Source organism: Mytilus californianus, unplaced genomic scaffold (assembly GCF_021869535.1).
Source record: "Mytilus californianus isolate M0D057914Y unplaced genomic scaffold, xbMytCali1.0.p SCAF_13, whole genome shotgun sequence".
Classification (NCBI taxonomy): Eukaryota; Metazoa; Mollusca; class Bivalvia; order Mytilida; family Mytilidae; genus Mytilus; species Mytilus californianus.
The window spans coordinates 35,038,337-35,166,395 of record NW_026262615.1 but is presented as its reverse complement, the minus strand read 5'-3'; the positions used below and the strand labels follow the sequence as shown (position 1 = coordinate 35,166,395).

At 32.8% G+C, this 128,059-nt stretch overlaps 2 protein-coding genes and 1 long non-coding RNA gene across 10 annotated transcripts; 2 read left to right on the top strand and 1 right to left on the bottom strand.

Moving 5' to 3' along the window:
• The first annotated feature begins 12,044 nt into the window (after positions 1 to 12,044).
• On the top strand, positions 12,045 to 85,709 carry LOC127723550 (uncharacterized oxidoreductase TM_0325-like). 7 transcript variants are annotated; one of them, XM_052230218.1, is made up of 9 exons: positions 12,045 to 12,152; positions 16,779 to 16,918; positions 19,500 to 19,592; positions 20,639 to 20,777; positions 21,497 to 21,537; positions 21,956 to 22,025; positions 22,512 to 22,548; positions 24,301 to 24,373; positions 24,874 to 25,161. In XM_052230218.1, exons 1-9 carry the CDS (start codon positions 12,116 to 12,118, stop codon positions 25,024 to 25,026), a joined length of 783 nt encoding a protein of 260 aa, XP_052086178.1. In that variant the 5' UTR covers positions 12,045 to 12,115; the 3' UTR covers positions 25,027 to 25,161. The 7 variants fall into 7 exon arrangements, with proteins under 7 accessions (XP_052086178.1, XP_052086183.1, XP_052086181.1 ...); XM_052230223.1 differs by lacking the exons at positions 16,779 to 16,918; positions 19,500 to 19,592; positions 20,639 to 20,777; ... (3 more) ...; positions 24,301 to 24,373; positions 24,874 to 25,161 and adding exons at positions 71,160 to 71,299; positions 73,859 to 73,951; positions 77,035 to 77,173; ... (3 more) ...; positions 84,870 to 84,942; positions 85,415 to 85,709 and having other exon boundaries at positions 12,046 to 12,152; XM_052230221.1 differs by lacking the exon at positions 12,045 to 12,152 and adding an exon at positions 15,307 to 15,363.
• Positions 85,710 to 90,876: 5,167 nt separating this feature from the next.
• On the bottom strand, positions 90,877 to 101,569 carry LOC127723558 (squidulin-like). Of its 2 annotated transcripts, none has more exons than XM_052230233.1 (5): positions 101,328 to 101,569; positions 96,500 to 96,643; positions 94,463 to 94,521; positions 93,362 to 93,557; positions 90,877 to 91,253 (listed from the first exon to the last, which is right to left on the bottom strand). In XM_052230233.1, exons 1-5 carry the CDS (start codon positions 101,383 to 101,385, stop codon positions 91,219 to 91,221), a joined length of 492 nt encoding a protein of 163 aa, XP_052086193.1. In that variant the 5' UTR covers positions 101,386 to 101,569; the 3' UTR covers positions 90,877 to 91,218. The 2 variants fall into 2 exon arrangements, with proteins under 2 accessions (XP_052086193.1, XP_052086194.1); XM_052230234.1 differs by lacking the exon at positions 101,328 to 101,569 and adding an exon at positions 98,591 to 98,609.
• A 2,654-nt stretch (positions 101,570 to 104,223) lies between these two features.
• LOC127723564 (uncharacterized) lies at positions 104,224 to 115,741 on the top strand. Its single transcript, XR_007992128.1, has 3 exons — positions 104,224 to 104,662; positions 112,037 to 112,130; positions 114,289 to 115,741. It is a non-coding gene; the product is annotated as an uncharacterized LOC127723564 (long non-coding RNA).
• The last annotated feature ends 12,318 nt before the right edge of the window (positions 115,742 to 128,059 follow it).

Below are 128,059 nucleotides of genomic sequence, written 5' to 3'. Positions count from 1 at the left end.
TTGTATTTTTACAATGGTTTGCATTATAGTTGGTTGTCATGACAATGGATGAAAAATTTGCCACTGGAGATTATCAAAACAACAACCAATCAATTATAATGGTATTTCAGTTCAATCAGGAAACTGTATACAAAGATATACTCCAAAAGCGACGAGACGATCTTCTGTCATTATTGTTCATTTTCTTTTGCTTTGTACCATGTTTATATATATTTCCTATTTCCTATATCAGGTCATGATGCTTTTCGTCACCACTTATTATAATAATCAAAACCTTCACTAAATTCTTTATTACATATAAAGATTTGGTTGGAAGTTTGGCTTTATCTGTATTACGATTATTACGAACTGGATATCACATCCTTATTTTAACTGTAATGTTCTAACTCTGTCGATACTTATATTTGGGCATTGCGCAAGGTTAATATGGTTTTTTTTCTCAGACACCATCCCAGCTCATCTAGACCATATGATAAAAGCATTTACGCTTCATAACATTTAGTCAGAATGCCATTCTGAACTAGATGTTATGAAGCGTAAATGTTTTTTCTTCCATATAATCTAGAAGAGCTGCGATGTAAAATAATTATCCCACTCGGACTTAGTGTGTCAGTGTAAGATCAACCTTCGTTTTCCGGCCATCGGGGTGATCTTACACTAACACATCGCGTCGTCATGGGATAACTATTACGTAAATGGCGTCTTTACACTAAGTTCGTTGAATTTTTCATGATGGGTATTTTAGTCTGGGTACACAGGCACATTTTACTCACGTGAATTTCACATGAATCTCACGTGAAATTCCCCTCAAACGAGCTTATACGTGAAACACACGTGAATTTCACCAGAAAAATAGCATTTTTCATGATTTTATAATTAAGATGTTATTTGATTAACTTTATTTTGAAAATTCACGTGAAAAAAGAATCCTGTGACTTTCATGTTAAATTTACGTGAATTTTTTGAGATTCACGTGAGTTACATTTCCCTGTGTAAACATCATGATTGTTTATTTATAAGTTGAAATTTGTTTTCAAATAGCTTTCATTGACTACGAGCACTCTTTAATCGGTACTTTGTTTTATTTTTTTCCATTCGTTTCGTGTCGATTTTTCAGTAAAACCCTTCCAAATTAATTTTTAGGTTGTTCTTATGTTGTACTGTTATACTTATTTCCTAGGAGAGGATTGTTCTATCCCGTCTTATTCTTTATGTGTCTACATATCCAAAGTCAGAAGCCTGGAATTCATTGATTTCTCATCAAGACTGTACAATGACCTATTTTATTCTACAGTGGATAGTTATCTCATTGCAATTGACATTTTAAATGTAACAAGTATTTTGAAATTGATTGTGTTTGCTTAAAGTCCAATGGTAAATATTTTATGAGGTTCTAGCTCCACGTCCGGTATCAAGATTTATGACATATGAGGTTCTAGTTTGGTATCACGATTCATTACGGTAGAGGTTTTAGCATCACTTCCGCGGTATTAATATTTATTTCAACAGAGGTTCTAGTGCTATGTCCGGTAACAAGACTTATTACAGAAGAGGTTGTAGCTCCAGGTTAAAAGAGAGTATATACAGTTCTGTGCGCCACCTGGTTTTTACATCCAACATAAAGCCAAAAAGTAAATATAATTTTTTTTATAAATATGTATGATATTTAAAGAAATGACTTTGATGGAAGAAAGGTATGTATTTATGCAACATTACGTATGCATTCAAATAATTCTATTGAATCAGTAATAACTTTCTTAACCTATCTGGTGTAGAGGTGCACGTCCCAATTTTTGACACCAAAATTAGGTGCAAGACAGACGGTAGTTGGTAAGAACCAAAATTTAAAGTAAAAAAAGCTACAGCACCATATGGTTTTTTGGTACTGAACAACACCCAAAGGTATGATACTCTTTGATTTAAAAGACAAATTTCTCATAAAAGCTTGGACAGGTGAGTGAGAGGAGAAAACGTTAACGTTGTCAGCTATGCAAATAATAACTTCATTTTAACCTAAAGGTGAATTTCCAAATTTTTAAGTTAAGTTCCTTTTTTCTAAAAATCCTTTTTTATATTAACTTTTTTGTTGATTAATCTGAAAGAGAACCATTATGGAAGAATTTTGGCAACAGCAGAACATGATATTGTTTTATAGATCTGATACTTCACACAATGAAAAGGCGTGTATAGTATGGACTAGTGCAACTTATGCATCTGGTTATGGCTATACTGATGTTAAATGGCCATCTGGTGAACAAATAGATTTGCATAAATGGTTCATTTCAAGAAAACATGGGATGAAATTCCAAAAACCAAAGGTCCTGAGGAAATGGAATGCAGTCATTTATGAGGAAATAAATGTTGTATCAATGTACATCATCTCGTTTTGAAAAACATGATGTTAATCAAGAACGCATACACTGTCAGAATCAAGAAATTTGTTGTAAATCACATCAACCCTTTTGCATTTTATGAAAGGTTATTACTGTTTTATTTGGTTTTCTTCTTTTTTCCTGGCTTGCAATAGGGGTGGTCCTCATATTTCGCCTTCTCTCTTGGGGTGGCAAAAGCATTTTTTTTTGGTATGAGATTTCCTCTTTGTGTCTTTCTAGTAGGGTGCCCATTGTCCAAAAAGTCCTCTAGTTAACGAGTTTAAGTAAACGGATAACACACGGCTATTTTTTTTTGAAAATTATAGGAAAATCATTATGTTTTAAAATCATGATTGTCGTCGTAAGTTCCCATGGTCACGATTTTCTAATTGCGTGTTTGTACAGGGTACCCCCAGATACCGTATTGTACGGGATATCTATAACATGAAAAAATAAAACATTATGCTCTTTGCTGGTGCTTAAAATAGAATGTAAAATATAGTTTATACATTAAATATATCATATAACAAAAGCGGAAAGTATTTAAGTGATTTTGCTATAATTATTTCAGCGTTTTAGTAAGACTAAAATTTTACCCTAAATTTACCACATTTTCATCGAAAGCAAAATTATTACGTGTATCATCATGATCATTTTTACTCTGATTAAAGCAATAAGATACGGTGCATGTGTGTGCCAAATTTCATGTGTGAAATAAAAGTAGTTTTGAAGAAATAAGCAATTAAAAACACAAATTAAGTCAACATTTTGGCATTGCTTCAACTCGAATTATCCCTTGACATAATCCTTTTGTTGCTTACACTATATGGTCATTAACAAGGACAGTTGTCACGCATTACATTTCTCATTTGTTGCTTGTTGTGTGGTTGATTTATTTGTCTTGAATAGCCAGCTAACTTTGTAAATCATTATTTTCTTCGGAAGAATATGTTTTGTGTCTGTTTTTCAATACTTTAAACTTTTTATTGTATAGATGTTTTTGTTATAATTGAAGTATAAAAATCAAAGCGGTCGGTATCGTGTCACATCCGGAATATGTCTTGCATGATGTTGTCGACCTAAATTCCCCTCGGTTTGAAAGACAACAAAAATGTATCAGCGTTCCTGCTATAAATTATACACCAGCAGCACCAACTGCAATAATTTCAAAGCTGAATTGGCAATACATTTGTTCGAGCAAACCACTAAAGCCAATGACCTATATGTGCCAAGCTGGCAGCAGGACAAAATTTTCCGGATTGGCCATTTTTTTCGTCTGTTGCTACGCATTCTTATTTTTTTCGGCAGCTTTGCTACGCCAAAATTTATTTTCACTTTTGTACACATTTATATCCTTAAATATCCTGCATTTAAATCCTCCTCCCCTCCCTCCTTTCGAAATCAATTGGTCGTTCCCTTACTGAAAGCTAATGAAAGAAAGTTATCAATTTATAGTCTGAGAAAAGTATGATCATAAACATCATTACCGTAAAAACTAGGATTATACTGGTACAGCATGTTTTACTAACTGAATAAATTATGTCGAAATCCTTAGAGAAAAGGATTACTAGTATATACATTCTCGGCGCTATATAGCCTTTTTGTGCTGATGCGGCGTAAAGCTGTCAACAATCAATCAATCAATCAATACGTTCTTTATATACCTGTTCCAAGTCAGGATCGAGCCGGTATTTGAGTGGTTGTCGTTGTTTCAAGTCTGTCAATTTTTTTTTTTGGCAAAATGTTTTGTTATAAATTATGCCGTTACCTCAAATGAATTGTTCAATTTTTTTTATATCCGAGCCTTATATGGCCGACCATACGTTATGAAATTAACATTATCAATGTTCCCTGCAAATGAGGTATGGTAAGATGAACTCAGCCACAAAGACATGTACACTATTACTTTACTATCATCCCATGCACCAAATATATTTGACCCACTACTTATAGTATCTGAGATAAGGACTTAACCATTTAACTTAACCTTGTTCACTGATCCATGAAATGAGGTCGAGGTCAGAAGAACCATGTATGACCGACATGTAGACCTTGCAAGGATACCAAAAATTAGTAACCAAATATAGTTATCCTAGAACTCATGAAAAAAAAAGATGCGAAGGATACAAAAGGGGCATTCAAACTCACAAGTGAAACATTCACATGACGAAAAAAAGCTATACAGTTTTAAGCAGTCATTAAACCATGAAAATGATGTCACGGAAAATAATTATGTGACAGACAGTAACACAATGGATATCTATACAAAGTATGATAATCCAATTCCTCTACCCTCTGATATATAAAGGTATACAAATAGTTCACGGTGTTGCCGCCGCCACAATCAGAATGTATGCTGTATGCCTCGCATTCTGCGACTTGCTTCGAATGGGTTTTAAAAATGAACAACTGAAATTAGCTCTCTAATCTAGACTGTCTGGTCGGCTGGGCTTCCAACTTAACAGAAGACAATGAAACGTAATAGCTACTGCTAGCTTAGGCAATTTTTCTATGTTGTTTCAATCTGATAAAATTCTGATCTATATTAACTCGCATGCTCGTATATATAAGCTCATATGCGGATTACGAAATCAGAGATCTATATTTTAGATTGATGTTGTTACAACCCTCTTTTTGTAGATAAACTTCATCTCAATTGTAGGCCAATTAATGCTCAAGAAGGCATATAAGTGTGTAAGATGGAAGTGTTTAACCTTTTTCTAATTGTCATTTTGTTTTCTTAACTTTGACGGACAACCTTCTCCCTTTTTCACCGTTTGCAGTCTTTCTTATTTCTATAGAGCAAACCTATACTCACACCTGCTTATTCAACCCATTATACGTTAATATTACACCAAGTACAATTATATGTGCTTCGATACTCACCAAAAGAAAACTGGATTGTTTCCAAGAAAATCATTACGAACACCTTCTATCAAAATATGGAAAAATTACATTTTGGAAGGGCAACCTATAAATGTTAATTTTTAAAAAACATCTCTAGAGATCACTTATATCGAATCATATGAAAAAATTCCGAATTTGGACACTTTAATTGGTCAAGGTCACTGCTGTTTAACAGGTGAATGAAAATTGTAAAAATATGCACCCTATAAGTACAAATGTCAATCTCGAACCCTATTTGGCAATATAAATATCAAATTAGCCCCAAATATAGAAACTATAGTTATAATCCTATGAAATATTTGAATTTATTTTGCTATAAACGCATATATGTAGGGGCGACCATCTGTTTAAACGTGACTCTGCGTTATCCTTGAAATTTTAGCTTTGACCTTTGACCCAAATTAAAAAAAATCGTGACCACTGTAAACAACGACGACATCAATATTTCGATGAGGCTTGTTTTTCTCTTTCAAATGATATCAAATACAGCCGTGTGTTATTCCGTTAACCCAAATCGATAAAATTCGTTGACTTGGCACCCATCTATTCGTACAAATGATATTGCCCGCTTTTCTGATCATGAAACACAGGAATCGATTGTTTTCTTATAATTTTTGAATATATTTGTTGTTTTTGTAGCTGTTCAACAGCTTGATGAACTTTACTATTTGCAGTAATTGAACAGCCCAGTTTGTCACATAGAGTAAATATGGAGTTTGCCGTTCCTACATTGACAGAGTGTGCTGCAGAATGAGCCCGTCCAGAGGTGTTCCTTGAAAAAGTGACATTTTTAGGTATTAATGTTCTTAAAGCACGATTGAAGGCTTCAACTTTCTGCGTGTTGTAATTTAGTTTAGTTTTTTCCATCATTGCCGGGCACATTCTGTAGTTCACACATTCACGCAGAATCTCTGATGATTTTATTGTGTGTTTTATTCCAAATTTTTCCCCTAATAAAGCCCTCTTTCCTAACCAGTTATTTCTTTTTAAACCTTTGCATAATAAAGAGTGCTTTTAACATTTAAGGTACCAGTCTTGATAGCAATCAACAATTGCATCGGCCGCAAATGTTAATTTATTTCTGATCAAGTCTATATGACATTCCCATATTTTGCAAACGTTTTACATATTTCACCGTGACACCTTTCGGAGAGATCAATCGCAAGCTTGTTTTGAATTTGAGTCCTTAATTTAGCAGTATTCCCTTTCAAAATCTCATATAACATGCTATTTTACTTTATGAAAAGACGGTGGTTCTTTGAAATGAGTTGGGTATCAAGCTGGTGAGTTGGTTTAGTTTTTGTAATACCTGCTTCAATTTATTCATTTGCTGCCTGATATGCACCACTGTCTGGATCAGTTGTAAGATACTGGGCTTCCATGTCATTCGATGACTTCAGCTCTTGTAGTAACTCTTTTGCCCATGTTTTTTCATCTCCGATCCTTTTTTCAAATGGAATCGTGGCAGAACAGTCCTTACCTAGACATTGGTGCTCTTCTGATGGTCTAAGATGTTTACTTTTTGAGCAAAGTTTATTGTGCACAACCAAACCAATAATGTCATGCTATTCTGTAACATTTTCTGCCAAGCTGTATACAACTTGAGTGGCAGGTTGAAAAGGTGTTTTTCCCACTCCTGAATACAAATTGTTGTTGTACATCCCATCAGATTGTGCATTAATAATGTTTGGACTTGACTTCCCATTCTGTTGTTGTATATCTTTAAGTCTTTCTCGCCTCATTTTCATATCGTTCTTATTTATTTCTTTTATTTCAGGGAGTATTTTATTGCACGCATCCTGAATACCCGAGCTGATAGTGGTGGTAGATTGGTACCTAAGCAGAGTCGGGTGTAACCTGCCGCTGCCATTAGTGTTTTACTCAGTCCAACAGCAAGTCTAACATTGACTGGTTTCCTGTCTGGTTTGTTGGAAGCAATTTCTTCGTAAAATGAGACAAATTTAGAACGATATGTACGATGTGTAAATTTCATCTGTTCTCTACAGCCTAATCCTCTTATGTCTTCTTTTTTCATGTCCCAGTGGAGAAATCCATTACACACTGGGGATATACTTGCATGTTCCTTGAATGCTGTATTCCACATTACTGCATTTTGGTTAATATGGACATACCGGTTTGATCTGCTTTCTCTTTCCCAGGTGGCACTTGTTATCTTGTCGCTTGTGTCTCTGAAAGTGAGGTTAAATAGACAATCAGAACTTTATTTCTCTTAACTTTTACATGTAGAAAGGATATTTTATCGGCTGGGCTTCCAACTTAACAGAAGACAATGAAACGTAATAGCTACTGCTAGCTTAGGCAATTTTTCTATGTTGTTTCAATCTGATAAAATTCTGATCTATATTAACTCGCATGCTCGTATATATAAGCTCATATGCGGATTACGAAATCAGAGATCTATATTTTAGATTGATGTTGTTACAACCCTTTTTTTGTAGATAAACTTCATCTCAATTGTAGGCCAATTAATGCTCAAGAAGGCATATAAGTGTGTAAGATGGAAGTGTTTAACCTTTTTCTAATTGTCATTTTGTTTTCATAACTTTGACGGACAACCTTCTCCCTTTTTCACCGTTTGCAGTCTTTCTTATTTCTATAGAGCAAACCTATACTCACACCTGCTTATTCAACCCATTATACGTTAATATTACACCAAGTACAATTATATGTGCTTCCATACTCACCAAAAGAAAACTGGATTGTTTCCAAGAAAATCATTACGAACACCTTCTATCAAAATATGTAAAAAATTACATTTTGAAAGGGCAACCTATAAATGTTAATTTTTAAAAAACATCTCTAGAGATCACTTATATCGAATCATATGAAAAAATTCCGAATTTGGACATTTTAATTGGTCAAGGTCACTGCTGTTTAATAGGTGAATGAAAATTGTAAAATTATGCACCCTATAAGTACAAATGTCAATTTCGAACCCTATTTGGCAACATAAATATCAAATTAGCCCCAAATATAGAAACTATAGTTATAATCCTACAAAATATTTGAATTTATTTTGCTATAAACGCATATATGTAGGAGCGACCAGCTGTTTAAACGTGACTCTGCGTTATGCTTGAAATTTTAGCTTTGACCTTTGACCCAAATTAAAAAAAATCGTGACCACTGTAAACAACGACGACATCAATATTTCGATGAGGCTTGTTTTTCTCTTTCCAATGATATCAAATACAGCCGTGTGTTATTCCGTTAACCCAAATCGATAAAATTCGTTGACTGGGCACCCTACTATTCGTACAAATGATATTGCCCGCTTTTCTGGTCGTGAAACACAGGAATCGATTGTTTTCTTATAATTTTGAATATATTTGTTGTTTTTGTAGCTGTTTAACAGCTTGATGGACTTTACTGTTTGCAGTAATTGAACAGCCCAGTTTGTCACATAGAGTAAATATGAAATTTGCCGTTCCTACATTGACAGAGTGTGCTGCAGAATGAGCCCGTCCAGAGGTGTTCCTTGAAAAAGTGACATTTTTAGGTATTAATGTTCTTAAAGCACGATTGAAGGCTTCAACTTTCTGCGTGTTGTAATTTAGGTTAGTTTTTTCCATCATTGCCGGGCACATTCTGTAGTTCACACATTCACGCAGAATCTCTGATGATTTTATTGTGTGTTTTATTCCAAATTATCCCCCAATAAAGCCCTTTTTCCTAACCAGTTGTTTCTTTTTAAACCTTTCCATAATAAAGGGTGCTTTTAACATTTAAGGTACCAATCTTGATAGCAATCAACAATTGCATCGGCCGCAAATGTTAATTTATTTCTGATCAAGTCTATATGACATTCCCATATTTTGCAAACGTTTTATATATTTCACCGTGACACCTTTCGGAGAGATCAATCGCAAGCTTGTTTTGAATTTGAGTCCTTAATTTAGCAGTATTCCCTTTCAAAATCTCATATAACCTGCTATTTTACTTTATGGAAAGACGGTGGTTCTTTGAAATGAGTTGGGTATCAAGCTGGTGAATTGGTTTAGTATTTGTAATACCTGCTTCATGTTATTCATTTGCTGCCTGATGTGCACCACTGTCTGGATCAATTGTAAGATACTGGGCTTCCATGTCATTCGATGACTTCAGCTCTTGTAGTAACTCTTTTGCCCATGTTTTTTCATCTCCAATGCTTTTTTCAAATGGAATCGTGGCAGAACAGTCCTTACCTAGACATTGGTGATCTTCTGATGGTCTAAGATGTTTACTTTTTGAGCAAAGTTTATTGTGCACAACCAAACCAATAATGTCATGCTGTTCTGTAACATTTTCTGCCAAGCTGTATACAACTTGAGTGGCAGGTTGAAAAGGTGTTTTTCCCACTTCTGAATACAAATTGTTGTTGTACATCCCATCAGATTGTGCATTAATAATGTTTGGACTTGACTTCCCATTCTGTTGTTGTATATCTTTAAGTCTTTCTCGCCTCATTTTCATATCGTTCTTATTTATTTCTTCTATTTCAGGGAGTATTTTATTGCACGCATCCTGAATACCCGAGCTGATAGTAGTGGAAGATTGGTACCTAAGCAGAGTCGGATGTAACCTGCTGCTGCCATTAGTGTTTTACTCAGTCCAACAGCAAGTCTAACATTGACTGGTTTCCTGCCTGGTTTGTTGGAAGCAATTTCTTCATAAAATGAGAAAAATTTAGAACGATATGTACGATGTGTAAATTTCATCTGTTCTCTACAGCCTAATCCTCTTATGTCTTCTTTTTTCATGTCCCAGTGGAGAAATCCATTACACACTGGGGATATACTTGCATGTTCCTTGAATGCTGTATTCCACATTACTGCATTTTGGTTAATATGGACATACCGGTTTGATCTGCTTTCTTTTTCCCAGGTGGCACTTGTTATCTTTTCGCTTGTGTCTTTGAAAGTGAGATTAAATAGACAATCAGAACTTTATTTCTCTTAACTTATACATGTAGAAAGGATATTTTATCAAAAAATATTCATAATTTATTAATTTCTAATTTCAAGAGACATTTTAAGAAATAATTTATTTTTACTTTGTTGTTTTAATAGGAGTCTTGACAGATTTTTCCTAATTTTGATTGTGTTTCCGTCTGCGGAGAGAATAGTCCGAGGAAGACCTATCATCTTTGTGAGCAGTTTTGTGGCCGCAAGTTGAAGATTTCTTTGCGTTTGCATTTTTATAGTGAGTAGTGGTTCTATTTCTTAAAACTTTTCCAGTCAATGTTTCCTCAGATCTTTTCTCGTCTTTATTATATGAATAGTGTCCTTTATTGAAGAAATATTTATTTCCTTTTTGGAATTTTGTCACAGGCATAGCAAAAAAATATACACTTGCAGAATAATTTAACTTGACTTTCTAAATAAATTGAAATAGTGGTTTTATTGCTAACCACAAAAAAATATCTAAATATTAATATTGTCATCATTGAGAGGCTGACTCAGAGATAAAGGCACCCAATCTATTTTTAGCCTTTAATTTTCATCCAACACCAGCATCACTTTACGTACAGTATGTGTAGTGTAATGTCAGGACTGATGTAAACAAACACAGTCATGGAAAGCAGGTTATCTCAGTACACATTTTATGTTTAATGAAGATGTCTTTTTTAACTTTAATACACCTTTTCTGACATGAAAACTGCCAAAAAAGATAAAATAATGCTATTTTTAGCAATAAGCATTACTTTTTGAAAATTTTTGAAGTGTGCTTTATGAAATAAATTTTTGATATGTACATATATAATGGTATATTGAAATATGGATTGAAAGTCAGAATGAAGTTGTCAGAATGGTTTTTAAAGTTGATGAGTGGAAAATTCTCAGTAAATTTTGCATATTCCGACGAATTGGGGTTACTAACCTTTTCATGTAATTTCTAAGGAAATATGACAAACACTAAATTAAGATTGGCTTTATTTTGTTACATTCATATATCCGTACTAAAAAAACATGACTTATATTTTTCGAACAGAATTTGAATCGGTATAGATTAAAAAGAAGTAAATACAGTTCTGTGCGCCACCTGGTTTTTACATCCAACATGTCCAACATAAAGCCAAGAAGTAAATATAATTTGTAGCTCCAGGTTAAAAGAGAGTATATACAGTTCTGTGCGCCACCTGGTTTTTACATCCGACATAAAGCCAAAAAATATATAATGTTTTTTATGAATATGTATGATATTTAAAGAAATGACTTTGATGGAAGAAAGGTATGTATTTATGCAACATTATGTATGCATTTAAATAATTTCATCAGTAATATTTTCTTAACCTATCTGTTGAAGAGGTGCACGTCCAAATTTTTGACACCAAAATTAGGTGCAAGACAGTCGGTAGTTGGTAAGAACTAAAATTTAAAGTAAAAAAAGCTACGACACTATATGGTTTTTTGGTACTGAACAACACCCAAAGGTATGATACTCTTTGATTCAAAAGACAAATTTCTCCTTAAAGCTTGGGCAGGTGAGTGAGAGGGGAAAACGTTAACATTGTCGGCAATGCAAATAATTACTTCATTTTAACCTCCACGTTCGAGGTCAAAATGAATAACAGAAGAGGGTCTAGCTCCACGTCTGCTAGCAAAAATTATTACAGAAAATATTCTGACGAGCCATTGTATATTTATACACGCACTGGATTAAATTGCTCCTTGATATTGACAAAATAAAAATAAATGTCAGTGTCATTTAAGTATGTTTTCTCTATATATAGTAACATCGATGTACAACGTGTGCATTGTGTATCATATGATACGTTAAATAGATGTAAGGCAAAGGTAATCTTTTTAAGATCTTTTGTATTATCACGGTAAAACATGGCTAACTTCAGAGAAAAAGTTGTCCTTGTAACAGGTAGGAATTAATGATGTTCTGCTATCCGTCTCTAACTAATATTGAGACACTCATATGCCATAGTTTTCTATAACATGTGAAAATTATCAAATTTGCTGTATATTATATAATGCATATGTGTAGATATTTTTTCATAGTAATAGATTATTTACGGATTGATCGAGAGACGTCCTTGGCGATAATGAGTACTTTGTCATAAAAATTCAAAGAGACATCAATTCAAAATCAACCGAGAAATTTAATTCTAGTTTAGTTACAAATCTTACCAAATTATGATAATACCTCTTTTGAAAAAGCAGAACACTCGTTTTATATTAAATTTGAGGGTACGGATGGGTGTTTACAGAATCGAGAATAATAGGGGGAAATATAAAGAACAGAGAAAAATGGAAAAAAAAAATAAAGAATAGAGAATATCCAGGTGCTAGAATACATAGAATAGAGAATAATAAATTTAAAACGCCGAATGGTATTCAAGTGCATTTTTTGCGACAGACCTACGCGAATGTAAATCTTACTATAACGAGTATAGTTTTGATTCAATTTTGGAAGTGAAAATGATATGGCGTATTGTCAAATTTTACTTTCTTATCAAATAGGAGTTATTTTACAGGCAAATGAACTAGTTTTTGTTCTGTAATTTTCATTGCTTAAACATCATTTCAATTTCCGGTGGCGAATTGATATCCGTTCTTTTCCATACTAAATAGTAATGTAACACTATACAATCAATATAACAGTGGAGTTTTGCGAATGATGAACGGAAAAATTATGAGATTTGCAATGACGATTGCGCTGCCCCACCTGTATTCTCCCAATTGACCGTTACCAACATTGTTTGTTCAAATTAAGATTAAAACGCCTTCTGATAGAACAAATAAAGAGCTGCGTCATGAGCGCATGATATGCCTGTCGCTTTTTCAAAGAATGAAGTTCCATAACTACTCAATGTCATATCAGAAATTTATTAAAAAAAAACTAAAGGGATGTTATTTTAATAAACATAAACCAATCATCACTGTTTAAAGTATTTTTGAGTTATTGTTCAAAAACTGGAAAAAAAAGTTGGAAAATCCCCCTTTTTTAATGAATAAAACCCCATAACTCGGAAACGTAAAATCTAAAATTTCTAAAAATCGAAAGGAAGCTCACGTCAATAGATATGAATAATTCACCAAAGTGTCATGAAAACTCCTCAACGTATTTTTGAGTTATTGTCCGAAAACTGGAAAATCCCCCTTTTTAATGAATAACATCCCATAACTCTAATAACTTCTGTCATTATTGTTCATTTTCTTTTATTTTGTACCGTGCGTATATATATATTTCCCATATCAAGTCATGAATTTCGTGACCACTAATAAATTAAAACCGTCAATAAATTCTTTATTACATATACCTGTATAACTCTTATTACGAACTGGATATCACACCAAGATTTTTACTATGATGCTCTAAACTCTGTCGATACATATATTTTGGCATTGCACAAGGTTAATATGTTTTTCTCAGACAGTTAATGGCGTCTTAATTTACACTAAGTTCGTTGAAATTGTACTAATGGGTATTTTAGTCTTGGTAATTAGACAAATTTTACTCACGTGAATTTCACATAAATCTCACATGGAATTCACCTCCAACGAACTTAAACGTGAAACTCACGCGAAAATGTTCACGTGAATTTCGCGCACTAAAAAAAAAAGCATTTTTCATGATTTAAATTTAATCTGAAAATGCAGGTGATATTTGAATAACCTTACTTCACGTGAAAAAAAAAATTCCTGTGATTTTCATGTTAAATTCACCTGAAATTCACGTGAGAAACACGTGAATGACATTTCCCTGTGTAAACACCATGATGGTTTATTAATAAGTTGACATTTGTTTTCAAATAGCCTTCAGTGAATGAGAGCACTCTTTAATCGGTACTTTGTCTTATTTATTCTATTTGTTTCGTGCCGATCTTTCCGTCGAACATTTTCAAGTAAATTTTTAGTTTGTTATCATGTTGTACTATTACACTTATGTTCAAGGTTACGAGAGGATTGTTTTATTCCGTTAATTCTTCATGTGTCTACATGCCCCAAGTCAGAAGCCTGAAATTCGTTGATTGCTATTGAACGGTGTCTGCCAGATTTGTTTTTCGTCTATTGTTTATAGCATCAATCAGATCGTTGATTTTCTGTTTTGAATTGTTTCACATTTATCATACCGGGGCCTTTCTAGTTTAATATATGGTAAGGGTTTTGCTCATTGTTGAAGGTCACACAATGACCCTTTATTGGTCAAATGTGGAAAGTGTTCTCATTGGCAATCACATCAAATCTTATCGTTATAAAATGTATCAAGTATATTGAGTGGTTGATTGTGTTTGCTTTAAGTCCAATATCAACTATTTCATGAGGTTCTAGCTCTACGTCCGGTATCAAGATTGAAGACACAAAGGAGGTTCTATATGCAGCTCTAAATTTGGTATCAAGATTAATTACGGCAGAGATTTTAGCATCACTTCCGCGGTATCAATATTTATTACAACAGAGGTTCTAGTGCCATGTCCGGTAACAAGAGTATTACAGAAGAGGTTATAGATCCACGTTCGGTATCAAAATTAATCACAGAAGATGTTATAGCTCCACATTTGGTAACAAATCTTATTACAGAAGATATTCTTACGAGCCATGGTACATTTATACACGGACTGTTAAATTGCTGCTTGATATTGACAAGTCAGCGTTTTCTCTATGTTTAGTAACGTGTGCTAGCAGTACATGGTTCATTATATAATATGTTATCAAGATGTTAGGCCATGGTAATCGATTTTTGATCTTTTGCATTATCTTGCACAATTTTTATACCGACATTTTTCAGTTGAAAGCAGAATGATTCGAATACTGTATATATTTTTTTTACTTTTGATTATTTTTTATCCTAAAGAAAATAGTTAAAAATTAGAGCTGTGCTATCAAGGAGTAACCATTTTTAGATTGTTGAGAATTAAATAGATAAATGGTGTATTTTTCAGTCATTTATTACATCACACTCAAATCTGACTCTGTTGAGAAAAATATTTCAAAGGAGTAATTAAAAAAATTGTTGAATAAATTTTTATTTTTCTAACACTCAATCATGAACTACAATAGTCTTGGCCTAAAAAAGTACGTTTACACTTATAACATGGCTAACTTCAGAGAAAAAGTTGTCCTTGTAACAGGTAGGAATACATCATGTTATGCTATCCGTCTCTAACTAATACTGAGACACTCATATGCCATATGTTTTTTATAACATTTGAAAATTATTAATTGAGCTGTATATTGTATAATGCAATTGTGTATGCATTTTTTCATTGTAATATATTCCTTTCTTACTGAGTGAGAGACGTCCTTGGCGATAATGATTACTTTCACATCAATTCAAAACCACGCGGGAAATTTAATTCTTTGACTCTAGTTTAGTTACAAATGTTCTCATATTGTGTGATGCCTTATCACTAGATATGATTACAAACGAATTTAACAGGAACAACACGACGGGTGTTACTAGCAGAAGAGAGAATGTTGACATTTTCTTAGAACCTGAGATGACCCTCGGATTTTTGCTGTTCGCGTTGCTCAATATTTAGTTTCTGTGTAGTGTACTTTTTAATCGGTTGTTTGTCTATTTGTCTTTTTCTTTTTACTATGTTGCCGTCTTTATGTATTCCGCGTAATGATTTGTTTTAAGGATGTTCGCTCCTCTGTTTCAAAACAACAAGCTTTTTAAAAGACTGTAACAGTTATAAATTGATAGTATATAAATGAAGGACCTGAAAAAGCAGAAAAAAATGAATGGTCCGTGTATAGATAAAAGAAGATGTGGTATGAGTGCCAATGAGACAACTCTCCATCCAAGTCAAAATTTATAAAAATAAACCATTATAGGTCGCAGTACGGTCTTCAACACGGAGCCTTGGCTTACACCGAACAGTAAGCTATAAAGGGCCCCAAAAAAATTACTAGTGTAAAACCATTCAAACGGGAAAAAACAACGGTCTAATCTATATAAAAAACGAAAAACGAGAAACGTGTGCTTGTTTTCGAGATATAAGCCATTGAAAATTTGGCGGGAAATGATTCTCTCTAGATTTTTAATACATTTAACATTGGGACCTTTTTTCTTTCAAAAACAATGAAAAATAACAAGGATTTTATAAGATTTTCAAATATGGCTTTTTAAACTAGATGTAATAAAATTATGTAAGAAAAGTAGGGGTTAGCGGGTAAACATTTTTAATGGCAATACATGGATAAAACAAGAGTATTCGGAATATCTGGCAAAAAATCAAAAACAAGAGGAGCGAACATCCTTAATCTGTCAATTAATTTGTTGTAGACTTTTTACCCTTGAATTGACACAAAGGTACTCCGTGAATTGTGACATCAGTGAAAATAAGAAAAAAAACGCCCTCCTGAAATTATTATTGTTTTACAACATGCAGAGCTAATTGGCGGATCCTCCAATTCGATTTATTTATTTTTATTTTTTTTTAATTATGTGAACGTTTCATGGTGTTCCGGCAGTTGCAAACCTCAGTTTTAAAAATGGCTGGTTCAGCACCTGGAGATTATGTTTATATTGATCTTTCAGGAGCAAGTTCTGGCATAGGAGAAGCCACCGCTATAAAGTTAGCAGAACATGGAGCCAGATTATTTTTAGTGGCTCTTGAAGAGGACAAATTGCAAAATGTACAACAAAAATGCAAGGAAAAGGGTTTAGTGGAAGAAAAAGTAAGCTATTTAAATCTTGAACATTAACCCTGCTTTGTGTTTTACCGACACGCTATAAAATATAGAAATAAGAAGATGTGGTATGATTGCCAATGAGACAAGTCTCCACAAGAAAACAAATGACACAGAAATTAACAACTATAGGTCACCGTACGGCCGTCAACAATGAGCAAAGACCATACCGTATAGTCACTAGTTTGCAAGATAACAGTGCTCGTGAATATATATTACCATACCTGGACATGTTATTCTGAATCCGAGCTGACCATGCAGTCTTTGTCGTACGCTTTAATGATGTGTGCTTATTTTTTTATTTGATCATGCTTTGAATCGAACCCGCAAACTTTCGCACTCGAGGCCAGAATGCTACCACGAAATTTCTGCAATTACTCTTTTTTTTCATTAAAATACATGTAGGATGAAGTATAATAATTGTCACATATATTGTAGACATTTGAATGAGGGTCTGGATGGGTTTTACAGAGTAGAGAATAATGAGTCAAATCTACAGCAAAATGGGGAAGGGGGGGTGGGTCTGGATGGGCTTTACAGAGTAGAGGATTTATGAAAATAAAAGTAAGCATGCGCAGCAGCATATAAAAATGAAAAGTAAATCCGAAAAAAAAATTCCTGCTCACCCCCTTCACCCCCCTCTTTTTCCCCCAAAACGGTATCAAATGGTCGTCCCTTTGACATAGATTACATAGTTTACCAAACCAAGTTTTGTGAAAGTTCGGTTTCATAGTTACAAAAATATCATCTTATTTAATATATACAATACATGTATAAACACAGTGTTGAGAATTTTTAGATATTGTTCTGTAGAGGTCACTTGATAAATACATTGTTAAAGGGGCATGCATTAGCTGTCAAATTCATGTTCACCGAATTGAGTCAAATTCTCATATTTGATTTATAATCTACTAAAAGGTATATCGAACTAAAAAAAAAGGTCTAAAGTGAAAAATTAACAATGCATGGACTCAATAATATGTATCGGCATTTCGTGTGTATTTTAGCCTAGACGCCATCTAATTAACCATCGAGGTGACCTTCGAAGACTGCCGACGATCATATAACCGATATTAACATAAATATAGATATCAATTCATAGGGAAACGTGCAATTGAATTTTTCTAGGTCTGTTTGATTTCATTTTATAGGTTAAACAAATATGTTGATCATACCTGTATAAGAATGATTTTTCTTGGATTGAATCAGTCAACCAAATGGTTTACCCTTGTTTCACTTTCAATGTTGGTATTCTTTTCCTTTTTATAGCCGAACATGCCTAGTTCATGCGTAACCCATCTCTAACTAAGGGGTTAAATAGAACGTCACATGAATACGGTTTAAATGAGGTCGAATTATTCACTTGCAAGTGAATAATTCATCAGCGATGTTTCTTAGCTCATTTTGACAACATTGAACCAAACTTGCTGCTAAAAGCGAATTTTTATTTCACTATTTCACTTGCATTAATAATTTAACAAAAAAAAATCAAATTTATTTTTGTTATTTCTCATAGATACTGCCCCTTTAACGGAGCCAATCGTATACAAATATCAAATTTTAATTGACTGGTGTAAGAAACCATGTCATGTAGATGTATTAACGAAGTTTGTGAAATTCGACGCTTTACAATGTGTGTAGTCATCCTTACTTCTGCGCGCAGCTTTTTAATGTATTTGAGCACATTCGTTAAACAAGTTAACAGCGGTAAATGTTAGCTTAGTATCAGGAAATAGGGTCTTCATGTATCCGAAAATATGTCAGATATTGTTTAAAATGACGACTTAACTTGTTAGTCTATTTGTAACACATTGTATATACCCTTGTTCCTTTAGTTAACGCCTTCTTGCTGTGCACCTACCACACGATGAAAGAGGGGTTTCTAGCAGGAAACGCTCGTTTGTTTTGTTATTATCTAGTAAAACGAATCCTAAGTACTAGAAAAAAAAAATATAAAACAAATATTTAAATTAATCACTAAAATCTCAATTTGACATGCCTGTTCTTGCTGAGTATTGGTAGCTCTTAACTTTTAGAAAATGACTACGAAACCTGTTTCCATTCGGATATTCTTAGAATTGCATCATCAAGTACTCAATTGTCCATTTGTGTTTCCCTGTGATTTGTTTCTGATAAACATTCTTTATGTTAACTTTCCAAAAGTGACTTAATTTATGATATATTATTTTTTTTCTCAAAGTTGGCTTCATATTTTTATGAATGATTTATATTCATTGTAGTTTTACTATTGCGACTTGTAAAATAAATGTGCACAAATGTAATAAAATCCAATAAAATCTTGTGCGCAATCTAAAAAAAATGTAAATCCCTAATGCGCCCTTGAAATTTTATGCATTCCATTTGATTAGGAATTTTAAATAATAATGGTTGTTTTCAATGAGTTATTTTTTTTTTTACTCTTGTTGTTTTAACAAATTTACCATGTAGTCCTGATTTAGTTTGTGATTAGATATGTCGAATTTATCCATATAGAAAATAACCCTTTTTACTATAAGTACTGATTTATTACCCCATTTAATGTATATGCATGATTATATTTTCTTCTTAGATAGGATATTGCAGTGGTGACTTATCTCAATCTGCCTTCAGGGAAGAAATTGTAAAGAACCTGATACAGAAATTTGGAAGATTGGATATATTGGTTTGTTTTATATAATCTAAATATACCTATGTGTGCACCATTATAAAAGAAAATATGATGTAAACACCACAGAAGCAGCGACCCAACAAAACTAAGCCAACATCCAGTTAATATTCGGTCCATAGATACAAACATTCATCATTTGTATATGACATAGTGCTAACATTGGAAATGATACCTTTCCAAATTAATGTTTTGTATGCGGAACGTATCAAAATGTTCTAAAATGTTTATCATTAATCGTCCAGATAAAGTTTGAGAGAATACGATTTAGAATTAAGTATTACATGTAACCAAACTCCTGTCACATAAATAAAAATCTTAATTCCCATCATTTTCAGCGACATACTTTCACTTAGAACAAGATATTGTGATCTCACGGTATGTTTTCAAAGTATTTACACAATTTGTATGTAATTCAGGCAAATATTTTATATGCGCAACGGTTGCACCTTCTCCGGATCCTTTATATAAATATGATCATTTTTTACTATAATTTATCATTCACGATGTCTTGAACGAATGATACATGATAAAGAAGTAAAGCTTATCTATTATGCTATAGTAGCATCAGGACCGAAAACTTTTGTTTCTCTAAAAGAAAGTCATAATGAGTGATTAAATATTTTGTGGATTTTAACTATTTCAGAATCTGTATTTACATAGAAGTGTTACTATTTATCGGCAAAACGTTCAGGTTTTGGCAATCAAACCAAAAAAATACAAGATAGTACAGCGATTCAATTTTGCCATACAAAAGCAGTGATAAAGTATCAACTTGATGATAGAAAAATAGACGCAATTCAGTTTTCATTGCAAAACATAACAATAAAACATCTGCTGAAAGTGTACCTGCATCTAGTAAATTTGCGATAAGGACACTATTCTTGCTTTTTCAAAACAGATTGCTCTCACAGAATAAGAGAAAAGAGAAAAGAATTATTTATTACTTCTATGCAAATAAGATATAAGTAGTCCCAAATCTTCGTGGTTAACGCCACTCAGATATGAGAAGACTACATCTCATATATGCACATACGTTTCAGGCTGATATCGCAGGCTCTGTTATGTTTTCAAATGTAAGTGTAACTAAGGAAGAGGATTACGACAGATTCGTCAGTGTGAACCAGAAGGCGAAATTGTTTTTGGCACAGCTATGCTTGCCATATCTCAAAGAAACAAAAGGTTTGTTAGTATGAGGGAAAACTAAATTTTTTCTGTCACAACTATGCTTCCCTCGTCTCCAAGAAACAAAAGATTTGTTAGTATGAGGGAAAACTAAATTCTTACTGGCACAACTATTCTTGCCTTATCTCAAAGAAAACAAAAGTTTTGTTAGTATAAAGGAAATCTAAATTCTTTCTTGCACAACTATGCTTCCCTTATCTCAAAGAAACAAAAGGTTTGTCAGCATAAGGAAAAAAAAATTCTTGCTGTCACAACCATGCTTGCCTCATCTAAAAAACAAAAGGTCTGTTGGTATGAGGGGGGAAATATAGGGATTGGTACTTTTAATTGAATTTGATTTTGAGAAAAGAATATAGGGTTCAGTAAATTTAAGTGTTTGCTAATTACCAGGCGGAAGGAAAAATATACAATTGGAGAGACGACGTGACAATGGAATTTGCTAGTACAAATTAAATATTACCAAGGGGAAGCAAAAGAGGCAGAATTAAGTATTGGAGCAATTTCATATTTTCAGGAGAATGCAACAAAAATTAATAAGATACATTGTAGGGTTACTTTATTGTTCATTGCATCAAAAATTAAGAGGAATATACATTTTTAAATAACAAATATGGAATATAGCATGTATATGTAAACTGTTATGTAAACCAATTCGCCTCTTTTTGATATATACAATCATAAAGCATACTTTTAAGTAATTAAAATTTTCAATGTAGGTAATATAATCTTCCTGTCGAGTATCGATTCCAAAATGCCGGTAAGTATATTTAATTTATAATTGAATAGTTTATGTATTCTTCAAATCTGACCTTATCAAAATAAAAATGAAACCGTACAGTTCCGTTCGAACACCGTGATAATTGAAACGGCACCCAACAACACAACAAAAACATCCATATCAATATACTATCTTCAACAATAATTAGCATGCAATTGCATGCTGTTTAATTACCATCTGAACAGGAAAGCAGTTTTCTTGGGAAGTTAACCATATATTTGCACTTAAAAGATAAAAAGAAAGCCACATATGTTTGAAATCACAAAAGCACATTTGGAATGCATTACCTATTTCATTCCTTAGTAACTTCGTTACTTAAATTGTAATTTAAATTTGTAATGCAAAATTACTATGTAAAATTGAAATGTAAATAAAAAAAATGTTTTATGTTTTTCAGCAACCGGACATAGTAGTTTACTGCATGGCAAAAGTGGCTATTGATATGCTTACAAAATGTCTAGCCAAAGGTAAAAGATATTTATTATACAGTAATATTTCTAGATGAAAAATTTAAAGGAATTGCCGGTATCGTCAACCAATCAAAATCATTGTAAAATATTCTGACTTGTAATTGATTGCATTGACTTTTTCAAAATAAAAAGAATTTTAACAAATTACTTTTGTTGTGGTACAGTGCTTGATATCATTTTTATCTTTTTGGCATCTGTCCATTTTTTTTCTAATCTAACGTTTATTTAAATAAGTTGTGCAATAATATTTTCAACAAATTCTTCACCGGTTGTCTGTCCGTACACCAACTTATTGATCCCTTACGTTCAAAACCATTGTTGAAACCCCCCCCCCTCCTTTTTTTCACAAAATGTGTTAAGCTCAATATACATGTTAAATACACTGGATCTTATCTAGAAAATATAATGGGCTTAACTTTATCGACACATACAGTTAATGAACAAATCATTGAAACAAATATTGATTAAATAAATTTCTTTCAGAACTAGGTCCTCACGGTGTAAGAGTGAATGCCATCAAGTAAGTTCTAATTAATGGGAAATGTAGTACCTAGAACGTTGTTACCAAGTACCTTGATTTGTTATCAATAAACAGTTAGTCCCTTAACCTTCAGTGCCAGATGTAGTATTTACAATTATGTTGATATTTGTCAGTTCAAGTTTGTTTACCTTAATCAGCTGTCGGTACTTTTAATTTTATGCATCATCGGATGCACTGACATGAGTTATGACTTTATCTAAGACTCCCACGATCTGTATTTCTACTTTAATGCTTGTTGTATAAACAATTGTTGCTGTTGATTCTAGTTAGTTTATATTAAACCATGTAACCATAAAGTGTTATGTTTATTCCAAGGTGCCTTGAGCGCGTATACTACACCAGATATTTAAAAATTATGTAAAAGAGTATATGTGATTTCAATACACAATGCTTTTGCCATTTGCTTTTAATAGGCAGAGACTGCAGTTTGTCTTGCATTGTCCTGCATTATGCAAAGAAATCTAATCTAAAATTGTATAAATGTCTGTAATTTGAAACTGGACTTCAGAAGGTTATTTTCGGAATGTTTTATTGCTTGAAGTGTATTCAATGGCGAATGGCCGTTGTATGGTGTCTGTCCGTCCGACATGACTAGTGAGCTGGTCTTACCTCTTTTTACGAATCAGTGAACATTTAAGTCAGTTTCTCATTTATTATAATTAATAATCCATCGGTACTTGGTCTATAGAATGATTGTTACAAGTATTAGGTGCACATGACAGCCTGACAGAGGTCAACTGATCTTTGAGAATTTTCTTTCTCGGCACTTTATTGAACATTGATTTTATTCTAAAGAGTTTAATACATAACTGAACAAATATTGATATCGAGTTATGGGCCTGCATCATGTCGATATTTTTTTTTTTTACACGATGTCATGGTTTTCTCAGAATGCTTATGAAGTCTTCACACTATATCCTTTGAAGATGCAATGATTCGTCTTTAGTCTAAAAAACATGGTCTATATTTCTTAGTTAACATTGGTCTATTAACTAGCTTCAAATTACTCCAGTACTCTGGTTCTTTGTGTCTGTTGACATGATGTTAGTTGCATTCAGCTTTATACCGATCTACTGAGTCAGGCTCTTTCCAACCGATATTTACGTTTGTTCTAATGATGTTCTGTTAGCACAGTGTCTCAGCTCATACAAACATGTTAACCCCACCACATTCTGAATGCACCTGGACGATGAAAAACTTTCCCCTCCAAGTTTGCAGAAGTTATAGTTTTAAGGGAGATAACGAAAGAAAGATATTTAAATTTGATTATGAATTGAATGCTTCTTTTTGTAAATTTATTGGGATGTAAAAGCGTTGATCGAGGTACATTTTGTATGAAGCGCGCTAGGATCATGAAAACACGATTCTACCAAGTTTTTCTTTTATTTACCTGTGCACTTTATTGTGGAAGTTCGTGTCATCATGAATGTTACATTTCATTTTGTAATGAAGGTTAATTTCAGAATGTCGCGAGATTGCTCTTAGCCAATCAAACTAACGTATTATTAATTAAACATACATGAAATGTAATTATTTCAATATGATGACAATAATAAAATTACTATTATAGCAAATGCCAACGTTTGTCATTCTATTTCTTAGTTTAGTTTCTTTTCTGATATATGCTTTCTTATATTTAAATATAATCTATTTTAATATTCATTATTCATTTATGTTTAGTTAGTTTATCGTACATGTGTTACTTTATTGTATTCTGTTATCAAATTGTAGTCCTGGCTTCATTGATGATACCAATATTCTTCGTAATAGTTCTAGGAAGACTTCAGATGAAGACCAAAAGAAGGTTGTATACACATATTGTTCTGTCAATAAATTATGAATAGAGTCGACCTTGGAGTCGATATCGCTGTAATTCACTCTTAAAATAGATATGATTCTTTGTCTAGGTTTTGGATGACTTTTAGTTTGTTTGGTTTTTTTTTTTCTTTTTTCTTTTTTATTAGCCCTTCAACGTTTGTATTAGGTGTTTGGTTTTTACATATGATGGCCTTATGTTTCACTGAAGAGATATTAGTTGTCAAAATGCGAATATGGTGTCAGGTGCATTGTAACTAGTACCGTGAATGTTGTTATTGCAATACCCTTTGAAAACAATTACCTAAACAGAATTTTGGTGTTTTGTCTTTTTTTGGTCGATATGCAACATATATTTTAAATTTTGGCTTTCAAGCATCACGTCTCGAACGTACCAGAAGCAGATTATTTCCGAAATTCATGTCAACCAATTTCGATATCTTTGCATCTTGTATTTCAATGTCTAAAATAACTTTTTTTTCTTTATAGGTTGCTGACAAGTATGCAAAACTAACACACCTAAAAAGGGCCGGAAAATCAGCAGATGTTGTTTCCCTCTTGCTCTTCTTGGCGTCAGATGAAGCATCGTACATTACCGGGAGTACCAACAATATCGATGGTGGATATCATTTATATCCTTGAACAATATTCTACCATCTCTGATATAATTCAGATTTCAGACTGTTAGTGTAATTAACAACCATACTTTTTTTAGTCTGTATTTTGGCATTTCCTGATTAAAAGATGCATCATTTTTAAAATAAAGTTGAAATGGGATATCATGCTTTTTAATATTAATTCTATGGTCTTCTTGGCAGACCCTCGAAGATTAAGCCCCAACAATTAAAAAAAAAGGTAAATGTCGTGGCCTTTTATAGCCGACTGCATAGTGTTTAATTCGTTTTTCCTATTGTTGAAGGCCGTACGATTGCCTATAATTGCTTACATTCACTTCATTTGAACTTTGGTGGATAGTTGTTGCATTGACAATCATACCACATCTCCTCCTTTTACAAAATTAAAATATACAACAATAACGACAAAACATCGGTCTTGTCATCATTGTTATATCTAAGATTTGTTGCACAATTAATAGCAACGGATGACAGTTAATACAGTGATTAAAAACCACATCACAAAGGTTAACACAAAAACGTGCATCAAGTGGAGAACATTATATAAGTTAAATGGTTTGCTACTGACAACTCAACTGATCCATAGAGGGTAAGTAAAATTCATAGGATGTGAGGTCAAAGGTTAGTAGTGAACCGTATAACGAATTTATCGCACACGGGAATTTTCCTGCTAAATTATGTATAAAAATAAGCGATGAAATACAGTGATGACGTTACCATCAATGTTACATGTAACATGACGCCATGAATCCCATATGAAATCTACTGAACCCATAGGGGTCACCACATAACGGCGGTATACCAATCATAACGTCATAATGCTTGTTGTGATTTATTTGTCATGTTAGTTTTTCGTCTATAGTTTTTAGAATAAACCAGATCGTATGTTTTCTCATTTGAATTTTTTTTCACATTTTGTCATGCTTACTAATCGTTATTGATTTTGCTCATTGTTGAAGGTCGTACAGTACCATATAGGAGTGTCGTATTTGGGGGTACCTTTATGACGAATAACGGTAAAAAAAATCTTGCCAAATAACGTTAACGGTTATTTTTGGCATGACGATAAAATGTACATTTACTTTATGACGATAACAAAATCAACTGATTTTTACGAATCACGTTAAATTCTTTTCGAAAAAAACGGTAACGGTAATTATTCGAGACCTATGACGAATCACGATAAGGATATTTCAACGAACCACGATAAACTTTAAACCAATTTGACGCTAACGGTAGCCGAAAGTGACCGATTAACGTCTGACTGTAAAGGGCATTCCTACCCTCATATAGTTGACAATCAAACAACATCTCCTTATATTTAAAAGGTAGACTTTTATAATGACTAGTCTTCTTTTTCTTGTTGTGACTAAAGGCACTTGTAGGACGGAACATAAATTCAAAGGGGAAAGTAACTAGCAAGCATTTTTAAAAGTGAACTAAACAATTATTGTAACATGAATGGTAATTTTTTTCCTTTGATTTTCTAGTGAATTTACTTCAGTTATTTTTAGAGGAGTGCGTTAACTGAATGATGTTTAAGTTATTGCACTCTCCAATCCCGCCGTCGACCGCTTGTCATAGGAAAGGCATAGAGTGGGAGGAGCTTAGACCAGTGAAATAACTAATTCTTAGATAAAGTTAATGCACAGGCTCAAGCTCCTCCCACCATGTTTTACATATGAGGCTCCGCCTCCTTGGACTTCCCGTTGGTCTCTTCTGGTTTTCTTAGTTGTTTGGGCGGAGGAGGCATTGGAATAAACATCCACGTCATTTGAACTTTGTTGGATAGTTGACTCATTGGCAACCATACCACATCTTCTTGTTTTTATATACTTAAGGTGAATAAGCAAAAGCACGTTTCTAACGACGAACATCGACGAGGGGGGAGGGTTGTCCTAAATATTGCATGTAACACTTTGACACTCTATCTAAGGTATCATATGTTGTATGGACTGCAAATGCAATAGTCGTATCTTTGGTAGCCTTAAGATGTTATTTGTTCTCGTACAATGCTCAACTCAACTATTGTACTGAAAATGGACGCTAAGTGATAGGAATATCAGTTTTGAAAACAAAATTATGACGGACAGACGACAGAAGCCAAGCAGAGTGCTTTAGATCTGGTGAAATACATATTGCGGGGGTCCAAGAAATTGTAAAAAAAAAAGTACGGACTGCAGATGCAATGGTCGTATCTTTGGTAGATTGAAGATAGAAGATGTAATATTGTCGTAAAATGCTTAACGCGACCATCGCACTAAAAAAAAACGCCAAGTGACAGCAATCTCAATTTTGAAAACAGAATTATGACGGACAGACGACGGATACCAAGCTAAGTGCTTTAAATCTAGTGAAATACATGCATTCACGTGAAAACATGAAGCCTAGACACGGGTTATGTTCTTCTCATATTTTTATGATGGTATAATACTAAACCCCTAACAGGAGGGATTGTGCCTGATATTCATATGATGAAGACATAATCTTTCAATCAGTTTAATTGAGGTCAGTAACTGCTAGTAGTCTGTTGTTATTTATGTATTATTGTCATTTTGTTTATTTTCTTTTGTTTCCTATTCTGACATCGGACTCGGACTTCTCTTAAACTGAGTTTTACTGTGCGTACTGTTGTACGTTTGTTTTTTCTACATTGGCTAGAGGTATAGGGGGAGGGTTGATATCTCAAAAAACATGTTTAACCCCGCCGCATTTTTGCGCCTGTCCCAAGTCAGGAGCCTCTGGCCTTTGTTAGTCTTGTATCATTTTTAATTTTAGTTTCTTGTGTATAATTTGGAGTTTAGTATGACGTCCATTATCACTGAACTAGTATACATATTTGTTTAGGGGCCAGCTGAAGGACGCCTCCGGGTGCGGGAGTTTCTCGCTGCATTGAAGACCCATTGGTGGCCTTCGGCTGTTGTCTGCTCTATGGTCGGGTTGTTGTCTCTTTGACACATTCCCCATTTCCATTCTCAATTTTAATCACTTTTACTGCAGAAAATAGTGTGACAGAATTATTTATATTTTCAAAGACAATGTAAGGCATTAAATGTCTGTTTTCTGTGAACGTTTACAAAATGGAAAAGCGTTAGTATGAAAATACACACCTTTTCTCCTGGAATAAAAAAAACAACAAAAAAACTGAAAAAATCAATGTTTGCCTTTATTATCAATAAGCTGACTTGCTACTGTTCTTAATTGAAACTAAAGTTACAATTTTAAAAAAAATTACAGCGCCTCCGTGCATAGTTGTTACATCATTCAAACAGTGCTTCTTCTCATTTTTTTCATTTTTAACCATCATCTGTACACAATTCATCTACTGTGTTGGAAACAGTCGTGTTTTCATATTCGCTCGAAAGAACGGGTGGGTTCAAGATTTTTGACACATTCTTTTGAATGCTCCCATTGCTAGTTTTGTAAGCTTTCACTGATGCCGTGGAGTGGTGACCAGTTCTTGTCATGATTTCTTGTTCATCAATACCTGCATGGTATAGGGCGGTTGCACAAGTGAGTTTTCAGGAATGATTCTTTCAGTTCCCTAAAAGTCCACCTTTTTGATATAGCTCGCGCATTAGGCCGTGTAATTTATTTACTCCAAGTGCTGATTTTCCATTACGAAAACGATCTTTCCCATCCTTGTTGAGCGGTTTACAATAAAATGTTCCGGAGCCTACAGCTTTCAAGTACTCTTCATAGTAAGCCATTATGCATCGTGGACCTACAAATTAAAACAAATTAAAAGAGTTTCTTTCCGCTTCCTTCTATTCAAAGAAAATTATAACAGTTGCAGGTATATTCTGCAAAACTTATCGTGTATATTATAATTTCGTATATGAGCTTTTGGTTTGAAAATGATTGATTGATTTTTGCTGTTTTACGCCACTTTCAGCACAATTGCATCTGTGTCAAGTGTACTATGTCATATATTGTTTAATGTACTGATTATTTTTTGTATTTGAGAAGACATCGTTTGTATAAAACAATAGTATTGGTACCAATTACACAATACAAGATCTAAATACATATATAAATAAGCAGAGATGTGGGGTAAGCAAATATGTTGGGTAAGCAGAGATGTGGTGTAAACGGAGATGTGAGGTAAGTAGAGATGTGAGGTTAACAGATATATGTGGGGCAAGCAGAGCTGTAGGTTAAGCAGAGTTGAGGGGTAAGCAGAGATGTGGAGTAAGCAGAGATGTGAAGTAAGCATAGATATGTGGAATAAGCAGAGATGTGAGATAAGCAGAGATATGTAGGGCAAGCAGAGATTTAGGGTAAGCAAAGTTGTGGGGTAAGCAGAGATGTCAGGTGAGCAGAGATATGTGGGTTAAGCAGAGATATGTGGAGTAAGCAGAGATTTGAGGTAAGCAGATATGTGGGTTAAGCAGATATGTGGGGTGAGCAGAGATTTGAGATGAGCAGAGATGTGGGGTAAGCAGATATGTGGGGGTAAGCGTAGATGTGTGGGGTAAGAAGAGATGTGGGTTAAGCAGATATGTGGGGTAAGCAGAGATTTGAGATAAGCAGATATTAGGGGGGTAAGCAGAGATGTTGGGTAAGCAGAGATGTGGGATAAGCAGAAAAGTGAAGTAAGCAGAGATGTGGGGTAAAGTTATTTTATATAACGTATTTTTCTTCAATGTTGATAAAGATACAAAAAGAGGATCTGGCAAATACGTCGTCTTTAAATTGACTGTACATTTTTATTAAAAAAATAAGAAATATCACCAGATAAAAAATACACATCTTGGAAAATAATTTGAAAAAACTAAAATATGGGAAACTTCCCGTTATAGATGTTTTTTTTTTTTTTTATTTTTATTTTGTTTTTTTTATTTTGTTTATTCTTTGTTTATTTGTTTAAAGATCAATAAAGAAAAATCAAGTTACACATATCGGTTATCAAAATCATTTTGTTTCCAAACTTAAGACCATACACTTATATACAGTAACATGGTAAGTGAGGACAATAATCTATACAGAAGGTCAAACCGTTACAGAGAACAAAGGACCTTTAGCTATAATTACGGCAAGACACAGAGGACAAATGAAATATAATCTATACAGACGGTCAAACCGTTACAGAGGACAAAGGACCTTTAGCTATAATTACGGCAAGACACAGAGGACAAATGAACAATAATCTATACAGAAGGTCAAACCGTTACAGAGGACGAATGACCTTTAGCTATAATTACGGCAAGACACAGAGGACAAATGAACAATAATCTATACAGAAGGTCAAACCGTTACAGAGGACAAAGGACCTTTAGCTATAATTACGGCAAGACACAGAGGACAAAGGAAATATAATCTATATAGAGGGTTAAACAGTTACAGAGGTCCTAGACCATACACTATAGATACGCTAATTTTACCACTATGGATCACTATGATGTTCTAGTGTAATGTCAAACCAAGCAACATCAATTTCATTGGAGCTGGTCCTGTGAATTTTTCATCAACGCCTAAAAGCTTGGCCCACCTTTCATAACATGTAAGAGGTGTACATGTCACTTTAAAGGGACCAGCAACCACTAAGTTAGAGGTAACCGCATTCAAAACTGTGGCATCTTCTACTTCACTTCTACTATAAGAACTATAAATAAACAAAACAGTTTGTTCAACTTTTCTACTCAGACACACATACGTTATATCTAACACGTAATAAATTGATAGTGTACAACAGCACAAAAGTAAATGCAAAAATATTCATTTTGTTGTAATACAAATAAATGCAAAATATTTAATATAATTATTATCATGTTATATATAAGTTGCTAGATGTTAAACGGCGACCAAAAAGTACTATCAATTGTAATCCTGAATACCATACAAATGGAGCATGCTCAATGCTATTGGGGATTCCGGACAGAACAAATATTTTTGCATTATGCAATCTAAGTCATACACATTTGATACCAATTAAATTAAGTGAACATGAGTCTAAGGACAAATTCTACAATATCATAAATGAAACGAATAAAAAAGGGAATAACAAATGCTTAACGTTTAAAGATTCAATTTCGAAATAAATGAAACTGGTAGACAACGTGCAATCGTTTCCCCTTGTAGTGATGGTACACCAAACAACACTGTGCGGGACAAATTTGCCATTCCAGAATTGGCAAATCTGACTTTGTCTGTTTACAAGATAACACAAATATTTTTTGGCCAAGTGATAGATAATCAAAACAATTAAATTTCCCCATATGTCCCAACATGTCACTGTTATAACTGTTGTCACTACAGCTGATTAAAAGTACATTTCCCATGGGAAATTTAAAAATTCCCATGAAAATATTAGAAGTTCCCATGGGAAAATTAAAATTTCCATCGGAAAAAGTACTTTTCCCATGGGAATTGTATAGTTCCCATCGGAACTTTACAGTTTCCATGGGAAAAGAAGAAAACAAAAAGTTCCCATGGGAATTCACCTTTTCCGATGGGAACAGTTTATCTTCCCATGGGAACAATTTTTCTTCCCATGGGAACGATTTTTCTTCCCATGTGAACATTTATTTTTTAGATGGAAAATTTACTCTCTATGGGAACAATTTTTCTTCCCATGGGAACAGATATTTTATTTATGGAACATGTTTTCCTTTTGATTGTTTTTTTCCTAGAAAACTGAAATTTGTTGAAAATGCAGGATTTATGTTAAATTATTGCAGTATGCAGGTTTTCTACAAAATGTCAATTTGGTTTCGTATCTAAAGTTGCACTCAACATGCAACTTCCATTAAAATCTGATTATGCAGTAAAATATGAAGCAAGGACAAGTAAGTTTTTTAATTAAGTTGTGCGTGTGTGATGTGATAACAAAATATTCTTTTTTTTTATTATTGAACTTATAGGGAAAAAAAAAATTTAAAAAAAATTTCCGGTGCGTAGAAATACCACAAATTTTGATTTTCTTCACAAAATACAAGTACCATAAAACAAAAACACTCTAACATGTGAAATAATATATTCATGTACAATCTGTATACACGTGCGTAATTAACGGGTTCTGGTTGAATGAACATGAATTTCAATCGATTACACACAGATGACAATCTGAATCAATAGAGTGTGGCACGTGTCGATAAAACATTTAATACCACTGTAATCATGGTAATTACTAAAGATATGATATAATTTGGAATTATTTATTTATTTATATTAATAACGTCTATTTTATATTATATGTCCTTTTTGACAACTATATCATCCCATCAAGTCCCTAGTACGTAATATTGAGGTGGTCATTTGCGGTATTTCTCCGAACGTCTTTATTTCAACATTTTGATTCTTTCCGTGTTATATTCTGTATAGGCAGTTTATGTAGATAAATTACAAGAACAGAAAATGGTAAATTGAAGTCCTATTACTAGTCTCTGTTGTATTGTTTTAAAAACTTAGCATTGACATGGATTATTGATTTTTGTGACTGTTTTTCTTACATATACACGTACATGTACCAAATATACAAGTTTGTTACTTTTCACTTGAGTGTTTTTGTGTGTGACTTATTTCCGTTTACCTTATTTTTGTTTTGTTTTTTTGTAGCAAATGGGATTGAATACAAGGTATAATAACACCTCTCCTTTTACAAATACAAACACAAAATATATACATATAAGATAATGACGAAAAACAAAATAGGAATGCATGTAATACAAACTATAAAAATGCAATATAATATTGTTGTAATATGAAATGGCGTGAAGTGTGAGTAAGTAGGAATTCAGAATTTTGATAGTATGTGTAATTCTGATACGAGATTGAACAGATTCAAAATTGGCTTTACTTTGCTGAAATGTATAAAAGTCACCGTGATCAGCCAATAGAAGCTCAATTGGTATAGCATTTTTTTTTAAATCAAAAACGATTTTTCTCTTGCTTCGTTTTAATATGGGCACTAGACAAAAATATGAATACAATCCTCAACCGCATGGCTACAGCTGCATACGGGATTTAGTTTAATATTAACACGGTGCAGATCTGCATTTTAAGAGCTTCGCATATTTCTGAACCATGAATAATATCAAATTTTCTAACACCACAACTAAAGTAGAAGGGTGGCTATTTTTATATTTCGGGAAGTCCATATGTCGTGCTTTTGACTTCCATTCAATTGTATTAGATGAGAAAAAAGATGTTCTGGTTATATCTAGTCTATGACGCATGGTTCTATACATAGTTGTTATTATTTCGTAAATCATAATTTGAATTTGACCAACAAGTGGGAGCGTTAAATCGCAGAGATAATCAATGGCAGTCTCGTTATGTAAAGAATGTAACACATTGAGCTTTCTTCGCTTTCTTCACTTTCTTCTGTCTACTAGCAATTTCCGGCCTGTTTCTAAATATGTAGCTTCCCGACTGACACACACGGGCGGCAACCCAGTTACTATTCCTCCTGTTTCTTATTTAACATGTTCTAAATTATTATAATCTTGTTGAGTACAACTATCCCGAAACACATATGCATATTCCATAATTGGTATAATAAATGTTAAGTTTATACGAGCAAGATTATTTCTATATAATGCATACTTCAATTTTTCAAGAACATTTAATCTTGCACTGTGCTTGAACAATTCATAAAGTTTTCTATATGTGTATGCATTTAACCTATCTATACATTTTGTACATATTCCGGCTAGGAGTTTGATGTGTTAAAACAATACCGTGTGATGATTTCAACTTATTTTACACTGAATAATGTTAAGATGTGTATTCATATTCAATTCACTACTCATATCACTATCAACGTCGGAGACTATTTTAGCGCATAGATAGGACATTGAGCAAAAACAGTAGAAAGTTTTAGCGCCAGAGAACAGCCAATTTACCGAAAAGAGAAATTAGCAATGCCATTTTAGAGAATATTATTCATTCGTTGTATAATAATGAATTTTGATATAATATCATGATAGCACAATACAACAACAACAAAAAAAAAAATACAGCAATAATAGTCTAAAAAGTTAAAGAGAAACTCCGCAAAAAAAAAGAAAAATTGACATCTTGTTCATTTTGTATAAAACAGCACAAATTCATAAATATCGACGTTTTATTCTCCTAGATAAAATATCATCATCAATTTCAAATTCTAAATATCAATTCTCTAATTTTTTGAATAACTTTGATCTGTCATTTTTAAACTTTTTTCATAACTAACTTTATGAAACACGTAAATATAGGGGAATTAATTTAGAGCAATTTCATTTATGGATTCTCTCATAATTTAAAGCCATAATTAACTAGTGGTGTTCCGTGTAAAATTATTTCCAATAATCTTATTTGTTCATAACTTTTTTTATCTGGGACTATCATACAATATAAAATCTTATTAAGTCCCAGCCTTTATATAATACCTTTATTAAGTTCCTTACTTGACCATCAGCATGACTAAAGGGATTATTGCCAGAGGTACTGTGAGGTGACACTTCCAGGTATTCAAGCGCGATTTCCTTTCGGGCTTTAAAACTCTTATTACACATACTGCAGGTTCACGCACCTTTTTACTGCTGCGCAGTGTACGGTAATTTAGAACTTTATATTTAAAAATTATCTGTTATAATATACATCTTGTGTACATTTTTTTGTATCTTGAGTCCGACAGTGATATACTATACATTACTAAACTCATACGTGTAGTCAATTTTACTACCACTTGTTTATGAAATACATTTCTGGTGTATCCTACCAGAGAATTAAGGAAGTAACACTTTATTGGGATAATTCCATCTGTAAAATTTGAAAAATGAAAAATTTGTACTACTTGTCAATAATTATTGGCCTTTTAAAACATATAAATATTCATTTCAAAAAAATGTACGCTCTTGTCGATCGTTGGTTTATAAGATAAAAAGTAGAGGAGGGACGACACTCTGCACACGGCACGCAGATTTGTCTTATATTATCGATCGGTCGCGGTGGTATTGTGTCATTTATATCAAACTACTCGTGGTGTGGACATCACCGTTAATGATACCTGGACAAGCGAAATTTGTTGAATTAATTAAAAAAAAACAAGTAATATACAGAAGGGCTGATCATGCAATATACATATACTTTGTACATACATAATAAACAAATTTGTTAGTTATTTCTTGGCAATAAACATATTTATACCCAGGCTGACTGTGTATTACCAAGGGCTAATTTCGACATCGATAATCACTGAATTCTCAATTTATTCAGTTGGTTTAAAGTTTCTAATCGGGACAAAGTTTTGTAAAATACTGTTAAATATTTCATTATTTCGTCATTTGTCAGTAAACAAAACAGAGATAACACTAAAGAGAAGGCAATTAAGCAATCCAATACACAAATAATGCACGATTCAATTATAAAAAAATATATTTTTTCATGATGGTTATTCTTAGACAAAATTTTCATTTTGTTTTCAAAATGATTAAAATACATCAGAGTTTATATGCCTAAAATAACATAATTACTCGCGGATTTGACAAATATTTTGAATATTTTACTTACCGGAAATCATATTTTAGCGACTTATTACGAAGCAACGGCTGGAGACTTAAGGATACTTAAGAATATTTAGAATGTTCGAATAGTGTTCTTTGATTGAGATCAATTTGAATGATTTTCACGTGCTGGCATTTGTAAAATTTACAAAAATCTGTGCCTCGTGATTTAGCAGAGATCGAATACAATTTCCCTCCATTACAGTGCATTTCTTTATTGATAGAATTTACTTTAAAGAAAAAAAACATAAAGAAAATATTTCATATAAAGTGATCTTCTATCATTGATTAATCTTTTTATTTCAAAACTTTCTATATTTTCTGCGAGTGCATTAGAGTATATTTGATATAAAAACATGAACAAATCGATCTTTTCCAGATTCAAAATTGTCGAGGGACGCTAAAATCGTACCACGTGACCTACAAAAGTTTGCACACAGCACCTAAGGCTGTCGCCCCTCCTCTTGATAAAAAGATAAGAAACTAAAGATAGTCACAATCTAAAGACAAAAACCTCCAGAACCGATCTGATTTAAATTCAGGGCCCGTATATGTATAAAGGTACTAAAGTTAAGATTTGTTCCGAACGGACGGATTTTTCTTCATGTTCTACAATAAATTAATACTACGATTGGATATCGTTTTATGCATATCAGTCCAGTTCTATATTTAACTTCCTTTGCTTCGTCGAAGTCATGAATATAGAAAAATCACAGTTTTATATTTCAACTAGAACGTTCCAGAACAGTTTAGGAAATTCGTTCTCACAATTGTTAGTTATATTGTACATGTATAACTATAATGCGAACCTTGTGAAATAGCACGTGAAATTCAAACTAAACGTCAATACATTGGAAAAGCGACGGTTCTATTTATACTTATTGTCAATTTCAAGTTCTGGTTCGACATGCATTGTAATATGTTAAAATTCCATTGATCATCAATTTCGTCTTCGTCAAATATTGCTGTTGGTTTCTGTTGGTTTTTTTTAAGTATACATGTATACACTCCAAGTTATTCCTATGTAATTTCATTTAGATATTTAATGCAAAGTGAATGTTAAAGATGAAAAGTGTGGGCTATGATTGCCAATGAAATAAACTATGCAGCAGAGACCAAATTAGCCCAATTAATTTGTGTGTGTACACGTCGTTCGTATCTGTTATAACAGGAAGGTGCATGGTAACAATACTACCCTACTAAGTTCAAAAGTACATAACAACCCTTTCTTTGTGCATAATACGCTCAGGAACATACATCTTACTATTTTGCATGGATTTTTAGCAAATGCGACTTTTCAACTGTATAGTCTTAAACCTACGCGTTTTTTTTTTCATCTGACCAGCTAAATTTTGGATTAGGTGATCATACAAGTTCGGAGGCTAGGATTTAATTCGGGTAATCTGGCTGACTTCGTGCAATACCCCCGCTCCGTATTCATTAGTTTTTTAAGTAAAACATGCATAGGTTTTTCCGTTTGAATGGTTTTACACTAGTAATTTTTTGGGGCCCTTTATAGCTTGCTGTTCGGTGTGAGCCAATGCTCCGTGTTGAAGGCCGTACCTTGACCTATAATGGTTTACTTTTATAAATTGCGACTTGGATGGAGAGTTGTCTCATTGGCACTCATACCACATCTTCCTATATCTAGTAACATTTTATTTGATGACAATTGTAAAAATGTAAAATGAAACAATAACTTACAAAATGTACTATTCCAACATAAACTTTTGTTGTATGTTTATACAAACCGAAACCACCACTTCATGAGGGGGTTGACACGCTCAAATTAAAAAAAATGTGTTTTAGAGAACAATGCACCAAATTAATTTTATAGGATTTAGTTTAACATTTAAACAAGGAATGTACTACTGGACAAAAACAATTTAAATGTGGGACAAAATCGGCTTACAAAACAAAATTTGTTCAAAGAATAGTACCACGCATGTGACGTATGTAACAGAGGTATCGCAATTGGTGGATAGTTGCCGTTTGTTTAACGTTCAGTGGAAAGTATTTCATGCATATTTAGGACCAAACTAAGTTTGGCAGACGACAAAGCGAAATGGTGACACATTCATTGTTCAAAAGTGTTTTTTAGGAAGTCAAATATATCTGGGAACAGTATATCTAACAGAATACAAGTTTGATACACTAGCAACACTATAAAACTAGTTTGAATGACATTTTATTGATAATATCAGAAATTATTAGGATGATAGCGAGTCCGTTTTTAACACATGTCCTTTTCTGTATCGTATCTTTATTAACTATGGCACGACGATAAAATCCGACTACAATCAGGTAGTGTCAAGTCCCGTCAATATATATGTTCCTGAATATATTTTATGGAAAGTAAATTTTACTATTATTTATTGAACAAAATAAAACGATCAAAACCGCTAAAAGAAAATAAACCCGGTGAATGAAAGCTGAAATAAATGAAATGGTAAAAAAATCATTACACAATTAACCTTAAACTTTCAATGTTACGAACATAATGCTGATTTTTTTTCCTGGCCAGTTTTGATTTAATTAAACAATCCCCCAAAAAATGTCTTGAAATATAGCGGAGAATATTTTTTTAATTTTGATTTATCAAGTTAAATACCTTGTACGATCTATGGAAACACTCCTTGTTAGTGAATTTGGGTTACACCATAAATAAATACACAATTATTTTACTTGGGATGGGAGGGGATTCATTGGCCCTAATAAAAAACCAATACAGGCTTATAGTATTTTGAAGCATTCAAATGAAATGAAACGTAAGATATTTTTTACGAATAAAAAAAATCAAGTCTGCCCAAAAATGATTGATATTTCATAGAAAGATTTATAGTGTGTTCATAGTAAACTTAAACCAGAATGCGTATAGATGTCTCTGCTTATAACTGTCACAAATCACTTCTAAATATTAAAAATCAACGATGTAACATTAATGCATTACTATTTTATCGAAAGGGATCGAGATGCGCTAATTGCGTAATTCAAATTCTCGGACCCTTAATTTTTTTCCAAAACACGTTATAGTTAATATCAGAGATATGTAATACGAGACATATAATACACATGTATAACTTTTAAAGTTTTGTTTAAACACTTTATGACCGTATCTTGGGGGCACTGCTAAAATAATATTTCAAAAAGCAAATTTAAATTTCCATCTTTAAAACTTGTATATCAGATAAATTTGACCACATGACAAGAAATACTACAATAAACCGATGTATTACACATGCCGTCAGTTTTAACGCATCAGCGCACACAGGTTTATCGAATATATATGTGTATATATGTCTCTGATTGGACGAAATTTACCGAAAACCACGCCTACCTTAAACTAATACCCAAGCAACCGCACATGAAAGAAGCATATATCAAACATGGATAAGATTACTAGAGATTTGGTTGGGTATCAATATTTGAAAAAAGTTTAGACTCTTTATTCAAACTCTATATTCAAACTTAGAAGTATAAAACTTGCCTTGAATGTGCCAGTAATGCAAGTTTCGCAAATTTAGAATAAATTTTACACACCATTTCACCTACATTTTGTACCTAGTGAGGAAGAATTTTTTTTTTTTTTAAATTGCAAATTGAAACTATTTCGAATGGTTCTCTGTTCGTACAAAAAAATCATTAGCAATTATCTTAAATTAAAAAATCAAATAGTTCTTTTACCTGTATGCAATCACAAAAATAATTCATAAGGTGGCAGGGTTAACAGAGAGAAGACAGAATCTGCCGTCTCTGTGACTCAAACGACATTAGTGACGAGTACCATTTCATTATTAATTGTGGAACATTTAAAGTAGTAAGAAAGACATTTTTACTGTACTACTGTTGGACAAACCCTAATATCTATGAATTTGATCAACTGTTTAACTCACAACATATTGTAATATTAGAAAAAACTATGTAAATTTATCAAAGTTATGTGAAATTAAGTCAGTCCTCCAAATTAATTTAATTGTATCGTTCATACATGCATGTAATGATTGTATCTTATAGTTATGTGTATGTATGTTCTCTATAACTAGTAATTAAAGTTATATTAGAAATAAAGTATTCGTATTCCTTTAAACTATAAATTACATGAAGACAGCCTAACCGCGGCGTACAGGTAATAAACAAGTGTATATAATACCACAAAGTACTTAATCCTGACCCGTCCTTGTAAATGGAAAACTCTGGATTCTCTTTGATAGTTACATGAGAGATCATAAAAGACAAATCTAACAAAACTTGCAAAAGTGTTTGCGAAAAATGAAACCAAATAAAAGATTAAAGTCTGATTATTTTGTAGACGAGTTACACATTGAAGTAGGAAATTTGACCGAATGAATGAAATAAACTTTTAAAAAAATCAGTGCACATCTTTCTAGTGGTGAAAAACACGCATATAGATGAAAAAGAATAAGTATAATAATAATAATTATGATGTCAATTTCATAAATTCAAGGATAATAACTATAAAACAATCTTAAACACGATTCGTGATTTCCCAGCTATATAGATTAAAACAGATTTATAATTTTTATTCTTAAATTAAATTCTGAAAAACACAGGCATGGCTCTTTTCCTTGGCAGTTCAGCGAACAATATTACATGAAATGCACGATGCTATTGGTCGAAAACAAAGGTGAGAAATTCAAATTGTTAAATCAGCCGCTGGACGGTAGAGTTTCTATTAATTTTTCAATTATAATAAAGGACTTTTGAATGGAAAAGTATGATAGAAATACCTTTAATTTATTGTAATTACATATAATTTTTTATCAAATGATGTTTTTGTTAAACTGCTACAGACATGGTTATAAGTAACCGTCAGTTCATTGCGATATTTCATAGCTCTTTTATAAATTCCGAAGAAAAAAAATAATAAAGGAAAAAGTAATTTTCCCTTGGAAAAATAAATCTTCCCATGAGAAGAATTAATGTTCCCATGGGAAGAATAAATGTTCCCAAGGGAAAAATGTGTTCCCATGGGAAGAAAAATTAGTTCCCTTTGGAACAAAAATAAATTTAGAATTTCCCATGGGAAGAAACTATCTACTAATGTTCCCATAGGAAATTGTAGTTCCGATTGGAACTTTAAAATTCCCATGGGAAAAGTACTTTTTCCAATGGGAACTTTAAATTTTCCCATGGGAACTTCTAATATTCCCATGGGAATTTTTAAATTTCCCATGGGAAATGTACTTTTAATCAGCTGTGGTGACAACAGTGACAAAAAATTGGGGAAATTTAATTTTTTTGATTATCTATCACTTGGCCAAAAAATATTTGTGTTATCTTGTAAACCGACAAAGTCAGATTTGCCAATTCTGGAATGGCAAATTTATCCCGCACAGTGTTAAACGTACACACTATATGGCTATAGGAAAATACCAAAAGTTAAATTTCAAATACAAAACTATGACAAATAATATATCAACAGTCTAATCTAATATTGTGTTTGGTGTATACTGATTTGACAAGTGTTGTTACTTATTATGACCTCAATGAATAAGGTTATAATTGAGAACTGTAGCGATATAAAAAGCTACGTTTAATACCACCACGTGTGCATTTGCCTGTCTCAAGTTTTGAACCTAGTTTTTAGTGGTCTAAAATGATGCGTGTATCTAAATGTTTTTTTGTTGTGTCTCCATTTTTGGAATAAAGCTTTGATGTTTCTGGCGTTCTTTGGTGGTCTTCAATAGAAATATTCGCTACTTTCTTAGACCCGGATTTTGAGCTTGATACTTATAAAACAGACATCTGTTCATTGTTGGTGACAGTATGTTGACCTCTAGATGTAAGTTTGAATGTAGTGAGGGCATCGGTGGGTGAGTGGGCTAAATAGTCCATCAACAGTGAAAGGTTCTCTTTTCTGGGTTGCTGTATTAACATCACTGGAATACAGTAAACAAAAAAGCGGAATTCGTCTTTCATTTAATGCATCAAGTGTCGTTTGTTCTCGTTCGAGTAGCGGTCTATGGTGGGGTTGTTGTCTCTTTGACACATTCCCCATTTCCATTCTCAATTTTATTAATAAAACTAAAAATTAAGTTTAACTGTTTGAGAACTATCAAAAGTGTGATTACAACATTCAAGATTAAAACCAAATGTCACAAATAACTACATCAAAAGTCATGGATTTTTTTGTATACCCAATCAAATTCTATAAGTGCTTGTCCGAATCTAGAAGCGTATAGTTCAGTTGTTGTGGTTGCTTGCGGTCTTCTATAATAGCTGATTGCCGGTTATAGAAGTAAATATATAAGGTATTTTCTTTCGAATTGTTTAAGATTTTGTCATCCTGCTTATTGTATGTATTTACTCAAGGTTGAATGCCGTGCGGAAACCTGTAATTGTTCACTCCTCTGTCCTTTGGTCTTTTTGGATAGTCGTTTGATTGGCAATAATTCCACAACTCCTTATGCACGTATTACCTTTTATTCAATGCTTAACTAATTGAAGTATATTTGCTCTTTATAATATAACGACGCCTTAAGCCGGGGTCACAATTTTTACTGCCGTCCTTGGTAGGACCATTCCCGATTAAAATTTGTTAAAAGTCTGATCAAGATCCTGTGAATCGTGGCTGCAAATTCAAACTTTTATTAAAATTTGTAAAAACATTTATATAATCACGACAACAATCAGATAGTGTTCAGGAAGCGTCCAAATCCACCCGTTTCCATCCGAATTTGTCCCGATTATCCCGTTCTCAATCCAATTCTATTTCGATTTCTATCTTTCCCATGGTAAAAAACGACCGAATCTGTCCCGACAGCGTCCCGATTCTGCCGACATACATCAGACAGTGACCAGACAGTGAACCGACGCTTACGCCAGGTATCTGTTAGAAAACTGTCGCCATATTCGGGATGATCAGGTACTGTCGGAACGCAATCCTATCACAGTCTGCTGTACCGCATTGCAAACGGCTTTTTCTGGACTCAGTCGTACCGTGTTTTGTAATTGTCGGGACTCTGACGTGAGTATTATTGCCGAATTTCGTATTAATAACGGGACTGGTCCTGAACGGTTTTGGCAAAGACGATTCGCGTTCGGGATGAAATCTGGACTAAATCGGCAAAAAACAGCAATGATAAATTTCTCCAGATCATGCCCGTTCCACAGGAAACCGTCCAGAAAACACAGAACATTGTTACGATTTTGATCCGACTATACAACAAAATCGGCTGAGTTTCCCCGAATGTTACGGGATGTACCTAACTGTCTCGGGTGCTTGGCCGACCTCTCCGATTTGTATGAATCTGTTACGAACGTATACTACAGCGTTCAGGCAATGATAGGACATTCCAGATCATTGAGGATAGTAATCCGACTTTTTCACTTTTCGTGTCTTATCGCTGTCTGATCTCAAACGGAAGTCATAATTGGCACTGTGTGAACGCCACATTAGTGATAGACAAAAACGGTTTTGCCTCATGGATGTTATCTTTCAGGACCTATTCATATTGTTAAATAAAGAAAAAAAATCAATGGCAATATTTAATATATTTTTTAACTATTGCTTTAAATTTTTCAATGGAGAAACGGGTTTTTTATGGAAATTGCTAACCCTTCATACACAAAGAATAATGTAACAATTATTTTGAAATGTTTAAATTATATAATAGGTTAAATATAAAAATAAGGAGATGAGGTACGATTACCAATGAGACTATCCACCAATGAGACTATCCACCAATGAGACTATCCACCAATGAGACTATCCACCAATGTTGAAATGACGTGGATGTAAGCAACTTTAGTTCACCTTACGGTATTCAACGTTGAGCAAAACCCATATCGTATGGTCAGCTATAAAAAAGCAACGGCACGACAAAATGTGATACAATTCAACGAGGAAATAGACGGCCTATGTATAGTTTTTTAAGAATTGAATGCTTCATTTTGTAATATTCGTTTTGTGTAAAATTGATAGAAGACATTTTGTACTAAACGGAGGCGCTTCATACTGAAAATATGCGCACGTTAAACGCTTCTACAAAAAAGATGCATCCAATGCATAGAATTGCATTTTATGCTACAACCATGAAATTACAAGTTAAATAACGCCTTTTCTTATTCTTCTCTGTATTGTTTATACGTTATCACGGGTAGAACGTGCAGTCACATATGTTGTTTTGTCTACTGAATTCTGGGATGCCTCGGCCAATCAACATTACAGAATCGTAGAAACTTCTTTGTAGTGCAATTGCATGTATTTAGATTAGTATAAAATTAAAAGTTTCTGAACTTACTCGCAACAATTTTTGCTTGCCCAATAAGCTGAAAGTATTTCATAATATTTAATGTCATCGATACGTTTGTAAGTACATACATGTATATGCAACAATATTATCATCAACAAAAATAGAATAAAGAAATTCGTTTCGTAAATTGTTTCCAGAATTATTAACAGATCGTTATAACCAGATGCTATAAAGAGCCTCTGTCGCTCACCTGCATCATTATAGGGGAATCGATTTATTAAGAGCTAACTGATATTTTCAGTCATGTTGACATATTTGTAGATCTTATCCTGCTGATCTTTTTTTGCTTTTTAAAGATTCTATCTACATTTGTATCTATCAAACTTTTCAAGATGATAGGCAAAAACTAAAAAAAATGCTGGGTTAAAATCATCTTTAAAGGGCAGTTACTCCAATAAAGAGTCCACTGAAGATTTCAGCAATGTGGCTTAATTATTTGTAAATCTCGTCTTGTTGATCGTTTTTGCAATCTATAGTTTCTATCTATCTATTATAATTATCAAGATAATAAGCAAAAATGATTAAAAAACGTTTTTTAAGATATGAGGCAAAAACGCCAAACAGATGGTAAAAATCGTCATCAAAGAGCAATAACTCTGATAAGGAGTCGCCTGGTAATTTCAACCATTAAACTTATTTAAAGATCTTGGCTTGCTGATCACTTTTCCACAAAAAAGATCCGTTCAATCTATTATAGTGTTTCAAAATAATCAGCAAAATTGACAAAAAAATGGAAAAATTTGATATATATGGGCAGTAACTCCTAAAATTAGTCGTCTGACAGTTTGATGTAAATAAACAGCAGATAGATCTCAACATTCTGAACATTTCTATATTTTCGCATGTTCTCTATTCAAAGCGATTTTCAAGATAATAGACCAAACTTGCATGTTACCCGTATGTTCTATTTTTAGCCATGTCAACCATCTTGGTTGGAAAGTGCGGTCATCTGACACATTTGTTAAACGTGATTGTTACTAAGTTTGGTTCAATTTGATCAGTAGTGTCAGAGGTGAACATTTTTGTAAGATAGTAATCAAAAACGCGAAAAAATGCTAAAAATCGCCAGTAAAGGGCAATGACTCCAATAAGGAGTCTTTGAACAATTTCGCTTATGTTGACTCGTTTGTAGATCTTGTGTTTTTGATTTTTTTTTATATATTAAAGTTTCTCTCTATCTATTATAGTTTTCAAAATGATAAGCAAAAATGAAAACAAAATGGTAAACTTTGACATTTAAGGGCATTAACTCCTACAAGAAGTCGTCTGACAGTTTTAACGTACATAAACAGCAGGAAGTCTCAACTTTCTGAACATTTTTTGCTTTTTGTCAGATTTTCTCTAATCATAGCGATTTTCAATATGATTAAAACTATCACTTTGCATTTTACCCCTATGTTCTATTTTGAGCCATGTCGGCAATCTTGGTTCGCAGGTGGAATCATCGGACACAAGTTTTAAACTACATACCCTTATAGTGATTGTGACCAAGTTTGGTTAAATTTGGCTTAGTAGTTTCAGAGGAGAAGATTTTTAAAAAAGTTAACGACGACAGACGACGACAACGAATGACGACGGACGCCAAATGATGAGAAAAATAAATAAATAATCACAATTTTGAATATCCCGGAAATTCAACGTTTGTGAACATTTGTTATTTAGTTTTATTCATGCTGTCTCCCTAGTATATCATTATCTTTCCTTTCAATTAGCCTCTCGATATCTTTTAGTTGCGATATTTCAATTGTTTCTCGAACTGACGTGCATCAATCACCTGCTTTTACTGATATAAAGGACATTTTTTCTGAATATCATTTCTCTCCTTAGTTTTACTGATTTTATCCAGAGACTTCATTCTTGACTGCGTGGTACAAAATTTAGGATAATACCTCTTTTGAAAAAGCAGAACACTCGTTTTATATTAGATTTGAGGATGCGGATGGGGGTTTACAGAATAGAGAATAATCGGCAAAGGCAAAAAATATAAAGAAAAGAGAAAAATGGACCAAAAAAAAAATAAAGAATAGCGAATAACCAGGTGCTAAAATATAAAGAATATAGAATAATGGGCAAAAAGTATAAAGAATATAGAAAAATGGCCTAAAAATTAAAGAATATAAAAATGAAAGCGACCCTACCAGACCCTCAAATATTGTACGACTGGAGTTTCCTAACATTTTTATATCTCACCCTGAATTTAGATATTGCGTGGTTTCCGATGTAATTGTTAGCGGCTGATATAAGTGATTCAACGTGTGTCCCGGTTTTATGTTTTATTTGAATTGACATGAAAAACTGCATTAGTCCAATCATGACAACTAAAACAGAATACTTATATCTATTGTTAAGGATGTTCGCTCCTCTTGTTTTTGAAATTTTGCCAGATTTTCGGAATCCTCTGATTTTATCCATGTATTGCCATTAAAAAATGTTGCCCACTAACCCCTACTTTTCTTTTCATAATTTTATTACATATAGTTTAAAAAGCCATATTTGAAAATCTTATAAAATCCTTGTTATTTTTTCATGTTTTTAAAAGAGAAAAGCGGACAATGTTAAAAGTATGAAAACTCTAGAGAGAATCATTTCCCGCCAAATTTTCAATGGCTTATATCTCAAAAGCAAGCACACGGACCCTTAATTTTTTTCTGCTTTTTTGGTTCCTTTATTTATATACTATAAATTTAGAACAGTCTTTTAAAAAGCTTGTTATTTTAAAACAGAGTAGCGAACATCCTTAATTTTTCTGTTATGAGAGTCATTTCATAAGACAAAAGACATTTTATTTCACTAAAGCCCAAACATGGGGTATGTAGTACAACATTTTAACAAACAATAAAAGTGTGAACATAGTCCCATAAGAACAGCATGGTAAACAAAGGTGCAATAGTAGTATATATATAATGAATACTGATATGGGACAAGAAGTACAAATTGTAGTAACATGATTAAGTAACGTTTGTATAAGTACATATATGCGACAAAATAATTTTTACTGTGATGTCCTAATCTATGTCGATACTTATATTCTGGCATTGCGCAAGGTTAATATGGTTTTTTTCTCAGACAGTTAATGGCGTCTTTACACTAAATTCGTTGAACTTGTACTGATGGGTATTTAAGTCTGGGTACACAGGGTACTCACGTGGAATTCACCTCAAACGAGCTTATACGTGAAACTCACGTGAATCACACACACAAAAAAATAGCATTTTTCATGATTTTAGTAAAATTTGAAAAATTAGATGTTATTTGAATAATTTTATTTTGAAAATTCACATGAAAAAGATTCCTGGGATTTTCATGTTAAACTCTCGTGATTTTCACGTGTAATTCACATGACGATGGAATAACCCTATGTAAACATCATGATCATTGATGATGGTTTATTTATAATTTTGTTTTCAAATAGCTTTCAGTGATTACGAGCACTCGTTGATCGGTATTTTGTTTTATTTTTTCTATTCGTTTCTCGATATATAGTAACATCGATGTGCAACGTGTGCATGGTGTGCCATATGATACGTTATCTAGATGTAAGGCCAAGGTAATCTGTTTTAAGTCTCTGGTATTATCTGGGACAATTTCTGACGGTAAAACATGGCTAACTTCAAAGAAAAAGTTGTCCTTATAACAGGTAGGAATCATGTTCTACTATCCGTCTAAACTCTAACTAATATTGAGACACTCATATGCCATAGTTTTCTATAACATGTAAAAATTATCAAGTTTGCTGTAAACTATATAATGCATATGTGTATATATTTTTCAATAGTAATAGATTACTGATCATTACTTACAGACCGACCGAGAGACGTCCTTGGCGATAATTATTACCTAGTCATAAAAATTCATCAAAAAAGGAGACATCAATTCAAAATCACGCTGGAAATTTAATTCTAGTTTAGTTACAAATGTTATAAAAGTTAGGAGAATACCTCTTTTTAAAAAGCAGAACACTCGTTTTACATTAAATTTGAGGGTACGGATGGGGGTTTATGAGATTTGCAATGAAGATTGCGCTGCCCCACCTGTATAATCCCAATTGACCGTTACCAACATTGTTTGTTCAAATTAAGAATAAAACGCCTTCTGATAGAACAAATAAAGAGCTGCGTCATGAGCGCATGATATGCCCGTCGCTTTTTCAAAGAATGAAGTTCTATAACTACTCAATGTCATATCAGAAATTTATAAAAAAAAAACTAAAGGGATGTTATTTTAATAGACATAAACCAGTCATCAATGCTCAAAATATTTTTGAGTTATTGTTCAAAAACTGGGAAAAAAAGTTGGAAAATCCCCCTTTTTTAATGAATAAAAACCCATAACTCGGAAACATAAAATCTAAAATTTCTAAAAATCGAAAGGGAGCTCACGTCAATAGATATAAATAATTCACCAAAGTGTCATGAAAACTCCTCAACGTATTTTTAAGTTATTGTCCGAAAACTGGAAGTTCCCCCTTTTTTTATGAATAACACCCCATAACTCGGAAACGTAACAATAACAAAATTATAAAAACGAAAGGGAGCTCACCTCAATAGATATAAACAATTCACCAAAGTTTCAAGCAAATTGGTTAAAGCGTTTTTGAGGTATTGTCTGATCTGTTGACGACGGACGGACAGACGGACGAACGGATGCGTACGGACAACAGTATACCATATTACGTCCCGTAAACGGGCGTATACAAACTAGTAATATTGTTACGGTTTCATTAACAGTTGGTCTTCGTGAGGTCATCAGGTTGACTATTCTGTCACTTTTGGGTGTGCGCAAAAATAATTTTGAAATACAATTACAAAAAAGGGTGCTATATAAATATTTAACAGTGGTGATTAAAAACAGGGGGCTATTGACCTATTTGTTAGTCAGGAGCCTCTTGAACAACAATCAATGATCAATTATTATGGTATTTCAGTTCAATCAGGAAACTTTATATAAATATTTACGATAAGACGACGAGACGATCTTCTGTCATTATTGTTCATTTTCTTTTGTTTTGTACCGTGCGTATATATATATTTCCCATATCAAGTCATGAATTTCGTGACCACTAATTAATTAAAACCGTCAATAAATTCTTTATTACATACATGTATACCTGTATACCTGTATAACTCTTATTAAGAACTGGATATCACACCCTGATTTTTACTGTGATGTTCTAAACTCTGTCGATACATATATTTTGGCATTGCGCAAGGTTAATATGTTTTTCTCAGACAGTTAATGGCGTCTTATTTTACTCTAAGTTCGCTGAACTTGTACTGATGGGTATTTTAGTCTTGGTAGTTAGACAAATTCTACTCACGTGAATTTCACATAAATCTCACATGGAATTCACCTCAAACGAACTTAAACGTGAAACTCACTCGAAAATTTTCACGTGAATTTCACGCATTAAAAAAAGCATTTTTCATGATTTTAATTTAATCTGAAAATTCAGGTGATATTTGAATAACCTTAGTTTGAAAATTCACGTGAAAAAAAAATTCCTGTGATTTTCATGTTAGATTCACCTGAAATTCACGTGAAAAACACGTGAATGAAATTTCCCTGTGTAAACATCATGATGGTTTATTAATAAGTTGACATTTGTTTTCAAATAGCCTTCAGTGACTGAGAGCACTCTTTAATCGGTACTTTGTTTTATTTTTTCTATTTGTTTCGTGCCGATCTTTCCGTCAAACCTTTTCAAATAAATTTTTAGTTTGTTATTATGTTGTACTGTTACACTTATGTTCAAGGTTACGAGAGGATTGTTTTATCCCGTTTAATTCTTCAATTGTCTACATGTCCCAAGTGAGGAGCCTGAAATTCGTTGATTGCTATTGAATGGTGTCTGCAAGATTTGTTTTTCGTCTATTGTTTATAGCATCAATCAGGCCGTTAATTTTCTCTTTTGAATTGTTTCACATTTATCATACCGGGGCCTTTCTAGTTTAATATATGGTAAGGGTTTTGCTCATTGTTGAAGGTCGCACAATGACCCTTTATTGGTCAAGTGTGGATAGTGTTCTCATTGACAATCACATCAAATCTTATCGTTATAAAATGTATCAAGTATATTGAGTGGTTGATTGTGTTTGCTTAAGGTGGCTCGGCCCTTTAACAGTGCGCAGTTTTTAACGCATGTTTCTAACGACGAGCGCCTTGACAACGATCGCTTTGGGGGGTCTTCTCAACATAACTGTTATGTTATCTTATTGCAATGTTAATTTATATAGACAGGTGTCATCTTTTATTAGAAAGCTAAATAACTTATTGAGATATGTATATTGATTTGTTTAGCACATACTTACAACTTCTCGTCCAATCAAATTGCTTATATTTGCCTTCTAATTTTCAAAATACATACTTTACCCGTGTACTAAGTAACTACGCATGAATGACCACAAGGGTAAGATTTCATTGTATCGTAATCAAGATATTTAAAACAAAAATTACCACTGGCTATTTTGAAATAAAATGCTGTGTTCCAAATTAAATTAAATAGTTTGTAATTAGTTTTCACGTTGATTTTTAAATATCCTCCTATTAATATCTTTGGATCTAAAAAATGTTTTTGACAATTGCAAATTTCTTTCATTTAAATAAAGGGTAATACATATGGTTCTTTATACCTTGATTAGAGTACAACGATATCTTAAAATTATGATAATGTATCATCCATGCAATTACTTTGTACACAAAAAGTGTGTACTATGAAACATCGATGTGCAACGTGTGCATGGTGTACCATATGATACGTTATCTAGATGTAAGGCCAAGGTAATCTGTTTTAAGTCTCTGGTATTATCTGGGACAATTTCTGACGGTAAAACATGGCTAACTTCAAAGAAAAAGTTGTCCTTATAACAGGTAGGAATCATGTTCTACTATCCGTCTAAACTCTAACTAATATTGAGACACTCATATGCCATAGTTTTCTATAACATGTAAAAATTATCAAGTTTGCTGTAAACTATATAATGCATATGTGTATATATTTTTCAATAGTAATAGATTACTGATCATTACTTACAGACCGACCGAGAGACGTCCTTGGCGATAATTATTACCTAGTCATAAAAAATCATCAAAAAAGGAGACATCAATTCAAAATCACGCTGGAAATTTAATTCTAGTTGAGTTACAAATGTTATAAAAGTTAGGAGAATACCTCTTTTTAAAAAGCAGAACACTCGTTTTACATTAAATTTGAGGGTACGGATGGGGGTTTATGAGATTTGCAATGAAGATTGCGCTGCCCCACCTGTATAATCCCAATTGACCGTTACCAACATTGTTTGTTCAAATTAAGAATAAAACGCCTTCTGATAGAACAAATAAAGAGCTGTGTCATGAGCGCATGATATGCCCGTCGCTTTTTCAAAGAATGAAGTTCCATAACTACTGAATGTCATATCAGAAATTTATAAAAAAAAAAAAACTAAAGGGATGTTATTTTAATAGACATAAACCAGTCATCAATGCTCAAAATATTTTTGAGTTATTTTTCAAAAACTGGGAAAAAAAGTTGGAAAATCCCCCTTTTTTAATGAATAAAAACCCATAACTCGGAAACATAAAATCTAAAATTTCTAAAAATCGAAAGGGAGCTCACGTCAATAGATATAAATAATTCACCAAAGTGTCATGAAAACTCCTCAACGTATTTTTAAGTTATTGTCCGAAAACTGGAAGTTCCCCCTTTTTTTATGAATAACACCCCATAACTCGGAAACGTAACAATAACAAAATTATAAAAACGAAAGGGAGCTCACCTCAATAGATATAAACAATTCACCAAAGTTTCAAGCAAATTGGTTAAAGCGTTTTTGAGGTATTGTCTGATCTGTTGACGACGGACGGACAGACGGACGAACGGATGCGTACGGACAACAGTATACCATATTACGTCCCGTAAACGGGCGTATACAAACTAGTAATATTGTTACGGTTTCATTAACAGTTGGTCTTCGTGAGGTCATCAGGTTGACTATTCTGTCACTTTTGGGTGTGCGCAAAAATAATTTTGAAATACAATTACAAAAAAGGGTGCTATATAAATATTTAACAGTGGTGATTAAAAACAGGGGGCTATTGACCTATTTGTTAGTCAGGAGCCTCTTGAACAACAATCAATGATCAATTATTATGGTATTACAGTTCAATCAGGAAACTTTATATAAATATTTACGATAAGACGACGAGACGATCTTCTGTCATTATTGTTCATTTTCTTTTGTTTTGTACCGTGCGTATATATATATTTCCCATATCAAGTCATGAATTTCGTGACCACTAATTAATTAAAACCGTCAATAAATTCTTTATTACATACATGTATACCTGTATACCTGTATAACTCTTATTAAGAACTGGATATCACACCCTGATTTTTACTGTGATGTTCTAAACTCTGTCGATACATATATTTTGGCATTGCGCAAGGTTAATATGTTTTTCTCAGACAGTTAATGGCGTCTTATTTTACTCTAAGTTCGCTGAACTTGTACTGATGGGTATTTTAGTCTTGGTAGTTAGACAAATTCTACTCACGTGAATTTCACATAAATCTCACATGGAATTCACCTCAAACGAACTTAAACGTGAAACTCACTCGAAAATTTTCACGTGAATTTCACGCATTAAAAAAAAGCATTTTTCATGATTTTAATTTAATCTGAAAATTCAGGTGATATTTGAATAACCTTAGTTTGAAAATTCACGTGAAAAAAAAATTCCTGTGATTTTCATGTAAGATTCACCTGAAATTCACGTGAAAAACACGTGAATGAAATTTCCCTGTGTAAACATCATGATGGTTTATTAATAAGTTGACATTTGTTTTCAAATAGCCTTCAGTGACTGAGAGCACTCTTTAATCGGTACTTTGTTTTATTTTTTCTATTTGTTTCGTGCCGATCTATCCGTCAAACCTTTTCAAATAAATCTTTAGTTTGTTATTATATGTTATACTGTAACACTTATGTTCAAGGTTACGAGAGGATTGTTTTATCCCGTTTAATTCTTCAATTGTCTACATGTTCCAAGTCAGAAGCCTGAAATTCGTTGATTGCTATGGAATGGTGTCTGCCAGATTTGTTTTTCGTCTATTGTTTATAGCATCAATCAGGCCGTTAATTTTCTCTTTTGAATTGTTTCACATTTATCATACCGGGGCCTTTCTAGTTTAATATATGGTAAGGGTTTTGCTCATTGTTGAAGGTCGCACAATGACCCTTTATTGGTCAAGTGTGGATAGTGTTCTCATTGACAATCACATCAAATCTTATCGTTATAAAATGTATCAAGTATATTGAGTGGTTGATTGTGTTTGCTTAAGGTGGCTCGGCCCTTTAACAGTGCGCAGTTTTTAACGCATGTTTCTAACGACGAGCGCCTTGACAACGATCGCTTTGGGGGGTCTTCTCAACATAACTGTCATGTTATCTTATTGCAATGTTAATTTATATAGACAGGTGTCATCTTTTATTAGAAAGCTAAATAACTTATTGTGATATGTATATTGATTTGTTTAGCACATACTTACAACTTCTCGTCCAATCAAATTGCTTATATTTGCCTTCTAATTTTCATAGTACATACTTTTCCCGTGTACTAAGTAACTACGCATGAATGACCACAAGGGTAAGATTTCATTGTATCGTAATCAAGATATTTAAAACAAAAATTGCCACTGGCTATTTTGAAATAAAATGCTGTGTTCCAAATTAAATTAAATAGTTTGTAATTAGTTTTCACGTTGATTTTTAAATATCCTCCTATTAAAATCTTTGGATCTAAAAAATGTTTTTGACAATTGCAAATTTCTTTCATTTAAATAAAGGGTAATACATATGGTTCTTTATACCTTGATTAGAGTACAACGATATCTTAAAATTATGATAATGTATCATCCATGCAATTACTTTGTACACAAAAAGTGTGTACTATGAAACCTTGTGAAGGGGAAATTAAAGCAACTTGGTGATAATTTTTTAAACTTTCTTAAGGAAGGTGATCTATTTCGTCATGAATTGATTGATTTATTGATTATCGGTTGCTTAATTTCCAGTGGCAAATATTTCATGCATGTTCAGGACGATGTCATGAATTGAAAAACTGTGATTATGTCTGAAGATAATGTGCCAGTTATATATATATATATATATATATATAAACATATTCTGATAAATCTTTTAGTTTTTACTTTGAAATAATAAAAAAAAAAACAACACAAAAACACAAAACCTATAATCTGTGATCTATTGGTAGTTGCTTTTTAATGCCTATCTGCTAGACTATATCTATGGGGACAAACTATCTATATGTTTCAAATTTATTATAGCTTTAGTTTTACTGTGAAATAAAAAAATGTTTTCAAAACATGTAAAGCTTCCACTGCAATTTAATTATTGCCTGCTTTTGGTCAATTTATTTGGCCATCTTACCATGTAAGAAGAACATGTATAGTAAAACACCGCTTTATATCAATATACATACTTACACCAGCAGCTACCATCTTTTCATTCTGGAGTCAAGGGCCTTTTGGAATAACATATTTTACAATGATACTAGTGAGTAGATTTACAAAACTTCGTTAATGAGCTCCGTTTTACAAACACCTGTGATACAAGTAGTCAGCCAAAATAAACTATCAATAGACCAATTAAAAGATTACTCGAGTTGTAAATATGTGCTAAATTGGATAGTCTATGAAAAGGTATAAACTATGAAATTAACAGCTCGGGGCAAGCCCCTCGCTCTAAATTTCATAGTATATACCTTTTTATAGACTAACCTAGACATGAATTTTTATTTGTTTTTGTTTTTAAATGTTACCATTGTATTATAAATCATGTTTATCATTGTATATTGACCTCATGTTACACATGTGTGTCTGAGCGTTGCTTTACAATAAAATCTTTAAAAAAAATCAAAAGTAGTGTTGACGACATTGGAACGCGGACGTGTCTGAGAGCACCCTTTCCCGATGTCAACAAACGATGCAAAACTTTCTTCAAAAAGGAAATACGGTCAGAAATACGGAGTGGTTTGTTCATTTTTCACATAAAAAGGACATAAATATACATGATATTAGCATAACATTAAAAAAAAAGAAATTATAAATATTGACACGTACGACGGTATCTGGTGCGTACGCTCCGAAAACACATTCTCACCCTACACGTTCGATCCTTGGATCCGTTCGCACCCTATTTTCATTTAAATACCGGTTGAATAATAGATGTCTTTTAGATGTATATATGAAAATATTTTGTCAATGACGAAATGTTTAACCGTAAACAAAGGATAGCGATGTAAAGAACTGCATGTCACCGTACGGCTTTAAAAAAACGAGTAAAACCCATATAGTATGCTACATGTATATATATATATGCCTTCGGCTGTTGTCTGCTCTATGGTCGGGTTGTTGTCTCTTTGACACATTCCCCATTTCCATTCTCAATTTTATAGTATAAAGGCATCGGGGGTTCATCTGCACGCTATCCGTTTGGCGTATTATAAAATTTTGTTACTGCCATAAATCTCTTTTTTTACTTGAAATATCTTCATTTCCAAGTATTGGTAGGATTTTATTCCGGAGTATGTGAAATTTTTTCTCACTGCAAAATTTTGATAATAGTTTTGAACTATGACAATTTTCAAGCAAAGACTAAATACATGGCAGTCACACCTAACATTTTTATTTAAAGATTTATATACTTTATTAACTCATGGGCACAAAAATATCTATCAAATTTTCTCGTATCATAATTCTATGAATTACGGAACTCTAGTCCTTTAACGTACATGTAAGACCTCGGGTATTATGATATTTTCCTTTTACTTATTTTGCTATTTTCTTAATTTTCTATTTTCTGTTTTATCTATCAATATGCCAACCGAGTTCGCATTAAAAAAAAAGAGGAAAAATCAGCGTAAAAATTTAAATAATTGAATAAGAATGTGTTATTATAATAGACTACCGGAACTCGTGCAAAACATTTCACTATATTGATTATTTGTTTTACGCAGAAAAAAAACCCCGACACTTCAATTAAGTTTGCTGTTTTCCACCTTTGATCGTGTAGATGAAAATTGGTCAATAGTAACCTGGACCTAGAATTCCGACCTACATTGCATAACGATCTATGCTATTATCCCTCAATACCGCATGCTTTGCGGAGAAGCGCAATATATTTGGACTGACCAAGTCGGGATTTAGCGTATTCTATCGAAGTCTACCGGGCAGTTCCAAACACTTCCAGTTAAAGACTTTATATATAAACAAAATCTATACTACTTACTTGGTTCAGGAAAAGTTGGGATTGTAATTTTAAAACTCGGTCCAGTACACATGGACGCATTATTAGTCGGTGATATTGGCAAACTTTAACTTCTGTCTTAATTTTTGACATGCGTTTTTTTAAAGGGAAGATAACTACATGAATAAGGAATGTTCTTGATTTAAAAAAATGAAAGTGGAGTGTGTCATTGCGGCAAAAAATATGAATGACAATTTTCTTAATGATGTGTGGACATGTGTTTGACCCACCTGCTGCAAAGAAAAGTAATTATCGGTCTATGATGATAATAAGAAAGGCAGTGGCTATGAAAAGTTTTTCATCATCAAGCATATTTATAAAACTATCGTCAAAGTGACTAGCACGAGTAAAAAAGCTTTCACGTAAATCTGCATATATTGGATATTGCAATAAAACATGTTTTTCATTTTCAATATCATTACAATTAAAACACAACCTTTTTTCTAAACATAAATTCTCGTATCTTCCTGTTTCTATTCTAATAGGTGCAATCCACACCGAAATTTAGACAGAGCACTCCTGTATTTACCAGGCATATTTTTAATCAAATAATTCTCAACACCATATAAACATTTGAATTCTCTGTAAGTTCGTAATTTACTTGTATCATTAGAAAACAATTTTTTTAACCAATCCTGCTTAAAATTTTCAAATAATACATTTTCGATACCTTTTATATCATTCTTACTTAAAATATAATTAGTATTACATAAATTATTCATACCAAGACTAAAAAATTTGGCATTTACTCTAAATTGCCAATTTTTTATTCTACCCTTTCGATAGGAATTACTCCATAAAAAAACTTTTTTATTCAACCTCTCATCACACATTTTTGTTAATCGTGACCAGTTTCTAAATACACAAGACCATTGCTTAATACTACAAGGCATCCAGCCCATACCACCATATAATGACAGATTTGGTGTGTATTTTCCGACACCCATAAAAAAGCGCATGGCTCTATTCTTCACACTGTTAATACATGATAAATCCTTGGTACCCCATATGGCAGCACCATATTCAATAACAGACTAAACTAATGAATCAAAAAGTTTTGTAAATGTAGAGTACTGAAAACCTCCATTAGCTTTACACTTGGATATTAATAACCCTAATGATCTACTAGCGGATTTTGCCACCGCTTTTGCCATATCATCATAACTCAAAAATTCAGTAAAAAGTAAACCAGGATAATTATAATGAGATACAGTATCTATTTTGTTACCATTAAATAAAAATTGAAAAGTAGTTCTAGGCACAGACTGTGTTCTAACTGTGTTTGACTTATCTTAATTAACTGTCATATCATTTTTATAGCACCATGTATTGAGTGTATCTAACAGTTTTTGTAAATCTTTTTCATTTTCAGTTAAAAATACAACATCATCTGCATACAATAATATACAAACTTTATCATTATCAATATTAATACCAATATTTAACCTTTTAATACCATCAATTAAATCGTTTATAAAAATATTGAACAATAATGGCGATAATATACACCCTTGTTTTAAGCCACAATTTACGTTAAACCAATCAGTAAAATTACCGTTAATCTTAACACAAGACTGAACATTTCTATACAAAGAATGTTTTGCCTAAAAAACAATGCTTCCAAGGAAAAGATGTGAACTATTAGGACTTGTTCCAATACAAACAAGAAGTATTAGCCTAAGGATAGATCACAAATTTTTCAAGTTGTTAAGACATATTCCTAGATACATCTGCATGTATGGCAGTCACACCTTTCAGCACATTTTTTGTGTTAGCAAGAGTGCACAAGCTGAAATGTCTTACCTGCTTTACTAATCATCATTGTTGATTGATTTTATGTTGATATTCCTAAAGATAAAGTTTTACTACAAGTATCAGAAAAAATTAATATTATCAATTATCAATAATCATGAAAGGCATATTTGTTTTTCATTCATTATTTTGTACATATATCAGGCTATTAGTTTTCTCATTAGAATTGTTTTACATTTGTAATTTCGAGGCCTTTTATATCCGACTATGCAGTATAGGTTTTACTCATTGTTGAAGGCCATAATCCCATATGGTGACCTTTAGTTGTTTTTTTTTTTTGTGTCATTTTATTTCTTGTGGAGAGTTGTCTCATTTACAATCATACAACATCTTCTTATTTAATATTTCAATAAATTCATTTGATAATCATTCCATACACCAAATATAGTTGACTTACTGATTACACAATGTAGCATATTAAAAGAGGACTTACCATTGACCAATGAACCATGAAAATGTGGTCAATGACAACTGCCAGACAGACATGTAATCATTGCATACATCAAATATAGTTTATCTACTTCTTTTAGTATTAGAAAAACAGACAAAAACACAAAAACTTGACATTGACAAATGACCTATTGCTAAAAGTATTTGATAAACAACCTATAATGGTTAACTTTTATAAATTTTGACTTGGATGGAGAGTTGTCTCATTGGCACTCATACCACATCTTCTTATATCTAATCAGGTAACTTTAACCTTGATCACTGATCCATGAAATGAGGTTGAAATCTTTGTTGCAATCTCTATCAATTTGAGTGCATATCTTATTTTACAAAACCATATTTATCTGATTTCAGTAATCTTGATCATTGTGATAGGTAATGAGGTTGTCAGTTAGTGAGACACAAGTTTTTTCAGACAATATATAATTCGTTTGATTGTTTTGTTTGGTTGCTGTCTCATTGAACAAAACTATATATTCTATTTCTCCTTTTATCCCGAAAATATAACTTTTGAAATAGAAAATGAAAAGCATATGGATGAACAAAAAATGCCAAATGATGTAAAATAATTCAAGTGACCATTTGGGTCAGGGGTTGGTGAGGTAAAAGATGAGGGAAAGGCATGTGCATTTACCACAACTGTCACTTGGTATTACGATTTCCAAAATCTACAAATCTCATTAGCTACATTGTGTATTAAAGACAACTGCATATATTGCAGTTTGCATATCATGAATCATGCTTGCAGCAAAATTCACTCAAGCAGCAAAAATAAATTAAAACAGCTCTATTAAAATTTATTTTTTGAAACATTTTTGATTTTTATTCCTCAAATGTCTATGAGATCAAATTTATAAAACATAAATTAACATTGTTATTTTCAATATACTAGTAATTGATGACATGTATACATCATGTACATAAACAATCATTAATTGATCAGCTCCATATTTTCATAATTTTTATATCAATATTCTTCTCTTTAGTGTTTTTTTTTACATGTTTTATATGACTCAATAATCTATTCATCATTGGGACATGTAGGTACATGTACAATAGGTCCTTTTGATCTTGGATTTTTTTTTTATCGATTTTCACAACACTTAGCATATATTTCCAAATTATAGTTTATCTTGGCTTTTTACGTGGATTCTGAACACATTGCATACAGACACTAAGTGTAGATGATCTTGGGTTCTCATATGGATTCTGACAGTACTTTGATTATACATGTAGTTCCGAGTATTATTGATCTTGGCTTCTAATGTTGTTCTTAGGTTTAAGCACTTTACATATATAGTTCCCAATTGCTAGACAAGATGATCCTGACTTCTCATATAAATTATACTGGTACTTTGCCAATAGTTTCCAAGTAAAGTTGAACATTCCAGGATCTTTTACAACAAATCACTACTTCCTCTTACATGTACTTGAAGCCTGAAATTAAATGTGAGAGTAATTCTGTCATAAAATCAACCATGATTGACATTTAAATGCATAATGTAGTTCATATTTTAAAACTAGAGGCTCCAAGGAGCCTGTGTCGTTCACCTGATATTTTTGTTCACAATTGATGCATGAAATAATGCAACCATTATACTTTTGCTTTAGTTTCAGAGATATAAGCCAAAAACTGCATTTTACCCCTATGTTCTATTTTTAGCCATGTCAGCCATGTTGGTTGGCAGGCAGGGTCATCAAACACATTTTTTTAAACTAGATACCCTAATGATGATTATGGCCAAATAAGTTAAGTTAAACTAAATAAGCCCTACAATGTATGTTCAAACCTGATATTTGACCTAAAGAAATACTTTTATACCAAAGAGAGAGAGAGGGGGGGGGGGGGGGGGGGGGGGGGGGGGGGGGGTAATTGTAAACAAATTATGATCAAGACGAATCCATCAATAAAATGTATTGACTCGTACTGTAGGGGTAAAAATTTACAAATTAGGCCATTTATATTCCCAAGAAAACAAATAAAACAATCAAACTCTTGAGGGGGTGGACAGGGGTAAGGGAACAAACATTGGAATGAGGGATCAGGAAGAGGGAGTCAGGTGGCGGGAAAAGGGGGTATTGGGTCTGTTAGCTTGGTCTCAAGTAAAAATAAATTAACTAGTTTGGTAGAAGCTGAGGGTAGAAGTAAATCTTATGAAGATTATAAATAGAAAAGACCAGATAATTGTTTTTAACAGCCTGTGCCCTTTGATCTTGTGTGTGTCACTTTATTTTTAAACAATTAAATAAACTTAATATCTTTATTTCATCATGTTATAGAACTATACTAACTAAAGCACGATTAAAAAAAGGAAGGGTGCAAACAGACCCAGGGTGCGAACGTGTGAGGTGTGAATGTAAAAGGGGGTGAACGTGAATGCGAGCTAACATGATTTTGGGTGAAAGGACCAGAATTCGAAAAAGAGGGGGATGAATATTCTGGGAAATAAATTTGGCCAATTTTTTGTCTGGGAGCAAGGGGGATGGAAGTGAAAGTAGGGGGAAATATTTTAGATTAAAAGAGAAGGGAAATGGGAGTTGGGGATAGGAGTACGTGGGAATCCTGGACCCCTGTCCGAGGGCAGTTATAAAGGTACACATTAGACGTTAACGATAAATATTTTACTCGATTTGACCCTAACGTAGCTACGAAATTAGATTTTACAAATGACGATTAAAAATCAAGATTCATTTGAGCCTTACGGTATCGCAATAAGAACAATTGTGATGCTTGGCAGTAAAGGGTATTCCTACCCTGTCCAAATTATGGACAGAAAAACTTAAGAAAGTCTTTAGCTAAGTAGTAGTTGTGTGTGGACTGTAAGTTATTATCATTAATTAAAAGTAAATATACTCTAAATTCCGTAAATAAGACTTGATATGTGATATTGGTGAAGGAATATATTGACATACTTTTAATGTGTACAGACTGTATTATAATTCTATTGGTGATTGGATTTATATTGGATTTATTACTTCGTACTGAAGGTGTGCCTATATTGGCAGAATATATGAAGATACAGATACATCCCAGTAGCGGATCCAGAGGGGGGCGTAGAGGGCGTACGCCCCCCCCCCCCTTTTTGCATGAACTTTTTTTTTTTGTAAAATGATTAATCAGACTAGACTTCGTGAACTTTGCCATTACCCGGCCGTGTATTTAATTTTTATGCGATAATTCTTTACTTATAAAGATATTTTTCGCTCGTATTTACTGTAATATATTATAATTGATTATGTCAAAGTCATGTGATTCGCTACGGTGGAGTTGATCAGTACGTCGAAAAAAACGTCACTCAGTCATTTTGAAATTTAAATTATAGTAACACATTGCTTACGGCGGAGGATGACAAGCATGACTCTTTCAAAGCGACAAAGGATTGAACAAGAACCACGTATTGACTTCTATTTCACAATTCCACTCAACAGAAAGTAATACTCTATTACACTCTCATGAAAAAAAAGTTCCACAGCAATATTATTTACCTACAAAAATATGTTTAACCCCAGACGCCCCAGCCAATTAATAACATTGCTGAATAGTGATCTCCAGTCAGTAAGCTCTAGATAGATTTAAAGTCTAAGGTACGGACCATTTGATTTGAAAGGGCAGTCTGAGATATTTTAGAGAAAAAATTCTGACCCTGATTTTTGCCTTAAACAAAAATTCTGGCCGTATCTGTATTGAAAACAATTCTCGTGTCCCCTTTTTGCTATCAGAAAAAAAAATCCAACAGAATTATTCAGCATTAAATGGTGAATAAAAAAAACGGGCGTAAATTTTTTTGGGGGTTTGCATGTAAATCCCATATCTGACCGAAATGTCTGTTTCGCCGAACTGATATACTGAATACTTTTTTCAAGGCCCAACTGCAACCTGCCTGCTGGGTGTGGCCTTTATCATTGTTTATGTCTCCATTTGTCGACCGCCATTCACAACTTCGTTGTCATTTGATTTTCAGACTCATTCGTAGCCTTTGGTTGATTTGGGACCCCTCACTTCTCTTGTTGGGTGAAACATTTCAACCAAACATTTGGATAAAAAATGCTTGTTTGTCTTTGTTCGTGTCGGTCGTATTATAAACTTCATTGAATAGCCGCATATCATCATACATGTTTACAAAAAGAAATATGTGAGGTTATGCTAACTAACCATACAACAAACGAGAATTTTCCATGTCCATTTTTTACTGACAAATCCCACATCAAATATATTAGTTGTACATAGCTTTGGATCCATTCAGTCATTTTATAATAGACAATTAATGGGGAGAATGCGGCATCAAAAATGTCCAACCCTAGCTTACACTTTAACTATAAAATATACATGCCCCACGTCAGGAACCGTTAAAAATGTGCATTTTACACTTATTTTATGTTTTTTAGCCCCTAAAAAGGTCTAAAAAAAATTTCGACTCGCTCCGCTCGGCGAAATTAAAATACTACGCCCCCCCCCCCCATACCAAAATCCTGGATCCGCCCCTGCATCCCCTCAATATTTTTCCCAACAGGCTATACATGTTCACAACTTGCCTGTTAAGGATCAAATAAACACATAAATAAGATACCAGCCATAACGATTATACATAGAACAGAAATTTAGCCATGCAAAGTTTCAGGCGCAGAGATTTTCTACAGTAGCGAGTATTTTGAGACAACCCCCCACTTTGTATTTTTCGTGATACTGATAACATTTGGCTGCCTAAAATATTAAAATCTATGTTTTCTTATGTAATGACTCTACCTGCATCGTTGTCTATTCGCCACTTTGTCTGTTATTCATGTACATGGTCGTATTCATCAGTGGTGTATGCTGATCCACAATGGCGACCCTGAAATTTCTGTTGTCCGATAATGGTGCCAATTTAGAGGGAAACAACTCGCGCCAGACAAAATTACGGTATTTCCCCAAAATAATCAAAATTTCGCTTTTTTATAACAAACAGTTATATGTTAATCACGTTTATATTCAGATATCGTCCATTGATATAATTACAAACATTATTTTAATAAAGCCATCAATAAAGAATTCACAACGAAGTAATTATTGGAGTGCATTGAAATCAGACCTCATGGGGTAGAGGGGTCAAACAAAAGTCCGTAACTTTTTTAAAAGCCTGGTGACCCCCATTTTATTTTACCTTAAAATGCTCGAAAAGTTCATAGCTTTGATATATCCGTTTTTTTTAAAAATCTACCGGGGAAATTTTACGAAAAATTGAATTAACCAATATTTTTAGCCTTAAATTGAAATTAGAAAATGCAAAATTTAGACATAAATCTGTAAATAAAAGGACTTTTAGGTATAAAACAATCATTTTTTTCACATAATAATCATATTGACATGGTTCTAAAAGTCTTTGAATTTGATGTAGCCGTTATTTTTGAAAGGGTGGAAATGTTTGGAAATAGGGTCAAAATCGCACAATTCGCTTCCATTTGAGGGGAAAACGAGCCTGGTGATCCCCTTTTTTCTTTGCATTTTTGGATTCAGCATAAAAAGGTCTACAAAATATGTGAAAATAAAAAATTCTACCGGGGGTCCTTATTGGGGTGAGCCACCTTAAAGTCCAATATCAACTATTTTATGAGGTTCTAGCTCTACGTCCGGTATCAAGATTTAAGACACAGGAGGTTCTATATGCAGCTCCAAATTTGGTATCAAGATTAATTACGGCAGAGATTTTAGCATCACTTCCGCGGTATCAATATTTATTACAACAGAGGTTCTAGTGCCATGTCCGGTAACAAGAGTATTACAGAAGAGGTTCTAGATCCACGTTCGGTATCAAAATTAATCACAGAAGAGGTTATAGCTCCACGTCTGGTAACAAATTTTATTACAGAAGATATTCTTACGAGCCATGGTATATTTATACACGCACTGTTAAATTGCTGCTTGATATTGACAAGTCAGCGTTTTTTCTATGTTTAGTAACGTGTGCAAGGAGTACATGGTTTATTATATAATATGTTATCAAGATGTTAGGCCATGGTAATCGATTTTTGATCTTTTGCATTATCTCGCACAATTTTTTGACCGACATTTTTCAGTTGAAAACAGAATGATTCGAATACTGTATATATTTTATTTTACTTTTCATTATTTTTTATCCTGAAGAAAATAGTGGAAAATTAGAGCTGTGCAAGAAGTAACCATTTTTAGATTGTTTAGAATTAAATAGTTATTATAAATGGTGTATTTTTCAGTCATTTATTACTTCACACTCAAATCTGACTCTGTTGAGAAAAAATAAATCAAAGGAGTAATTAAAAAAATGTTGAACAGATTTGTATTTTTCTAACACTCAATCATGAGCTACAATAGTCTTGGCCTTATAAAGTACGTTTACATTTAAAACATGGCTAACTTCAGAGAAAAAGTTGTCCTTGTAACAGGTAGGAACCATGTTCTGCTATCCGTCTCTAACTAATACTGAGACACTCATATGCCATAGTTTCTGTAACATGTGAACATTATCAAATTTGCTGTATATTATATAATGCATATGTGTATATATTTTTTCATAGTAATACTATTATTAGATTACTTACAAATCGACCGAGAGACGTCCTTGGCGATAATGATTACCTTGTCATAAATTCAAAATCACGCGGGAAATTTAATTCTTTGACTCTAGTTTAGTTACAAATGTTCTCATATTGTGTGATGCCTTATCACTAGATATGATTACAAACGAATTTAACAGGAACAACACGACGGGTGTTACTAGCAGAACAGGAATTGTTGACATTTTCTGAGAACCCTGAGATGACGCTCGGATTTTTGTTGTTTGCGTTGATCAATATTTGGTTTCTGTGTAGTGTATACTTTTTAATCGGTACCGTTGTTTGTCTATTTGTCTTTTTCTTTTTACTATGTTACCATCTGTATGTCTTCTGCTTAATGATTTGTTTTAAGGATGTTCGCTCCTCTGTTTCAAAATAACAAGCTTTTTAAAAGACTGTTATAAATTGATAGTATATAAATGAAGAAACTAAAAAAAGCAGAAAAAATGAAGGGTCCGTGTGCTTGTTTTCGAGATATAAGCCATTGAAAATTTGGCGGGAAATGATTTTCTCTAGATTTTTCATACATTTAACATTGGCACCTTTTTTCTTTCAAAAACAATGAAAAAATAACAAGGATTTTATAAGATTTTCAAATATGGCTTTTAAAACTAGATGTAATAAAATTATGAAAAGAAAAGTAGGGGTTAGCGGAATTTTTTTTTTAATGGCACTACATGGATAAAAAGGAATCGGAATATCTGGCAAAAAATCAAAAACAAGAGGAGCGAACATCCTTAAGTACCTCTCTTTGTAAAAATCATGCAGATGGTGATTTATGACATGTCACAGAAGTAATTTGTTTGGCCCTATATCATAAGAACTTTAGTAGATAAGTAAAATTCTGTCTTTATTTTCCCTGTATATTGCGCATTGCCATGGTAACCGTCAAAACAACAATTTTGCCTGAATATAGGTGAAAAAGACGCTTTGAAAATTGAAAATAAGGGAATTTAAAGTCCCATAAAAATTATGTTAATCAATAAAAACAATAAGTACATTGTAATTTTACATTGTTAACAAACAAAACTCCAAACTATTCAAAAACGTTAAAATTTTGAATTAACCAAATAGTTTGTTTCCATAGCAACCATTTAAAAATGTGTTAAAATTCGAAAATGAAAAATTTCAAAAACTCCTAAATTTAAATCTGTCTATCTCCCAAGACCAACAATACCATGACATGTCATTGACAATTTTTGAAAGACAACATTCTATATATTCATAAAATAAAAAGAAAGTCGTTTATTTCTTTTTCTTTAAAAAAATAATTTTAGTTAAAAATGGTTCATTTTCAAACAATTTAGATTGCCAAACAGATGAATAATCAAACATTTTGAACTTAAAAAACTATAACATTCCATTTATGTGTTCATTTCTGACACAAATTGTTTAATTATCAATGAAAATATATGATTGATGGAGATATGCTGGAACAGAATGAACATTTTTTTCTCTGGGTATGGTGCAACCCCCCCCCCCCCCCTTCTCCCTTTTATTTCAAAATTATAAATTGTATCAAGTAAAAAGTTGGTATCTAATTGTGAACATTTTGAGCATTTAAGCATGAAATTTCTTCAAAGGGCAATAGTTTGTACCCCCTTCCCCTATTTTCAGATATTAGATTTCTCCGAAATATTCAAAAAAAAGGTTAAGGGTTACGCACAACTCTTTGTCTTGCCTGAGACTAATGCTGCTAGTTTAAAAGAGGAATGTTGAATTTCAAAACACAATTAAGTCTATTAATCAAAATAAGAAGATGTGTTACAATTGCCAATTAGATAACACTCCACCAGGGACCAAATGACCAAGCTATGTAAAATTTCTAGAAGGTTTAAAATATTTATCTAAATTTCAAAATAAGAATTTAAAAAAATAAGTTCGTTTATTTATCATGGTTTTTATTTCTAATATAGATGGCTACAAAAAAGCTTCAATAAAATTGAATATACATGTATGTAGCTAGATGACAGTTTCAAACTTGATTATTTTTTAATATTTATCCTTATACTGTTTGATCTCTTTCTAAATGTTTATATAAAAAAAAATTAGGCAAATTTTCCAGTATATCAACATGTAAGATATGGGGAAAGTAAAAAAAAAATAAATCTTTAGATCCTAGTCTATACAATTTAATAAAACTTCTGTTTAAGTTTCATATAATTCCATAAATATTTGACGAAGCTAGGCTTAGAAAAAAATACCTGTGTTTCTACTAACATGATGATGCTGAAAAAATAGGGTCATTAGCTATGCAAAGCATTGTATTTTCAAAATATTATATTATATTGAATGCATTTAAGGTTGGCATTAAAACCTATTGAAGGTAGGGTGAATTTGTTAGTAAAAATGTATTTTATTCATGCCTTATTGATGCAAAAGAAAGACTTAACTATTAACTAAAATTGAGAATGGAAATGTGGAATGTGTCAAAGAGACAACAACCCAACCAAACAGCAGAATTCAGCCGAAAGGCTGATGACTGAATGTAGGATTGCTGCGTCTCTTAATGCACCCGTTTTGTGCAAACTGAAATTAGAAGAAAATCTTTAGATGCTATTTCATGGTCTTGAAGATTAGCCTCTGTCCAACTTTCATTTCAATCTATGTCAAAAATACATAATCTCAGACTGTCTTTAAATTCTAACTGTAAAAAAACTATGTCGTTCTATCAGGAATATACTGAAAATGAAAAATAAAAGACTTTGTCGAAAATTTGCTTCAGGCATTATCTCTTAATCATAAAAAAACCTCTGCCAAATACACTTGAGATATAAAGTGTGCAAGATTCACCAAACAGCTTCGAAGGAAAGGTTGGTTAGTTATAAAGCCTGATCAATACTCCTCAAGTGATCAATACTAGATACATTTTTGTGTGGTTTTTAGTTACTATTAATTCTATTGCAAAAACAATGATCATCGGAGGGAAATCATTCATTTTCTTTCCTATAGTATGAATTAAACATAATAAAAGAATGGAGTTCCGTTGTTTCTCGCGTTGCACGTATTGTATCTATCCAGGGGCAATAACTAAAAAAACCATCTTTTTTCTTCTTTAAAACAATTTATAGACAAAAAGCGTGTGTGGGGGACATACAAGTTTTATTTATTGTACACTAAATATTTCAAACAGACCTTCAAAGTCACTACTTATAGTATATTAGTAAAAAAAACTGTGTTCCCGTGAGAGCACTAACGCGGCTACTTTCGATAAATTTAGTATTTCAAAAGGTCATAACTCTTTAAAAAAAGTCCATTGTCCATCATTATAGAACTTATCTAAGATATTTTTTATATTAACGTAGAGTATAAATTTTGTAAAAAATCTGGCAAAAATTGTACATGTGAGATCGCTGTGGGGCCATCACGGATTATAACTGGTTTTTTTTTATTTAATCGATTTGCCACACATATATGTATAACTTGTTTTAAATGTTGCTGATATTAACGTATAAGTTTCGTAAAAATCTGGTAAGATTTGTACTTGTGAGAGCGCTACCAAGACAGGACGGACAGACACAGGGACGGCCGGACGGACGGACACATTGACGGACGGACGCCCGGTATTCCCCAACAACGTATTACGCAGGGGACAAAAATAAGTGATATTTGCATGTTATATCAACTATTCTAAAATGAAATGCTTTTACATGTAACTATCGAAATTACTGACATGTATATACTAATGCGCAGAGTCAAATTATGTACACATAATGGATGTTAATATTTACCTCTTATGTAAATCTACATGTATGGAAACCTTTATGCAAATACTTACTATGTTAATTTCACTGTGTTTAAATTGAAATTGAAGAATAAACTACAGAACCATTCTTTCTATTTTAATATAATGATAAATCTAACTAATGCAAAAGAGCTTGAAAAAAAATGTGTAAATATAAAATTAATAAAATTTCGCGAAATTCCATGAATGATATTTGCACATGGCGTTCCTAAAGTTTCAGAATCAAATTTTGCAACAATATATTATAGTTAGGACCAGCAAGTTTTCATCAAGGCCCACTAGGAAAATATATATTTTGAGAATTATATAGATGCGATATCTTTGCCTTATACAAAAACAATTCAGTTTGGTTCTTTAAAAAACAATTAGTAGACAAGATGTCCTTTTCCATCATATTGCATACAAACATGGACAAGTTCTTATACAGTTGAAGGTTGATGTATATTTTCTCAGATAGAGTAAGTATGCCCCCGCCGTATCAAAGGGTCATTAAGTTGTACCCTTGTCCGTACGTACGTCTGTTCTAGAGTTATACCCCTTTACAAATAGAAAAAATGCTGAATTTTTCGTTTCCGTTCTTCAACTTAAGTAAGCCTCAACAAAATGTTTTGAAACTCATACACAATGCTTATTACCATAAAATATAAATAACATTTGAATTTTGTTGTTGTCACTTGTACTGCTTTTGAGTTATACCCCTTTACAAATGGAAAAATTGATGATTTTTTTTGTTTCCATTCTCTCTCTTTCGTCTGTCTGACATGGTTCATCTAATACTGACCTCATTTTCTTAGAACATTGATAATGTTAAGTTAATATGATACTTGTATTAAAATCTTTATATAACAGAGTTTCAACAGTAATTCAATAATGAATAATACCAACCAGACATTTCATGGTGCGCATTCTTGATTAGCAGATCTTACATTGTAGTATAGGGTTAAAGTTTTTTAAGGATCACTAATCAGTTTCAAACCAACAATGAGTTTCATTAAACTGTTACTCTAACTTCTTCATAGCCTTTTTGAAAGGGATAGTATCCTTAGCAATTTATTTTTAATTTATTCATTATGATTTGTTTTACTGATAAACATGTTTTGCTCATTGTTGAAGGATGTACGGTGACCTGTGATTGGTAATTTCTATGTCATTTGATCTCTGGTGGAGAATTGTCTCATTGACAATTATAACACATCCTCTATTTTTATATATTGACTTAAATGTTTTTTGGAGTTAAACGTTTTTCTTTTTCACTGAAAATACAGTCTCAGGCACCAAAACGGGTTATGCGTATCCATTATCATTTTTTACAAACTTCTGAGAAATCTTTCATATAAGGTTAATGCTATGGGAGGGGGTGAATATACTGCCCTCAACTATAGAAGTAATGTTGTGCTTAAATTTTTAAAATGCTTAGTTCACAAGAAATCACAATAAGATATCATATTTTTTCAACTAATTTTATAATTTTGCAACAAAAAAAAAATTATGGAATTTTTCAATAAAAAGGGGGGGATGCACCATACTCAGAGTGATTAGTTTTCATTTTATACAAGAATAACTTCATCAATCATGTATTCTCATTTAAAATTAACAAATGTGTGTCAGAATTGCACATGTAAATGGAATGTTTTAGCTTTTTAAGTTTAAAATGTTTGATTATTCCTCTGTTTGGCAATCTAAATTTTGTGAAAGTGGACAATTTTTAACTAAAATTATTTTTTAAAGAAAAAGAAAACACACGACTTTCTTTTTATTCTATGAATATATAGAATGTTGTCTTTCAAAATTTGTCAATGACATGGCATGGTACTGTTGGTCTTGGGAGATAAACAGATTTAAAATTTAGGAGTTTTTGAAATTTTTCATTTTCGAATTTTAACACATTTTTAAATGGTTGCTATGGAAACAAACTATTTAGTTAATTCAAAATTTTAACGTTTTTGAATAGTTTTGGGATTTTGTTGGCAACACTGTAAAAAAACGTGTTGTTTGTATTAATTAACTTTATTTCAATGGTTCTTTAAAATCCCTTATTTTCAATTTTCAATGCTACTTTTGTACATATTTAGGCAAAATTTTGTAAGGATGGTTTCCATGGTAACCAAGGTTCAAAAGGAAACAAAATATAAAGATATTTAAAGAGGGTTCATGAATCGCCCATCAACAGTAACCTGCATGATTCTTACAAAGACAGGTACTTTAACTGTCAATTAATTTGTTGTAGACTTTTTACCCTTGAATTGACACAAAGGTACTCCGTGGATTGTGACATCAGTGAAAATAAGAAAAAAAAACCTCCCTCCTGAAATTATTGTTGTTTTACAACATGCAGAGCTAATTGGCGGATCCCCCTTATTCTTTTTTTTTTTTTTTTTTATTATGTGAACGTTTCATGGTGTTCTGGCAGTTGCAACCCTCAGTTTTAAAAATGGCTGGTTCCACACCTGGATATTGTGTTTATATTGATCTTTCAGGAGCAAGTTCTGGCATAGGAGAAGCCACCGCTATTAAGTTTGCAGAACGAGGTGCCAGATTATTTTTAGTGGCTCTTGAAGAGGACAAATTGCAAAATGTACAACAAAAATGCAAGAAAATGGGTTTAGTGGAAGAAAAAGTAAGCTATTTAAACTTGATGTGATTAAAATTTTCTGCTTATTTATCAAGATCATCATAACAATTTTATAACATGTATACTCAATCTTGTTTTCTAGTGTTACATAGACTAACATTGAAATACCTGGATTGAAGGATGAATAAATTACCGTTTAACGTCCAGTGGCAAATGTTACACGCATACTAGGACGAGAAGATGTCAATGTGTTACGAACATGAACCCTGCTTTGTTCTTTACAGACACGTGCACGTTATGAAATATAGAAACAAGAAGATGTGGTATGATTGCCAATGAGACAAGTCTCAACAAGAGACCAAATGACACAGAAATGAACAACTATAGGTCAACGTACGGCCTTCAACAATGAGCAAGGCCCATACCGTACAGTGCTCGTGAATATATATTACCATACCTGGACATGTTATTCTGAATCCGAGCCGACCGTGCGGTCTGCCGTACGCTTTAATGATGTGTGCTTATTTTTTTATTTGATCATGCCTTAAATAGAACCCTCAAACTCTCGCACTCGAGGCCAGAATGCTACCACGAAATTTCTGTAATTACTCTTTTTTTCATTAAAATACACGTAGGATGAAATATAATAATTGGCATATATATTGTAAAGACATTTGAATGAGGGTTTGGATGGGCTTTACAGAGTAGAGAATAATGAGCCAAATCTACAGCAAAATGGGGGTCTTGATGGGCTTTACAGAATAGAGAATAATGAGCCTAATCTACAGCAAAATGAGGGTCTGGATGGGCTTTACAGAGTAGAGAATTATGAACCAAAACGAATATTCTGCATCACAAAGTGCAGGTATCAATCGTGTATAAAAGTGAAAATAAAAAAAAACATGCGCAGCAGCAGATGAAAATGAAAAGTACATCCGAAAAAAAAATCCTGCTGACCCAATCCCCCCCCCCCCCCTCTCCCCCCCCCCCCCAAAAAAAAAAAAAAAAAAAACGGTATCAAATGATCGTTTCTTTGTCATAAATTACATTGTTTACCAACCCAAGTTTTGTGAAAGTTCTATTTCATAGTTACAAAAATATCAATTCATTCAATATATACTATACATGTATAAACACAGTGTTAAGAATTGTTAGATACTGTATTGTAGAGGTCACTAAGTCTTGATAAATACATTGGTAAAGGGGCATGCATTAGCTGTCAATTTCATGTTCACCGAATTGAGTCAAATTCTCATATTTGATTTATAGTCTAATAAAAGGTATATCGAACTAGAAAAAAAGGTCGATATTGTGTATCCGCATTTCGTGTGTATTTAGGCCAAGACGCCATCTAATTAACCATCGAGGTGACATCCGAAGACTGCCGACGATCATATAACCCGATATAAACATAAATATAGATATACATAGATAGCGAAACGTGCAATTGGATTTTTCTAGGTCTGTTTGATTTCATTTTATAGGTTAAACAAATATGTTAATCATCGTTTTTACCTGTATAAGAATGAGTTTTTGTGGATTGAATCAGTCAACCAAATGGTTTATCCTTGTTTCACTTTCAATGTTGGCATTCTTTTCCATTTGATAGCCGAACACGCCTAGTTCATGCGTAACCCATCTCTAACTAAGGGGTTAAATAGAAGGTCACATGAATACGGTTTTAATGAGGTCGAATTATTCACTTGCAAGTGAATAATTCATCAGCGATGTTTCTTAGCTCATTTTGACAAAATTGAACCAAACTGGCTGCTAAAAGCGAATTATTATTTCACTGTTTCACTTGCATTAATGATTTGATAAAAAAAAAAATCATATTTATTTTTTGTAATGTCTCGTAGATAATGCCCCTTTAACGGAGCCAAGTATATACAAATATCAAATGTTAATTGAATGGTGTAAGAAACCATGTCATGTAGATGTATTAACGAAGTGTCTAATGTATTAATGTATTTGAGCACATTCGTTGAACAAGTTAACAGCGGTAAATGTTAGCTTAGTTTCAGGAAATAGGGTTTTCATGTATCCGAAAATACGTCAGATATTGTTTAAAATGACGAATTAACGTGTTAGCCTATATGTAACACATTGTATATACCCTTGTTCCTTTAGTTAACGCCTTCTTGCTGCGCACCTATTACACGATGAAAGAGGGGTTTCTAGCAGGACTTAATTTATGATATATTATTTTTTTTCTCAAAGTTGGCTTCATATTTTTATGAATGATTTATATTCATTGTAGTTTTACTATTGCGACTTGCAAAATAAATGTGCACAAATGTAAAAAAATCTAATAAAATCTTGTGCGCAATCTAAAAAAAAATGTAAATCCCTAATGCGCCCAAATGTAATGCGCCCGTGAAATTTTGTGCATTCCATTTGTATGGGAATTTTAAATAATAATGGTTGTATTTAATGAGTTATTTTTTTTTTACTCTGGTTGATTTTACAAATTTACCATGTAGTCCTGATTTAGTTTGTGAGTAGATAGGTAGAATTTATCCATATTGAAAATAACCCTTTTTTACTATAAGTACTGATATATTATCCCATTTAATGTAACGCATGATTATATTTTCTTCTTAGATAGGATATTGCAGTGGTGACTTATCTCAATCTGCCTTCAGGGAAGAAATTGTAAGGAAGCTGATACAGAAATTTGGAAGATTGGATATATTGGTTTGTTTTATATAATATATTTTGTGCACCATTATAAAAGACAATATGATGTAAACACCAAAGAAGCAGCGACCCAACAAAACTAAGTCAACATCCAATTAATATTCGGTCCATAGATACAAACAATCATCATTTGTATATGACATAGTGCTAACATTGGAAATGATACCTTTCCAAATTAAAGTTTTTTATGCGGAACGTATCAAAATGTTCCAAAATGTTTATCATTAATCGTCTAGACACAGTTTGAGAGAATACGATTTAGAATTAACATGTAATACATGTAACCAAACTCCTGTCACATAAATAAAAATCTTAATTCCCATCATTTTCAGCGACATACTTTCACTTAGAACAAATTATTGTGATCTCACGGTATGTTTGCAAAGTATTTACAACAATTGGAGGTAGTGTAGGCAAACATTTCTTATTATGATTTATCATTCACGATGTCTTGAACGAATGATACATGATAAAGAAGAATAGGTTAGCTATAGTGCTATAGTAGCATCAGGACCGACAACTTTTGTTTCTCTAAAAGAAAGTCATAATGAGAAATTAAATATTTTGTGTTTTGTGGATTTTAACTATTTCAGAATCTGTATTTACATAGATGCGTTACTATTTATCGGCAAAACGTTCAGGTTTTGGCAATCAAACCAAAAACATACAAGATAGTACAGCGATTCATTTTGCCATACAAAAGCAGTGATAAAGTATCAACTTGATGATAGAAAAATAGACCCAATCCAGTTTTCATTGCAAAACATAACAATAAAACATCTGCTGAAAGTGTAACTGCATCTAGTAAATTTGAGATAAGGACACTATTCTTGTTTTATCAAAACAGATTGCTCTAATAGAATAAGAGAAAAGCATTATTTATTACTTCTATGCAAATAAGATATATGTAGTCCCAAATCTTCGTGGTTACACTACAAAAGTCTAAAAGTCTGAAAAGACCAGTTTTTGTCTAAATTTGCATGAACTTTTACTCGACATTCTCCAAAAGTATGACTTGTGTCTTAATTTTTCTTGACAAATTCTCATTTATATTAAATTTGTATGAAATTTACTCGACATATTCTCGACATTCTGAATATGGTCTTAAAATTTCTTGACAAATTCTTGATATTTGAATACTGTCTTGAAATTTCTCGACATATTCTCGACATTCTTATTTTTTCTCAGTATGGCTTGACATATTCTGAACATTTTGAATTGTGTCTTAAATTTACTTGACAGTTCTGAGTTTTACAAATCATGACCAATATTCATGATATAACTTTAATCTTTATTTCTCTTTATATGATATACTGTTGTTTCAAGTTACACTTCTTTACAACAAAAATAAAAGTTGGGCATGTAAAATAATTGAAAATTTGGGTATATAAATATTTTTACAAATCCAAATATGGCTATGAAATCTAAAGTATAAAATAATTCAAATTTTGGTAGTGTTGATATAAAACAATTTCAATGTGGGTTTTTAAATAATTACAAATTTTGATTCCTAAATCTTATAAATTAAATGATTCAAACCAATCATACTGTAGACATATTTCATTTTTCATTCATAATATTCAATGTTGATATGGTAAATAATTATTATACCAAAATGTGGTTTATATAAATAGCAAATTATGATGATATACAAATCATTCATTTAACAGAAAAAAATTTGTGTAATGTCATCTGTTGGAATATATTAAGTATTACACATGGACAGGATGTTCCCCATAAAATTAAGGTATTCCACACCCCAGAGTACACGCAACTGTCAAATAGAGACCATGCCACTACAAAAAAAGTTTGTTGATAGATGAAAATGAAAATCATCATTTTGATGAAAAAAAAATTGAATTGAAATGGATTTTCTTCATCAAAATTATGAAGTTAATTATTTTAACATAAAAACAAATTGAATAATTCCCAAAGATTAAAAGATAATTATTATCTACTCCAGGAATAATAAAAAAAATGTATTTATAATGGGTCCCATCAATGATTTCTATAGAAATCATCGGTCTTATGAAATGGTTCTCAAACAGACATGCATAATATAAATCTAAACATTTTTTTTCTTTTCAGGAAGGAGTTATCACAAATATTTATTTTTGATAAAAAATTATAAAATTCAACACTCAAATTTGAATAAAAAATGTTTTTGGGTTGTTCTAAAAAATGAATAAGGTTTTTGAATCAAGATGGGAACAAATTCTTTGACCTAAACGAAAGCCCCCCCCCCCCCTCTTTTTTTAGCCACACAAACCCAAAAGATGAATTGTGGGGTCCAAAAGAGATACAAGACACCTATTTTAGTAAAGCAAATTTGACTGGCAGTTTTGCGAACGGCAAAAATCTAAATGCTGTTTGTCAATACCTTCGACTTATATTCCAAGTGAAAACAATTACTTAAATGTTTAATAAAAATAAATCAAAATTAAACTACATGGGGGATTATTCAGGGTATTCCAACTTAGTTGCACCAAAAGGGTATCTTACTATACCAAATTAATCCTTGATTCTTCAAAGTTTAGTTTAGCCATAATAAAAAGGAGTACATAACAGCAATAGAATGTCATAAACAGTGCAGAATAAGTCTGTTCACATTTCAGGCGAAATTTATACTGTTGAGATAGTGTCAAGATATATTTAAGACTGTCAAGAATGTGTCAAGACATATTCAGACATTATTTAGAATGTCAAGAATATGTCGAGACATATTCAGACATTATTAAGAATGTCAAGAATATGTCAAGACAGATCGAGACAAATTTAAGACAGTCAAGAATTGGTCGAGACTAATCCAGACTCTTATCAGATGATACAGGAAGTGTCGAGAAATTTTAAGACAATGTTCATACTGTCAAGACAATTGTCAAGAAAAATCAAGAACCTTATTAGACAAATTCATACTATGTCAAGAATTTTTAAAAATTATTCAGACAAATTAAGAATGTCGAGTAAAAATTCATGCAAATTCAGACAAAAACTGGTCTTTTCAGACTTTTTGACTTTTGTAGTGTTAACGCCACTCAGATATGAGAAGACTTCATCTCATATATGCACATACGTTTCAGGCTGATATTGCAGGCTCTGTTATGTTTTTTAATGTAAGTGAAACTAAGGAAGAGGATTACGACAGATTCGTCAGTGTGAACCAGAAGGCGAAATTGTTTTTGGCACAACTATGCTTGCCATATCTCAAAGAAACAAAAGGTTTGTTAGTATGAGGGAAAACTAAATTCTTTCTGTCACAACTATGCTTGCCTCATCTCAAAGAAAACAAAAGGTTTGTTAGTATGAAGGAAATCTAAATTCTTTCTTACACAACTATGCTTCCCTTATCTCAAAGAAATAAAAGGTTTGTCAGCATAAGAGAAAACTAAATTCTTTCTGTCACAACTATGCTTGCCTCATCTAAAAAACAACAGGTCTGTTGGTATGAGGGGGAAAATATAAGGAATGGTACATTTAATTGAATTTGACTATGAAAAAAGAATATAGGGTTCAGTAAATTTACGTGTTTGCTAATTACCAGGCGGAAGGGAAACTATACAATTGGAGAGACGACGTGACAATGGAATTTGCTAGAACAACTTAAATATTACCAAGGGGAAGCAAACGTCTGAGGCAGAATTAAGTATTGGCGCAATTTCATATTTTCAGGAGAATGCAACAAAAATTGTTAAGATACATTGTAGGGTTACTTTCATGTTCATTGTATCAAAAGTTAAGATGAATATACATTTTTAATAGCAAATATGGAACATCGCATGTATATGTAAACTGTTATGTAAACAAATTCGCCTCTTTTTGATACATACAATCATGAAAAATACTTTTTAAGTAATTAAAAATTTTCAATGTAGGTAATATAATCTACATGTCGAGTATCCAATCCAAAATACCGGTAAGTATGTTTAATTTATAATTTAATAGTTTATGTATTCTTCAAATCTGACCTTATCAAAATAAAAATGAAATCGTACAGTTCCTTTCGAACATCGTGATAATTCAAACGGCACCCAACAACACAACAAAAACATCCGTATGTCAATATACTGTCTTCAACAATAATTTGTATGCAATTGCATGCTGTTTAATTACCATCTGAGCAGGAAAGCAGTTTTCTTGGGAAGTTAACCATATATTTGCACTTAAAAGATAAAAAGAAAACCACAAATGTTTGAAATCATAGAATCTATCATGAAAGCACATTTGGAATGTCTTACATATTTCACTCCTTAGTAACTTCGTTACTTAAATTGTAATTTACATTTGTAATGCAAAATTACTATGTAAAATTGAAATGTAAATAATTTGTTTTTTTATGTTTTTCAGAACCCAGAATTAGTAGTTTACTGCATGGCAAAAGTGGCTATTGATATGCTTACAAAATGTCTAGCCAAAGGTAAAAGATATTTATTATACAGTAATATTTCTAGATGAAAAATTTAAAAGGAATTGCCGGTATCGTCAACCAATCAAAATCATTGTAAAATGTTCTGACTTGTAATTGATTGCATTGACTTTTCCAAAATAAAAAGAATTTTAACAAATTACTTTTGTTGCGGTACAGTGTTTGATTTCATTTTTATCTTTTTTTAGCATCTGTCCATTTTTTTCTAATCTAACGTTTATTTAAATAAGTTGTACAATAATGTTTAAGCATATTCTTCCCCAGTTGTCTGTCCGTACACCAACTAAATGATCCCTTACGATCAGAACCATTGTTGAAACACCCCCCCCCCCCCTTTCTTTCACAAAATGTGTTAAGCTCAATATAAAATTGAGAATGGAAATGGGGAATGTGTCAAAGAGACAACAACCCGACCATAGAACAGACAACGGCAGAAGGTCACCAACAGGTCTTCAATGCAGCGAGAAATTCCCGCACCCGGAGGCGTCCTTCAGCTGGCCCCTAAACAAATATATATACTAGTTCAGTGATAATGAACGCCATACTAAATTCCAAATTGTACACAAGAAACTAAAATTAAAAATAATACAAGACTAACAAAGGCTAGAGGCTCCTGACTTGGGACAGGCGCAAAAATGCGGCGGGGTTAAACATGTTTATGAGATCTCAACCCTCCCCCTATACCTCTAGCCAATGTAGAAAAGTAAACGCATAACAATACGCACATTAAAATTCAGTTCAAGAGAAGTCCGAGTCTGATGTCAGAAGATGTAACCAAAGAAAATAAACAAAATGACAATAATACATAAATAACAACAGACTACTAGCAGTTAACTGACATGCCAGCTCCAGACTTCAATTAAACTGATTGAAAGATTATGTCTTCATCATATGAATATCAGGCACAATCCTTCCCGTTAGGGGTTTAGTATTATACCATCATAACATATATGAGAAGAACATAACCCGTGTCATGCCAACAACTGGTTTTTAAATAATTGTGTTTAGTGCCGATGCAAAGACCTTATAAGTGAATCAATATTAACGCCAAAATATGCAATCTTTAATGACCTGACAACAGTATCGTAACTATATCCCTTCTTAATAAGTCTATTTAAAGGTTTTGTTAGCTTCAGAGGTGAATACTGACATTTTTGTGCTTTATAAAGAATATTTCCATAAAAAATTGGATGTGAAATACCTGAACGTATAAGAAGTCTGCATGTTGAGCTATATTTACGAATGATGTCCTTATACCGATGATAAACTTTAGTAAATGTTTTGACTAGTTTGTGATATCGAAAACCCTGGTGTAATAATTTTTCAGTAATACATAAATTTCTCTCGTTAAAATCTAAAACATTGTTACATACACGAGCGAATCGTACAAGTTGAGATATATAAACACCGTAAGATGGTGACAAGGGAACGTCACCATCTAAAAATGGATAATTAACGATAGGAAATGAAAAATCATCTCTTTTATCATATATTTTAGTATTAAGCTTTCCATTAATGATATAGATATCAAGATCGAGGAAAGGGCAGTGGTCATTGTTAGTATTAGCTTTATTTAAAGTAAGTTCAACAGGATAAATTTCTTTAGTATACATACTGAAGTCGTCATTATTGAGAGCCAAAATATCATCCAAATATCTGAAAGTATTATTAAATTTGTGTATCAGATGTTGTTTCGATGGGTCTTTGCTGATTTTTGTCATAAATTGTAACTCATAGCAATACAAAAAAAGGTCCGCAATAAGTGGTGCACAGTTAGTCCCCATTGGAATTCCGATAACCTGACGATATACGGAATCTCCAAAGCGAACAAAAATGTTATCTAGTAAAAATTCAAGGGCATATATAGTATCAAAGCATGTCCAATTGACATAGTTTTTTTGTTTATTGCTACTAAAAAATGACCTAAAAGAGTTTGAACATATATATTCACATTCTGACTTTTTAAATGCCCATTTAATTAGGTGTGTGAATTTTTTCTTAATGAGAATGTGAGGCAATGTGGTATATAGGGTAGAAAAATCTAAACTTTGAACAGATTCAAAATCACCAATATATGCATGTAATTTATCAAGTACTTCTAACGAGTTCTTGACACTCCAAAGGTAATTAATTCCACTATTTTCGAAGGCCTTATTTGAACAATTTATTATCAGGTTTTTGATTGTACCAAGTGTACTGGTAAGAAGAATAGACAATTTAGTAGTGGAACAATGGCTTGAAGACGAAATAAATCTATATTTGTAAGGTGTTTTGTGTAGCTTCGGAAGCCAATACATAGTTGGGACTTTCATTGTATTTGGTTCTGCTTGTAAAGCGGTAGCTAAAAGTTTATGTTTGTTACAGATGTCGTTTTCTGAAAATGGAGTCAGTTGGAATGTTGGTGAATTGGTGATTTCTTTTTTCAGAACCTCAATGTAAAATTTACGTCAAACAATAATAATATTATTAGCAGCTTTATCGGCCGGGACAAAAACAAATTCCTTGGCTAGTTCTTTTAGTTTATGTTTGATACGAGAAATAGGTTTATTGTGGTTATTGTTAAGAGTAAAATGTTCTTTAAAATGTTGAATACGTATATCAACTATGTTCATTACTGAATTAAAAAAAGAGTCCTAAGATTTTTTGTCAGCTTTTTCCCGTTTTATCCATTTCAAACAGTAAGTATGGAGTGAGTCGTGGATGATATTACGACACTCATTCCAATTAATAATTGACGGGGGACGATATTTAGGTCCTTTACTGAGGAATGATTTTAATAATATACATGTTGAAAACACTGGATCTTATCTAGAAAATATAATAGGCTTAACTTTATCATTGAACAAAATATTGATTAAATAAATTTCTTTCAGAACTAGGTCCTCACGGTGTAAGAGTGAATGCCATCAAGTAAGTTCTAATTAATGGGAAATGTAGTACCTAGAACGTTGTTACCAAGTACCTTGATTTGTTATCAATAAACAGTTGGTCCCTTAACCTTCAGTGACAGATGTAGTATTTACAATTATGTTGATATTTGTCAGTTCAAGTTTGTTTACGTTAATCAGCTGTCGGTATTATAAACTCTATGCATCATCGGATGCAGTGACATGAGTTATGACTTTATCTAAGATTCCCACGATCTGTGTTTCTACTTTAATGTTTGTTATATAAACATTTTTTGCTGTTGATTCTAGTTAGTTTATATTAAACCATGTAACCATAAAGTTGTATGTTTATTCCAAGGTGCCTTGAGCGCGTATACTACACCAGATATTTAAAAATTATGCCAGATATAACCATTAATATCAATGGCATAATTAAACTCCTTAAAAATATAAACCCCCATAAAGCTAGTGGGCCTGATAATATCCCTGCTATTTTCCTTAATAAACTCTCAGAAGAGATATCCCCCTTCCTTGTATTCTTTTTTCAAAAATCCATAAATGATGGAAAAATCCCAGAAGAGTGGAAATAGGCAAATGTTGTGCCAATTTTTAAAAAGGGAGATAAGCATAATGCAATTAACTATAGAACGGTTTCTTTAACGGCTATATGTTGTAAGGTTTTAGAACACGTCTTAACAAGTAACATTAGAAAACATTTAGATTTAAATAATATTTTAAATGATTGCCAACATGGCTTTAGGAGTAAACGTTCCTGTGAAGCACAACTTGTTATCAGCATCCAGGACATAGCCAAATACTTAGCAGAAGGTAATCAAGTTGATGAAATACTTTTAGATTTTTCCAAAGCTTTTGATAAGGTCCCCCATGAAAGGTTAATAACAAAGCTTAATTATTATGGTATACGTGAAAATAACTTACTTTGGATAAAAGATTTTTTGTCAAACAGGCAACAGCAAGTCCTGCTTAACGGTGTTCACTCTTCCAAATTAGCTGTTGACTCTGGTGTTCCTCAGGGCACAGTATTAGGCCCAACTTTATTTTTGTTATTCATAAACGACCTACCTGAGCATGTCTCCTGTAAGGTTCGTCTTTTTGCTGACGACTGTTTACTTTATGAAACATCAAATAATATAAATGAGTCTCAAGCACTCCAAAAAAATCTATCAAAACTTGAAAATTGGGAATCTGAATGGCAAATGAAATTTAATCCTGAAAAATGCTATGTCATAGATATTTCTAAAAAGTCGAAAACTAATTTATTTCAATATAAATAACATAACCATGTACTTGAATCTGTCAAAGACAGCAAGTATCTAGGAGTTACTATAAGCAATGATCTTGATTGGGGGCCCCATATTAATAATATAACTTCAAAGGCAAATAAAACACTAGGATTTTTACGTAGAAACATGAAAAATTGTACACGTAAGGTTAAAAACCTTACGTACACATCACTTGTGCGTCCGACCGTCGAGTACTCCTCACCAGTTTGGGATCCGTACAAACAAAGCCAAATAAACAAAATTGAGCAGATACAGCGTAATGCAGCAAGATATAATTTTAATGACTATAACGATAGATCACCAGGTGCTGTCACTGGTATGTTAAACAAACTAAAATGGGAAAACTTGCAATCCCGTAGAACAAAAGCTAAGATTGTCTTGATTTATAAGATTAATGGGGGGTTGGTCGAAGTCACTAATGACGTCCTGACACAATCTGACAGGCGAACTAGAGGCCTACATAAATTTCGACATATATATACAAATAAAGACTTTTTTAAATCATCTTTTTTCCCAAGTACTATTGCTGTCTGGAACGATCTCCCAGAAACAATTTGCATGTCACCCTCCCTAGAATCCTTCAAAGGTGGTATCTCCACCTTAACATTTGGAGGTTCTAGTCTGGCTAATTAATTAGTGTATGTAAGCCACTGTACATAATGTGAATATGTTTAACATTAAGCTTCAACTAATGTTATTTTAAATTGTAATTGAACTGTGGCAAATATTTTTATCTTATAACAAAATTTTCGACATCCATTTGCATGTACATAGCGCCACAGTTCCGGAATATTCCACACTCCGGCATCGGAGTCTTTCCCGTACCAGGAAGAAGAAGAAGAAAAGAGTATATGTGATTTCAATACACAATGCTTTTGCCATTTGCTTTTAATAGGCAGAGACTACAGTTTGTCTTGTATTGTCCTGCATTCTGCAAAGAAATCTAATCTAAAATTGTATAAATGTCTGTAATTTGAAACAGACAAAAGCTTGAAGTGTATTCAATGGCGAATGGCCGTTGTATGGTGTCTGTCCGTCCGACATGACTAGCGAGCTGGTCTTACAATGTACCTCTTTTTACGGATCAATGAACAACCTTTTAAAGTTTTCATTTAAGTCAGTTTCTCATTTATTATGATTAATAATCCATCGGTACTTGGTCTATAGAATGGTTGTTACAAGTATTAGGTGCACATGACAGCCTGACAGAGGTCAACTGATCTTTGCAAATTGTCTTCCTCGGCACTATATGTAACATTGATTTTATTCTAAAGAGTTTAATACATAACTGGACAAATATTGCTATCGAGTTATGGGACTGCATCATGTCGATAATTATATTTTTGTACAACACGCGACGATGTCATGGTTTTCTCCGAATGCTTATGACGTCTTCACACTAAATCCTTTGAAGATGCAATGATTAGTCTTTAGTCTAAAAAAACATGGTCTATATTTCTTAGTTAACGTTGGTCTATTAATTAGCTTTAAATTACTCCAGTACTTTGGTTCTATGTGTCTTTTGTCATGATGTTAGTTGCATTCAGCTTTATACCGATCTACGGCTCTTTCCAACTGATATTTACGTTTATTCTAATGATGTTCTGTTACCCCAGTGTCCCAGCTCAAACAAACATGTTAACCCCACAACATTCTGAATGCGCCTGGAAGATGAAACCCCCCCCCCCCCCCCCCCCAAGTTTGCAGAAGTTACATTTTTAAGGGAGATAACAAAAGAAAGATATTTAATTTTTTTGTAAATTTATTGAAGTGTTAAAGCGTTGACCGAGGTACATTTTGTATGAAGCGCGAGAGCGCTTTATTCTAAAAATGTGAGCACGGTCAACGCTTTTACAACCCTATAACATTACTAAAAGAAGCATTCAATACTTATAATTACTTTTTTTTTTTTTGCTAGGATCATGAAAACACGATTCTACCAAGTTTTTCTTTATTTACCTGTGCACTTTATAGTGGAAGCTCGTGTCATCATGAATGTTACATTTTCATTTTGTAATGAAGGTTAATTTCAGAATGTTGCGAGATTGCTGTTAGCCAATCAAAATAACGTTATATAATGAAACATACATGTAATGTAATTATTTCAATATGATGACAGTAATTAAATTACTATTATAGCAAATGCCAACTTTTGTCATTCTATTTCTTAGTTTTGTTTCTTTTCTGATAAATGCTTTCTTATATTTAAATATAATCTATTTTAATATTCATTATTCATTTATGTTTACTCAGTTTATCGTACATGTGTTACTTTATTGTATTCTGTTATCAAATTGTAGTCCTGGCTTCATTGATGATACCAATATTCTTCGTAATAGTTCTAGGAAGAATACAGATGAAGACCAAAAGAAGGTATATTGTTCCGTCAATAAATTATGAATAGAGTCGACCTAGGAGTCGATATCGCTGTAATTCACTCTTAAAATAGATATGATTCTTTGTCCAGGTTTTGGATGACTTTTAGTTTGATTTTTTTTTATTTAGCCCTTCAACGTTTGTATTAGGTGTTTGGTTTTTACATATGTTGGCCTTATGTTTCACTGAAGAGACATAAGTTGTCAAAATGTGAATATGGTGTCAGGTGCATTGTAACTAGTACCGTGAATGTTGTTATTGCAATACCCAATGAAAACAATTACCTAAACGGAATTTTGGTGTTTTGTCTTTTTTTGGTCGATATGCAACAAATATTTTAAATTTTGGCTTTCAAAGCATTACGTCTCGAACGTACCTGAAGCAGATTATTTCCGAAATTCATGTCAGCCAATTTCGATATCTTTGCATCTTGTATTTCAATGTCTTAAATTACTTTTTTTCTTTATAGTTTGTAGACAAGTATGCAAAACTAGCACACCTAAAAAGGGTCGGAAAACCAGCAGATGTTGTTTCCCTCTTGCTCTTCTTGGCGTCAGATGAAGCATCGTACATTACCGGGAGTACCAACACTATCGATGGTGGATTTCATTTATATCCTTGAACAATATTCTATCATCTCTGGTCACGATATGATTCAGATTTCAGACTTTTAGTGTAATTAACAACCATACTATATATGGTCTGTATTTTGGCATTCCCTGATTAAAAGATGCATCATTTTTAAAATAAAGTTTGAAATGGGATTTCATGCTATATAGTATTAATTCTATGGTCTTGTTGGCAGACCTTCGAAGATTAAGCCCAACAATTAAAAAAAAAGTAAATGTCGTGGCCTTTTATAGTCGACTATACAGTGTTTAATTCGTTTTACTTATTGATGATGGCCGTACGATTGCCTATAATTGCTTACATTCACTTCATTTGAACTTTGGTGGATAGTTGTCGCATTGGCAATCATACCACATCTCCTCCTTTTACAAAATTAGAATATACAAAAAAAACGACAAAACATCTGTCTTGTCCTCATGGTTAAATCTAAGATTTGTTGCATAATTAATAGCAACGGATTACAGTTAATACAGTGATTAAAAATCACATCACAAAAGTTAACACAAAAACGTGTATCAAGTGGAGTACTTTATATAAGTTATATGGTTTGCTACTAACCCCTCAACTGATCCATAGAGGGTAAGTAAAATTCATAGGATGTGAGGTCAAAGGTTAGTAGTGAACCGTTTAACGAATTTATCGCACACGGGAATTTTCCTGCTAAGTTATGTATAAAAATAAGCAATGAAATACAGTGATGACGTAACCATCAATTGTTACATGTAACATGACGCCATGAATCCCATATGAAATCTACTGAACCCATAGGGGTCACCACGTGACGGCGATATACCAATCATAACGTCATAATGCTTGTTGTAAATTCTTTGCCATGTTAGTTTTTCGTTTATAGCTTTTAGAATAAACCAGATCGTATGTTTCCTCATTTGAATTGTTTCACATTTTGTCATGCTTACTTATTGTTATTGGTTTTGCTCATTGTTGAAGGTCGTACAGTACCATATGAAGACCAAATCGTATTTAGGGGTTCCTTCATGACGAATAACGGTAAAAAAAATCTTGCCAAATGACGTTATCGGTTATTTTTGGCGCATGACGATAAAATGTACATTTTCTTTATGACGATAACAAAATCGACTAATTTTTACGAATCACGTTAAATTCTTTTCGAGAATAACGGTAACAATAATTATTCGAGACCTCTGACGAATCACGATAAGGATATTTTAACGAACCACGATAAAAATTTTCCTTTGATCTTCTAGTGCGTTAACTTCAGTTATTTTCAGAGGAGTGCGTTAACTGAATGATGTTTAAGTTATTGCACTCTCCAGTTCCGCCGTTGACCGCTTGTCATAGAAAAGGCATAGAGTGGTAGGAGCTTAGACCAGTGCAATAATTAATTCTTAGATAAAGTTTATGCACATGCCCAAGCTCCTCCTACTATGTTTTACATATGAGGCTCCGCCTCCTTGGACTTCCCGATGTTCTCTTCTGGTTTTCTTAGTTGTTTGGGCGGGGGAGGCTTTGGAATAAATATCCACGTCATTTGAACTTTGTTGGATAGTTGACTCATTGGCAACCATACCACATCTTCTTATTTTTATATACTTGAGGTGAATAAGCAAAAGCACGTTTCTAACGACGAACATCGACGAGGGGAGGGGGTGGCGGCGGGGGTTGTCCTAAATATTGCAAGTAACACATTGACACTCTATTTCAAGTATCATATTTTGTATGGACTGCAAATGCAATAGTCGTATCTTTGGTAGGCTTAAAATGTTATTTGTTCTCGTACAATGCTCAACTAAACTATTGTACTGAAAATGGACGCCTGCATGTGAACTTTCACAAAATGCAAAACCGTTAGGATAAAAAAAAACACTCCTTTTCTCCTGGAATAAACAAAAACAAAAAAACAAAAAAAAAACAACAAAAAAAATGAAAAAAAAGAAATTTCGCCTTCATTGTCAATAAACAGACATGATACTGTCCTTAATTGAAATTAAAGTTACAATTTGAAAAACTGAGAGCGCCTCCGTGCATAGTTGTTACATCAATCAAACAGTGCTTCTCCTCATTTTTCATTTTATAACCATCATCTGCGCTAGTTTTGTTAGCTCTCACTGATGCCGTGGAGCGGTGACCAGTTCTCGTCATGATTTCTTGTTCATCAATACCTGCATGGTATAGGGCGGTTGCACAAGTGAATTTTCAGGAATGATTCGTTCAGTTCCCTAAAAGTCCACCTTTTTGACATAGCTCGCGCATTAGTCCGTGTAATTTATTCTCTCCTAGTGCTGATTTTCCATTATGACAACGATCTTTCCCATCGATGTTGAGCGGTTTTCGATAAAATGTTCCGGAGCCCACAGCTTTCAAGTACTCTTCATAGTAAGCAATTATGCATCTTGGACCTACAAATCAAATCAAATCAAAAGAGTTTCTTTCCGCTTCCTTCTATTCAAAGAAAATTATTACAGTTGCAGTTATATTCTGCAAAACTTATTGTGTATATTATAACTTCGTATATGAGCTTTTGGTTTGAAAATGATTGATTGATTTTTGCTGTTTAACGCCAATTTCAGCACAATTGGGTGTATCGTGCAATGGTATGTAAAGCTTATGCTCTTTCGTTTTAGCTTTTTATTTGAAAATGATTGATTAGTTGTTGCTGTTTAACGCCACTGTCAGCATTATTGGCTATATAGTGGTGGTCCGTTTTTTATTGGAACATGAAGCCGGAGTGCCCGGGTTGAATAAAATAATATTAAAAAGAATATAAAACGGGTACATCCGTAGAATAATTTATTCAAATAATCAAATTAAAGCAGTGCATGTATATTCAGAAAAACTTATCGTGTATATCATAATTTCGTATTTGAGCTTTTGATTTGAAAATGATTGATTGATTGTAGGTGTTCAATGCCACTTTCAGCACTGTAAGCCATATCGTGGCCGTCATTTTTTTTTTTTTTTTTTTTGTGGATAAAGCCGGAGAGCCGGGTTGAATAAACTAATATAAAACAATATTTCTTTTCAGAATGAAGTTTAAATTGACAAAAGTATATAAAACGGGTACACGCGTAGAATAATTTTGTCAAATAATTTTTCGTGTTTGAATTGGTCATTATAAATTATGTAAATTAAACAACTTACCGCCCTGTGAATAGTGCTTTATATCTTTATTCGCCGAGGCCACCTTCAAATGTCTTGTTTTTTCTCCCGATGAATCTAATAAACTTACCTGTAGAATCAATACCAATTTCAAACTAATCACAATCAAGATTTCTGTTCTCGTCGCAGCCTCTTAATCCAAATAACTTTGGACAGGAAATCTTTCATCTTGGCATCTAATACACGCCTAAACGGAGTAAAGCGACCATCCTTTTCATTCAGAAAGTTTTTGTCGTTAACATTCATGTCTCTGAGGTGTTAGTAGACCACAAACGATATAATATATAGAGATTTGGGTAGGTAATCGTCTCCCTTCTTCTTTTTAGCTTCCATAATAATCCGCTGAAGCCAGAAATCCATACTATCCGCATCCATGAGATGCAAATCCGGAATTTTGTCGTCGTGTTTAGCTCTTGCTGACCTCCATTCGTTAGATACTCCAACTGACCACCTAGTATTTATATTTGTGTAAGCATTGGTTTGAGCAGAAACGAGTTTTTTTTTATTTCCTTCTCTGAAACTGGAGGAACGAAATGATCGTCATACTCGATCTTCGCTTTTTCCGACATGTGTTGATTGTCCGTATTCACCCGATGCTGCAGATTTTCCTCAAAACTAACATCCTGCAAAATGTCAAAAACAGTTTCAAAAGTATCTTGAGCTACGTAATTTTCATCAAAAGGAGTGACATCAACAGCACGACTATCTCCTGCTTGACAAAGTAAAACATCTTCCATGTACTCTTCTTCTAATTCGGCCGCTGCTTGGGACAAAACAATATCGTCCATATCTAAAATGTCCATGAGGTCAAATCCGTCTGCCATGGCTAATTCTAAATCGTTGGTGCGAAATAGCATCGTTAGGATCGTGCAGTTTTTTCCCGCCAGATCATTCTTTCAGAAGTTGTATTTCATTGGCCAGTGTTTAACTTTTGACACATGTCGTCGACCATTAATGTTACAATTCATATATAGCCACGCTTTACGCTACGCTTTTCGTGACTTAAAAAAGTTAATTCGTAACGGGCGTGCTATATATATAACTTATTTTGAGAAGCTGGATGAAAGTGTCTCATCCTTGTTCATAAAGGGAATAGGTTGTCAGTGGTTGACAAAATGTAGTAAATTAAGCCATTGATTATCTCCCTTGATAAGGATTTGTTATTTATTCACGCCATATATGTATAAACAGGAAATCTCTGTAGAACATAAAAATTGATTTATTCTAGATAACTTTTACAAATAACTACCATGTTTAAAAACAACAAAAATGACTTTAACGTGTAGTCTTAGCTAGATGATTGTTTTTATTAGTTGTTATTGATTTTGAACTAGCTGTCAGTAACTGCGAGTTCTCTCAGACCTATACTTAGTGTCTAAATTTTGTACGGATGTATATAAGTACCCTGCCACGTCCACTCTGTGTTTTTGTTAGATGTATTTCTATTTGTATATCCATCTAATGAGTTAAGCCTTTTTCAACTGATTTTTTTCTTATGTTGTACTGTTACACCACTGTCCCAGGTTAAGGAGAGGGTTGGCACCTTCAAACTAGTTTAACCCCACCACATTCTTTATGTGCCTGTCCCAAGTCAGGAGCCTGTAATTGGGTGGTTGTTGTTTGTTGCTCTTTATCATATTTGATTTTCGTTTATTTTTTTGTATAGTGTGTTCTTGTTTTGTGCTGTTGCACCACTGTCCTAGACTAGGGGGAGGGTTTGGCCCCATCTAACTAGTTTAATCCCGCCACATTCTGTATGTGCCTGTCCCAAGTCAGGAGCCTGTAATTCCGTAGTTGTCGTTTGTTGTTGTGTATCATATTTGTTTTTTTGTTTTTTTGTTTTTTTTATTATTTTGTACATAAATTAGGCCGTTAGTTTTCTCGTTTGAATTATTTTACATTTGTCATTTCTGGGCCTTTTATAGCTGACTTTGCGGTATGGGTTTTGCTCATTGTGGAAGGCCGTACGGTGACCTATAGTTGTTAATTTCTGTGTCATTTGGTCTCTTGTGGAGAGTTGTCTCATTGGCAATCATACCACATCTTCTTACTTTTATATTTAACAGAATATATTAGAAAAAAATTCAGGATAAGTTCAACCAATAGTACGTCAAATACAATGTATATTTTCAACAAAATTCATAGGATAAATGGACCATAATGTTTCTGAAAACTCCATTTTTAAATTATGATAAATTGTTAAAATAACGCCTTTACATGCTATGAAAAAGAAACAAAGTAATTGTGATTCAATAAATTAATACATATATAAGAAGCAAATAAAAATTGATATTCAAGGACAAGCTGGCTTTAATTAAAAAGAGCGATTTCAATACTTTTGTTTATTCGGACTGGACATATTGTCTTCGACCACAACATCAGCTTTATGAAAATTTTAAATTACATTAAAGATCATGTTCCATATGAAGTCAAATTAAGTTCACTAAACACCATCCTCCTCTTTTTTCTATTAAAAGAAAACATATTCAACATCGTCTTTTACATTCACATTCGTTGTTGGGCTGCTACTCTTGCAAATTCTGTAAAAGAATGATAATATAAATTGATCATGTGTCTGTCCCAATTTAGGATCTTCTCTAGCTTGTTATATTGTTATGTTTTGTTTGCTACGTGTTTTTTTTTGTTTTTTTTTTGTTGTTTTTTTTTGGGGGGGGGGGGGGGGGGGTAGGGGATTTACTTGCTTTTTACAATTCTTTCTTTTGGTGTTTTGTTTTACCATTTATGGATTTTTACATTGATTGCAGTTGTTTCAATCAATGTCAAATTCCATAAATGGTAAAAAATGAACACCAATATATTTTCAAGACATGCATTTATGAGCTTCAATGACGTATTGTGGAGATATTCTTGGGAATAGCTGCAGCACCGTAGCTAATATTTTTTGACAATTTGCGGACCATAGTCCGCAAATTATCAAAAAATATCATAAGGACCTATGAGCTACTGTTCGTAGCTAATTTGGGAATAGATAACGGTCCAGCTACAATAAGATAAACAATTGTTTCCAACAAGTACTTCACCGATACTTACACATACTTTCAAAGGAAACTTTAAATACCACAAAAGAAAGAAAGAAGATACCAAGGGGCATTTGAAAATCATAAGTTCAATAAAGTTAGTCTCATTGAGGTTTAAGCGTGACGCGGAATTGGCCGACTTTTTGTAAGCGTGACACGTGAAAGTCAAATTATTGTGCGTAAAAACGGATGATGGAAGGAACACGTGAAATTACAACCGTTATTATTTTACAATGATAAGCGGGATACGGCCATCTGACAAAACAATAACCGAGATCCGTGATCAGAACGTCCCCCCCCCCGCCCCCAAATGAGACCCCCAATAAAAACGGCCATACCATGACCAAAAATTAAAAAAAAGCGACGAAAGAACAAACAACAATAATAAACATAACATAGAAACTATAGACTGATTAACACGAACACACAAAAAAACTGGGGGTGAATTCTAGTGTATTCCGAAAGGTAGCACACAGAACCGGGAAGACTAGTTGTTGGGAAATTCCAAACAAAGCAGTTTTCTTACATGTATGTACTACAGGAATCCATATGGGAACCAAAAGTTAATAAACAAACAGTCACGCTAATACTGATATACATGTATCTGTAAAACTAAATAACGCTTACCAAACGAGATTATTTTTGTCCAACTATTAAAAGCAAATACTTAATGGATATTCAGCACTTAAACAATTTGAAATAAATTTGTTTGGAATTGTTAGGGTGGGGTGCCTCTGGAAAAAAGAAGCTAAGGGTAGTGATTTTGCCTTGCAACAGGCATGGCGAACCCTTCAAACAGCTGTTGCAAGAGGTTCTTGATGTTTAGGAAGCATGACACACCCTGTATATGTGACCTAGGATTAAACAGGATATCCAATAACGATCACAACATAGCAATTGTATTTATTCAACTAAACTGAATGCATCAGTTCAGAAATTTAACGTTATTTAGAACTCAAGTCTCCGTAAAGGATGGTTTGTCAAATGTAAAACTTCAACATGATTTAGCTCTAATGAATGAATCCTATATTTGAAAAGTTCATTGATCTATACACTCAGATGATACCGATATGCTTCCATAGCTACATTTATTTGTCAACAAATCAATAGATTCAATCAAAATTGAAAAAAAATATACACAATTAAAATGTACCATTTATCTTAAAACAAAAACCAGCTTGAAACAAGTGCAATTCACAGAATAGTCATGTGAACCTGGTTATAATGTAACACTCATTGTTGAAGGCCGTACGGTGACCTATAGTTGTTAATTGCTGTGTCATTTGGTCTCTTGTAAAGAGTTGTCTCATTGGCAATCATACCACATCTTCATTTTTATAAGTTACAACGAAAAAGAGAGGCGAAAGAATGGTGTTAATTAAAAGAGATATCCTAACTCATAAGTCGAAAACAAACTGACAATGGCATAGCAAAAAAACAAACGAAAACGACTAAAAGACAATTACTTAGTAACAATATACAACGCACAACATAGAAAACTAAAGACTGAGCAACACGAATCCCACCAAATACCTTGGGTGATCTCAGGTGAACGGAAATTAATCGTAAAGTTTTACTAAAACACACATCTTGGTATTTTAGCTAATTACCTTCAAAACTGATAACTCCATCTCCATTCAAATCTGCCTCTTTTAACATTTCCGATGCATCCATTTCTGCCGTTTCTGTACCAAGTGATTGTAGCACCATTATCAACTCTTCTATTGTAATTTCTCCATTTTTATCTACATCAAAGCTGTCAAAAGCTTGTCGTAAGACTTCATCTTCATAGTCTATTAAACATATCTGAAAGACAATAATAGTTCGTGCTTCGTTACTAAAATGATTTATAATAACTATTCGTGTCGATGAATTAGAAACTTATATAGAAACTAAATGAACGGTCCAACTCCCACAGACAAAGTTAACCTTTGTTAGCTACACATATAAAAATAAGAAGATATGGTATGATTGCCGTGTTTTCTATTGTCCTTCCTTTTTGTCGTATAGCTCAAAATGTTTCTACGTATTTAGGCCACACTTAAAAATATTTTGGTTTGTCCAAACGCTACCTAAAGGTAGAGACAATCGGTAGGTAGGTAGTCGTTTTCTTTTGATTTCGGAAAGGAGAAATTGAAGTATTCGATATTGTTTAAGTCTTCCTGCCTATCAGATAAAAAAAAATCAAATCAGGACAATAAAAAATTTTGAGTAGGCAGCTATTTTCTGGGTATAGGTAGGGTTAGGGCAAACAAACATATTCTTTTTTATGGCCTTATACAATCCTGCCTTTCAAATTTAAGGTTCGATTGTTTCAAGTATCACCACGTAACTATGCTATTGTAAAAATGTCATTTGCGTAATGACAAAGGAACTATGCTTAATATATCTACTTTATTTGAACTTTGGCGGATAGTTGTCATATTGGCAATCATACCACATCTCCTTTTTTATACTTTTTATATGCTTTTATCATTGCTCTTCAACTCCAAGTAACTGTGATGCTTTCAACAAGGCTATCTGATAATCACCGGTGTAAGCGAGCAGAATTATTTCCTTGATGTTGATTACTTCATATGTCAACAAATTACAGACCAATGCGTTCATTTACATTTACACATGAACACAACTATCATGCACGAGGAGTGTCTAGATCGTTTTTTATTTGTTTGTTTGTAAATATTTTAAAAGGTTTTCTTCGTTAGACTTACAGGTTTGCTGTTTTTACTCATTATTGTCTCAAATTCTTTGTAATCTATAAATCCATCACCTAGAAAATAAACAAGTAATACGCTATCAGTAAATCGATTATTTTGATTAAAGGATCTGATTTATAAAAAAATCGACTCAAATCAGGCCGTTAGTTTTCACTTTTGAATTGTTTTACATTTTGTCATGTGGAGCCTTTTTTATCAGACTATACGGTATAGGTTTTATCAGACTATACGGTAAAGGTTTTATCAGACTATACGGTAAAGGTTTTATCAGACTATACGGTATAGGTTTTATCTGACTATACGGTATAGGTTTTATCAGACTATACGGTATAGGTTTTATCAGACTATACGGTATAGGTTTTATTTGACTATACGGTATAGGTTTTATCAGACTATACGGTATAGGTTTTATCAGACTTTACGGTATAGGTTTTATCTGACTATACGGTATAGGTTTTATCAGACTATACGGTAAAGGTTTTATCAGACTATACGGTAAAGGTTTTATCAGACTATACGGTATAGGTTTTATCTGACTCAACGGTATACGTTTTATCTGACTATACTAAACGGTATAGGTTTTATCTGACTATACTGAACGGTATAGGTTTTATCTAACTATACGGTATATGTTTTATCTGACTATACGGTATAGGTTTTATCTGACTATACTGAACGGTATAGGTTTTATCTAACTATACGGTATAGGTTTTATCTGACTATACGGTATAGGTTTTATCTGATTAAACGGTATAGGTTTTATCTGAATATACGGTATATGTTTTATCTGACTATACGGTATAGGTTTTATCTGACTCAACGGGATAGGTTTTATCTGACTCTACGGTATAGGTTTTATCTGACCATACGGTATAGGTTTTATCTGACTATACGGTATACGTTTTATCTGACTATACGGTATAGGTTTTATCTGACTATACGGTATAGGTTTTATCTGACTATACGGTATAGGTTTTACTTATTGTTGAAGGTCGTACAATGATCTATTATTGCTACGTCCTTTGGTCTCTGGTGGATATTGTCTCATTATGTAAGCAATTTATTTTAAAACACATCATATCAAACTAATCAATCAATATATCTAATTTCTATCTTTATTGGTGTTAAGAATTAACTTTAAGGATGTTCGCTACTCTGTTTCAAAATAATATGCTTTTTAAAAGACTGTTATAAATTGATAGTAACTATATAAATAAAGGAACTAAAAAAGCAGATAAAAACGAAGGGTCCGTATGCTTGTTTTCGAGATATAAGCTATTGAAAATTTGGCGGGAAATGATTCTCTCTAGATTTTTCATACATTTAACATTGGCACCTTTTTTCTGTCTAAACAAGGATTTAATAAGATTTTCAAAGATGGAATTTCTTAACTATATTTAATCAAATCATGAAAAGAAAAGTATGGGTAAGTGGGCAAAATTTTGTTTAATGGCACTACATGGATAAACCAGAGGACTCTGAATATCTGGCAAAAATTCAAAAACAAGAGGAGCGAACATCCTTATTCGAATCTTACGAGTACAAAACATCGTGATACATGTTTACTGTGAATAACAATGATTTTTTTTGTGAAAAGGGTCGCTGTTTGACCTAAAAAAAACATCCCGGTATCGAGGTGTGCATCCAAAGAACATAAATATTATGTATAGATATCGCAGTATCGATGTGTGTATCCCATGAACATATGCAGATATCACAGTATCGATGTGTGTACAAATGTATCCCTAGGGTTTACATATGTAGATACACATGTATCACTTTTTCGAGGTGTACATCCCATGAATATATGAAGATATCCCATTTCGAATGTTTTTCCCCATGTACACATGTAGATATCGCAGTATCGAGGTATACATCCCATGAACATCTGTAGATATCGCATTAAGAATGTTTTTTTTTCCTTGTACATACAATATCAAAGTATTGAAGTTTGCATCCGTGTCGTACACATGTTGATACAACAGTATCAATGTGTCTATCCCGTATACATATAACTATGTAAATTCTTACCATTTCTGTCTACTTCTCGGATCATCTTTTTGGCTTGTTTTTCGTTAAGGGTCATACCCAATAAATCTGAGGCATGCCTTAGTTCCGTCCAAGACAGTCTATTATCCTTGTTTATATCGATCTGTTTAAATGCTTTTCGACATTCTATAACGATAAAAAATGAGTTCACAATGTAATTGAGAATGAAAACGAGAAATGTGTCAAAGAGACAAAAACCCGACCAAAGAGCAGAAAACAGCCCAAGGGCCACAAATGGGTCTTCAACACAGCGAGGAAATCCCGCACTCTTAGGCGGGATTCAACTGGCTCCTAAATAAAAACGGACGTCACACTAAACTCCAAAACATATAAATGAACCAAAATAAAAAAAAACATACAAGACTAACAAAGGTCAGAGGCTCCAGACTTTAGACAGGCGCATAAGTGCAGCGGGGTTAGACATGTTTTGTGAGATCTCAACCCTCCCCCTATACCTCTAGCCAATATAGAATAAACAAATACACAGCAATACGCACAGTAAAAATAGCTATATATTTAACACAATAGTTTTGTTATTGGTAATGTTTAAAGTCTCACATCGTGTTGTTGTTATATTCTTTATACTTGTTAAGGGCCTTCTTCAGAAACAAATAGCATAACCTCTTCCAAACATGCGAGTACTCTCAGATCTGTACTTATTGTCTTTTTGTTGTTGGGATGTATAAGTACCCGTCCACGTCCACTCTGTGTTTTTGTTAGACGTATTTCTATTTATACCCATCTGATGAGTTAAGCCTTTTTCAACTGATTTTTATAGTTTGTTCTTATTTCGTACTGTTGCACCACTGTCCAAGGCTTTTTTTTTTTTGGGGGGGGGGGGGTTAAGCGCTCACAAACATGTTTAACCGCCACATTCTTTATGTGCCTGTCCCAGTCAGGAGACTGTAGTTTAGTGGTTGTCGTTGGTTCATGTCCGTCATATTTGTTTTTCGTAAATTGTTTTGTTATAAATTAGGCCGTTAGTTTTCTCGATTGAATTTTTTCATATTTTTCATGTCGGGGCCTTTTATAGCTGACTATACGGTATGGGTTTTTCTCATTGTTCAAGGCCGTACTGTTGCCTATAATTTCTTACATCCACTCCATTTGAACTTTTGTGGATAGTTGTCTCATTGGCAAACATACCACATCTCCTTATTTTTATTAAAACAAGAAAGATCATAAAATTGTCATAGGGAACATGTGTACTAAGTTTCAAGTTGATTGGACTTCAACTTCAGCAAAAACTATCTTGACCAAAAACTTTAACCTGAAGCGGGACAGACGGACGGGCGGACGAACGAACGGACGCACAGACCGAAAAACATAATGCCCCTATGTGGGGCATAAAAATACTGATTACATTATATTCCTGCATGACTAAGTTAAACCATGATAGTTGGGTTTTATTTCAAAATGGTTCAAAAAAAGTTTTAATTTATTTTACCGAATTGTACTATTTATAACGTCAAGCTAACTTGCGCACCTTATTGCGTACTTTATGTAATTCAACCTTCTCAAATTTAAACTGATATCAGTCCCTTTATTTTGAACAAAAAATGTTTTTGTTATTTGACAGATGTGCACATGAATATCAGTGAACAATCTGCTGTTTGATTTATACAGGTGACTGGTCCTGAATGGCGATAAAAGATTAAAGGTTTAGATGTTTATCAATAGACTTAAATAGGTTGATAAGAAGCTATCCTGTACTGTCATGTAGCTTTGTGTATTATTTCAATTTATAGATAGGAGTAAAAAACCCTCGTATCATCAGTATATGGAATACATATGTATTGATATTATCATTCACCAATAAAAAAATGATATTGTTTTCTTTCTCAAAACACATGTTTCTGGACTTATCTTCATTAAGTAAGGTCGAGATTCGAGAGTTCAGAAAGCCAAAAGTACAAAATACTTGAAAGCATAAAACTAAAAGGGCTTACAATTGTCTGTACAACTGTACCCGAAGGAATTACGACTCTTACTATCAATACTTATGTATTCCAGCTAGCATCAATAAATATATAACAAAAAGACATCGGCATTTAAAAAAAAAATACTACTCACACTTCATTCTATGCACTCAAACCCCATCCCAGAAATATTCGGAATCAATGTGAAAAATGTGTAGCCTAGCGTTCCGAAGGTTGTTTTTTATTATCTGTCGACACAATTTTTAGGGTTTAAACGGACGTGTCATTAAATGTTTGATTGCAATGGTAACATTGAATATAGATAACTTTTAGCATATATTTTGCTTCCAACATGGTACGGCGCAGCATTTTGATGCAGTTTCTATTTTTTTTTCTAAGCTCTCAACGTTTTCCCCGCCCCGAAAATGGGATTAATTGATTGATTGTTGTTTGCTTAACGTTCAGTGGCAAATATTCCAGGCATGTTTAGGGCGAGAACAGTCCAGTTTAGCAATGCATTCAATAGAAATATGTCATTTGGGCTATGACTGGGATTTAGACTAACACCGGAAATATGAAACTACATGGATAGGAACAGGAATTTAGCTATGCAGTAAGTCATATACGGACCCCTAAAAAACTCACAAGGGTTCTTAACGTGCACAGAACGTGACACTCTTTCTTTATTAGACTTAAGAAATAATTCATGGGGTTGCATTTATTGTGATTTTACCAGGGATTGGCCCTTTATGCTAAATATTTTACCACGAGCGTCAGCGAGGGGTAAAATATCAGCATAAAGGGCCAACCTGTGGTAAAATCAATATAAATTCAAGCCCCATGAATTTTTCTATTCTAATAGGACAAAGATGGCATTCTTTGGGATCGAAGCGCTCTATGTGAAGGGAAATGTTTGCTGCTCCCGTAATTGAACACACTATTATGGTCAGATCATATGTTTTCGTACGTCATATGAATTCGTACTATGCATACTTTTTCAATCGGAAATTGTGACGTCACAATGCATTCTTAATAGCACGAAAACCCATGAGACGAGGATAATACTGACGTAAACGACGAAGAAAATTAATAAGTGACAGTATTTAACGATATACAATAACATATTGAGACAGATTTGGATGAATTTAATTGACTTTCTTACTTTCATTTATGAAGATATGGACATTATACAAATTCTTACCATCGTTTCTTTATGTTTTCATGTTTTGAAGACTTTCAGTTTCCCATTCGTACATTTTCCCGTAAAATCTTTACATTCTTACGTCATCGTTTAATGACGCCATTTTAATACACCATCTGACGTGAGGTAAATCATTCACAAAAAGCATACGACATAAGAGTAGGATTGGAACAGCCCAAACAAATCATGACGTTGCCTATAAGCTGACATATGAATATATTCGAATTTTATCACGGGTGTGTACTCAAAGCGTTTGAAGAACGTCATATTAGAAATCGGATTAAACGTCCCCATTCCAACCGGACGGGGCTGTGTATTTATAAATCTCGCACAACTCAACGGACGTCCCATTTTGGAAAGGTTTTTACTGCATGATGGAAGAAAGTGACCATATTTTAAGTCATCCTCGCGGTCCGAAAATTTGAAAAGTAGTTTTCAGAAAGTTAAAGAAACAGAAAGTCGAGACGCCGAAAATATTCACTCAAGTATGAGTTTTTAAACCTTGGTGTTATGTAATGGTAAATTGGGAATGGTATCATGGGAGGTAGCCATTTTGTGTCAGTATCTGTATAAGGAATGTCCTTCTCCAAAGGAGCACTCCTTTTACAGAAGTGGTTAAAAGTTCGTTTAAAATTATATTAACATTTAGCTAGGTGTATACAGTGTTTCTATATGGTTACACTACTGGTAATTAATTGTGTAAAAAAAGGGGGGGGGGTAGTACAGTCATTAAGCCCTACAGGCAGTAGCTTTGTTTTCAGTATAAAAATCGAATATTTTCTAAACAAAAATAACAAAGTTTAACTTAGCAGAACAGAAACAAAGTCCTGATTTCAAAATGGTAAATAAAGTCCTTGCAAATACAAATTTTAAATGTAGCAGTTTATTCTATATCCCATATGTTTGTCAATGTATACAAAAATCGACAACTCTTGTCTCATTTATTTTCAATTTTAAAAAGTTATCTATAAGGTTTCTAGTTAATATCATTTTTTTAATCCAACCTTTTAAGAGGGGATATATAAAATCAATGTATGTTACGATTACGGGCAACTTTGGTGCTTAAAACTGTTAGTAAAACATGCTGCATATCAATGTCAGATCATCAAATCAAAGTTTTACCTGTTAATTGCCATGCTAATATATAAGGTTAGACCCGCAGAACAACTTTATAATTACTTCGACAAAAAAAATAGAGATATATATTGAAATAGTTTGTATTCTATTGAGATTAATACACTGCGAAACAAGCAACTTAATATAAATTTTATTTGTTTTGTTTGGTTTTTTTTTCAAAAAACAAACAAACTATGTTGTAATCGGTAAACTTCTTTAACAAAAAAACATACAGATAAAATAAAAAAAAAATAAATAATATATTTGAATTGTTACGGACAACTTTGGTGAAAAGGTGAATATAGTCGGTAATCTGTAAATGTTGCTACGCCATTTTGGGTTCGTTTCCTTACCATCAAAATAAAGAAAATTACAAAATCGAAAGAAAACTATTTAAATGGAATGAGATGTTTCTGCAGTTAAACGTATTAATTCGTGTTTTCAACATTAACAAATAAAATAAACGTCATTATTTTTTATTTAATAATCAAAATGTTTAAATGTTTAAATTTTCGAGTTATCTTGTTATATACGTACTATTTTCTTTTTTTAAATGATTAAGGGCAATAATTACCTTCTTTTTCTTTCTGTGTTAGTTCCCGGAAATATTTCATATGCACACCTATATCCATCCTGATAGATTTGTGTCGTATTCAAACAAAATTGAAAATATTTATACTCTTCAAAATCACAATAATAAATAATTATTTCTTTGTGATGATATCTTAAACTTATATATTTACAATTAAACCTGTGTAAACAAATCATATAATTAACCATATAAAATTTCAAATGACGCCAGTTAACATTAATGTGTTTTAAAATTAGTGTACCTATTCATAATAGGTGTTGATGCGAACTTTAATTAGGAATTTAATGTCGAAGTCTTATTGATTAAATAATTATACAAAAATAGAGCTGAATATATCCGTGAATTTTAATGCCTGTTGAAGACCAGTCGACTCCATCTTTTGTGTAATTACTTACGAAAAACTATATGTCTAAAATATCTGTCTCCTTTGCATTCAGTTCAAACCTACAGAACATTCAACTTTTTATAAATTGCTTAATTGTTTTTGTCCTGAAGTTACATAGAATATTTGCCAATGCACGTTAATTTGACAAGCAATAGTTATGGATCGACCTTAATCTAAAAACCAATTCATTTGTAAGTAATAAAAATGAATGTCGTTATCAGACACATTTTATAACTTCAGGTTAATTATTGATTAGCAACTTAAATGCAATGTCCAAAATGTAATTTATTCTGGGTATATATTAAGTACTGTGTGTTTGTTTATTCTACATTGGCTAGAGGTATAGGGAGGGTTGAGATCTCACAATACATGTATAACCCCGACGCATTTTTGCGCCTGTCCCAAGTCAGGAGCCTCTGGTCTTTGTTAGTCCTGTATGTCTTTTTCTAATTTTACTCATTTATATGTTTCGGAGCTTAGTTTGACGTCTATTTTCACTGAACTAGTACACATTTTTGTTTAAGGGCTAGCTGAAGCCCGCCTTCGGATGCGGTATTTTCTCGCTGTGTTGAGACCAATTGGTGGCCTTGGGCTGTTATCTGCTCTTTGGTCGGGTTGTTGTCTTTCTGACACATTCCCCATTTCCATTCTCAATTTCAATGTTTTCAAAAGCGTGCACCAAAGCGTCATTGGTGGTAAATAGCGTCCTAATCCAGGGCATACATAATGTTATATGTTTTTTATTCATTTTGATATACGAACAATAAATTCAGACAAGCTTCTTTTGATTCTGTAGCCGACAATTTCGGACAGAAAATTCATGTTCAGAAAGGTTATTTTCCAAACATATCAGCCGAGAGAAGTAAAATTTCCTGAGCCGCTATAGGCATTAGATAAAAAGTCTACGCGAAAAATGTGGTTGATTTATTAGGAAATGACTGGAGCGGGCCTCAGTGTCCCCACCTCCTTGTGATAATTTATGGAATTGCCACTGAGTTCTGTTCAATTTTGTAAAAATAACCAAAAATAGTTCGCTGGTATATCATTGTCGTGCAAGACGTCGTTAATTCGACCTTTTTTTTTAAAAACTCGTATGCACGAGACCTATCTTGCGACCAAAGATGGAGATCGATTGCAAGTTTTGCTCAAAATATTCAGCATTTGTGAAGAACGACCACTGCAAACTTAAGGTGAATGAATGTATGTACAACCAGAGACGTATAATACAGCGATTCGCAACTCGGCAAACTAACGTATATTCTTTCGGCCTCTTGGAAATCCTCGCGAGATATTATAATGTATTTTATGTCTCTGGTACAACTATGGTTGACGTAATATTATGTTATCCTTTTTTTTACTCCATATTCACGATAAGAAATGAAAAAATCTATGAAATTAAAATCATCATTTATACAAGAGCACGTTTTGACCACCAAGTCAGCTGAAATTCTTCATATACATAATCGACCGTGCGGATGGTTAACATGATGGCGTCCAGTCTCAAAAGATGTAGGAAATGTTGAAACTTTTATTATGACTTCATGCTTTAGTTTATGCTTCCAACATAAACTTAACAATTATGATATGTATATGGTATAGAGTTTGATATATCATATTTTAGAGTTTGAAGTAAGATTCCAACATCTTAGGGCAACGTTGACCTACGATTGATTTGCTTATGCTTTTAATGTCCCTTTTGGTCATAAGGTTTCCCGCGTATTCAAATACTAATATACATCCTTCACTTTAGCATCTATTATGAAAGTAAATCCATAAAAGCGCTTCGGACGCACGAACGTCATAAGTGCTATTTCTATTAACCTTAACGGGTTGAAAAAAGGGGGATATACTGCTACCGGTTGAATATTAGTCTATGTTGATCAGTTTAGAAATTATTAGGAAACTAAATTTCGAACTCCCTTCGGAAAAGTTTACGATAGATCACAGATGAATTTTAGGTCATATAGTTTCTCTAGTGTTCAAGTATTCATACATCATTTACATTCTTGAGTTTGAGAGTTCATGAACAGGGGCGAATCCATTTTTAAAAAGGGAGTTCCAACCCACATTAAAAGGGGGGCTCCAACTATATGTCCCCATTCAAAAGCATTGATCGTAAAAAAAACCAGACGCCCCAAACACACACACACACACTCTCTGGATCCGCCACTGACGAAGTTTAACGTTTCGGATAGACGGAATTACCAACCTGCGTGACGAAAAACAAAAAAGTAACACGTCTGTCGCGTTCTCTCCGTAATAGCTGTGCATTTTGAATAAAATGTGACGGTTGGAAGCAGAGAATGATTGCAATGTGCAAACTGTTAATAATTTATTGCTAAAATATTGATTAACTTTAACTTATTTTCATTTGGGAAAAGGCTAATCAATTTTGTGAGGAAAAATATATTAGAATTTAATTATAGATATTTAATTAACTAATTCAAAACATTCTTTCAAAACATTGAACTAGAATATTGAATATTATACAAACCGAACTTTATTATTTCATACCTAGTAACAAAACACTACATAAACACATTTCGTCGTGCATTACCATTTTATCAACGAGTATCTGGCAGTAAAGACAGAAAAAAGGAATATGCATCCACATTTTTTTGGAATGTTCCTTCTTTTTTATTTGGTACAATTTGCTACGAGTCAGTGCTCCAATGGACAATTTTCATGTATAGTTAATCCAACAGAGCCCGGTAGACGTTTTCCGGACACTGTATTCATGACGTTTGAAAAGTTCGGTCCAAACCAGTGCTTCGACGAATGTATACGTCGAGCGAGGTGCGAGTCGTTCAATTACAAAGCGACTGAGTTCTACTGTGAACTCAATACTGGATATGGTGAAGAAAGTAACACGAATAACGACTTCATCAACGATGCGAAGTACGAATACACTTCAATGAATGGATTGAGAAAGGTAAACAATGAATTTTATTCCATATTTTGCATTACATTAGTATGTTTTTCCATATGAATTGAATTTTGATTAACACAGATCATTCCTTATTGGTATTATTTCAGTAGGTTTCTCTATATGAATTGGATTTGGAAAAAAAGAGCATATTCACCTCGAGAAAAGTGCTATTCACGCGCTTTTACGTGTAACGTTATGGTAAAATGTTTAAAGTACATGTGTTTGGTGAATATTTGTAATTAAATGCATTGTTTTCTTTCGGAATATAGAATAACACAATATCTGTCTTTTGTTTCTGTAAATATGTGGATTAATTGACTTTTGAAAAAACTATAATTTGCTCCGGCCGTCGGCCTCAGTTAATATCAGTTTTTTTTTCAAAATTCAATAAAACTTCATATTTACCTCAGCAAAAGACAGTAATTGTATAATATTTACCGCGCTAAACGTCACGTGCTTTTACATGCATGTTTAATTATAGTAAAATGTTTGATGTACAATTTGATTTAGTAAATAATTGTTATCAAATAAACTGGTTTCTCTCGGAATATAGAATTAAACAATTACTGTCCTCTGTTTCGGCCTCGGTGAATACTATTTTTTTTTTCAAAAGTCAATAAACAATATATTTACCTCATCAACATACAATTACTGTATATTTTAGAAACATTCTTTACATGTATGAAGTTTTTCAGCAAGTCTGATTTCGCAAACTTACATTTACATTTAATAAGACCTCTCCCCCTATTTCTGGAAAGTCTTTAAGGCTTTTACTTTCAATCAGACACGACAGAGAAGCTGAACGAACTATTTTTCTTTAATAATGAATATAACCGTTGTGTATTTGTGTTTTTAGTCTAAATACAAACTTTAAAAACAAACTTTAAGACAGGATATGATAGCGAACATAGAAAACAAGTCACGTGATGTAATTGTTTTACTCATTATCTCAGGAACGATTCAGATGAGTTATATATAACGAAAATTGCTTCATTTTATATGTTTCCTTTAGACATATAAGGTGTAAGTATTTTTTTTAACAATTTAGTATCTGCATCGAACTGCGTTAACTGATTCAGAACGAAATTTATCATGAATCCACATATTTGTGTGGAAAGATTTTTTTCGTGTATAAATTTTGGGCTTAAAGACTGCTTTCTGAAATAAGTATTTTTTTCTTCGACTAACATAATACTAGAATATTAAAATCATGATCTTAAAATACTCAATAAATTGTTTTGGTGCACTTATTCTGTTTTTGGAGTGATACTTATTGGACTTTGCAATTATACATCTATTACTTTTGTTTCATACAAATAAGAAGTGGTATGTTTGTCAATGAGACAACTCTCTGCCAAAGACTATATTACGTAAAAGGTTTGCCAATTTATGTCAACTTGCGGTCTTCAACAATGAGCAAAACCCATATCGCATAACAAGCTATAAAATGCATCAAAATGACAAATTCAAAACAAATAAAACAAGAAAACTAAAGATCTTTTTGAACAATAAACATGTATATATTACTACTTAATTGATACATGTATCTCTTTTTGAAAGCGTTTCCTATTTATAAGCTGCCTTCAGCTGGATAAACGAGTGACAATGATGACCACTAGGGAACCTATTGTTGTTTGTCTGTTTGTCTTTAATCAATTGAGCTGTTTGTCTTTATTCGAATTGCGTTTTAGGAAGACCCTTGGTATCTTTAAAAAAAACTTAATCCGAATTATTCAGTCGTTTTTTTCCCGCTGATCTGCACAAGATCTACGATGGCTGCATTAATGTGTGGGAGAAAATCGGACACGGAGAGGGATATAATTATTCGAGTTATAGTAAACTAAACATTTTATCAAATGTTCCAGTAAGGATCGTTGCTAATAAACATCAGCATATTTTACGGTGGTTTAACGACCAATAATAACTTTCAAAACTACATATGGAGCAATATACATACTCATCTATTGTTAGCAACGAGTGACAATAAGGGTTCCATTTTTATCTAGTTTTGGAAATAAAGAAACCCAGTTGAAATTAGACAAAAGAAATGGATCTCTTTGTTAGAGAAGGTAAAAAAGGCGAAGTTGTTGGTCAATTTGAATTATTTACATCTGGTCCAAGGACACAGTTATCGTCCTTTGGTTTTCGTTGTCTACGAATATAGTCCCTAGTGTGAACAGTGTATAACTTGCATTTTTTTTTGATACACTTTCCCAATTTATTTCTTGATATTTTATGCATGAAATATTAAGTAAGGGGATGAAATTACATGTTAAAAAAATTTGGGTGCTGAATCTTTATGTTAAGTAGTGATTTGGTCCAGTTAAAAAAGGTCAAAAATTAGAATGTCGGAAGCTGTCAAACTGAATTTTAGCCCCCCCTTAACACAGAATTGTCAATATTTTGAGTTAGAGCTGGTAGAAGTTTCTATAATTTTGATATTATTTGTATCAATAGTAGTACACTACACTGTAAAAATCTTTTTTGAGATAGAGCAGGTGCGATTTTTTTAATTTGAATTTATTGTCTAAAAGAAATGCACTACAAAATAACTGTGTTCTCGGGCCATCTGTTTCTATGGGCTTTAAAAGTTTAATGAATGTGCCTAATTTAGGATTTTATGCATCTTATGTATGTGTTTTTACTTAGATTATTGAATTGAGCTTCGAGATATTTGTACACTTTTAAATTATAGACACATTTTCACAAAACAGTTGATTGTATTATGTGCAAATTCACGTGGATATTATTGCATATGCATAAATTCCGCCGAAAAAAATTCTAAAGAACGATTATAGATTTATCATTTTAAAGTATCAATTTGCATCTCTGCCGCCGGTGTCGTTTTTTGTTGTTGAAAAAAATCTCCCAAATAGGCCATAATCTCATCGAAAAGAGAAAGTCGAGTACACCTTTTTAGGTTCAGGTGTGTTTTAGTTGACTCTTCTGTCTTGAAAACGTATAAAGCAAAAATATTTGATACATCATCTCGCTTCAGATTCTATTAATTTTATATATTTAGGCTATAGGTTGATACAATAACTATAAAAAAAATTACAGAACTAAAAGATGAAATATACGGGTCAAGTAAAATACCTTTCTAATGAGTAATAAAAACAGGATAGGTGTGTTCGAATAACAAATTTTTACTTAAAGTACTTGACGACAAAATTTTCTGCTGGATCTTAAAAATGCATATATAATTTCAAAAAAACTTCAAGTTTTGAGTGTTATCTAGGGTACTTAGTCGTTAACCTCTGATTTTTTTTAGTCTGGTAATAAGTTAAGTTAAGAGTTCCGGCCGTTTTCGACAATTGTTGGTAATTAGTCAACCCAGACGTTCTGTTTTTTTACTATTGATTGTGGTAAGTAAAACCAAGGGCGTGTTTTTTTGTTCTTCGGTAGTGAGCCAGAAGAGGTCCATTTCTATTTTTTTGAATTAGGAAGATCTTCTGGCTCTCTTCCATCTCTTCTTTTTAAATAGGTGGTTTAGACGTCAGAGGCACAAAACAAACATGGCGTCATTTAGTCTAAATGACATAAATAAATTCATGAATGAAGATATATTAGAATGTGAGCTGTGTTATAAACGTTTTTATGGTATGACAGCCTTAGTAGGACATCTCTGTAGGACGATAAGCTGGATGAATATAAGAACTACACGGACAATAACAGTTAAGGGACAACTATTTGAAATTCTAGGGAAGGGATTTTGATTCATTGGAGTTTTACGCTACTTTCAACACTCATGATCGGGCTCAGTAGTAGTCAGTTTAAATCAATAGATGAGGAATTAATGAAGAAGGAAAGAGTGTCAACGTATATTTGTTCCGCCTAACAGAAGTTTCACTGGAAACTTTGTTATAAACAATGTCATAATATCTGTTCCTGTTGGAACAAATATTCTATACCATTTATTCCGTTAGGAACATTTACCGTCATATTTATTCCAGTGGAAATAATATTCCAGAATATTGTTTCCATTTGGAACTTATATTATGAAGGAACTTCTATTCCGTGACAGGAGGGCATTATTATTCATTTTGATTCGCTAATCATGCCTATTTTTTAGCTCTTACCAGGCAACCATATCAGTCATATACGAAATCCTCCTGTCCCCCATCCCAACAAATAAATAAATAGCAGATGGTTTTCTCTTATTAAACACAAGTTTAAATTGATCATGCTAATTTTTAACGCCCAGTGACAAATATTTCATGCATGTTCAGGAAAACACGAGATAAAAAGTCGGGTAAATTATATAAAAACGAAAAGATGTGATATGATTGCTAATGAGGCAACTATCCTAATATGAAGTGGATGTAAGCAATTATAGGCAACCTTAAGGCCTTCAACAATGAAAAAACCCGATACTGTAAAGCCGTTTATAAAAGGCCATTAAAAGTGTGAAACAATTCAAACGATAAAACTAACGGCCTAATTATACAAAACAAAACAATTTACAAAATATCAAATGTGGGTTGAGACATGAACCAACGACAACCACTAAACTACAGGCCCCTGACTTGGGACAGGTTCATAAAGAATATGGCAGGGGTTTATATAAAAACGAAGATGTAGTATGATTGCCAATGAGACAACTCTTCACAAGAGACCAAATGATACAGAAATTAACAGCCATATGTCACAATACGGCTTTCAACAATAAGTAAAGCCCATACCACATTAGTGAGCTATAAAAAGCCCCGAAATCACAAATGTAAAACAATTCAATTGTAAAAACTAACGGCCTAACTAATATACAAAATAAAGTGAACGAAAAACAAATAAGTAACACAGCAACAAACGACAACCACTGACTTACAGGCTCCTGACTTGGGACAGGCACATACATACAGAATGTGGCGGGGTTAAACATGTTAGCGGGATCCCAACCATCCCCTACCCGTGACAGTGATGTAACAGTACAACAACTTGTTTGTGAGCTGAAACAGTAGTGTAGCAGTACAATATAAGAACAACCTGCGCAAATCAGTTGCAATTAGATTAACTCAAAAGATCGGTACGAGACACACAAAAGAAACCGGCCAACTAACATTAAGACAATAGACTCAAAGCATCGAACTAAGAGTATTTGCAATTACTAGAAGTTTGTTTAAAGCTAGTTACAACTAGTACTGAAATAAATCTTGTTCTCCCATACTTAAGTATCAATCAGTACACAACCAACTGATTTACTAGTATTAAATAAAAGTCTAAGAAACGTCTGGTATACGTTGTAGACCCATTGGTGGCCTTCGGCTTTTGTCTGCTCTTTGGTCGGGTTGTTGTCTCTTTGAAACATTCCCATTTCCATTCTCAATTTTATTACATATAGATCCATATACAATAAAAAAAAATTGAAAAGTGGTAGTCCGAAGGTTTTGACCATCGAAATTTTGCATTAATAAGGGTCTCACTAATTAGCGACAAGAAGCGTCAAGAAGCGACAAGAAGCGTCAAGAAGCGTCAAGAAGCGACAAGAAGCGACAAGAAGAATAAATTTGGCGACAAGAAGACTATTTAGCGACAAGAAAACTTAAAAAAATATTATTAGAATAAATATATTTAAAGAAATATGCATTGACAGCAATAAAGAGATTTTCATTTTTTTTTATTATATTGATAGATGAAGAAATTAATGAGTCAAGATTACATTTGGAGGTTTGCCTGTGATCTGAACAATTTCTTTCAAAGAATTAATATTGATGACAGCTTGCATATATCATCAGCAATATTTTGTTTGTTTAATAGGATAGGTACCTATGTATTCTGCTATTGCTTTATTCATGGTTTCAAGAGAATGGCCAGGCATTTTTTCGAACCAGCTGATTATTTTCTTGTAAGAATTACTTCTTTTCATAGAAGCATAATGACGCTTAAGGATGAACAAACTAGAATCATGGTTGGAGTAAAGGACGTGTGTCCCTTATTGTATTGCTACAATAACATTCAATTAACACCTATAACTTTGTACACGCGTCAGACTATTCAACTACACGCGCCAGAATATACAATAATTGAAAATGGTGAGCAACTGTTGAACACTCAACATTGTCTTTAATTACCTTTAATCTTCAATCAATTTTAAACTATGCATAAACATCATACATATCGTTTGATAAGTCATAATACCCAAATAAAATATTCACGTTTTAGTAACATTATCTTTTCTGGACACTGATTCACGTATTATAATGCATTTTGCATGCAGTCAGTTTATTATATTTTAGACAAAGAGAGTGTTAAAAAATTTATAAAATAAATATATTATTGTTCTAAAACACAAGAACATGTAAAAATTGATATCATACTATGACAGTGAAAATTTCTATATTTTTTCAATATCTATCAATATATTTAAAAAAAAATGAAAATCACTTTAATTTCCGTATATTAAAATAAAAATGTCAATGCATATTTTTTTAATATATTTATTTTAATAATATTTTTATTAAGTTTTCTTGTCGCTAAATAGTCTTCTTGTCGCTAAATTTATTCTTCTTGTCGCTAAATTTATTCTTCTTGTCGCTTCTTGTCGCTAAAATTCTTCTTGTCGCTAATTAGTGAGACCGATTAGAAATAATAGTTAGGACCAGAAGATTTTCGTCAAGGACCGCCAGAGAAAAATGATTTTTTCGAACTTTCTGATATCTTGTTAATCCAGTTCGGTTACTTTAAAAAAAAAATGGAAAGACTAAGATTTCCTTTTTCATCAGTGACCCCATCAGTCATATTCCAGACAAACATTGAAGAATTCTTGTGCAATTTAAGATTATTCTTAAAAATCAAATAGTGGGGGTCAAGCCTGATTTGTTTAGCAAAATTGAGTTAAAGGAAAGAATACAGAAAATTGTAACGAACAGAGAATACTTTTACAGTCATGTCTACTGCATGGATCGACGTATCTTAATTTTCTAAAAAAATCGTAAACTTAATTTATGTCATCCAACATAACAAAAACCTGCTATATTCGGCGGCAAATTGCATTTTTATTTTATTGATCTTCCATAGAATATCTCCAGAAGAGGTCAAGATTCATTTTTTTGGACTCTTCACCAGAAGACATTCTGGAGATGTACCGAAGAGATCAATAAAACACGCCCCAAGCGTTCAATTTATCTCCGTCATTAAAAACAAATTCCTTAAAATATCATACAACTGTTAACGGATTACGGTTAAAGTTTAACATTAATCTATTGCTAAAATAACTTATAAAAAAAAAAAAAAGGAAAAAGCATTAGAAGAAAAATACTCTGCATGCTGCAGTAGTGCAATGAATAGAACTTCTATAAATAGACTAGTATTAGAAACCCCATCATTTCAATAGAATAATGATAACATATATAAAACAACACATTATTTATACATTTACAGACTTTTTATGATCCTTGTATTTACGCTAGTGGATGCTACCCTGGAACAGTCTGTGGTCGACAGGGTGATGGTACAAGACGTTGTGAGATTGAAGGTATTATTAAAGTATATTATGATTGTTCCTCGTGTTATATATTGTAAGGGAACGACCATTTAACTTCAATGGGTGGGTTATGGTTTTTTTTTTTAATTCTGATCCCCACTTTGTTGGAAAAAAAAAATTCTGGTCAAGCAGATGATAAAAAAATATATTCTGGATACGGATTTTCCCCATACCTGATAGCGTTAAATTTTGAAAAAAATAACTTGATTGATAGCGTCGAAAAAGCAAATAAAAAAATTCTGACTCGGAAAAAAAAACCATGGCCCTCGGTCATAAAACTGTGCTCAGTACTCGGAGTACAAAATTTGTGCTCGAAACACCAGATCCAGTAGTTTGATTGGTTGATTTCTGAGTCCGAGTACAATAATCGTGCTCGAAAGTTTTATGACCGCAAGGCCATAACCTCCCTTTGAAGTTAAATGGTTGCTCCCATAACGAAAATAACACTTTATAAATTTAGAGCGTGGCAGCAAAGCTTTCCTGGATTTGCCCTCGTCAGAAATGCTCAATACCAAACATTTCAAAGCAAGAGATGTATAAATACATACTAGCGTAGGAATGATATGACTTGAATATATCTAATAATAAGAATAGTCAGATGAAAGCTTTTTGTCAAAATTAAAGTTAAAAAAAAAAACAAAAACAAAAACAAATCGTCTATTACTGTTTAAAACTTTTGCATTTTTAATTTGACCAACTATTGATAAATATACAAGCATTAGATTTCTAAAAACAATCAATGTTAAAGTATGTATACAGAAACAAAAAAAACAAAACAAAAAAAAAAACAAAAAAAAACAAAACAAAACTGCCAGCTTATAAGACAGACCTGTTGGAAATTACAGTAGACTATTTAATTCGCCCAGAATCGATAATTCATCTCGTGGTTAAAATTTAATTCTAGGTTGTTTTCTGTTTATCATCTTGTGTTTATGTATAACCCTTAGTTTGTTATCCTTTATTAAATGGTTAAATCCGATCTTTCTCCGGACTTGACCTCGGTTATAAGAGTACCAGAAAGATTGGAAAAGACATTGACAGTTTGAAACGCTGTATTCTCAGCTTATTATTTCCAATAGCAATCATATTGAGAAAAATCCTGTTTAATTGATATAAAAAATTTCAAAATTCGAGTTTGAATTATTGCGATTATAACTCTGTCGCATTTTTCGCAATAATAAAAACATCGCAATAATTCCTGAATTTACTGTTGTTGTTCCTTTGAGTCACATTTTATAGCTTGGTTTAGCTCATTGTTAAAGACTACGGTAAATACTTTTGTTGACATCTTTTTGGTAGTTTGTTGATAATTGTTTAATTGCTAAGGAGTTTCTACTTCAGGAGTAGATTACTCTAAATGTATTTGGCAAACCTTTTCGTAATTGTGTGTCTCAATGCTCTCAACTTCGTATTTTATTTGGCCTTTTTAACTTTTTCATTCGAGCGTCACTGATGAGTCTTTTGTTGACAAAACCCGTGTCTGGCGTGCAAAATTTAATACTCACTAGTATATATGATGAATGTTTTGACAGAATCCCACATCTCCCTTTTTGTGTTAATAACCAATGTGTCAAGTACATTTCTTTTAGAAGTTGGGATTTTTTGGAATTTTTTTCATGACGATTAAATTTGAAACTCCTTCATCTGATATGATTTCAAATTATTACGTATAATTGGAAAAGTGACAAATGTAATGTTTGGACAAAAGACCAAGATCAACATTGAGTAATTTCGCATTAGGTACACTCGTGTTCTAAACTATGATTTAATTGTTTAGAGATAAACTGCCTAACTGTTCTTTTAAGAATGCGCAATGTATGCAAATGCGTATTAACTTACACGTTACAACTTTGATGAATAGCAGATTTTTAACAACAATATATTCCAAGTACTTTTTTTTAGAATGATTGCAGTTTAAGAATTACAAAATCAGTAAGAAGAAAAAAGGAAAAAAATAGGCGAAAAGATAATTATTTGTATTCAGTATCCTTAACGCCATTTTACCTAAAAAGTTTATGCTTAATGGACAGCATACTTTTTATCTAGAGTATTTTCAGTTTAAGAAATGCAAAATTACTTTAAAAAAATAGGCATAAAGACAATCAGATGTTTTGTGGGATCTTAACCCCATTTGTCCTTTTTTTCATAGACGAAACTGTTTACCAGAATTATTTGGAAAGTATAGCTGTTACAACACCGGAAGGAAAAACCACGGAAGTCACAACACCGGAAGGAAAAACCACGGAAGTCACAACACCGGAAGGAAAAACCACGGAAGTCACAACAGCGGGAATTATTGAATCAACCGCAGTACCAAAAGAGACAACAGAAGTAAACAAAACTGAAAGCGGAGCTACAACAATGGACGGATCTAATTTAACGGAGGTGACTACAACTGCTGTTCCGAGACCAAAAAAGTAAAACCGATGACATTTATACAAGCTTCTACAAATGTTTATATATTATAAGACAGCTTTAAAATATAGTTTTGTAAATTTGGAAATATATAGGTTTATTTAAACTCTTAGCATCGTCGGTAAAAACAGAACCGATGAACGTTGACTGTATTTTGATATGGCCTCGTGTTTAAGCCTGTGATTATGTAAAAACTATATATTTTATCACGGTAAACCTTTTTTTTTTACATATACAAAAGGTCATTATATTGCACGCTATAAGTTGTTTACCCTAATTTAGTTTTGCATTATATATATATCATGTATATTAATGACATTGTTCCTAGTTTCTAAATAAGTAAAGACGTTCTTACATTTCTGTAAATCTACTTGTTTTGTCAACAACAGTCATGTAACTGAAAAAAAAACGAATAGGATTTTAAATTAAAAATTTTGCACTGCTGAATGCAAAACACTTTTTTAGTATCAGTGAACAACCATTTTTGGGTTGATAATTCTAAAATTCCTCTGAATAATGCAAAGAGCTGAACTAATGTGCATGTTTTTGGTGTCATTTAAAAGGTATTTTATTTTGATATTACAATTACTTAGTATAACGTAATATTATCTATTGTACTGCATCAAAGATTTCATCACAGTTTATCACACAATAAACGACAAATAAACCCAACTCATTCTTTATACGCATGTCGAGAGCCTGTAATTCAATGGCAATTGTTTGTGGCTGTCTGCCATGTTTGTTTTTTTCTTTTTCGATTATTGATTATAGCATAAATCAGGCTGTTTGTTTTTTCTGTATTTAATTATCTCACAAATGACGGGTTGAAGGCCGTAGGGTGACCTATTATATTGTTGTAAAATTACATCTTCGCCCTTTGTTCTGTGGTAGTTAGTTGATCTCTTTGGCAATCGAACCCATCTCCTTTTTTAATATTAATCAATTCCATTGAACATATGTGCAAGTCCCGTTTGATATTTAAACTTTTCTTAGATGTTACAGTATATAGTAATAACTGTATTATATAAATATGTATATGGGTCTTATACGCATATGGTAGTCTTTCTGATATTGTTTAACATCTCACCCCTTATTTAATTGATTTTGTACTTACATTGTGTCATAGATCAAATGTATTCGTTCAGTGTATATTCACCTGTTTTTGTTAATATATGTCTTTTGATTGAGCTAAGCCATTTCAATTGATATTTTATAGTGTGTCTTTCTATGTTGTGATGTTACACCATTGTTTAAAGTAAGGTTGAAGGTTGGCACCTATTAAAACGTTTAAACCCGCTGCATTTGTTTGCACCTGTCTTAATTCAGGAACCTAATGTTCAGTGGTTGTCGTTTGTTGATGTGGTTCATAAGTGTTTCTCGTTTCTCTCTTTTTTGTTAATATAGATTAGATGGTTTTCCTGTTTGAATGGTTTTACATAAGTCATTTTTGGGGCCCTTTATAGCTTGCTGTTCAGTGTGAGCCAAGGCTCCTTGTTGAAGGCCATACTTTGACCTATAATGGTTTACTTTTACAAATTGTGACTTGGATGGAGAGTTGTCTCATTGTCCAGCTGATTCGTGCATATTTTCAAAAGAATTGTGGGTTTGTTAATAAACGCATGAAACTTTGCACAACAGTAGATATATATTTGATAGTCAATCTAAGCTATTGACCCACTCTGAAAAATCAAATATGGCGGCAATTTTCAAGATATCTGCCAATCAGTCTAAATTTTACAACCACGTCTAATTTAAAGCAAATGCTATTCAACCCAAAGCTTTTAAAAACATATAAAATGTAACCCAACGTTTCTAGTAAGTCATGAAGTTATATTAGACTTTTTTTATTATTTTCAAAATGGCGGAAAATTTCAAAATGGCCGCCAAAAAGCGAAAATAAATAAAACTAAGACAAGGCTTTGCTTATATTCTATCGATAGCACTTTGCAGTTCATACACTATTCTAGTGATTGTATTTCCATGATACATGAATGCTGCTTGCAAGACAATTTAATCGAAGATCTTTTAAATGGAAACAGTCGAACGTTTTCAGGACGCCATCAGGATTGGTATGACCATTAGGTACCATCTGAGTCACACATGATAATTAATATGTTTTACTTCTCCTTGCTACAATCCTTTCGTTTTCCTCGATTCGGTAGCATTAAGATGATCACTAAAAATGACTTATGACCAAATTTCTACTCGCAAACGGTAATCATGGTAGCATCACGAGTGCTTTCATTTGGCCAGAAACTACACACCCTTCCAGAACACCTACGAATACCCCTAGTTTTAATGAAAAGGTTCTTGTGTTGTTTATGTTTTCAATGTTGTGTTATTTGCTCTTTTTTTAAATATCTGTGTTGTCAAACAGTGAAAGTCTTGTTTATCCATCGTACAGGCATGGGGAACCTTATTCATTTCAAATATTCAAATTCGGTCATGTTTTGTACCAATAGATTTCACAAATTTAAATTTTGGGATTCTAAGTGTTAGAAAAGAGACATTTATATGATATATGCCTAATTATTGGATATGACTCATTAATCTTTTTAAAGAAGAGCACCTAAGCAGGTGTCAATTATTTGACAGGAACTGTTGAAACTTTTTGAGCACCCGAAATCGTCCCGGGCTTTCAGTTTGCTTCGTGTTGCTCAAGTTTTAGATTTTTGTGTAGTGATGTATTGACTGCTGTTAGTCCTTTTTGCGTTTTTATCCATTTTCTTATCTGGGTTTGTTTTACTAATGATTTTTGAGTGCCTAAATATGTTTTTTTAATCTTTTTTATCATCTAAACAGCAACATATTTTCAATGCAGTGTTCAGAATGTTTCTTAAGGACAACCCATTTAGTCTTTACATACCACAATTGTCCTCGCACAACTTCATTTACCGTAACATTTGTTTTATATCTGCCAACCAAATTTTATTAGCTCATTACAAAATGCTGATACCTTTGTGATAAATGTCCATATGGCATATACTATCAACAGTCACTTGATGTATCACTCTAGGTAAAAGGGTGAAACATTCCCCGCCTTAAGCTTTCACATGATTTGAGAATGTTGTGTGTTTGCTTTTAAAACGTTCCTGATGTAAGACATCATTTGGTTTACCTGATCAAGTTAAATTATTTTAAAGGTAGATTGAAACTTGTTAATTACTATGGCCATTTCTAGACAAAACACCATTAAATGCTAAAGTTGTGCGGTATCTATTGTCAATCTGATTGCCCCAACTTCTCCTTTTACAAGTGTGCAATTCTACGCATTTCGGAAAGAAAAATGCAACGAATCAATGAATAAGCAGTATAAGGAAATCTTTATGTACCTAGATTGAGCATTATCTTAATGATCTCCCATCATCATGTGCAGTTCAATGTTTTATGTTACAGACCAGTTGTGGTTAAGCAGACTCTCAATTTCCCTCTTGTTACTCCATTCTTTGAATTTTTTTTCTCATCAAGGTCTCGTTCATCAGTAAAAATTATGACAGGATCTTTGCATAAGAATGACAAGTACACCTACTGTAACCTCATGATGCATAAAAGCCTCTAAAGATTCATGAAGTACTATGTTTCTTTGATTGAACACTTGTTCAACCACTTTTTTCTAACCAATCACATAAGTTTTTCAACGATACAATTTCTATATAAAGACATAAAACAAAAACATTCTTTGTTCTGCTAGAAATATGTTTGCCGAGTTCCATTGTTTTGCTTTTGAAAAAGCAAAAAAAAAAAAACCGATTGATCACAAGTGATAATTGATACATGTCTCGGGGAAAACAATAACACATTGCTGAATTGTATTTATGGAATGTCGAATCGTTGTGATAGGTTTGATCTCTTCCTGAAACATTGGTCAATTCGGACTGATATATAAAGGCGGATGAGCATTTGTGTTGGCTCTACATTCGTGGACTGATCTCCAGACATATTTAATGTTTTCATTATCATCTGTTTCAATCCATCTGTGTTATCTTTTTGTTAACTTATTTATACCATGTAAGGATAGAGTTGCAGAATTGAATAATTGTACCAGGTTGGCATACATGTATTTCTGGTTAGACAATTGACAGAGTGCATGTCCATAAAACGATAATTATGTTTGGTTAGTATTTAGGATATACATTGTTTCTTATTATATAGTAATATATATACATATTATATACTAAGTTAGAGCAATAAATCGAGCAGTAGTGCTGGCGCATAACATATAGGTGAAAGTACCAGAGATTCTAAGGGAAATGCATATATTTGAAAGCATAAGGTTATGACGAATTTGCCAAGTTAGACTTAGAAGATGTTGAATGTAACGATTCTTAAGCCGTAGTTGAACATTTGTTGTTGTCAATATTGTCTACGGCTGAAAAACCACCAGGATTCGAGGAAGGAACCACATATTTAATGTTGAATGTTTCAAAGATGGAATCTTCTAGTAATGTAGATGCATGGATAATTGGAGCATTCATAAAAGACAAACGTATTAACTGTACATTTTTGTCATTTTGTACTTCCCTTTCTGGTCCTAGCATTTCTAAGAAGGTCTATATACATTGAGGAATGGGTTTAGTTCAGTTGAATGTAATATTAAAGAAGAATAGAGAAAAACAAACAGAAGTAACTTTGAAGTGGATAGCGTTGTATTTGCCTCAATAGAATAACTCGACGGCATCTGAATATTTGGCCGAACGATTATCAACTAATGTTTTAATGACTGGGTAAAACTTTTTGCCTACATCCTATCTTTTTAAACTACCAGCATGTGCAACTTTTTTCAAATACCGTTGTCATACAAACAGATTGCTTATTTAAATGCAACAACAAAATATTTATTAAACAGGATGAACAAGCACATGCCTTGTTAATGGCCTGGCAAGCCTGAGATTTCTTTTTTCAGATCATTACTATGTCCTCTTCCAATTGATCATAGAGAAAACTGTTCGAATCGAGAAGTATACATTCTAGTTAAGTCTAGCTTAAATATTGGAATAACGCCAGTGCCTATACGTGATCCCTCGTTGTTGACTACTGTTCTGCAAAAAATGGTACCATAGTTACGATTGTCTATACTTTCCTCACAAATGTTTTGATGGATGTCTTTAGTATATAAATGTGGCATGCACTTGGTGTTAAAGGGCACATACAGTTTTACTGCAGGTACGTCAAAATAAAACACTTTGTAACCTTCTATAAGAATATTTGTTGATTTTGATATCTCATGGCGGCCATCTTGCAAAAAGCCGTCATATTTAAATTTCAATTTGGGTCCATAGCTTTGTTTGAAGCACCTAGTACTAATAAAATGACACATTTGAAGTAATATAAAGGATATTTGTTGATTTTGATATTTTGTGGCGGCCATTTTGGAAAAAAGCCGCCATAATAAAATTTCAAGGTGGGTTCAGAGCTAATAATGTTGAAACACCCAGCACTACTGCCATACCAAATTTGACCTTAAATGTGGCCTTAGATAATAAGTGATATATGTTGATTTTGATATTTTATGGCGGCCATCTTGGAAGTAGCCGCCATATTGAAATTCCAAGGTGGGTCTATAATAGTTAATATTGCTTGAAACACTCAAAACTACTACCATACCAAAGTTGGTGCCTTTATCATCAAACCCACAATTTGTTCACCAATCTGCCGGACTATCATTGGCACCCATACCACATCCTCTTATATCTACTTATTTGATTTTCAAAATTAGGTAAACATGTACTCTTCATTTCTTATGTCTCTTTATATTACCCCGCTGAAGTACGTCCATTATTCATTTTTCATTGTTCAAAATTCAATAACCGTTAGTAATTAATAATGAATAATAAAATAGTTCATATTTCACTATTTAAGTTGAAAAATGAATAATGAAATAGAAAATTTATTTTTTGACTGTGACACTATTTCGCAGCGCTGGAGAACGTCCATTATTAGTTTATAACAATTTTATTTGCTCAAAGATACAAAAGGATCGGACACAAGTTTAACCAACTTATGAAGTCTTCTCCTTTACATAATATTACAATAACAATTATACAGAGCATGCACAGTTCAGTAAATATATATTAAAGGTAATAGTAAAATGAAGCATTTGCACAGTCTGAGAAGAAGAAAAAAAAAGCCTAACACAAGTAACAAGGAAAAGGATAGAGAATTGAGAAAAAGAAAAAATATAAATAAAAGAAAAAAAAAAGAAAAAATAGAAAATAATACAAATATAAAAATAAAAAATAAATAAACAAAATTATGTGGACACGGTGTTTTTGTTTATTCATATATTATTTGATTGTACTACAAGGAATCTTTAGATTTTTTTTTTAATATTTAAAGACTTCTTTAAAGATTTCGATTTTTTCGTCGTATGTAAAAGTTTGGCTACCCTCAGTGAGCAACTGTAGATTTATTATCACTTGAAAAACGATGATTGTTGGTTAATAGATCGTTCCTTATATCGGTTTATTTCTTGCAATAAAAGAAGAAATGAAATGAATCTTCACCCGGAGCGCTACAAGCACAATATGGACTTTGTATTATATTTGATTCAATTGAAGTGAATGCACAAAATTACTATGTACCACCTACTGAGTCAATCGATCACGATAAAACTGACGAAAACACATGTAATTTATCCAAAAAGAAAAGCATCAGACCGAGCGAATGAAAGAAGTGAAAAATAATTTGCAAAAGTAACAATGAAATTTAGTGATATATTAATATATGTAACTAGCCATGGATAATTTTGAGAATTGTTTTTATTTAAAGCAATTAATTGAAAGTATTATAATAATGGTATTTATTTTCTTTTGCGCGCCAGAATAATGTCATTTGTTCTCTTTTGTTGTATGTTTATTCGTCGACGTCGGTACGTCAATGACATCAGCGTGAATGGAAGTCGAGATTAGATCTTAGTAAATAATTGACTTGACCGGCTGTATCTTTTATGTGTCTCATACGCCACTACACATTACTAATGATCCTTTGTTATAAATGTATTATTGTGTTTGTACTATCTACAAATGGCACTCTTTTCTGAGAACAATGAAGAACGAACTTATTAGTGTAGAAACTTCGTAAGCAGATGTGTTATCAATAAGTTTTTACGAAAGCACGTAATTTTAATTTATAAAATTTTGTATAATTCATAGCGTTTATAACTGTACGTATAATCTTTGCGTATTCAAGTAGTCATTGTTTACTTCTACTATACACAGGAGCTAACCCATATTTGACTGCACTCCTTCCTTGGATTCCTTCTGAAACTTTTTGTCCAAACTTCCGAACAGCTTTATAATATTTATTATGTGCACCTCTGCAGAGTATCCCCCTTAACACTCCAGATATTTCGGTGCATGTTTTCCACATTCTTTTCCGAAATATATTGTCGCAGTATAATCGTGTTATATTCTGGCCTAACATTGTGGCCTGAAAAAATAAAGGTACAGTACAAATAATCAGCTGAATGTTAAAAGGATTTACAATAACCTATTGTTGCTAATCTTCTCATCGGAAATATTACTACAACCTCTAATATTTTAATAAAACACTATACAATTGCCAGTAAGATTCGTAATAATGAAAATATTTATAAACCTTCATGACTCAACATCGATAATGTTTTCTTTCATCATATTGATTAAATTCATTGGATTAAGTACATGTACAGACTATTGTGATAGTAATCATACACATCTGTTGATGAGAAGCGATTCGTTTTCGTATATTCTGTGTCTGTCTCTAAATCATCCGTTAGTTAGAAAAATCAAATTCAAACAAAACAATCATCATGATCATCGTGTCGTTATCGTGGATACCAATATAAATATATATTCGTTTTTGCATCATTTTAATTTTATGTAAATATTTGACCAGAACAAGTTTTATTAGTATTTACAATTTAGTTCCAAATGACAAAATTGATTTTATAGTATAACACATATAAAATGTTTCGAACTGATACCATTAGCGTTGCCTTTTGTGAATATCAATAATAGTCGAATTAATAATACGGTAGTTAAATTTCTGATTTATGATGCTTGACATATGTAAACGTCGCCTTGGTGGCCAGGTTAAAGTCATTCATCCAGTGTCTTCCAATGGAGTGTTCTTTTTTCACAGCGTATGTTTTATTTGGCTCTGGTCAGCTGCGAAACATATTACTTTTCTGGTACCAGTATGTATTGACCTTCAGTCATGTTAGTAGTACAATCCTTGGATGGTATAAACTTCCCACGCACACCATACACCATTACACCATTCACCATACACAATTACACCGAACACCCTGTGCAATTACACCATACACGTTACACCTTACACATTTAATCTACACCATCCAAAATTACCCATATTGCAATTTAATTTCAAAGAAAGCGTGCGACTACAAAATTATTTATTTATTTGAAAAAACGAATTTTGATCACAATTTTGTAAATTAATGTACACATTAAAAATCTGTTCTTATCAATATTTTGCATAGTTTTAAACTTTGATACCCACACTTTATCTACACGTTACACAATCACACAATTCCTCATTCATCATTACACCATTCCCCTTACACTATATACCATAACATCATACACCTGCTACCATCGCACTATATGCCTTACACTATTACACCAAACACGTTTTGGGGGAAGTTTATACCATCCAAGGGCTGTATGCAGGGTTAGCGTTTTACTCTTGTTACTCTAAATTTCTCTGTCAAATGAAAATGGCTATCTTGATATTTTTCAAAACTCTAGTAAGGGGCTGCGCCTCTGCTGACAAATGGGCAAATGCAAAATGAAAATGCTCCACCATTTTTGGCACCGCTTTTTATTAGTTTTGATTTTTCAAGATTTTGAACTTCCTAATTTATTCAGCCTGGATTAAGTAAAAAGACCAAATAGTTAGAAAATATGGGCAATTACCTTACCTTTCTAAACTACATTTAGATTAATTGCAAGATAATTACACAAGCTAAATGGAGGCAAAACTAGTTTCAATAGTCATAACGAGTATGGGTCAGAAACCATAACCTATGAAAACACATCGACTATGAGAGGACAACAACGGAGCAGAAACACTGAACTGCAACAAAACAAACGCCAAGATAAATAAAAACCGGACTATTTGATAACAACGGTCAATACCTGACTTTAAAAAGTAATCTTTCGACAATCAGGGTTTAACCCCCGTTATTAAGCAGATTTTGGTAAAAAAACCAACCTAGAACAAAGCTAAAGTCTATACTCAACAGAGTATACACAAAATATTTACTTCCGTTCTTTTATGATAATAGAAATGTGTAACATATTTTTTACACCTCTCTGACTTTTGGATAGATTGTAATAGCTTTATATATTTATTCTTCATTCAGCTTTCACTGTCATGGTCTAGACGAAGTAAATTTACATTAACCGTTACTTTAAAAATAAGTATAATATAAACAAAATACCGAACTGCTAGCAAAATTGAAATCGGAAAGTGATGGTGATATTTTATAAATAAACATTTTAACTTGAAAATTAAAATAAGCGGTAAACTAAGAATTAAATGGCAAAAGACTTTCCTCATCCTCACCAAATTAAATTTCATATTGATTCATTCAATATAAGATTAGAACTACGATAATTTCAATCGGACACACTCGACAATTCTAGTTGCGTCTAACGAGAAAGGCCAAGTATTGAAGATAAGCTTAATTTTATGCAATTTCGGCTTTTTTTGTCATCTTATGATGCTAACATGAATAATGCATATATGTTTTGCATCAACGTTAAACTTCTAACTTATGTTTCCATTATCGTCAAAGGTAAAAGTTTGATAGTGTTGATCTCTTTTTTGTATTACATATCAACAGATGATAAAAAGGAAAAATAGATAATGGCATAATGTGCAAGTTTGATAATATATAAAACTTTCATCTGGTTTAATTTTGTACGTACGTCTATAATATATCACCGCCTAACACATTCTACGTAGTTGAACATGTTGAAGTACAGCAACTTTTAGAAAGCCTATTTCAACGTATAAATCAAGCTGTAAAGTGTTTGTACAATACTGTTGAGCAAGACACATTGATTTACTGAAATTTCTTTATTCTAAGTTCTACATTTATGAATTCCTTGTTCGGTGTCCAATTGATTACATAATCACTATAGACAACTTTCGAGTTCGATGCATTTCCTTCAAAAACTGTGGTTTTAGTGAACATCATTCGTGCGTTTAGGGGCGGCGTCAATTTCGTTCCATTGTTGAGCGAGTGGAAGGAAAACTATAAAGCTATACTGCACGAATTATTCGGCAAAATGAATTCTCATAATTGTCATTCAGCACTGCTCTCATTAGGGAATTGTGATTGAGTGCCTACAGAACAAATACTATTTCTACTTTATCCTGCACAATAACAGTCACTTAGACGTTTGAAGAACGTGTATAGCGCAGGGATACAGTCGATCCTCTTTATCTGGTAAATGACGTCATAAAGGCGCGCATAATTGACGAGTTTTTTCCGGTGACGGACAAACTCGAAAGGGGTCTATTCTTTTATTAATATAATCACATATAATATTTTTCCTTTTTTTTTATCAAGATCCATTCAAAGTTATCAAATAATCATGAAATATTTGGCCTGGTTATCAAATAATCATTATATTAACGACCAAGTAATCACGTGCACATAATCAAAAACCCCACGAAGAGGCTCACCTGATACAATTCAAATTCATGTTGCTGCCTTGAATATTCCGTCGGAACTGTGATATATTTATTTTGTTAATCCTGTTTTAAAGGAATAACTATATGTTTTAGCTATATGCCGTAGTTTCAATGTGTATAATCAAATATATTGTATTTTAAGTCATTTGCATGCACAATCTTGTAAGGTGATTAACCAATACATAACAATAAAGTATATATTGTTGATAATAATATTAACAACGATATAATACTAAATTTAGTAACTTTCAATGTGCACAGGAGCTTGCTATTATTTCAAGATTTACATACATTTATTGATAAAGTACATACACAATGTATGCATGACTTTAAAGCAAAGTTTTACACTTGCTGGCATTCCGATTTTTAATTTTCCCCAAATTTTGACCCAACGAAACTGACTAGAGAAAACGGTGCACACTAATATCAGCATGATTTTATCAGATGACAATTACGAATACAAAGAAACGTGCTAAGACTTACTCAGATATGTTAGATTCATTAACAGTCCCGCGATGTCACGGATGTGTTATACATTGTAGTATCATTTAATAATAAATACCAAAATTATGTTTCGAGGAATGTTTTATTGGAATATGATGTTCTTTCTCACACACAAGCCATCAATTTCTTGTTGCATTTGCTACTGTTTAGGGGAGGCAACTCCGTACCCATGTTTGCTTACATTCCTTCTTCGAAACAAGCTCGTAACTATAAAAACCACCAATGCGAACAACCTTGTAATGAACACGTGTGAAGTATCTACAGGTTCATCTCTGGGACCATTTTATTTTCCCACAAATTTTCCTCATATCTTTCAGGAATAGATCCTCGCAGTATTTTCTGCTTTTGTTTAATTCTAAACCCAAAAAAGAGTTTGAAACAGATCAACATTATTTCAACAAAAATGAAAATTTACATTTTTTTTTATTCCAACCTTTAATTTTTTCATTGAGTTACATTTAAGCATTATCTTGTTATCAAATACTTATAGATTTGTGAAATGTCGATGCTCTTTCAAAGAAATCGCAATAATCTGGTTATATAATGGTTGTGTTAAATCGAAACATTTCGTTGGAAAGGACGTGTACACACATATCGCTGTATATCAAGGTTCCATTATCATGGTGATGCATTGAATACTCTATAGGACAGGGCGAGTACACAGTAATCTATATAGCATGTCAACATCATCACGGTGATGAATCGAGTCATTTCATTGGACAGGACGAGTACATATACATTGCTGTAGCAGTCAATATCATCGTGGTTATGAATCTAGTCATTTCATTGAACATGTTAAATACGACATGTTTTGAACTCTTTGTATACACGCCAACATATAAATCGTGTTTATACTTACACAGCTGTAGCAGATATCATGACGCTGACAGGCTGGAGTGAAATTCTTTTTGAACGGAAACTTTTAAAATAATGGGATACTTCAACCACTGGATAATCTTGGATTAGGCTTAAAACAGTGGTAGCTCACTGCTGCTATCATTGGCCACAAGCAGCAAATGAAGACGACTGTTAATCTCACTTAATCTGGAATGAAATATATCCTGTATCAGATTAATGAGTTTTGTAAGATGGTAACATTGGATACATTGTGTAAAAAATACACAAACTGTATGAACATAGCTCTAATCAACAAGTTTCGAAACTCAAAGCCAAGTTTAAAATACCCAAAAATGACAAATGTTATATAATATAATCGGAAAAAGTAACGACACCAGCTTTGTACTTAACAATAAACAAAATAAAAATAGTAAATAGTACAAAGTTGACATTTAGCAATACAAATACATAACGAAAGATCTATCAAAACAAACAAATACGGATCACTGAACTAGTACACCTTTTTGTGTAGGGGCCGGCTGAAGCACGGTTTCAGGTGCAGAATTTTCCCGCTACGTTGAAGACCCATTGGTGGCATTCGACATATTCGGGTCTTTTTTGCTCTTTGGTCGGGTTGTTGCCTCCTTCACATATTTCATATTAACATTCTCCATTTTAATTATCATTGAAACAAAATGGAAGATCTATTTGTTGGCGTGTTTATTCCCCATAAAGTTGCTATTAAGCATTACAAAAGCAAATATAAAAAAGAACAAACAAGATTTAACAAAACTAACAAACACCAAACTAACAATTATTATCTTTGAAGTGGCAGATTTAAATATTAGCTGAAATAACACGAACTGAGAAATGTTTCAAAATCCCAATGATTATATTGAGTTTGATTTTTTTCCTACTGTAATTTAATTTGGGGATTATTATTTATACTTGGTTGAGCAATTTCATTTTAATAATAACGTCTTCTTACCTTCTAAAATGTAAGTTCATCTTTATAATATTGACGAGACAAGTACGGATTTCCTTTTTAATTGACCTGTTTTTCCTCACTGTTAAACAAGGTGTTATCATCAGATACTGTTTGCCACAAAACCTCATGTCATGTATCCCATGTACTTGTCATGAATGAATGTCATATAAACAATGTCTTTATCCTTTATCCGTATTGTATCGATAATAGTTAATAATGTTTTATTTGTTTTAATGGGATATCGTGTTACTGACAATCCCACTATTCATTTGTCTAATCGGGAGTTCAATTGTCAGAAGTTTGGGGTGTCACATTTCCAATCCCAAGCTACGTAATAAGTCCCGTGTTTTATTCCCCATCTACGTTTTAAGTTATGAGTAGCATTTTTTGTTCCTCGGCTAAGTAGTGAGTCGCATTGTTGAAGTGAAAATGATAAACGTGAGTATGTTCTGCGATGCTTTTCAATAAA

Bases quoted from the DNA above. Each gene is read 5' to 3' on its own strand.
- LOC127723550 (XM_052230223.1), top strand. From the start codon at position 12,116: ATGGCTAACTTCAGAGAAAAAGTTGTCCTTGTAACAG. The intron at 73,952-77,034 runs GTTTGTTTTATA...CATACGTTTCAG, and splicing joins TTGGAAGATTGGATATATTG to GCTGATATTGCAGGCTCTGT. The intron at 84,943-85,414 runs GTATATTGTTCC...TTTTCTTTATAG, and splicing joins CAGATGAAGACCAAAAGAAG to TTTGTAGACAAGTATGCAAA.
- LOC127723558 (XM_052230233.1), bottom strand. From the start codon at position 101,385: ATGGATATAGGTGTGCATATGAAATATTTCCGGGAACTAACACAGAAA. The intron at 96,644-101,327 runs GTAATTATTGCC...TTATCGTTATAG, and splicing joins AACACAGAAAGAAAAAGAAG to AATGTCGAAAAGCATTTAAA. The intron at 91,254-93,361 runs GTAATTAGCTAA...ATTCTTTTACAG, and splicing joins TGGAGTTATCAGTTTTGAAG to AATTTGCAAGAGTAGCAGCC.